Raw genomic sequence first — 144,179 nt, 5'->3', positions numbered from 1 at the left:
TAGAAGAAGAGAAGCAAAATTAAAAGCAACTGCAAGATGAGACAAAATATTTTATCTTTTTGATAACCTAATTAGATTTACTTTAATTTGGACTGACTTTCTGTCATAATATAATAAATGCATACGTCTGTATAAATGTCACATGTCAAAGTTGTATACCACAGTGGCAATGAAGTTCTCAGAAGACAAAACATTAACTAGAGCTACTGCCAACAGTGTCACTGGAACATTCAGTTAATGGTGCCCTTGAAATGTCTTCTGGCCATATCCCTAGAAACTATCCTGTTTTTTTTTAAATGGTCACTTTTTACATACATTTTGCTGTTTAATGGAAATCTGCACTGAATATTTTAGTAACTCACCTTCATATTGACTCCAGAGTACAGCAGGCCTTAAGGTAATAGAAAAAATATAGGAAAGTTAAACACAGTACAGCTACCCCCAGAGCAACCCAGAGAAAGTTACTACTTCCCAACAGCACAGAGCAGGGCCAACAACCGAGACCTGCAGTTGCTCAATTCAACAGCAGCAGGAATGACATTTCCAGGTTCCAAATTCAGTACAGGGAGCCTGAGATCCAGACTACATTACAGTTTCAACAGACAGCTACCCCACATGAGAGTTCCCAGTCCACGTGCAGCTGAGAGCTACACAGATCAGCCAGACTTTGCATGCACCAGATAGCTACACTAAAACTGATTTCTTTGCAAAGTCCATTCCTTCTGCTGCAGAGGAATGCAGTCCTTCTAAGTCTGTGGGCTCCAAACTTGTATTCACTGTCAGTTAGGTCCGATCATTCGGGGCTATAGCCCCGAAAATTTTAAGCCTAGCCCTGAATATTTTTGCCCTGAAAAAGGAGGTGTTTATGGCAAAACAATGGAGAGACTGTGTAACAGAGCGGAACTTGACTTGCAGCGTCCATAGGTGTGATAATATTTATATATTATAAAGGTAAATATAACCTCCCCAGCCTACTGATGCTGATCAAGCCCCAGGCAAACTTGACTTAGCCCAGGATCTTTTCAATAGCTAGATATTCAATAGTGGTACTAGCCCCTGGTCAGTACCACTAACTTGTTTTTGATTTGATCTTTACATACATTTTCATTTTTACCACTGATTACCTGCTATTTTACCTTGTTATTTTATTTGACACCATAGTGATGCATTAATTTACTGCAGCAAAAGCAAACATATATTTACAATATCAAAACATTTTAATTTATTCCCAATATACATTTATTTGGCTGCTGGATTACAGTAAAATGTTGTAAGGAAGTGACTTTAATCACTTTTATGAAAATTCCAATAAAAACTGGAGAAAACACAGCAAAACTGCTGTCACCACAAAGGGTGTAAGTGATATATAAACAGAAGAAGGAAAACAGTGAAGTCGGAAGTCAGGACCAGGAATAAACATTACCACACAACAGAATTGGCAGCGCACTTACACTGACGTCCCTTGATCACTATCGGTACATTAATAAGTGTGACCGTGTGAGAAGCTATAAAGTGGATATTAATGTAATCTCCAAATCAAAACCGAGTATTTTTGCTTAGTTATTTTTTTTGCTTCGTTAACGCCGCGAGGCCACTGGTCCAGGAATACATTTTAAAACGACGTATACGGTCTTCAATCGTTTGATGAACTGGGACCATTGATCAAGATAATGGATTACCAAATAAATGTATAGCAAAACACCTGTATGCTTGTACGTCCAAAATTATCAATTGCAGTATTGCTGATTCTTTCAAATTGCCAGATAATTCGGGAGAGACCGTTTTCAAAATGACTCTTATGACAATACCACCGATTAAAAGAGTATTCTTTCCACACTGCACGTTGAACAGAGTTGGGGCTGACACGCCTTGATTGTTTTTGTCGGGGAGTTAAAATGTCATGGCTTCAAGACACCTATACACGAAGCTTGCTTTGTTTGAGTACACAGGTTACTATGGAGCATGACTCTGGGACGGGACATACGAAAACACCTACCGTTGTACCAAGTGTATTTTTTTCCCCAGTTATCGTGCTTCTATTTGTCGTGGTACAGTAGTCTTGCGTCTCTAAGGACTTGACTTCGTTAAACGTAGATAGCATTTCAGTATGTTGTGCTCGTATAACACAACACACGAGTTCAACATACGAAACTGCAGCGTTTTGCAACTCCGACCGTGTAGAGGTCTCTGAATTTTCGTGGGCGTGTCAAAATGGCGAACATGATTGTCCAGCTGTCTCGACCATCTTTGTTGTGGCTGCAGCTGTCAACAGGCAAATGTGTGCTTTTATTTTTTTACCATATTACGTTACATTCATTACTACAACGCAACTACCAAGCCCCTACCTGGTGGAAACGACTCACAAAGTGTAGGCAGAAGCAGGCCTGTCTCCATTTACAAAGTAGCCTGCATTATACCATCACTTCTTGCATTTCTTCAGCCACTTCATCCAAAAGAATATTCTTTACCTTATTCTTATGCATAATTCCAATGCAATGTACACAGTATATTTATATGAAATGCAGTATATATGGCATATGGCTCTTTAATGCTCACCTCTCACTATAAATGAATGTGCATCACATAGCTTTCATGTCATATGCACAGCCTACACAATCTTATGTCTGAAAGTGTCTCTGCTTTCCCTGGCCTGTTATGCACACTGTAATGCAACTTTTAGGTTTTTATCCTTAAGATAAACCTATTGTTAAGAATTATTCCAGATCCTCAGAAGCTACCTACCTTTATTAATGTAATCCTAGAGGCAAATTTTATGTGAGAATGAATTTCAAAGTTGAAACCCATTTTAGGGAATTTAGATCAGAATTTATATGACTACTGCACCTCATCTCCACACACTGGCCTGGATCAAATTTTTACCAGGGCTTCCTTGAATTTTTCAACTGAAATACTCCCTTAGGAAGCATGCACAATTATTAACTATCCTAACGTGTCTATAAATTTTGCTGTTTCTAGGCCAGTTTTAACTGTTTATACTGAGTCTTAACACATCAGTATTAACTGTGCAACAACTCTTATTAGCTGTAATTAGGCCTCTCTTTCAGACATGCCATTTGGATGAAAACTATTAAAAATCAAAAACTATCAAACCTTCTCATTATGTCAATTGTCTCAAAGTTGCAGCAGTTATTTCTGGGGATTCAGAAATTGTGTACAAATAATAGGTCAGATTTTTTGCTTTACAAAACCAAAAGCTTTTGTCAGTCATGAATGATATACAGTACCTCTCTCCTCTGACCAGGGATGCATTTCAGTCTCTCTTCTCCACTGCCAAAGCACTGCACTTGAAAACAGTGGCCATCAGATTTTAATACATTATCTCAGCAACCTTGTTAGCCTAGCCATAAGAGCACTGTCTTGGTCCATGTCCATTTGATTTTAATGGTGCAAATTAAAATGAAACACCTCTTCTCAAGTTTTCAGTTGTCAGACACCCTGCTTTTCTCACTATCTACACTGCTGCTGGTTTTTGACATTAGGGTCATCATGCATGTACATTAATAATGCATTGCAGACTTCATGCCACTTTATGTCTGTGAATCTAGATGAAGCACTGTTGGTCACCAAGCCAACAGAATGTTTCAGAGCTGTGGGAAGAATCCTAAACAGAACAAAGAAATCTGACCAGGACCGTTTGGTCAGGTTTGATTTATTGATAGCCATACAATACTCTTTCTCCTCCTACCCCCCAAGCAAGTAAATAGTCTAGCACCACTATAGCTTATACAGCTCTAAAACACCCTTTAACCATACCCCAAATCTTTCATATAAATGCAGTATGCTACACTGTATATCCAAAAATTACAAAGGTCAAAACTGGTGCCAGAGTTCTTGTTGACAGAACCTTCAGATTGCTTTCTGGGAATCAGTGTAGCTGCTCCAGACAATCAAATTTGAATGGCAACTGACACTGTCAATGGCATGATAGTGACCATGCGTTACTGTGCATATGTTCATAAGAAAATACCAAAAAACAAATGGAAAATCAGTTGAAACGACTGCCATCACCTCCGAAATTGAACTTGGTCCATATCCTGTAGACAAATGCAGCAGAATATAAGCTGGTGAGAACAGCACCAAATCTCACATAGCAGTTCAGAGGTCAAATTTGCTTATTCAGATTCTGAGCCATTCATTTCCAATGCTTGTTCTTTCCAGAACTTGTTTCAACAGAGCTGACATGACCATCTGTTGCCATTCAGGTGAAAGCTTATCAGGACTTCAGACTGCCTCCATGAAAATGTAATCTTAAAGTAACAGTCTTTATCTCATATCTGTGTCCAACCCTATGCTTCAAATGTAATGACCATGGACATTACTACCAGATGCAAATAAGTCCTACCCAACAGACACATAAAATACTGGATAGAGTTGTTGAATGAACAAATAACAGCAAAAAAAAACTCTTGGATGAAATCAGTTTTATTTAAAAAGAGGGAATGGAAGAAATCCTTTAAGGTGTCTTCAAGGTAGAGGAGAATTCATCTGGCTGGACAAAGGAGTAGACAGTGTCAAACTGGGCAACACAAGTCATTTAATTAAACTAGGCCCACTTATATTTTTACAGCAATGTGCACTGCTAGGGCAAAAAAAAAAAGATACTTTACATGAATAAGTACTTTGTGGCATGTATATTTTATCCATGCAGGTGCTACTATGAGCATCTGTAATAACAAGAAAAACACTGAACGTGCAGTTCAAGTGACTATAAAATAAATAAGAAATCACATATTAAAAATTAAATTCATCATTATGTTCTGAACAACACACCCAGATTTTCTTTGTTGTTTATGAACCGACCACTAAATAATTCAACTTAAGCAACTATGCTTTGGCAGCAGACTCCACTCATTGTTCCAAAAGACCCTTCAATTCAAGGTTTTCTCTCAAGCTTAACTTTGTGGCTTTCTGAAAGCACCGGGGTCTTCAATTAGCAATGCTTCATCTTCAGGGTCAAAAAAGCAACAGAGACAATAAACTGCAGTCTGGAAAGGATATGCCAGAATCAGAAGGATACACACTTTGCACTTCGGCCACAACATAAGGCTGTAACTTCAACATCTTAAGTAAACAGAAAAACAAAGCTGAAATGGGTTTGTGGAGAACTTAAATTCTTAATAAGCATAAAATACCAAATGACTCACCTGACCTTTAATGAATTACTGCAAAAAGCTATGAGTAATTGGTGGCAATTTTTTATGAAACAAATTTCCAAACATATAATATGTACAATAATATAAAATTATATCTAATAATATGTAATCTACAATATTATGGGAAAATTGATTCCTGAAAGACATTTATCTTTGGGTGCAGAAAAACCACTTATTTCTGTGGTTTGCCTGTTGTGTAGAGCCAATCAATAACAATTTTAAGAGCAAAGCTTTTCAATTGAGTGTAAGACTGCTGAATCTTCTGGCAGAAACTTGAACAAAGGAAAACTGACCTCAGCATCCCAAATCTGACAAGGTCTTAAGAGTTTAGCTTCTTCTCACCTGTTTATTGTCTTTTCTGCCCTTTCTTTGGATCGCTGGAGTCTTGTTTCGGTCTTGCTGACCTGGCAAATTGCTGTCACGTGTTAAGTACAATGTACACAGTTAACACTACTTGCAGTTTGTTAGACCATCAGAACACATCAGGCTATTATATAGAGTACACATGGACAGTTTGATGTGAACCTGACAATTATATTCTACTTAAAACAATAAAATAAATTAAAACACATATGTCTGTAAAGCAGGGCAATTAGTTAAGGCTACTTTATGAAAAAAGGAAAAAACACTAACTAATGTACTTGTATTACTATTTACTACATATTGATTAATTAGATCATGTTCTAAAGGCAACTTGTAAAAGCTGGCAGGTTTGAATGGGGCCTCTGACCTGCAGAGGCCCCATTCAATCATATCTGGTTAGCTATCATATCTGTTTTCCATATCGATGTGACAAAAACTGCTACCCAAAACGCTGTTATTTGACCTATAGTATAACCCACTCTCTTCTTCTGAAGCTTTGCTTGGCTCATCCCTGTCTCTCACTCTAGCAAAATGAATGGTTACAGTTATAACCTTCATGCCCAGATAGATTTAAGCAATATCTAAGTAATGATGTAAAAAAAGTGGTTTTGAAAAGTTTGTGGAAACATGAAGGATACCACAACAAGCGGTTTGTCATAGAGCACGTATCCATTGGTGTCCCTCAGAGCCTTTTCTGCGCTTTTCTCACTTGGGAGTCCAATGAAGGCTTGTCCTTTCATTCGGCCCTCTTTCATTAAAACAATGTCAAACCTGGGACAAACAAATGACAGAAAACATTGTGTTAGCAATGTCAAGTAAGGAAAGGAAAGATTCACATATATGATGGATTTCTATATGTCAAAGAAAAGAGCCCGTATGAAGCCAATACATTGCAAATCCATTGTTTCAATACAAGACTGTGCCCTGCATGTCTATACTTTCATCTAATGATTTGAATCTATGATATGATAAAGAACCATGAACACCACTATAGAATAGAATAGAATAGAACAGAACAGAATAGAATAGAATAAAATAGAATAGAATAAAATAGAATAGAATAGAATAGAATAGAATAGAATAGAATGTATCTTTATTGTCCACCAGGGTGGAATTTGTCTTTGGCTCACCAAAACACAAGAACAACAACATAAGAAACAGACAGGCAGACATAAGAAATAGACAGGTAATAAAACAAACACGTAGACAAGATATGACCCAATATAGGTCTATAGGTCTATATGACCCCCACAGAAAAACTGATGTGTTTAAGCTGTAATGACAAATTTGATTATAAAACAGACATTGTAAGAATTAGGACATTATTGTAGTGCTGATACGAGGAAAAAACAGGAAAAACAAATAAAGACATTGAGGCGACATTCATTAGAGGTGTACATCTGGAGGTTGCAGATAACATGCACAAAACTGTAAGGCATAAAAACCATTCACTATTCACAGAGACAAAGAGCAAGGCATCTTACATATTTCTCTCTGCCTCCGAGGAAATGTCGATGTACCTTCCATAAATATATTTCAGGTCCTGAGTTGAAGAAAAAAATAACAATTATAATCATGCAGCAAAGCAGGTGGTTTCTAATTACAGATGCACGAAACCTAAATCCTATGGCTGATGGCAAGGTGCCCTTTGTCAAGTGAGAACTCTCTCGAGTGGAAACCAGGGATTATATATCCCACTCCAGGTCCAGATGCCACCAAACAACTTTCAAATATTGTGTTTGGGATTTTGCAGCGTGTACCATGTGATTTTCTCTCACTTTGTCGACGCCGGTACTCACTTTTTCTTCAACTTGCTTTCCAATGTTCTTTACGTACAGCCTGCACGTTGGATCTCCAGGTTCGTAATTTTTGAACACTGACATCCTTTTAATCTCTGTTTTGAAAGAAAAGAAACAGTGCAAAATCAAACAATAAAACAGGTGCAAAAAGTACAAGGTTTTGGACTGACTGTGGATCGTTTAATGTAATGTGGATGAATCACCATCAATCTTCACATGCAGAACATAGACAGTACCTCGCGTACCCAAAGATAGTTCTGAACACTAACAGGCCACTTTCCTGTCTGCCCAATCGCTGTGATGTTCAATTTATTAATTTTAGAATAGTTATGTAATGTTCTATTTCAAATGGTCAGCAGCAACCAATGCAACATCTCTTACCATCTCGTGAAAGCCGTCCCTTCTCTAGCTCTCTCCTGGAGATGAAGTCTGAGGGGATGTCCTCATCTTCACTGCTGTCTTCTTCCTGTTGGGTAACCTGGGCTGAAGGATACAGCTTCCCAAAGCCATCTGCTGGTTCATCTGCAGTATCGTTCTCAGCATTATCTACAAGTAACCCAATACAGATTGTTTTCAAAGGCCATCCTGTCTTTGTACACTTCACATAAAAACAGAAAAACAAAAGGGACAGCCCTAGGCTATGTGGTAACAAAGTTCTGTATCCAAAAAAAAACAACAACCAATGGAACTGATCATTTAGGTGTAATAATCCAAGCACTGAAATTCTAACATGAAATTAATGAACACCTTGACGTGAATTCAAGTAAATTTAACTACTGGCCATTCACTTCTGAGTGGCATAACATCTTGTTATGTAAACGGTTTACATAAATACATACTGCGCTATGCACATTGTATGTACATATGCATATATACACACATGTAAAACCTATATATATCCTTTACTTATATATGTATGCTGTACAAATCCTCAGGAAGAATGTCACACAGATCTAGTGCTATGAGCACAGAAGCAGAGAGGCAGCCGTGTTCTGATGAATTCTCCACAGAGGAAAACATCCTTTTTTCAAATTATACCTTATCTGTCTCTCCACCTACTCTAAATGTGCTGCTTATCATATGTACACAAGACTAATGAAAAAGGCCCAGCTGTGTGATGTTTGATCCCTCCTGCATTTGGCAACCTCCCGCGTTTGATTCTGAAATCCATTTTTTCCACTGTCTAAACGCAGTGCATTCATCACAGCTAAAAAGGAGAAGCAACACAACAACAAGATCGTTGAGTTCTCCATCTTAGAATGCAACTTGACCTGCCTGTGAGGAATTTTCAACCAGTTTCACATTAAGAAACAGGGTTCCAACCTTTTCTCTTCGTTTAAAAATCAGACTCGTCCTCATAGAGAAAAACATGTGTAACCTTTTGAATAATAATAAAAAAGGCATAAAATATGAAAGGAGTTATTGCAAATAAAGTTACCTACTTTGGACCCATAATCAATAGCCTTATTTAGTGGACCACACCGGTGAGAATTTTTAACTATATGAGACTTTTTTCTCCTTCAAAGTCACATATTTTAAGCATTCAAATTTTCCATTAATCAGGCAAATGTATTGTTGCCTTTTAGAATCAAGCCAAGTCATATTAAAATTATCATAATTAGCTGAACATTTGCACATTCTTTTCTAATTTACATGATTGTTGAAAAGCACTATTTTTTTTCCCACCACATTCCACTTCCATTCTGGGATTTCACTTGGTTCACTCATGTTTAAATCAGCACAAAATCATGTACATGTAAACAGGAATGCCTGTCTCTATCTGAGCAGAATCTTAGCTGACCTATTCTGTGCAAGCACTTGGACAAAGACAATATGAGACTATACTACCACAAAAATCAGTCAGTCATCTGCCCATTAGTGTTTTTAGTTAAATGATTAGCAACTAAATTAACAAGCAGCAAATACATATTTTATAGTGCTTTAGGCTGAAGTTTTGTATATTACATCTTAGATTCAGGAAATGAATGTTCAAACGAGCCAATATTAATATTGTAGCATCAAATCAAGAGTTTGTAAGAATGAGCAGACAGAATGATGATGAGTTAACTGTAACAAGTAATGCTTTCAAGGGTGAGCAGTCTGAAAATTAGAAGGAAAAGTGCATAATTTCCCCCTGTAGGCTGCACTGGTAAGTGTTCACACAAACAAACACATTTCTGCTGTGTGGGAATGATTTGTCCCACTTTCAGTGCTGCAAGGAAGACAGAAAAAGTATTCTTGTGTTTGATAAATGTCTGTCTGAATACATTTACATTAAGTTGTAATAATCTGCCAAATTGCTGTAGCCAATTCATTTAATAATTACTGGCATATTTCTTATTTTGTTACCTTATTAACCTTACTAAAATCTACTATTTTTTGAGAAATTGGGGTGTGCCTGTGTGTGTGTTTGTGTCTGTGATTCTGATGATTCTGAAATGCATAGTAATAACAACACAATAAAATAGACAGCTTTGTGAAAGCAGTGGCTCATTTCTCTTTTTGAGAAATGTCATGTTTATCCTGTGTAAATTACTGTTTTTTTGGTTATCTATAGCTTTTACTTCATCAGCACTGCGGTCTACCTCAATGATAGCCATTTATGTCATTTCCTGTGTCCCGAGATGACTGATTTCAAACTCTCTGATTTCCTCCTGTCATTGGTGGTTGTGCTATGTAACACATGACTTATAAGTACCAATACTAAAATGCTTGTATTTCATGTTTTTGATATGCAATCAAATTCTGGAAATGCTATCATTACTTGATTCATGTGACCTAGAGCCCCAGCCAAACACCTGCTGAGAATGTTATGGGTAGGCAGTCTATGATTTGAAGCAAAATGCAATTTTCTGTTTCTCTTCTTTAGGTTAAAAAAAACCCTTTGGAAGACATCTGTATGCTATTTAACCATGCAACATGTTTTCAAATGCTGTTGCACAAGATAAGATTGTTCTCACCCATTTAATTGACCAATCTCTGCAGCTCAATGGCTCTTGCCAGGTACAGCGTGAACTTAAAAGCCCTCACAAGGTAAAAGGCCAAAACCATATACCCCATATGTAAGCATATTTCAAATGAAGACGGTACTTCCAGTGCTTCCAACATAACAGTTCACCACAAAGAAGCATGTCTGTGACCACTGCTACCTCCAGTGCTAAACGCAGACCCACCATCATTATTCCATTCAACTTTTTTCTATTACATATGGACAGATGATAATGAGACACTGCAAATCAAGTAAAGCTGAAATCCCAGTACAGAAGTATCCAAAAAAGGTGGTTGGAGGTTTATGGACTTCTACTCTGATGACTCTCAGCCATGATCCAATGGGAGCTCTGTGTGTGCCAAATTTATTCTATCTAAGCCTTCAATCCCAAGGCTAACTGTGATGTTAACTGAAAAAAATAACTGATTTTGATTTGGGGGGAATAAACAACACTGTGGTATGTGAGTTCATGGCAAAAGGAGTGCAACCATTGGGCACCGATTCACTTTACTGTGCCTGGATGAGGGTGAGGTGGGAAACCTACCGACGGTCTCGTCAGTCTCTTCCTCCTGCATTTGAGTGGCCCCCTGCAGAACTCCTGCCACCTCGGTTGAGATGTGGAACTCGATTTTCTTCTGCCCGCACGGCTGCGGTTGCTCAAAAACATCGGAAGGCTGCAGAGGAGCAACGGATCCACTGAGAGAGAGAGAGACCAAAAAAGGAAAATGGGTGTCTGCTCTCTCTCCCCGCACAGATCACACAGAAATTTCACTCTCTCCTGCAAATGAAACGGCTTTTGAGACTTAATACGAGTAACATTTCCCTCTCCTCCTGTGCAGTTTGAAATGTTCAGATGGGCACTAAAATCCTGACAGTGGGAGGTCAGACACTCGCACCTGGCCAGCTGAATTTCCTGCTTGATGTGCTTTTGATTTCAGCTCACAGCTGGTCACTCTGTGATATTTTAATATTCAGCGATGAAGTACTTTTGAGCCAAAACAAAAAGTGATAACATGGAATGAGTCATACAATAGTGGACACACATACACTTCAGCCTTCTGATTTCTGTTAAATTAGTATATGGTTGAATCCATTGTTTGAAACAACCTGTGATAATGGGCTCCCTCCACCACAGGGCCACAATTGCAATTATATGACATATTACAAGTCGTCAAGAAGATTATGCATTGAATCCATATAATGGCCTTCTTTGGCCCTTTACCTCACCATCTTCAGGTGTTAAACCAATTACAGACTTGACTTTTGCCTTATTTTTGAAGAGCAAGCTCCCACTCGGCAGTTTGAACTCTATCATAATTACAGCACGACAGATTATTCTGTGGAAAATTGGGAGCTGGGTGAGAGGAGATTCATTTATGGCTTCCCTACCTATGCGAATCTGATTTTGGAGCAAAAAGGAGGTCCTTCAACTTGGGCTTTTTTCTTGCAGAGGGCTTTGTCTTCCTCAGGGGCCTTTTGCATGGCTGGTTCACCAACCCCATTAGTCTAATCATCCTTGGAAAATTAAAAGGAAAGGACATCATGAACAAACAGGTATAACATGGTCAGGTGGGTGCTTAGAAAAGAAAAGAAAGAAAAAACATTTAGTTATTAACTCATCATATCCATTTCAAGGTATGATCCTGTTCTTTTGAGACAGTAGCACTGACTGTCAATATGTTTTTGAATTAAATCTAAGCATACTGTAGAAATGCCACAGAAAGGCAAAATTAAATTCTTCTTTTTATCTAAGAACTCACTGTCTAGCAATTTAGCCTTGTCACCACCACAATGGTGACCACTAAACCCATGCAGAAGAATGAGCCAAGGTGTTCACAATTCTCCAAAATATACGTACAACAGTTGCAACAGTTCAAATCAGAAAGCCGTTCATTAAAAACTTCTGTCAGAAATACAGCAGTGGGGGGGGGGGGGGGGGGGTCAGGGATTTAAGGATAGTTATATCTATAAGATCAGTTCCTTATAATAAGCTGAATTCTGAACCCTTCAGAGCTTAATCAATGTCTAACACCAACCTAATGATTTTGACCCAGAACAGCTCAACAGGCAAGACCAGCAACTACATAGAATGATCTGCACTGTTGCCTGCCAGCACAACCCTCCTAGCACAACCTTTGTGATACAGCCAAATTTACATTACAGGTTACTCTGTTAACATAGTGTGACTCATAAGCCAACAGTAAAGATGATGATGAAAATCAGGGCAGACAATATTGAAGCTATAACTGAGGATATAATTCACTAATTATGGAAAAACGTGTTCAAATGTAGACACTTTATACTGCATCATCTACTCTACCACATGGAGATCTAATCAGCATGACTGTATTTCCTCATCATAAGCACCACATTTCAAAGAGATGGTATTGGAGAAAGGTCAGAGTGAGTAGGTCTGCATAGCAAATTGCAGGTCAGAAACATAGGCGTGATATTTGACTCTGACCTAAACTTTGTGCCACATTTTAGCAATGTAATGAGGACTAGTTTTTAGCATCTAGCAAAAGTGAGAGCACTACTGTCCTTACCTCATGCCTGTATTGCAAGCAGACTTGATTACTGCAACTATTGTCTCTGATTCTTGTTACAACTTTAACTGTTTTCTCCAATCTGTTTTGTGAAGCACTTTGTGTTGCATTCACAATGTACAAGAAGGTGCTATACAAATAACACACACATTAAAATACGAATGACACAAAATAAACTGACCTGAAACTAATCCTCACCTCTCTTTATCCTCGTCATCTCCGCTTTCATATTCAGACTCTTCCTCGCTAGAAAACTCCATCTCTTCTTCGGGCAAAGGGGGGTACTCCGGGGGTAAAGGGGGCATGGGGGGAGGCGGAGTGGGAAACGTCTCATACTAAGGAAGGACAGAGGATCCACAGAGTCAGCAAACAGCAACACACTCATTCTAAACAATATTACAGTCCAACCTACAGCACTGTGTCCTTTTACCATGGGCGGTCTGGCTGTGATGGGACCGAACGGGCAAGGGAGGTTCATTTTGTTCATCAGGTGAAGGACCTGTAGAGCAGGTACAGGCATTAAAAATTTGCACAGAAAGGTTTATTACAAATGCTCGAGACAAGCGGCCCTGTGATGTATTGCTAAAACAGTTTGTGAAAACCCGCCTACATGACACATGCACCGATGTGCGTATATACAAACAATAATTACAACCTTAGTGCCATATGCACGCAAATTAGAAGCAGCACTTGCCTTTGAGATGCTGCCAAGCCGTTCTAAATCTTGAAAGCCTGTTCAGCAACACACTAGCACCACCAAAAGACAGCATGAGAAATCCATCTTTAATGATTTCTCCACCACTGAAAAGGCAGCTTTGCCTTAGGGGAAATGTTAAAGTCGTAAATCATGCCTTCTGCTTAAGTTTACTATTAATAATTTTCTCCCTAAATTGTCAGATTTAAGGGAAATGTTTCCTGTTTGATCTTTGAGACTCTGGGCATGATTCAAGCACTGTTTTCTTTGGATTTTTCTCTAGCAATTAAATCCTGTCTTTTTTTTTTTTAATTTCTACATGGTATATTGGTATTTCCTCTGGTAAAACAAAATGCCCCCTACTCTCAAAAAAAATTAAATGGAAAAAACAACAAATTCTGCTCATGAATACATTCCCTGAATGACCTAGTAAATAACACAACATAAAATGAAATACTGCTTCACAAAATGTGTACTCACTTGAACATAAAACTTTGGTACACTCACGAGGGCGTGTGTAATGTTTGCCAAAATTCCACTTGATGGATGTGGGTATAAATATTTCAAACTGGGATTTGTTTGAAATTTTAACCTGCAGAGAGAAAAAAAAAGAAAATAAAAATGAAAAATTAAAAAAAAAATTCTCTGGATAATTTCTCCAATAACAGAAAATATGAAGAAACCGGGATAACAATGAATATTAACGCTGGGTACAAAAATCTTTAATATGTATTCTCTAACAAATGTCAGCATGTGTGTGTGCATGAAATACACTCAATAACAGAGTCCTATTCACATGCAGGGAAAACAGCATGTTATTCTAGCACCCACTCAGATTCCATTCACTGGCAGATCCCTGCTTTACACTTTATTGAACCACGCATGCAGTGAAAATCAATTCCTTTTTTCTTCCAGTTTTGCTTTCTCACACAGCACATGGGGGTCACTGGTCAATGACAGTAACCCCTGCTGTGTTGAATACAAAGAAACATTTATATTAAGAAACATTTTTCACAAATCTGAGAACATACTTTTTAATGGGTTTGACTGACAAGGGTTGAAGCTGCTAAATCACTGCTAAATCACATAAAAAAACACTATGACTGTGGTTGAACAGTAACTTCAGCACAAATTCCTGTCCATATCCATGGGAAGCATCCACCATTTTACAAGCACCAAAGAACACACATTCCATATTCTGAATGCTACTCCATATGCTATTCCATATTCCACTGCAAAAATGCACACAAAAGATTGCTTGAAATCAAATGGCTATGCCAATGGACAATGGACAGCAATGTGGTGTAGTGGTAATAAGCAGAGCTTGTAACTAAAAGGCTGCTGGTTCGATTCCCTGCTAGGGCACTGCTGTTCTACCCTTGGGCAAGGTACTTAACCTACTATTGTCTCAGAAAAAAAAATTGGCTGTATAAATGGATAAAATTGTAACATACTGTATGTAAGTTGTCCTGGATGAGATAAGTGTATGCGAAATGACAACAATGTAATGTAACATTGCAATTTTTACAAAGGATTTACTGTCCCGGTAAACCTAATGTCTAGCTACATAAAGGACGAAAAAGTGCAAAACAAACAAACCAAAAAACAGCAGCGCAAAAATGTTATCTGAAACCGGTGGTCAGGTGACTATTTCACACGGCGATTTTATCTCAGAACTGAGCATATCTCTCCCAATTTAGTCTTCTAAAATGTCAAGAACAGACAGGCTTTCAGGCACAATGCATTACTCAATGAAATGAGCACACATATGGAAGAGAGTCTGCTTCACCAGTGGGCAGAATGAAGACAAACAGAAACAAGGGTAAGATCTGACAGTGCATGGGAGCATTCGACTCCTTAAAGCTGTGCGCAGGCTTGTGTGCAAATACATCCATACATATACATAAGCAAACACACACACACACACACACACATTCACTTACCCAAGGTTTGGGGCAGCTCCATTTTCTATTAATGGAACACATTGTTGTTGTTTTCCCTCTTTTTTAACCGGTACACCTTTATCTTCAGTTGAACTACAAAAAAAAAGGAAAATATTGGTTCATCCACCATCTGTGCATATATTTTTGTGAGCCAAAGAAACAGAATGACAGCACCTATCATAGTATTCTCAAAGGACTACGAAAATTTCAGCAAGACACAGTAAGCTCACAGTAAGTTGATCTTTCATAGTTATTTAGAATACCTGTTTGGAACAGGGGGATCCTTCAGTACTGTCACATTTTCTTGGTCCTTGGCAAACTCAACAACTAGTGAGTGACTCAAAATGTTCAGCTGGTGGAGTCTAGTCAGGGCCTAAAAGAATAATAGTTACTTTGACTGTGATTCTGGCAGATTCACTGAATGTAAGTGTATCGTTATCAAGCAGGTAAAAATGGCCAATACATTCTGGAATTTCTATGAAATAGGTTACATGCAGGGGTGTACCTTGGTTGCTGCCTTCTCATTTGCAAAACTTGCGAAAGCTGTGTGTTTCTGTGTACAAAAGCAACACGTTAGAACATATGGTTGGGCAGAGAGGTATTGTTTATAATAATGATTATGACATGATTATGACTTCAGCACTACGACACTGATTAACGTACCAGTACTCCTTTATCTGAGAAGACCCTCACTGAAACCGCTCCAAAATATTTCAAGAGATCTTCCTTCTCGTCCCGGGTCAGCTCTGCAGGAAGGTGCCGTACGATCAACGTCTTACTCCTTTTCGTCTTCACCACCTCCTCAGCATTATCCATTGACTGCGTCATCTTTATGCTATGTGAACAATATTGAAAGGTCTATTTGAAGTATTTCGTAAAATAATATCTGAACGCGAAATGCTAAGGAAGTATACAAGTTACATGTCGGTTTTAGCGACAGTTGACCAACTAACTAGTTGACTATCCAAGCAACCTTGTTAGCTTGCTGGACACAGGCGAGAGCTGAGAGCGGGACGTGTAACTGGCTGAACGTGTTGTTTAAGCAAACAAATTCTAACGTTAGCTAACCAACTTTGCATCGGTGGTGTTTCAAACCCAAAGCTAACTAGCGATCTGTTTCTGATGCTACTTACTGTTATGATGCTACTGTTCCTTCTCACAGGTACATTAGCTAGCTGGCTAACAGGTTAACTGATAGTTTTAGCGTGCTACAGTAGCATTCGATTGCTTCTGGAATACAATCTAGCAAGTCGGTTAAACCCAACTCATAAAAAGGTAGCTTCAGGCAGAAGTAGCTTGCTATATGAGTGTGTTCCAGCAATAACACAGCACCAATTACAAGCGTCCTTAGTAGGTTTTAAATTGAACACATAGTTAGGCGGTAACTATAGCATAAAATGTGTTTCATACTTGTCCCAGATTCTTGCGTACACATCTGGCGCATTTCCGCCCAACGTAACAACTGATTGGATGTTTTTTTATTATGCCCGCCTACTTGACTACTTTCATTGGTTTAATAAAAAGTCCATCCAAGCTTCAGGAACTGGGTGTATTGACACACATCCCAATAGGCGATTCGTCTATAGACAGAAAATGACACCAACGGTCTGATCATTTATAAAGTAGGTAGTACGTTTGAGTAACATTAGAAATTTACCACCGAAAGGTGAAACAAAAACGAGATTAAAGATAACCAAGCCACTTTTAAGGCATAGATTAACACTTTAACATGACACTTTGCTATACCTGGTGAAAAACTCAATATGGTAGCAAAAAATTGCGTTTAATTTCTACAACCCTTGACAGTGTTTCTTTAAAGTCATTTTTACCTCACATTTAGGTTGACGGAATGCAGGCAGTGTGATGCATGCAGGTAATTAGAAAAAAAAAATACGACTGCTGAAAAAGCATGCTACCAGAAGCATTTGCTTTGGATATCTGTACCAATCTATGTGCGTGATGTACTGTTTGCAGTGCTGGCATTTTTTATATGTGAAATATGACAGGTAATACTGAACTTGAGTGTTTGAGTACATACTGAACATATATACTCAGTATTATAATAGTGTCAGGGAATGAACAATCATGGTCTCTGCCACATGTAAAACCTACATTTAAGATGCCTAATATCCAATGCTTGAACCCCAGGCCACAGACAACTCAAAATTGTTAAAATTGTACAAACTTAACCAGAAAAATGACGTGACAAAATATGTCATCTAAATCATCATCTGTACATTTTTTTTTTTCTAGTGGGATGTCCCTTACTTTTAAGTGGTTCTTGCACTGAATGGGGCAGGATAGTCTCAGATCACCTTCATGGCCAGGAGTCCTAACTTTTTTGCTCACCTCCTTGTATATGCTGCCATAGTTTATCTCCACTGAGGCCACCTAATGTTTCACTGTTTTTTTCTTTTTTTTTCACAATTGGCTCAGCATTTTCAGTTATTATTATTTTTAATTCCCTCTGATTAATGAACTCTGCTCCACATTTGGGGCTTTGTTACAATTTTGATTGTAAAAATGTGCCATAGCAAAAATACTTCACACTGAACTTGTGATGTATCATTTTACCAATAGAGGTCACTGTTAGCAACAAAATAAACTGCTGACTTGAAACGATCTTTTCAAGTTTTTTGGATAATAAATATGCCTTGTTGACTTTCATCTCTTCTAATTAAGATTTTTATTGCACTATATTATTAGGTTTGACCTATGAAAAGGCCTCTCATTATTTCTCTCAACCAAGACCAATCTGTCCTTTTAATTCAACTGGTATAAAATCCTATGAAAGTAAATATTACTATTAAGACATAAAGGGGACTATTTCAAGATAAATGTAGATAAGACAATAATGTGATAGTCGTCTCTGTAAGCAAACAAGTAATGTATCATTTAACCCTCCACACTAAGTATTAAAGTAACCCAGCTGAACTGTCATACTGCGCACAAAGTCCTGTTGTTGGTAAAGCTTAATTTACTTTACAGCACATATCAGTACTATTACCAGAGGTAATTACAGTGGTAGTGGTAGTAGTTGAAGCAGCAGTAGTGGCGGTGCTGGTAATGGCAGTAGTTAAAGGAATAGCAGAAATAACACTGATATGTTAATGATTCCCTCTGTTTTGTGGTAATTGCGAATGTATGGCAGCTGTTCCTGACTCACCTAGTCTGCCACATGCTTCCCTGCCTTCAGTACATGTGTCTCAGCAGGAAGTGCCTGTCAAACTGGCACATGACCAAGCAAAATTCTGGACTTCCCGGCTTTCTTCCAGCTTGTGCTGGCCTTCTGTGTCTCGAGCTGCATTCCTTTCAATTCGGGTCAGTGAGCACAAATGGTACCCGGCACATCCTCATTGATGAGACACTTATTTGATCTCTGGAATACCTTCTCATTTCAAGCAACATTTTGATGCACAGAAAGAAACATAGATTACTTCCTGGATGCACAAAGCTGGCCTTTGCAAGTGTATCATTATACTGTAATTATACGCAGGCCATAATCATGGAACTGAAAATTCATCTGCAAAGCCTGGCAACCACAAAGACTTTGAGGCATTTTAGAACCATTTCCAAGCTTCAGCTGTACAGGTTTTGATGTCTTTACACCAATGACACTCTTACACAATTGATGTGCATGTAGGCCCCCTTCCCTCAATGTAAATACACTGTGCAACTTTAATCTTTAACACCAATATTGAGATTCACATATGCTCTCATTACAAATGAGGAATAATCATCTCAAAGGACATATCAGGAACCATTTCAAAGAAGAGCCCAGTCTCCACAGGACTTCACCTAGCAACCTCTGCTGTGTTCTCAAGGAGCCTCCAAATTCCTGCCCAAATTAGGTCTTTTCTTCATGGACAACACAGGGCATTCCTCAGCAAGGGAAACAATACTCCTTTTCAGGCTGGCTTGCTCTGAAATTTCACAGGTGAGGGGAGGAACGGCAGTCATCTGATCTAACTCTGGACTCCAGCAGTGAGAGCTTAAAGAGAGGAAGGGGGGCTTCATGTGGCTAGTCCTGTCAGCTGGCCAGCTAGCTATAGAAACGCGTAACAAAGATCTGTGCCTGGTCAGAAGAGACTTATGAAATTTCTCTTTACATTAGATTTGGGTATAGACATATATTTTGCAATCCACTTAGTGGCTGTTAGGTGATTTTGTCTCTTCAGTAGTAGTCCCCATCTGTTTTGTTCATTGTTTGTTCACATCTTGTGAAGCATGTATAGCATTCTATACCAGAAAGAGCTATATCACTTCACTAATATTATGTACATAAGCAACTAGTGTGACATGCTCCTTGCAGGGAATGTTGATAAAGGAGAAGCAATACAGTGGGGTGTCACTAAAAAGTTTGGTCAACTAGTTTATGACCCATTTCAACAAATCATAACCCTTTGGCTTATTGTTTTAAAGCAATCCCATATGAATGTAGTAATCAACACAAACATTTAGGCCTAGAATTTTTTTTTTTTTTTGAAGACATTTGACCACTGTGCTCCTTTGAGAAAGGAATGCTGACCACACCAGTTGAAAATGTAGTACTGTTATGTCATACAATAAGAAACTTTCAAATGTCTAATTTCACTGCCCAGGCCAGAACTGATGGACTGCAAGATCACTGTTTTCTAGTTAGGGTTAGGGTTAGAGTTAGTTAGATGTTCATCTGGTATTGAAATGTTTATGATTGCCTCACAATGGAGACCTTGTGCCAGACCAGCACAAATCCCTCTTAAACAGGCAGTGTCAGTACCACATCAGGTTTTAGGTGTACCACAGTGGGCTCTTGCAGGAAAGTCACATATGATAGGATAACAAATGTGTGACAGATCCTGGGTAAGTTCTTTAAAACCTTTAAATTTGACTATGAAATAAGAAATATGAAAGAAAATATGTATTCATTGTGTGCATGGTACATAACAATGTGTGAGAGATCTTGAAGATGATCTTGCTGTAATTGTTGGTGAAAATAAGCTGACGACTGTAATATATCAGCGAAGAGCAGACCCAACTTTGGTTTAGACATTCAGAATCCATCCACATCTTTCTCTGCATACTTGGCAAGCCCAATTTAGATGAACACATGTCATTAATAAAGTTCGTGCCCCTACTATTACTGCTCAGAACAAGGTTCAACAATCACTGTAAGCATTGGCCCATGCACTCATCTTATGAGCTCTGCTGATTCAATCAATGTCATATGTGTTGTTGAGTTAGAGTGGAATGGGTCATAAATACTGTATATTATGTATATTTTACCTCCCAACACCCACACACCTTTTTGCAAGATCTTTGAGTTTTGTCGTTGTTGTCTTGTTTCTTCGTGAGCTTTGTGTTTGTGATCATGCTGTCATTGTTGTATTTTGTTCTTGTCTACAGTTTCTCCAACAAATATTCACAAAAAGAATGAGAACAGGTAAGCAGTGGAACACCCAGGTTACAGTCAATGAGCTGGAACATCACACTTGTGGGACTGACATTCCTCTTTTTATTATTTATACTGTAGTACATTAGGTTGGATGTCAATAGTTCCTAAATGCCCTATTGCTGATTTCTTTCAACTGTGCATAGATCATGTACAACATTAAGTTGGCACAGCACATCTACTTCAAATGAACTGGACCAAAATGTGATGCAGTCGTGCTGACTTGGTTTGTCATAATCCTGTCAATGTACAGGGAAAAAAAAAGAATGTCACATTGGAACATTTCTTTACGCAAGGAGAATTTTGTGACTTTTGAAACACTCAGCCAACCAGCTTATTTTTACACTGGAGATATGTCCAGCAGATGTTGGGAGAAAGCTACCCTGTTCACTGCAAAGAGTATCTGGAGAGGAAATCCTCAGGGAAGGTTTCTAGGTCCAGGGTGACCCTGCTTTCAGCCACAACCATCTCACAGCCACTATACTGACTGGGCAAGGAATACAAATGCCTGTCCAGTTGGTAAGCCCAGCCCAACCCATACTTTTACCATAAGCAAGCTTGTGAATGTAGAAGTGAATAGAACAGCCTCCTGCAGTAGGGATAGTATTTTGAAATTGAGGATATTGTTGTTTCAGTAGCAGCTCTCAGAGTACTTAGCTTCCATAACATTCCTAATTCTGCCACAGAAACTACTGAAATACAAGCAGCCTGTGTCTGGGGAAAACTTACATGCTTGAAGCTTATATAGCTGGTCCGGAGAAGAGGTGCTAACCATTAACCATTCAGTTGTCATTTCAATATGACCTTATGAATTTTTTGGCAGCTAAATACTTTGAATAGCCTTTCTTTGGTGCGTTATGACCTCAAGAAAAGGCAAAATGACCCCAAATTAATCTGTGGCCCTATGGAATTGCAATAATATGACAAAATTGGAAGGGTTTTAAAATCTTACAGTAAAAAGACATCTGCTGACTGTACCAGCACGGTGGATGTTGACTCATAGGGACACACATAGGGACAATTTCACACTCAATGGTTTCTTTATCAGCTATAAAGGCAGATATTACAAATGGCTGTAAGTTTTCAATTTATTCCTCATCATTTTCAGGAGTTTTTTTGTCCAGCTGCTAATAAGCAGAGGAGCGTCTGCCAGGGTTTGAAAGCCCTGCAGGGAGCTGGTAGACGGAGATGACAGCAGCATTCTTTCTGAGATCAGAAAAGCTTTGTCCGGTTTTTGTTTTCTGGCCTGCTGTGACGTTGCGGTTGCCCAGTCCTTCCATTAAATCACGCGGGTTACGACTGGAACAGCTGTTTGACTCCTCTGTGTTTCTTTAGAAAGTAAAATCAACCCTGGGTGAGGTGCTATAATCGGGTGAGGAATGATGAGATCCGTACACAGGCCATTACCGAAAACAAACACATCTGGGACTGGCCTTCGTTTATTGGCAGCACCAGTTAAAGATCAGTGGGGTTTTCCTCCTCCTTCAGGAGCCCTGGCTACCAGTCGTTTGCTTGAATACAAATCAAGGAGGAAAGGGTTAGTCTCTTCTCTTTGCCTCCCCAGCACCCTCAGTGAAACATGCTATACTGTAGGAATTTGTGGCGTCACACCCAAAATGCAATTGTGTCTTTGTAAATGTTTGTAAATTTAACCAAATTTTTTGGTTAAATATCAAGATTATCACTTTTTATAATTAGCCACAGGGGAGAACAAAACCTTGTCCAGATGAAAGCTAGTAACTTAAATGGAATGCCAGAGCAATGTGCTATGCAGATGTCTATGGCAAATAAAGGAAACAGCCTTTGATGGACCTCTCTTAAGATCTTTCTTAGGTCTGGTCTGTGTGTCTTTAAGACAATGCATGCACAAGGTATATTGAGTTGTAATGACAATATTTTTTAATTGAATGAGCAGCAGCACCTGAGACTGACTGAATTAATTTTGTAATTAATCTGAAACAAATACCTTATTTTTCACTCTTTTAATCTCTGCAGGTTTTACATTTAACTGTGGTTTGGTGTGTCATGTGGTTTTGATAGTGTCATGCGTTATTCTATATACTCCATATTGAAGCATGAAAGAGATTTCCTTATGATAAATTATTCTTGGGGAAAATGAATATACTCTTATAAAATAGATTACAACTAAAGTTTCCTAAGTCAACTCCAAAAAGACCTTACTTTAATACATGGGCACTAATGTTGCGTTTTAACTGACTATCCACATGTGTTTTTCTCATATTAATGATCAATGATAAGTACCATATGACCGGCTTCTTTGGTAGATCTTCTTTCTGACGGCTTTAATTCCTATATTGGTTTATTAGATGTTTCTCCTGGCCATATGGGTGGGGAGAGTGGAGCTGCAATGATGATGAACATTGTTGCCTATGCTGGATAAAACCTTTCCAAGGAGCAGGGGAAGCCAGGACTCCGGAGCTAAGTAGAATGTTGACAATTTTGCCTAGAGACCAAAATTTCAGCCATTTCTAACCCTGGGATTTGTTTTCATTAAAAAGATTGCCCTGGTTCAGAGTGGATAGTCATGCAAGTTTGCTGTTTCCTCACCCAAAGCTTTACATTTCAACGGAGACACTGTGAAACAGAAATGTCTGTAAAATAGATATTTTATATACAGTATCAGTTTTGGATTAGTTGCCTGATTTAAGGTAATTAGAATGTAAATAGAGAGAAACTCACACACATGCACACAAACACACACATATGTGTGCACATACACACACACACACACACACACACATGCAGACAGGGCCTCTGAAACATTAAGGATGCTCATTTTGAAGGGAATCCAAAAAGTGTCTTGGAAACATTTACTTTTTGATTAATTACAAATTAGCAAGAAGTAGGAGATATAATATACAAATCGCCAGCTTTTTCCTCAGCAGAGTGCCAGATGTGACTCTCATTGACATTTTACTGCCAAGAGACTTCAGAGTGTCGGACAGTTCCTTCTGGCTTGCCTTTTTTGAATACCAAGAGAAATTAAATGATTTAACCTTGTTTTACAGGTGAATGTCTTTTGCCTATCAGAAGTTTGTAAAAAAAAAAAAAAAAAAAAGAAAACCAGAAAAAAAGTGTTTATGCAAGCAAGCAAATATAAGTGTACTGTCCTGATTATTAAGAAAATAAAAAGGCCACCTTGCAATTTTATTTGGTGGAAGGTGGAAGAATTTTATTTACCACATTAAGTTCATAAGGCAGTATCCACCTGGTGGCCATTACTAGATATGACTAGCAGTCGAACACTGGGGTAGATCCAAATTTCATCACCCCAACTTAATTAAAAAAAATGTATGCTACAGTTTTTGCTCTCAGCCATTGGGTCTTCTCAATTATCAGTCTATGAGATACACATCACATTGCTGTAATGGGCTTCTGTTCAGCATATGCTGGATTAATATGTGAAGACATGCCTGTACATGAATATTTTTAATAAATATTAAAGTACCATGAAAATTTCTAAGAAACCTAATAAATAGAGTGTAAAGCAGCTTTGAGTCAGGCTTAAAAGACATTTCAGGTCAGCTTTGTTAACAAACAACAGTATCATATCTTATGGACTTAATCACATGTGAACAAATCATCACTTATGCCAAAATTTTACAATTCTAAGCCATAACTAAGTCTGACCACTTAGAAAGTTGGTGCTTTTGGTCAGTTTGGCGAAATCACATGAGTCTAGATTGGGATCTACGGTTTCATACCAACAGCAACATGACATTCTGTGACATCATGGCTCCAATTATGGTTGAGGACAGGCCATTGGATTAGCCCTTTGCTGAAGAGGATCGCTAACAAGCCTATTTCAACAAGAGGACATTTTTGGTTTGAAACCTTCTGAATTTGTTAGTAACCGTGTATTGTTTCACTATGGCAATTTTAACAGCAACCAGCTCGTTCCTTTTTAAATTCATTTTAAGAATAAAATCAAGACCCACTCCATGTTTAAATGTGTAGTGTATTTATTTGTCTTAATGGGCATTTTGCAACTGGCAGTAAGACATATAAGCCATAATCTGCCACTCAGGGACAAATCAAGTGCTTTTTTGAAGATGAACATTTTTATTTGATTTTTTGAATTAAATGGCTTCTTTAGTTTAATTTTATTCCATTGCTTTCTTCTTTCAATCTCCTACAATGCTTTGGGTTATGTGGGGCTTTTTGTACAAGTGGGGTTAAAAAGTTATGTGGAACAGATTCCCTTAAGATGAGGGAGGGCCTCTTCTCTCTAGACCCCCAAAAGTTCTGCAAACGGAAAGTGGAACCTGAGGGCTGGGCAGAGCCTTTTCATTTGGTATAAGAAGATCGGCTGGGATGAGGTCAACATTTTAAAACATATGTTTGACTCACCACAAGATTTTATTTTAAGTATGTTATATATGATCGTTATGAAATTTTTGACAGAGGAAAAACATGGAAGGAATACTATTTCCATTTTGGAGAGGGGCTTTTCTGATTTGAGTAAACCTGAACGTATTGGTTTATACATGAAAGGTTGCAGAATTCTGCGAGAGTGTAACTTTCATGTGAGCTTAGTAAAGATATCACCACATACCCAGACTAATTGTATGTACTCACAAACATAGTTTAGGATGCACGCAAATAAGGACTTTGCTCTGTTTCTACTGAGAGACCATAATGTATGTGTCTCCAAAGACTGCTTATTTTAGTAGTTGGAGCCTGGTAATCTCTATCTTTCTGCATTGCTCTGTGCTTTATATATATGCTCATTCTCTCTGTGGTATTTTGACTCTTTTTTTTCATCTCCTTGCCCTGTCCACCCATTCCACCATGCTGCTCTGTAGCAGCTAACAATTAACTTTTTTTTTTCTTGCAGTGCCTCTCCCATAGTGGTGTGGGGACCATAAGAGCAGACTGCCTACCGCGGTGACCACTGGGGGGTCTCCTCCTCCATTTGGTAGTCTGAGGCGCTGCTTCATGTCGTCCTAGCATAAGCAACATCTTTACATTTACTATGTCATCAACACCAACCATCCCCACCAACCTCCTAATACGCGTTGCAGTCTGACCTAGCAAATCTAACGACTAACAAGAACCTACCAGTGTTCACCCCCTGCACCGCCACTTCAGAAGAACCCTGACCTTGGCTCTAGACATGTCCATGCTTTTCAGCAACCAGACCACTCAAGACGCAGACCGCCTTTCTGTCAGAATGGGCCAAGCCTTCAAGTTTGTTCTCATGCCCAGGATAGACTGCTGCCTCAGCTTCTTCTGTCTGATCTTGAATTTTGGTCGACAAAACCGCACTTCAAGATGTCAGCGTATTGCTGTTTCACAGCAGAGCAAAATCACTCATTTTTTGCATGCTAAAACATCCCTTTTCATTTTATTATTGCCTGAAGGCTGCAGGTTCGTGTTTGAAGCACCCACAGATTGCATTCAGTTTGCACTCAACCCTATTATATCTTTGATGACCATGTTTCAGCCTTACATGTGGACATATGCGGTATTATATTGGTATTATGCTACAACAAGACACTCTGCACTACAAGAGAACCAATACCAATTGGAGGATTGGTGTATTTCTCGCTTATGATGAAGCAAAAACAGACACCTCATGGGTCAAATATGTCCCATAATTGTAGACTCCCAGTCTTAGTCAGCAAGTGACATAGCCCAGCTTCAAGCTACTGAATGCCTGATTTCTGCATGAGCAATTACTGAGCCACTCAGAAGTCCCAAAGCCATTAAAAAGTGGATCCAAATGCAAAATCTTACATAATTAGTTCCATATAGAGACTAATTTTGTACAAACCATGTAGGGTTAATAAAGTTAGTCACTGGATCTCAAACCCAGAGAATGTACATCACAGTTGTGACATTACTGCAGTGTTTTAACATACACTTGTGGAGGACACCTGAGGTAGATCAGATTATGTTTATTATTATAAAAGAAAAATGTTCTATTTTATATAAGGATGTCTGCTTGCTACCCTAGATGGGGAATTGAGTTGTATCTGAGTGTTGGACTGAAGAGAAATTGGAACAACTTTATGATTTAGGCCTGTTTTTAATCATAAAATACACTCCCCAAACATTTTCCTGAAATGCAATGATTATTAATCTTATGAAACATGCAAGCAATGCACGTTTTCCCCTGAGATTTATCTTTTGTCTGGAAATGACACAGCCTCTGAGATGAGATATATGTTGCATCACCAGACAGGTTTTCATGAGTTAAACAATCCTTCACCCTCAGGGTACATGTTTTTCAAAGTAGCTTATTACGTCCCCCATAATTATACAAACATCCCTATCACAATGTAATACAAGATCTAAAGAAATGACAAAGACTATGATCCTACTGATGAAAAAAGAATGCTTCAAAAACACATTTCAAAAAACAGAACACATTAAAAATAAAATTAGGAGATTATCTCAGTTTTTAGTCTTATAATAAATGGTTTGAGATTGGTTTCAAGAAAACTGTTTTGAAATTGAAGCTGTCCTGTCCAAGCTGTATAATGACAATCATTCAAAAGATATTGGCCAAATTTGCACTCATCTAGTGATTTTTATAATGTACAGCCTGTGATGGTGATTCTAGGCTAATCAGACTAACTACAATGAAAATGTGAGCAAATATAATGATGTTGAAAATGAATATTTTAGCATAATATTTTTTGAAGTTAATTTAATTTTTAATGTGTTTAATAGTTGTATAGTCTATTTATTTATTTATTCAGTTTAATTTGCACAATTACCGGAACACATAATCATTATACCACATATACAGACATCTTCAATCTAACCACAATCTGCTTTGCCCTTTATTTTGAGTGACACACCTAAGAATGATTTGCTTAACTTTGTTGCTCAGAATTAAGGACAAAGCTCTTTGAAATTGGATTCAATCTGGGACAAGTCCTACTTGATGATGGAATAGTGAGGGGTTTGTATTTTCAGTTGCACCTAGTTCAACTTCCTTCTATTTTTAGATAACCTCAGATTAGATGAAAAGTTTGACTCAGACACTAATTTGTAGTCCTCAGGTCCAATGTCAACAGATGTTTCTTGAAGGATGCAGCCAATGATCTGACAAGAAAAATGACAGGGGCATGAGATTTGTACATTTTACATCAAGTCTTGGAGGTTTAAGATTACAGAGACAGTGTGCAGAGTCCACTGTACAGTGTCAGTACAGAGACAGTATCATTACTGTTTTATGATGGTGTATGCCCCGCTGAAGGAACTGATGTTTTATATGACATGTGGTTGATATATTCACGCATTACTGTGCATTACACAGCAAGAGGGAATTTGTCAGCAATCAAAAACAAATGTTGATCTGAGTAAGCTGAATCAGGTGTTCATTCAGTCAAAGGGGGCATCAATACAAGATGAAACCTGCTTTATTTAACCATGCACCCACTGGAGGGAAAAAAAAATATATACATCTAAGATATTTAACAGTCTTTTTTTTGCTCCTCTGGTGTTAGGCAGCATACTCAATCAACTCCAGGACTGCAGAAAAGCTGCCTCCGGCAGGCAAGGCATTGCTGAAATGTCGAGGATGGTACGTGCAGAAGTGCGGGACTCGAGGGAGCACGCCTGAGCATTGCAAAGACACGCAGGGAGCGCTGAAGCTGGACATGCAGGAATCAGCCTGAATGGCATTCCCACCTCCACTCTACAGAGAGGCAGGTGGCTAGAGTGGAGAGGCACCCATAAAGAGCTCCTCATCGCTGCATGCACTAATGGAAAACCCATGTGGTTTGCTGCCCTCTCTCAGACATTTAAAGCAACGGTTAACAACTGCCTTGTACGGATACTCTGTGGAGGGATTTGTAATTAAACGCATTGTGGCGTGCAATTATGGAAGAAAACGTAGAAACAAGATGGTGATTTAAAACCATGATTGCTGTAACCCAGCTATCAATGTGTGAGATTCGGTTTAATTCTGTAACTTTTTTACGTCAAGTTATCATTATGTTACTTTTCTGGCCTCCCCTCCCTTTTCCTGAATATAGAACCATAGTGCTGCATCCTGCAATCTTTCCCAGCAAGAACAAAATATGTTTGTATTTTGTCACTGTCTAGATTCACAACAATGCAAAACAGTTAATATTTTGTTGCTATTGATTCATATCCACAGATGAACTAATAAAACATACACAGTGTGGGAAGGATTATACAGAGGTTCACTTTTCAGATGGATTTCACTGTATTTCCATCTGAGTAAATCTATTTGGGACTCCATGAGACTTAAGCCTACAAACGGAATTGAAATATTGCTTTCAAATGTAGGATTAGCTGAATGTAAAAATGACTAGGCAATTCATTTTCACAGCAGTTTGAAAATGACATGATTTACTGTGGACTTAATCTAATGCATGTGCTTTTCCAAGTTTCTTGCCAGAATATTTTTTTTTTTGGCCTTTTGCTTGAATTTACAAGGATAGCTGAGCAGTCATATCAGGATGTAGTACATTTGTATTTATTCTGTTATAATGAGCAGTCTTCCGATGTTACATACTTCAATGAAGCATTTATGATTACTGTTACTTAGACTGTATATTTAACACCTGCTTTTATATTTTAACCTCATGTCACAAAGGCATATGTGCAATCCATTCAAAAGGAAATCTCTACAACCTGCAACAGGCACGCAAACCTGCCACACTGGGCTTTAATTTCTGAATCAGGCAGATGAGTACAACAGTAGACAAAGCACAACTGGATATAATTGTGATCAGTGGTGAAAGAGATATGACATTATGATACTTCTTAAGTTGCAGTGCTAGTTGGCAGAAAGGGTGCACACCAATTTCACATGCAGGGGGGACTGGAGGCAGACAAAAACCAAGTCAGTTTCAGTTTCGAAAATGATTTTAAGGAATATCAGTATTTCAAAAGAAAATACTTTCTATTTTCAGTTATCTGGTTTACAGACAACAGGCAGAGCAGACAGACTATGGTAACATTTATGCAAATATACAATTAATGATAAGAGCATTAATATTTTGCCCCTGCAAGAAACTATCGCTCAGCTCTTGAGCAGTAACATTGATCATAGACCATGGCTTCAGCCTTATAAAGGACAACAGTGGTCGAAAAGTATTATCTGCTACTTTTTATATTATGCGTTACCTCACACCTATGCTCTACAAAGGAATTTTCTCAAAGTACATGTCTCATGACCTCATGCATCCATCTGGTCAACTTATGCTGTCACAGTCTGCTTTCTGTATCAAGGGGTTGGATACTCCTCTGCACAGCTACCTCTGCAGCATCTCAGCAAAGACAAAGCATAGTTACACACATGCTGGTGGGAATACATAACAAACAACCGGAACAATACAAGTGTTTTGGATAATAATTTGCTCTTTCTGAATTCTTGTTTGCTACCTCCCCGTAGTGCGCTCTAACACTTGAATATCTGCACATTCTGAGACTTGACAACATCATTGCAAGTTTCCATAGCTCATACTGCGCGTGCATATTGCTGTGTGATTTCACCGTACTGTGTCATCTTTCCTTGTAAGTGTGTGAAAATATGTTTAATGTGAAAATCACTGCCACATTATATCTAACCATTTTAAAAGCACTCACAGAAATTTTTCATAACATAAATTGTGATTTTAACGTATGATCCATTTTTTCAATTATTATGTAAAACTAATGATGAACTTGTTGTGGTTTTAAGCAGGGCAAAATTACACATGCTTCATGGACCAAGCAAATAAGATGATGACGAAGGAAAAAAAAAAAGCAACCATTCTGAATTTCAACCATGGGAAAATCCTGCCAAATCCGGTGTTAGATTTGCCAATAATCCGTCATAGTGCCTTACCATTTTAGCATTAAATGTCTGCTATGATTCAAAGTAAACTTTTATGAAATGTGCAAGTATCACTTTTTTGTTTTATCATCACATTTATACAAATATCCAGTAAAGTTACCCACCACAAGCAGAAACTGAGCTGCTACATACAAATTGGAAATATTGCTGGGCATACTGTTTATGAAGTCAACAACCAAATGCAGGACCTTAACAATAAAGGCTGCCATTCCCACAAATGAAGTCAATCATGATGGTAGCATTAAGTATAAAGAAATAAGTTATCTGACAGAGGCTTACTGTGTGTAAGACTCCATGTGAAACATAATAACTCAGACTATGCTTGGTTTTCATGTTTTCATGGCTTTATTTAGGTTAAGATGATTTATTACAATATATATTCTGTGTTATGAAAATGTCTGTATATTATAAATGTCTTTATATATGTTCATATATCATATTTACATGCTGTTGAGGTAAGGAAAAAGTAACTTTCTTACTTTAATCAATTCCTCTCCATTAATATTCTTGTCCTGTATAATATGACACACCACTGTCTTGGACCACAATTAAAATATGAATTCCAGTTTTTTAAGTAAGAAACATTCTCATAAAGGATACTCATAAAGTAACACATTTTAACTGGCATAAACCATCATAGGGTTAGGAAAAAAGTAAGGCTTTAAATGTTTATCTCTATCTGTTCCCCTCCTTGAGGTCTTGATCCTGACATCATACAATCTCATATTGATTTCATTCAGGTGTGTCCTTTGGCAAAGGATTACTTGTGCACATCTAGATGGGCATGCTGCATTAGATTTTTTTTTTCCTCAGTGTTTATTTTATTCAAAACATTTTCTTCCATTTCAGCGCACTGCTTGTCAATGCTGTCAGCATCCTGGGGTGACGTTAATGTATTAGCACAACTTCAGACCAGATGCAGAGACAATGGGTGGTCCCCGTGAGTTTACTGAGGAAGTTATTTAAACAAACACAAGAACAACAGCTTACTTTAATCTATTCTGTGATCAGTATAACAGTAGTAAAGAGCTGCATGGAGTGGAGATTCAAGAGATGTTTGGTTATTTTCCATATGTTAAAGTGGAATAAATGGAAGTGGACTCAATGGAATCAATAAAGAACATAACAATAAGTAGTTATATCAAGTGGCCCATTGCATATACCCCCATTTAGTTCTGTCACCAGAAATAAGCAATGGTTATGGCATGACCATTGCATTTCTGCAGCCTGTCTCTGTGTTCTTCTCTCCAAGAATGGTTTTAATGTTCTGAGAAAATCCACAAGCTATTTCCCATGGCCATAAATTGGTACATGCTAAAAATGCTGTGCAGACAATTCAAAACTGTTTGGATCTGAGTATTGTCTTGTTACATGCCCAATCTTAAGCTACAGTACAGTACAGTATTTTGGACTGATTGAAGCCCATTGATAACAGAAAGTTCATTTAAAGTTAGAACAGTGTCCATTCCATACCAAAGGTTAGGAGAATAATGTAGCATGTGCAGAAACTAGGGCCCCTCTTCAGTTAAACTAGAACAATGTCATTTAGGTCACTTGTTCTGTAATGGCAAATGTGGGACAGAATTTGACAGGATATTTCTGTAATGGGGCACCTGTTATCTAATTTTCCATTTCAGTTTTTTCCCTATCTTATTATGTTTTCAGAGAAAAAAAGTCTCATAAGTAGATCAAGAATAAAACTTGCTCACATCTTACAGGTGCTTTATATACATCCAGTTTCTCTCTCAATGTTGTCAGTGTGCCACCAGTTACTATGAACTTATCAGACATCTGAAGCCAGGCCTGATTGACAACCACCCCCTTTCTTTTCATTCAAATCTGAATCCATCAATTCAGTCAAGTAATAGTTAAATGTTCTGGACAAAATTCTTCAGAGCAGACAATGAGCTCACATATGTGCTGCTGGGACCAGAGGTACACACCAAAGAAGTGGTGAGCAAAACACATGGTTGTGATATCACATATCAACCATGCCTGGCACTTGATGAATGGAGTCCTTACTGCCTCGTCATGACTGGCTACTTTGGGAACATCAGTGTCCACAACCTGACCCCCATCCAAACCAGGCCACCCACAGCAGAAAGTTGTAGACCTTCTACACAGGGATCAAGGGTGCTCAGCGGCCTCCTACTCCTCATGTGGTCAAGGAGGGCCATCTGGGATTAATTTAGAGTGACCTCCTGTGGACTTACTCATAGCCCTTATTTGGTTAGCTCCACCTTTGAGTCCAGGAGGGCAACCAGAGCGGATTGCACTAATTATGGCAGCACCCAATCCACTGCCCATGGGGATGCACTGACACCCAAACTTCACCATAGCAACCGCGGTTTTACATCTCCTTGTAAGAGCATCTGTTTGTCATCTGGTTTTAGTAGGTAGCACTTGCATACTTTTTCAATGGCAGCGTTCCAAGGTCTCGCACTGTTGAAATCGAGCATTTTGTCTGCAGGGGTAAAACAGGTCTGCCCAACCCAGGTGGTGCGACTGATGGCTTTACTTTCCATTTTTCCACTGACTGGGCTGATGAATCTCACGGTCATAAAACCCTTGATACACTGAGGAAAACTGGTCAGATACGCAGGCCATCTGTCCAGCTGTCACCACTCAAGCTCACTGGATAAATACCTGTCCAAACATCACTTGTCATTGAAATTTGGGCTTTGCCACAATGGCCCAGGGGTGGCTCTGTTTTCACCACTTCTCCGTGGAGTGTAGCAACAGTGTGCACTCCGCTCTGGGGTGGCCTGCCATTTATTTTTTTTTTATGTGCAAGCTAACAGGGCCACTGCATGAATTTACAATGCTGAGACCGTAGGTGAAAACAAAACAGGACTATCAATGAAATGCTTGCAGTGTGACTTCTTTCGTGAAATTCCCATACAGGATAGTAGAAAAGATATGACAGTAATTCATTCACACAGAGACCATCCTCCTTTTTATATTTCAGATAATTACTGCCCATCACACAAGGAATTGTGAAGAACAATTTGGATGTCCGATTTGGTTGAAAGAAATTCACTTCTGACGTAATTATTGTTTTTTTTTCTTTTTCTTTATTTCTGTGCGGACTTCGTTTCCAGGGGCAGTGTACTAGGAATACCATAATGTGTGGCCCAAACACACTCTTCCTCTTGAACACAGATTCTGAACTGGCATTTTGTCAGGTGGGGCTCACTGCAGGAGATACCCTTTAGCTATAATACGCTTGCCCAGACAAACGTACATTCCTGTCTGAGGTTTTGCAGCCTGCATGTCTAGCAGTGGTGCTTCACATTTTAAAAGCCTGTTTCTTTCTCTTTAGCTCCTGAAATCTGTCTGCTTCAAATTAACTGGCACATGCACAGATGCTGCAACCTTGAGGAGCGTTTTTATTAATCAGGGCAACCTATATCTTGCCCACCTTATGTTTCCAGCATGTATGATAATCAACCTTACAATGAACAAGTTCATGTCACTACTGACCATATGTTATTGATATTTTTATTCCAGTTTTGTGTAGATTATTTTTGCAACTAAAATAATTAAAAAGACCATTAATGCTACCCCCAAACAACCCATTATATGCAATTACAATACTCAACCATTGTTATATTACAATCACATGGGCTAAGGCTGAAAAATTATGCTTGGGGTCAGCATTATGACATAATCATTTTAATAGCTTCATTATAGCTCCCACTGAATCAGAGGAACTACTGTTTTGTAAATCTGTGGAGTATATGCACTCATGCAGATTGCCAAACCGCATATTGTACTCAGACATAACATTAAGAGACTCCTTTTTTGTGGGAAAGAGACACACATGCACAAGCACACACACACAGCAGCAATCCAACACTCAAAGAAGGTGTTAGATCTCCGTTGCCTTGGTCTTTCTACACTCCCATTTTCTCACTCACACTCAAGCCTTTTACCTAAACACAACTCAGCTCAGTTCAAACTGTCTCAATTGACATAACAATAAACTCGATGCTGCCAAACCATTTACATGACAAACGGTCGTTCCACACAGAAATGCTCTCTCAACATGGCCATTTTGGTTAAAAATACAGTGTATATGTGTGTTATAATTGTTATATGTATACTTCACTATGTTCAGACAGCTTGCATCTGGGATCCCGCTAGCTTTAAATTGAAGAGAATCATACGTTACACATCCATATGTGTTCTCAAATTGGAAGAGGCATTTAACCAGCATCCTAATTCTGGTGTGCCGTTTGGAAAACCACAATACAAATAAAAGGTCTTCAGTGGAAGAATGCAGTCAGTAAAAGGGATTTTCAGAGAAAGAATGCAGCCAGTGTTGGAGCAGCAGTTACTTATCTGCTGACAAAACTCCAAACACACATATTAAAAGTCAGAAAATGCTATAAATCGTTGTTTTGTCCATTTTCTTAGGTATGGAAATAGAGATTAAAGAATCTATAAAAACTGAAAAAACAATTTTACAAAAAAATTCAGTTTGCCAGAGTGCCCTGCATTCAACATTCCAAGGGTTATTCATGGCAGGGACGTCTAATAGAGAAAGGGCTCTTTATTCTCTGTCCACAGAGCTGTATGTTTAGTCATTGGCAGAGAGTGGCTGGTTAGGTAGTGTATGCCTGTGAAAAGTGCTTCACTCATGTTACCACAAAGAAGTCAGAACCCTGCATCAGGTCAAATCTGCAGGCTCAGAACACATGTATTCCTTTTTAAAATGGACCGTTCAATTCAAAAAGCAAATGTATATAAAAACACCCAAACAAACACAAAAGACCAGATGCAATGTTCAGTTTCTACTCTGTTTGAATGCTTAAATGCTTAAAAAGTTTGCACTCACAGATTGCAAAGTTCCAGAATATTAAATCAAGTATTACATTCAGTATAATAACATATATTAAAACTTAAGTCTAAATGTTATATGAAGGCATTTCAAACTTGAGCACACTTTCAAGTTAAGTGCAATTTCTATTCATTCACTGTCTGTTAAAGAATAATGTTCATGTTTTTTTTTTTTTTTTTTACCTTACTAAAGTCTTGCTTTCATGTTCTTTAGAATAAACCTTTAGTGATCATCTTTGCATTTTTTACAATATTCATTCAATTCACTCATTCACCCAAGCCTACACTCTCAGGTCTTCGCTTATCTCAGCTGGGCCCATTTGGAGCAGTGAGACTTCCTTGTTTTTTCCCGGGTTATAAAAGACAAGATTTAGTGCCAGTGAGTCAGAGGTCAAACAGCTAAAGGCCCTTAGAGGTGACTGAATCCACTGTGTCGCCACTATCAGAGGGAAGAAATGCGAACTGTGCTGTCTGCTTGCCAGTGTTGCATTCTCATCTAAAGTAGAAAACATTATTTATGTAAAGTTTTGGGAGGATTTGTGCTTTGTGATTACCATGTGTTATTGAAATGTTTGGTTTTGTTTGAAATTTAAAGGATGGCATGTGCAGAATCCATTTAGACTGTACATGTTAGCTCTGTGGTGTAGTCTGAGTAATTTGTGCTCAGAATTATTTCATTTTCAGTGTGTTTCACATATATTTAAGTATGAAATACTTAAGTAAAAAAAAGTAGAACTGTTTGTCAAGAAAGCTGAGACTATTTTATCCAGTCCACAGTTTAAACAACAGGTTTGAACTATGTTGCATCATTACAATTGTTGGATATGTTTACACATAATCATACATTTGGTGTTCTTTATCTTGAGACAAATCAGGCATTATGTTACATGTCTTACATTATGTTACATATTTATACATATTCATACATATGTCCATGATAATACATGACACAGCATATAGACATCAGTATTGGTAGCCAAGAATTTAGAATTCTTTTTCTCTGTTGCATTTATGAATATCCTGAAGGTTGACTGATTATGATTAGATCTAAATGTATTTGGTACCCAGTGTCCTGAGCTGTTGGGAAATATTACTAAAACAAAATTAATACCTTTTCTTCAAGCCTGAGTGAATCCCTTCCTGTCTTTAGGTAATGCATGAATCCATGTATACCTGTATGCGTCTTAAATATATTTTTCTTAATTTATATAAAATGTGACTTTGTGCCACTGAGAAGAAAATTGTTATACTACAGTGGTACGGTGCATGATTCATGGATAACATACTTCCCATACAGCAATGGTTTTAGAGGACTCATGACACTGAAAACCACATAATTCTGAGAAAAAATGAAAAGATCCTCTTTTTTCTTCTCTGAATTTCAAAGACAATTTTCTGGAAGCATTGCCTGTTTCATCTATTTTTTCCCCTGACACTAATTATAGAATAATTATACAACAGAGGTCATATTACAGTTTGGCAGACAGTCATTGACTGTTTAATCACATACTTTCAACTACAGAGTAAAATTCAAAATTCAAGTCGTGCTGAAAATTGTAGACAAAACTTTTTCTTCAAGCAATACTTAGATCAATCTGTCTGTCTGTACAAGTAGTCATGTGTGGTGAATAAGTACCATCTCAAAGTAAAATGTGGTTCATTTTGGATAATTGCAGGAATCAACTTACATCTATATTTCACTCACTTTTTATGGTTGTTGTGAAAACTTGTCAGACAATTGAAAACACTTCTACAGCTTGGCAAGCCATTCAAAAAATTAGATGCATGTGTCACAAATAATTATATATGGAGTTGTTCTTGTCTTCCAATTCTAATTCAGATCTTGTTGATAGCATGGTTTACAACCAACAACATTTTTCATTATTTTCTGTGTTTTAAGTTGTTATTTTGATGCTATTTTGAAACAGTAGTTTTTGTTCAGTTTCAAATCTCACATTTAGAATTATACCTATTTCACTTAAAGTTCAAGTTAACCCTACATAATTGTATGATTTTGTGAGAAAATGATTAAAGCTTTCCTGACTTGATAGTGCCTTTCATAATAATGGCCATGGAGACTTGATTTTGTTTCTATTCAGCATTGCTTTATTCATTTCTGTGGGGATGATGAGGGCAGTGGATGAAACAGTTTTGTCTTAATTGTACCAGCAGAGGTAGTTTTTCAATTAAACTAATTATTTTTGGCTTCAGTCACAATGCATGTTCGGTATGCAAGCAGGAGGTCTGCCACTTTCTGCAGACCTTAGATAATCGCACATTCTGTTCCTCTTCCAGTTTAGAGAATAATGTATGATTACAAAATCAAATAATGACAAAACATCAAAGCCACTATGGTACTTTCATGTTTGTAGTTTCAAATACTTGGATGTAATATCACAGTGCAAAAACTCGCAGGGGGAAACCCTTTTTTTTAATCGGTCAGCCAAACTCGATTACTAGCCATTTGCAGTGACTTGCCAATGGGTTGCAGCAGAGGTTTTGTGAATTGGATGAAAAGTTACACTGGTGAGTGACTGTGGGCAGTCCGCCTTTGTCACAACATGTGCTCCTTTTGTAAATCTGTCCAACCTTTCCTGCAGCCTTACATTATAACTACTTTCTTCTTCCTCTCTTGTAGAAACATGTAACATGAAATCTTAGCCTTTGCGAATAACAGTGGTAAAAATAATAATAGCATTGGCTCGTTGAGCTGTCTGCTTGCCAATTTTTCATCTTCACCCCTGAGAGGAAGCACCCTGGAGCACAAAAATCGGATCCATGCCACCGACCCATCTGAACAATAACTTTCAGCTCCTCATTAGAATCTTTTTTTTTAATACCTTCTTGTTAGACTGAGGAAAAGGGTAATGGATTTGATTAGGTGCAGTTATTCCAAAAACATGAGGAAATGTCTGTGCTTGGACTTTTGCTAACAATTGCTCTTCTGTCACTGGCATACATAGACCTGTATATTCATTGTGTAGAAGTTCAGAGGTATTTTATATGGTAGTATCGTTCCTGCTATTATTGTTCTTCTACATCCATACAATATACAACTCGAGCACATATGACTAAATTTATTCTACTCGATTACTGCTATGGAAGACAGCAACTTTCTTTTTGAATATACCATAAATATACAGTATCAGTTTCACAGGGAGAAACACTGATATTTAAATGAATGGTCTCCTTTCCAAGAATCTCACAGAACTAAACTTGAAGTAACCTCAACTGCCATCTTTTTTAGTGTCTTGTGCTTAAACACCTGACATTGTGTCTACCTCCCATCTGCACCGATGAACTTAAGAGAACTCTCTGAGATCCTTTGAGATCAGTAACTAGCACAAAGAGTGAGCCACTTTGCTCAGTTTTGTCACCAGGCCACACTATATTTTCAAACTCTTACACATGCTTACATAGTAAAACAAACCTCAGGGGAAATATCTTGCACAAGGGTACAGCACTGCCAACTCAGGACATGGACCTGCAACCTTCTGTTTGCAAGAAGAGCTCCTACACCATTAATCTGACTTCCACCTCTTGCTGTAATTTGACATGCAGAATTCATATATTTTTGAAACTCTCAAAACAATGGTCTTGCTATGTTGATTCAACATGTAACTTTGCATTCCAGTCTCCATATACACTATGTATATGTAGAACTACATTTAACAACAAATGTTATAAGCCATGCTTTGCATCTTGCATACATCGTGACTAGATATTTGTCCATGCAAAATGATTCTTTAAAGTTGAACTTTGCTATGGCAAGGAATGATAAACATTGTTTCTGAGAACACATGAAATTGACTAGTTATCAGATGCATTCAGAATATATAACTTGCTCATAATTAACAACATCTGAGACATTCTGTACAAACAAGAAGAGAAACAACTGAAGACAGGGTTGATCAAAGAATGTTAATGCAATAAAACCAATGATCACAAGATGTGAAAACCTGAGTACCAATATAAAGTGTCAGTATATGTCTTACTCTTATTGAGGTCTTATTTTCCTCTGATCTTGAACTTTATCCCTCACACAAAGTCAAATTCCAATTACATAACCAACTAGAACATTCTCTAAGATTCCCCTAAAAGCAAAGTCCGGAAATTAGCTCAGTATTTGCTCACAGCATTGTCATTACGCTGGTAAACACAGCTTTTTAAATAATATGATCTGAGCATGGGATTATATAGCTCTAACCTGTTCTTCCATCCTCCTGCATCCAATCATGTCCTTCTAATTAAGTGCTTTCTGGCTTCCAAAGGATTGGCACACAATCTGTAAAGAGGCCTTTTACTATGTGGAAAGTATTCAGTCTTGGCATGTACAATTTCTGTTTGGCCAGTGACCTCATACTGTACATCCTTTTCACCTTGTTCTTGAGGTTTAAATACATGGAGGACATATTTGAAAGAGTACTTTTTTCCCCTCTGCCCCATTGATAGGACTCTAGGTAAGAAAAGACAGAATTTCCACTTTGTTTTAGCTAGATGTATCTTACATTTACTCAGTAATGGACTGTGTGACTCATGAGTTGTTGCAAAAATGTATATTTGCATTATTCATTGAGAATATTTAGTTGTATGGAATCAAAGGCAATGATGGGTATGCTAAATTATCACAGAGCCATTAATCATTATCCCAATTTATTACTGCAAGGCTGACTAGCAAGTATTGTGGATGTGGACCCCATTTAGCAAAATTTAGCAGAGGGTTGTACTCATAACCTCTTGTGTTGGGACAAGACCCTCATATCACAAGGACACCGGACATCAAAGAATCACCATATGGAAAAGCATTGCATCAAACCACACAAACTAGTCCAATACCAAACTTGTTATGTGAACATATGTTAAATATTGTGACCTTACACATGTTGAGGACATTGCTCTTTTTGACCAGCTGTGTTTGCTGTCAGGGGATACATTTACATTTATTCATTTGGCAGACGCTTTTATCCAAAGCGACTTACATAGGTTACAGTTCTGTACAATGTTATCCATTTATACAGTTGGATAGCTACAGAGGCAATTGTGGGTTAAGTACCTTGCCCAAGGGTACAGCAGCAGTGTCCCAGCGGGGATTGAACCGGCAACCTTTCGGTTACGAGTCCTGCTCCTTAACCACTATGCTACACTGCCGCCCATACAACTCACTGCTGTTGTCTACATAGGGATCACAGATAGAATGCTTCATCGCTGTCACTGGAGTTTGATCAAGTGCTGTAAACACAAAGTTCCAGTATTTCATTATTGTCATCTAAATTCCATTTTTACACACTAGAACATTTTTCGCAAATATTTATTATTGCTTTGCTTTGGAAAGATTATTTGCCAAATGAAAAAACAACGTGTCATTGTTCACGAAGGGCTATGATCTATGGAAGTTCTTACTGTACGTAAAAATCTTGTGGTGTCTTGTGAATTTCCTTTATCTTACACTGTAGTCTGCAGTGTTATTATCAAAGTAAGAATACCACTGTGCAAATGATGTGACAGGGCTCTTTGGATACCGGTGTGCCTGGTGGCTAAGTCCTTGGGAATGGGTCGGGGTGACAAAAGTCTCTTGTAAAGGGTTTTAAATTCAAACTGGAGGGCGCCATGTGGCAACAGAAACTGAAAGCGGTCAAGGTCAGCCAGAGCTTAGACACACATCCTAACTTCTGTCTGCCTCGACGGGCAGTGCACATTCCCTAACAGTCACAGCATGATGTGTCTGTGCCACTTAACAGCCATAATGGTGAGTGCCAAGTCATGACCAGCAGGAATTTGAATACTTTTTTGTTCGCCAGCAGGATATGAACTAGCAAACTGTGTGCAGATTCAACAAATGGTCTACACATTTTTGAATGACACATATTGAACTAAAACTTTTTAAGACAAAAAAAAGAAGAAGAAGAAAAAAAAAGTGAATTCTGAAAAGCACAAAACAATCCAATGGAATGAGACAGCTTATTCAGGTGTCCCATGCTGAACCCCTGTCTGCTTTCCACCTCCGCGAGCCGGATTATCTGAGGTCAACTGGAACGGGATCGCTGATTTGAACAGGGGGAACAGTATAACCAAATTCAGCTTGTTATGTCATGTGATGGCCCGGGTGGGCAGTCTCAGATGAAGGATCACAGTAGGTGATCTCAGGTGATGAACAGGGCCGCTCTGGCAGCCCCTGCACGGCAGTCAGCCAGTCTCCTCTCTCAGCATGGGTGTGGATTCTAGAACTTTCCTGCTCCATTAAAAGAAATAGATAGCTTTGAGTGGAAAAGGATGTTTCATGCTTTATGTGAATGAATAGAACGTACACATGCATGAATGACAATGATGCAATTACTTCCTGATTGCTAAGTTTGTGGGCTGTAAAGAAACCGATTTGACAAAAAAGTGGGGAAACTCTTTATCATACGGCAAAGAGTAGTTATTTGAATTCAAATTTACAACAGTATGTATTTGATACATCAAAATAAGACTGACCCAAACTAAATCTAAACGTGAAATGGAGTTTCCATACAGGCTTCCATAGGCTGACGTATAGGTCTGACACCTATACTCTTCTCTTGTATTGTCTTTAGCATTATTGCCTAGAGATGAACAATCAAACAAAACTTTACATAATATTAACCCTGGATTTGCCAAAGCTGACTGTTAACTCCAACGCCAAGCAAACAGTCTGCTGTTTGGGATCACAGGCAATTCTTTACTCAAATGAAAAAAATAAACAGTTTAGAATGCGTCTAAACTACTGTTACCTGGATACGGAGCATCCTCGAAAGAATTGCATCGAAAACTATGAAGCTTCCTTATAGGACATTTTATATAATACACATATACAATACACAAGTGTGGGCTACATTTTTGTCAGTCTCAGACCACTGGGTATTAGAAAAGCTCTTCATCAAAATAATGAGATATACGTACATATAACTGATAGATTACATCTGCAGTTCGCTAGGTAAGAGCGTCTGCCAACTGAATACGAGTAAATGCAATGTAAATCTGCATTAAAATGTGAAAGTATCCGGTGTACACAATAGTTAAACAGCCTAACTGCGAGAAAACATGCATGCTGTGGGGCCATATGCGACTGTTACGTCGATGTTCACGATACAGCTTGCTACTAGTTGCTCACTTTTCCGTTTCCTAACTCCTCTTTTCATATGCCTGTGACCTCACATGTCCCCCGCTATGAACTGTTAAACTAGCCGATCGGTGAATTTGTCTCAATCCATTCATAATCCGCACAAGCATTCGGGTGTTTTCTGCTTATTTTCATGAAAGCACTGCGCGCATGTTCGTTGACCGGTACAACACTTATTATTTGTCGTCAGAATAATCACTATACAAATTGAACGTGGTGTCTTTATTTTGCAGTGGAGTCAACAAGTTGCCTTTCGTTCCTTGGCGAAACCTAGGAGATGCCAAGGTGACCCGAGTCGAACAAGCATCGGTATGCGGGGCAAGGTGGATTTCTCATTCGACAGATTGACAAACATTGGAGATTGCTTACATGCCCATTCAGCCTCGCACTCTCGTGTCATTCCTTTCATTCCCCGAGCTCTTGAAGAAAACTGATGTCCTTTTTTTTGGGACGCGTAGTCGGGAGACTTGGAAAGCTGTGTAAAACTGATGGGTGGGTCCCAGGGCAGATTTCAAGCCCCGTGATTTGCTAATCGGAGGATTTTCCCCTTGTCATTTTGCTGTAATCGTGGGTCTGGTTTGCGGTGCTCGCCCAGCCCTCTTGACGGTGTGGCTCTCCGGGTATCGAATGCTCTATGCATTTTGATTAAAGCCCAAATACCTTCAGTCTGAAGGCTGGGCACAGGAAAGGAAGATCGGAGGGGCCTGGACTGGCTGTGAGAAGAAAAAAAAATACTTTTCACTTATGGCTGCTTAGAACAGATATATCACACGTGGGATTGTGGAAGGGACTGAATTTTAGTTAACTTGAAGTCGCCCAAGTTTTGTTCACGGTTGTGGGCGCCGATCATGGAGATGCAAAGGTGGTCCACAAGGTGGAAAACGAAACGGTGGCTTTTGGATTCCACTTTAACCACATTCATCACTTTTATGTTCGTTCTGCAGACTGCCAAGGTCAGAGCAGGTAAGAAATGTTAGGACGACAGGTTTTTGTAAAGTTTTAGGGAATGTCAGTCAGCCGAGGGCATCATGCGTCTTTTAAAATTCACATTGACGCTGATAGGAGTTCGGGAGGCACATTCTAGATTTCTGTGTTGTTTCCGTCAGATCGATGTAGATTATCGAGCGGCAAATCAGATTGCGGAGACACGGAAAACCGTCCCCTTACATAAAGTTTTCAACCAAGCTGCCTGTGAAACTCACAAACTACCACTGTGTGAAAACCAGATACTGGCTTACCTAAAGGTGCCCATAAAGTTCTGAAATAAATTGCCGTATGTGCAATTCATATTTGAACCCAAGCAGTACACAGACGACTTTTACACATTTTGAAGAATCCTCTGTTTATTGCTTTGCCTTTTGTTTTCAGGTTGTCTGCTAGCGGGTTGGAATATTGGAGTAATTTTACATGTATCAGTTTGTAGTGTTTCTCTGTTTTGTATTTTTACATTTAACTGGTTTGTCCTTTACTTATTTGTGGTTTATCTGCATTTGGTCGTTGGGTCGTAGTTACGGGCTAATTTTAAATGTGGTGCTTAAATGTAACTCTGGTGAACGTTGCACAGTGTCGTCTTGATATAACCTGAAATGGTGCGCGTTGGGGAGCATTCTTGGGGACTGCTTTAAAGATTTATAGGGAAAAAAAGCCCTTTGTTTGAACTGGTGGTCCGTTAGGTGTGTGTGGACACGGTTAGCAGGGTGGAATTCCGCAGGGTTTAGGACTGCAGCCTCGCAGTTTGGTAAAGAATTCTTCAGACACTGGAGAGCTACCTGTCAGGTTTATGCAAGACTTCAGGGCATGAGTTATCTAACGCCCCAAATGAACCTGCTACATCTAACAATGGCCCATTACCTTTCATTGTTACGTAGAGTCGATCATCATACTAGTCTATGTTATAATTTAATGTACAGAGTTACTTGCTGTTGAAAGTCATATGAATTTTAGACTTTAACTTCCCATGATATATGTGATTCAGTTTTTTTTTTTTTTTGAATGAGTTGGGTATATTTTGTTTTACGGTTGTTAAACAAGTGTTCTTTTAGTCACTTTAATATGATACATCTTAACAAGTGACAGACCATATATTGGTTTACACCGCTACAGCGATTTTGTCAGCAGTAGAAATGGCTGAGGAATACTCTGATCACAGGCAACTCCAACGCGCTTCACAATGGGTTTATGATAAGCTTATCAGCTGTAGCGTCAAAGCGGGTTTCCCCGATTTTTGAGCGAGACGTAGTTTCAGATAATGCAAGATTGCGGGACGCAACAGCCAACTCCATGGTGTTGCATACCTTAATAGACGTACGTGGTAATGTGAGCTTCTAATTTCATTGGGGAAATGTGCACAATGGCTACAGTTTATATATAAACTGACCATTATTCCATCTTTTACCTTAGATTTCCAACGACCCTCTAGACTATTTTCTTTATTTTTGTTGAACGGGAACAGAGATGCGGTGGTCATTAGGACCTGCCATTGAGTGTCTATGAACGATATATTTCAGTTGTAAACCACACCACTGGCCAAACGGAACACCCTTTCTCCACACTGCCCCGGTTCTCACTGAAGCCCAGAGGGGGGGTTTATGGGAACTTCTGACCACATTTGGTGAATTTAACACTTTTACTTTTGAGACTGTGCCACATCGCAGTCCTTCTGGTATTCCTCCAGTCTGTTGGGGGAATGATTCCTACCCCCCTCCTTGTTTCCATTCCAAGCACTAAGCAGTTATTTGATGATGGTCTACTTTGCACTTCCCTATTATTTTCCTAGCTTCAAAGGGCAGGCCAGTATCAGGGCCTAGCCATGTCTCCTAATGGTGTCTGAGTCATTTAGCTAGCAAGAAAATACCAAGACAGGAGGTGCATTTAATCTGATTTGCTGATTTTGAGGAGAATGAATATTTTTTTTCATGACATTTGCATTATCTACATGCTGAACATTCATCATGAATGTGCATTTTTGTCTGTTTGTTTGGAAGCACAACAGTATTTTTGGTAGTAAAGATCACTGAAGTTTATCTTAATACCATATAAACTGCAAATAATTTCCAATTGTCACTCCTTTACATGGCCTACCTGCTTTGTCAATGATTATAGCCCAGCTTTTCTTTCCCCACATTGCTGCTCTTTTTTATTCACTTAGTTGTTTCCCATAAAATATGCATTACCTCTCAGATTACTATGGTACGTCAAGAAAATTCAGCAAGATGCCCTCTTGAGCTGGTAGTGTACAGACATGTTTTCCAAGCCCTGGGGCTGTGTTGCCTCAGATGTGCATTCTTTCAAAGAGTGTTGCTGTTTCAGAAATCTCACTACTCTTTATATAAGGCACACAGCAGGGCATAAAAATGTGGAATAAATGTTGATTTGCAACATGCATTGTATTGTATAATAAGCAGCCAAGCTACAGTGTACAGTAGCCAAGCTACAGTACAAGTACTGAATGTAGTGTTTTTTTCCAGATCATACATGTATTATTTATCAGTCTTTTTGTTTTCAACACATTTTATTTATGTAGATTATACATGTAATTTGTTTTCCTTTTAATTATGCCTTGGGTTGCAGCTATGAAAAATGGACATAATTCAAGTTTATTATACACAAAATAAAGAAATAGCCAGTAGAGACTGTAAATACTTGATTTGTGTTAGGGTCTGGTATAACTCAGTCTTGGTAGAGCTGTGTGTCAGAAAAGAGAAGTGTAAGAGAGGAGGAAAGGGAGAGAGGGAGAGGGAGGGAATGAGAGAGAGAGAGAGAGAGAGAGAGAGATTCTGGCTGAATACATTATTGGAGTCTCAGGGAGCAGCAGGTGAAAAGGTCCTTTATTTTTTTTTCACTGGATCTCTCGGCACAACATTCTGTAGGAATCAGAAAAAGGCAGCCACAGTAGGGCAGTGCGTATAGTTCTTCATTGTAATCATGGCTGTTTCGATGAGGGTGAAATTGACTTTTTTTTTTTTTTACTTCTGGCAGCTGAGTTACTACCTATTGAGACTTGTTGCTCTCTTTAATGTTGTATTTACACATGCTTAACATGACAGATATTAAATCAGTCATCACTGAGCAGTCTATTCCAATGTTTCATGCAAATGTGTCGAGGATCTCTTTTTTCTCCACAACATGCATATGTACTGTGGGTAACCAGCGACTCTGACATAATGCAGAGGCCTTTCTGAAACTGTATCAGTTCCTTTTTTCTTTTTTTTTCAGGTTTGTGTGGCTTTCTCCATACGGTATCATTTGACACCTAAAGAAATAAATCCTTGTTTACACAGTAGTTAAGGCATTATAACACCAGCTCATCAGATGCAGAGTTTTACAGACTGTGCACACTCATTGAGTGTTTTAAAGGATTTAGGATATTGATGTTTTTTGGCACCTCAGTGAGAGGGTCGAACCCAGGCTAAATGGCACATCTGGAATATATGAGGCCTGGAGGTATGCACATAGACATTCTGAAGCTCACAAAGATCCTTAGTCCACTTTCAAGAACCAGTAGCTGAAGTCCATTTCCTCTCTTCTTTTTGGAAACTTGCCATCATGACTACTTTTTCCTGCCAAGTTAACATTTATCTCATTTTCAAGTCAGTTTACTCAAACTTGTGTTTTGCTTTGTGAAGTAACCAGTCCTTACAGTGGTCTGCTGTGGAGACACTCATTCAATGAGCAGGCAGACTGGCCAACACAAAGGGGCTTCCTTTGGGAGAGGGAATAATAGATGTGACAAGCCTTTGCTTTTCAGAGATTTAAGGGGGTCATGAATGCATTTCAGCTTGGGAATGTGGTGGTTCGAAGCCTTTAGCTGCAGCTCCTAACCTCACTCAAAGCAGAGCTTAGAAGAGAATTGTTTAATTAAAGAAGTTTCCAGTTTTCCGGGGACTGAAATTTTGTGGTGATGCCCAAGGGTTGCCTGAGACACACGTGTTCCTGCACATGTGGATTATTAAAGGCCTAGCAAGAGATGTGCATGTTGGCAGTGGCAGTATATTAACGCATTCATTATGTGTGTCACTGAAATAGGATGCTGCTGCAGGCCTTCAACAGGGCAGCTGGTAAAGAAAAAAAAAACTGCTCGAGCAGCATTTCCCATAGTTCCCTGCCATAGATGTGTGGCACACCGAGGAACGCAAGTAAATGACAGTTATCAGAAAAGCAGTAAATGGCCCATTCCATAATATATGTTCAATGGAAAATTACGATTTACCAAAGCCTAAACCTCGGTTTGAAGCGTTTTTAAATTGAACGTATGGAGCATTTAACTGATGACTGGCTTCAATGCTTCTGTTTCCTTGACATCACTGCAAGTGGCATCCTTTATATATTCTTGCATTCACTGTTCTGTTGGATGTTCTGGATATCTGTAGTAGAAGTGGATCAATGTCGAAACAAGGCATACTTTTCCACATGCTCCACTGACAACAATGAAATGGCCTGTTATAGTCTGCTTATTCCTGGTGAAGCTGGAATGTCCGTTGAAGTATGTAAAAGGAAATCAGGCATTTTTTTCTAAGATCAACATATATAAAGTAGCTAAAGAAAATCCTGAATACGTTGACTTTTGTGTGCCAAGCTAAACAGGCTTTTTAGACAAGTCAAAATATAGAAACACTTCTAGAGAACATTAGTCTATTTTACACCACACAGAAAAGGGATTACAAAGCTCTCCTGTGCTCTTGAAAATTTTAGCAGCGTCACTGGGGCTGAACCATAAGTAGAGGCTTCTTGTGGTTAATTATATATTTATTGCCCAGATTTAACAATTCATGGTTGCATTGCATTTTGGAAATACATTGTCATCATCATGACTCTGATAGAATTCTTTTCCAGGAGTTTCTGTGGCGCTACATCAGAAAGATAGCCCTCAGTGCAGTGAGTTAGACTACAAAAATGCCCCTGACACTTTTATCATAACACAACACTTGAGATATTATATGTTTGGCTAGGCAGGCACGTATTGTCTATACTACAGCTCATTTTCCTCGATAAAGCTACAGTACTTCCAGTACAGTGGCTAATGTTTCCAAGGTTTGTTACTAAGACTAGCATTCTTAAATAGGCTTTTGGGTTCTTGCTAGGGACATCCGCTTCACTCATGTTTGATACAATACAAAAGTATCAGTCTTGCATAGTGTTGGTTTGTTGTATAGTATAGAGAATATTGTAGCTATGGATATTGAAATAGATAATTGTGTACTGGCCTCAGTTCTTCTTTTTTGCTTGAGAAAATTAAAGCAGTTTATGAGAGACTTTGCTTTCTGTAGACTTTTGCTGTACAGAGGGTTATGTCATAAATATAGAGTGGCAAATTCTAATGGATGAGGATAGATTCATGTCTTTTTCTTTGTGACTTCATAATTTATGGCGAATCTGCCCAAAACCTAAATAATTTCATTATGTGCACAGTTGTGCACATGCCTGGCCTGGACTTCATTAAACTGAACTGCAGATGTAATTAATTGTTTTAATACATTCAAGATCACATGTGTCCAAATTTGGCTGGAGGAAGAGTTCAGCAGGCAGAAAATGAAATATCCATTTCAGACAAGGCAGTGGAATGACAAGCCTGTGGTTAATACAGCTTCATCCAGAAACACAGGCTGGTCATGACATATATTTAATTCCTTTCAGCAATGATTTGCAGGAAAACTTGGCAAACCTTTACTTTCCTATTGCTCAGAGTAAAAACTGGTAGTTTTTTGGGTCACAGTAATCATTTTTCTGCTTATTGAATGGTAAAATAGCTAAAAGTTTAAACCAGCTCTGCATATGAGCTATATTTCAATCTATTGAAAGAACTGTTAATCTAGTTCTGATTATTGATATATCACATTTATTCACTTTTGTGACATGATTACAATGAGGTGCACACAATGCAGCTGTTGACTGAATATTGTGCCTGCGTATCTGCTCTTTCCTCTCACAGCCGAGCCAGTCGACGTGCTAAAAGTATTAGAATTTCAAAATTCTCCCGAAGGGGTCAGGAAAACATCAGGGTTTTGTGCAAACAGAAGAGCGTCACCACCAGACACAGCCTTCAGAGTTGGAAAGCAGGCCCAGCTCAGTGCCCCCACCAAGCAGCTGTTCCCAGGTAAGTCCGCTTCCTGCTTCCTCTCTCTTGTTATGTCTCAGATACGGTCAAACTGTGATGCAGCTTTCACTGGTATGTTGAGGAACACATTTAAGAAAATGTTAAGTGTGTTTTTCAGTAACTTTTTTGATTTTGGCAGCGTCTGAAATGAATAAACTGTTGTGTAAGAAATTAAAATGTGTATCTGTAAATGCTCTAATCAAAGCCAAGGGCCATTAAATAAGACTGACTCTTATGTGTATTTAAATATTTATTTTGCTGTTGTTGCCAGTAGCGTACTTGCAGGATAGCTTTCTTTACTCCAGGAAGGAAATATCTCAGAGTTTTATTGACCAACACTGTGAATAATAGAATAATATTAGGACAGTATCATCGAATGCTTGATTTTGTTCATTTTAAATTACACACTGCCTTAGATATATGAGTTTCAGATCAGATTTCTTGCTGTTAAAAATAATGAGAGATTTTTTTTAAAAGATAGACCCCGTGAGGAAAGACAAAATGCATTTTGTAATGGTTTGCTGGGATCTGTTAGTGTGTGGAGCTACTTTGTACTCTCCTTGATATACACTTTGTTATTTACACAAGCCAATGTAAGCAGGGAAATTAGAAATTTGTTTGGACAGGAACAATGCATGCATTTTCAAACACTGTGAAAAAAGTAGAGCACTTTCAGTGTACATTGCTGCACTCAGGTAATGTGTAATTGGGGACAATGTTGCTTATTTGAGAGAATACATGGTTTTGGCTCTTACAGTAGCTTTGGGTTACAACACTGGTCCAGTTGTTTTGTGGGTGCTAGTGTGATGTTATTCCATTTTAATGTGGTTTAAGTATGGCTGTGTAATTGTGATTCATTCTGAAATCAGTGAAGATTTACAAGCTTCAGTTCTGTACTGTTTAATGTTTTTTTTTTTTTAATTAAAGGTCACAAGGGAATGATTTTTACTTGCTAGTGGTATGCTTCATCGATTTAACTGCGGTATAATGGTCTGGTCTTTGTATAATGCTGAAATATGTAAGCTTATTTCCAGAAGATTATCGGTAGATGATTTTTGCTCAGTGTGTGCGTTGGTTTTCATCCAAACTGGCCAGACTGCAGAGGAAAACATGGCGCTAAATAACAGGAGATTCAATTAAGAATTAGGTTTATGTGATTTTTGGAATGAAAATTGTTGTCTCAGTACATATGAGATTTTCTTTTTAGACTGTGCATTGGGGCAAAATAGGTTTTTGCATAAAATTAAAGTAATACAGAAAGTAACCTCCTGTTTCAAGTCAGAATTCTGGGTTTCATTTAACTTTCTGTATTTCTACTAATGTTTTTTTCCAATGAACAACAAGAAGCTGCAGTGGTACATGGCATGTAACATAATTATTGCTTAAATGTAGCAACAGGTCAATGAACTGTAACTCATGTAAAATAGTTCCAAGGAACTAAAAGAAACACTGGTTTACAGTAAGATACCCTTCATTACAACCATTACAATGCACAATATGTAGTGTCTACATATGTCATAGTATGCTATGTATTTTGGGGTTCTAAAGTGTGGTTTTGTTAGCTGAACTAATTTTCATATGTACGGTGTATATCCTGCGTTAAAAGGCCTGAAGGCCTCTCTAATGGTCCGCTCTAGCACTTCCTGGTTGCCAGTAAACTATAGTAACACTGCATCTTTCCACCACATGCAGAGCAGAAACAACAGTCTCCTTCTGTCTCTTTTTTAGGAGGAGTGTTCCCTGAAGATTTCTCCATCCTCACCACCATCAGGCCCAAGGCTGGGATCCAGTCCTTCCTGCTGTCCATCTACAATGAACAAGGCGTCCAGCAGCTGGGAGTGGAGGTGGGGAGATCCCCAGTCTTCCTGTATGAGGACCAGTACGGCAAGCCCGCCCCCGAGGATTACCCTCTGTTCCGGACTCTTAACATCGCAGATGGAAAGTAAGTGAAGTCAAGCTGCCCCTGTATGCAGTCAAAGGGGAAAGGGACCGCACGTTATCGGGCCAGCTTCAGTCAGGCCTGCCCGTAGGCCCAGCCTACTCGCTCCTCTTTTCACAGAACCGTGGGCGCAGGATGTAGCAGTTGATTTGCTGGCCACAGTGTCAGGGCTATTTGCAACAAGGGGCACTCTCAGCTTTCCATGCCCACGTAGAGTTTATTTTTTCATTAGTTGCACTGTCTCCTCTCGCCATTTTTGGCAATTGCTGCATGCCGTTGCTGTTATTTCGAGTGGTGTTATGGCAGCTATGATGGCTACACTTCTAAAGTGTCATTTGGAAGGTGCTGACTATTACTGCAGCTTTTTTGCACTTTGAAATCTAGAAAAATCCCCTCAGCACTGACAGTTTGTTTTTCAAAAAGAACAGAGAGCAGTGAACATCATTCGTTAGATCCGTCTTGAACCAGGTGTCTACGTGAAAGACTGGAGCACTGTAGCTTCCTAGTCAGGAGTGAGGCTTTAACTATTTCAACAACAGGGGCCTAGTGGAATGCAACACACTGCCACAGGCATGGTGACCTCAGCCATGAACTCTTAGGCTCCGTAATGGTAAAGAGGGGAAGGGGAACCTTAACCCCGATTATTAACCTTCCGGATTACCACATCCAATCAGATTCCATGTTTAGGGGCTCTTATCCCATCGGTAGATGCCTGCTAATCTAAGAAGGCCTCGGAAATGCTGGAATTCTTGCTCAGAGACACAGTTTGGTGCACATGAGCCAGTGGCAATACGAAGGAGAACAAACAAACACAAGTCTCATATGTGAGATATTATGTTTTCATTAGTATGCATATCTTTATTTTCTCTTTTAATATTCAGTTCTTCAAGCTGCAGTTTTATTTTGTGCTCCTTTATGGATAACTCTGAGAAAGCCTACTGACAAGCTGAATAAACTGAAAATGACAGAGCACAGAATTAGAATATACGCTCCTCTGTGTACAGCTCTCTATAATTTGCGTGTCTGTACAAAACCGCTCAAAGCATACAAATTAGAAGCATTCCCATAAGTTCTTTTTTAAATGCAACATAAGTTCCTCAAAATATTGTAACATCTATCAAGCGTTTAAATAGTAAGGATGTAGTGATTGCAGTTGTTACCCACAGAATAAAACACATTTGTGAAGAGGAAGGTTGTCTTGTATTTACAGATCATGAAAGCAGTGGTGTGATTCTGGATTCAGCACTGTGACTCTAGTGCAAACATAATGATGAAACTCTGCATACTGCTTCTAAACTTAAAAATATCTGCACTGCAACTACTAAATGCAACAGGCGTCTTAGCCTACTTTGCGTTCACAGCACAGAATTGTGACCTGCTGTCTAAAAAGTAATGTTCTCTGTTGAGGATTTTAGTGCTTAACTGTCTGGCAGAATTCCAATACAAGGAACTGGCCAAATCTCTACTGACTTAACTAATTCTCCTCCTACGTTTTCAGTGGTTTACAGAGAATTTTTGCAAACTGGGCCGTACATTAAAATATATATCTGAAGCAATCATTACATCTATAGGGACCTCAATCATTATGTAATCAGATTGTTTGCACATCTTTTTTGTTTAGCAGTAAACAGCTAGGTAGTCTTAATGTAAGTTGCTGCTATAGTACATATAGTACATAGTACATGAATCATACGTGTGAGATATGATCTATGAAGCTCATTGTTACACTTCTGTTGTTAAGAGTGCTACATCAAGTACAGTTTGATTGACTGACATTGTCATGAATTAGAAAGATGGTTAAAGAAGTGTTTGTGTGACTAAAACGGATTAAACACTAAATAAATAAAAATACAATACATTTCGTAAGTGTGCTTAGTAACACAAACCATCTGTGAAGAGGAGTCATTAATCACATGCTAAGGAGCATTAAAATTACACTGATGCGTAGTGTTTGGATGGGGGAAGGCACTAGCTGGAAATGAACTGAATTTATAAACTGATTGTACGCTCAGCATGGTAGCTCTCACAAGGTAATCCACAATTTGAGCCAAATATTGCTGTATTTTATGGGCAACAATATTAATTGTGACAATACTGAGGCAATATGAGTCAAAAGTGTTTATTAAACCGAAGGAACTGGAATGTAAAAAAGCTGAAAGAACACTTGTACTGTCTTCATTTGAATGATTTATTTAATAATCAAAGTATAATCCTGCTCAGGCATCTTTATTTAGTATCTTCAAAGATGGAACACCTTGCAAAATACTGATGCTGTTCAGAGAGACTGCAAGTGATTACTCTATAGAATGAAACTTTTTCTATGTATTTGTTCATTTTAATATATCCTTGGCTTTTCTGCAAGAGTTATGAAGCCATTTATTTGGAAAGTGGGCCTGTTTTTGAGCTGCTGGTGTTGTTAGTGACCTCTAATCCTATAAACTCTTTTATTGTTACACCTGGGCAGTTGTAGGTCTGGAAGCAGTCCCTAACTGCACCATCCGCTGAATTGAAATATAATTTTACATTAACATCAAGGCCTACAATGTCAAAATTACATCTTCTGAAGGTGCACATCTTTGTGTGATAGATTGCATTAGCCGGAATGAGTAATTTTCTATGGACAGTGATGGAAAGTTCATTTGACTCCATTGGTGACCAAACTGTGCCTGATGTCCTCTGTAGGACAATGCCTGAGACTGAGTATTCCTGTACTTCTGATTCCCCTCTTTTTCTCCAACACACACTTTCCACAATGTTCACAGTGTCTGTCATTGCGAGTAACCCAGAAGGCGGATTTGCTTTCGTGTTTAATGAGTTTAATCCCGTGTTTAAAAGGGCCAAAGTGTAGAAGCAGGAATGCAACACACCACAGGCTGGAATGCAAGATTTTAAGTGTAGTGGCAAATTGTCCAGGGCCTGCAAGGTGTTTGCCTAACTTTTGATGCATTTTAACCCTTTGTGTGTGCTTCCTGTGAAGGCAGAATTCTCAGCCTCTCTTCTCCTCTCCCCCCTTTCAAACAGGTGGCATCGTGTAGCTATCAGCGTCCATAAGAAAACTGTAACCATCATCGTTGACTGTAAGAAGAAAGTCACAAAACCACTCAGCAGAAGTGACCATGCCGCCATTAACACCAATGGCATCACCGTTTTCGGTACCAGAATTCTAGATGAAGAAGTCTTTGAGGTAAAGCAATCCTAATCGCTGGTCTGTTTTGTTTCAAATGTTAGATTCACCACTCCATACCAAAAACGAGAAAGTCTAAGGAAGAATTTCAGTGTAATGCCATATATATGAAATGTGTCTTTCCTACTGTAAATGAAAAGGTACTTCTTATCAGGGTTAATATCTCCTAGGCATATTACTGTACAGTAAATAATCATTTTCTTTTCTGCCAACATTTCTTAAAACCTACAGTACTTGTGGAACACTGTAAGTTCAGTTCTGGAGTAACATTCACGGTTTTTAATCATCATGACTACAAATTAGGTATCATTCCAGAAGTCTAAATGTACGACTTGTTTTATTATGTATAGGTACTATATGATGATGTGCTGTTTTTGAATTAACAATTAAACTATAACCTGAAGCTATTAGAGAAGCTGTCAGATAACCAAATCGCAGGACGCAGTTGGAGGCGCATGATTAAATGAGAAATACGCTTGATTTACAGGGGATTCAGTCAAAGGATGACTTTTGTTGCTGATTAAACACTAAGGCTGTTCACTTTTACAACAAATGAAATAGCATGGGGCTCGAGTTTACTGGCTCATAAATTAGGAAAATGGGTGCCTCACAAATCTACCAATGAAAATGTGAGGGAATTAGAATTAGAATGCCTTATTGGTTTGTGAGTGAAAGCCTCCAAAGAATCAACATGTGTAGATAATTTGCGTACTATGATAATGAATTTATGGGATTTTCGGCAAACCCAGCTCTTGTAAGGAAAATTTTATAAAAGTGAAATTGCATACATTCCAAAAATGGAATCAGTAATTTATCATTGCGCAACAGGGAATTTGCATATCTTTGAACCTCAGTACCAGACTTACATCATGTTTCTTACATCATAATATGGGTCAATAAATTACCTGAAAATAATGAGAGGGTTGTGTTCAGCTTGCTCAAAGATAGAATTCTCTCTCTTCTGTCTTTGAGTTCCTAGTTTTGAATTGCAGTTTCTTTGTAAAAAAAAAAAAAAAAAAACAGTTGTATTGTAGTCATTTACGCGTAGTAAATTATGTAATTTACGTAACTGAGATTAATCGCCATCATCATCTCAGCTTTTCAGTATGAAAAGATCCCTAAGCTCTGTTGAATTTTAAATAACTAGACAATATACTGTACTGTTTGCCTGCTTTGATTCAATCCCGAGGAATGTGAGATAATAAGAACAGCTTGCCAAACAGCCCTGTTGAATGTATGCCTGCAGGTCAAAGATATCTTGGAACACAACAGCTACTTGAAATTTTACCTACTTAAAAATTTCCCCTGGTTGTCTACCTTTTTTCAAGGTGCAGAGATGAAATGTAGGCATGCTTGACACAAAACCCTAAGATAAGGGGATCAAATGTACAAGGTTGTGGGGTTTACAGTGACAGAGATGTAAATGCTTGTGAGTGGCCTTTGCACCGCTTGTATTTAACTTTAACCCCCAGCAGTTGATTTTAAGCCCTTCAGTCCCCACTTCCTGTCATGACGGCCTTTTTACCTTGTAATTAAAGTCACTTAAGGGGTGAGGAATTGTTCCTCACTCTAAGCCAGCTCTTAGTCACAGCACAACCTGTGAATGGTTTTGGAACAGTAGGGAAGCACTGCTGTTATACTGTTGTTTTTTTTTTTTTTTTTTTGTGTGTTGGAGGTGTGTTTGAATGCACTGTTACATGGATGAGAAAAAAGCCCATTGAGTTGTCGGTGCATGATGTAACACATTGGCACCGTGGAGATAAGAAACTTCTAAGGCTGGAAGAATTTTCTCAGAAAACTCAAATGACTTTAATTTCCTTGTTTTCTTGATTGCGCTGGGGAGATCTGTTAGCAATCTTTGAAATAACACAGTTCTTTGAATGTGAAAGGGAGGGTTTACTAGAGGAACATGGATTGTTGGAATTATCTGATGTGGATTGGCTTTAAAACAGCAGATTTATATTTTTTACAGCGACCACAGAATATGTATTTACTATCCAGTTATTGTTGCCTCGTATTGTGCTGAAGTCCTGCTCCACATCCAACACTAACAATAGGTTTTTGAAATGCAACACCTTAGGTGAGACCAAATTTGAACACTCACTCCTGTTGAGATGTTTTTGGAAAGTTTTCCATCAACACTGAAGCAGTGGTCTGTCATGTCCTCATTCTGAAAGTTTGGACTTAAAAAGAGGGACATCTGCCTTAAAGCAGGGCCCACCAGAGAGTCTCTGAACTACACAGACATCACTTTTAATGTGCGCCATTTCTGGCATAACGGTTGCATCTTTGATTGCCCTAAGCATCAGAGTAATTATCAATTAGCGCTCCCTGGAAAACATCTGTTACACATTTCAAGACACAACATAGTCAGCAGTCAGCAATCACATTAGATTGAATTTTAAACCTTCAAAGACATTTGTTTTAATTAATGATAATTACTAACAAATTTTCACTGGTGATACTCTGCCATTTTGATACATCTCAACAGGATGTCTTCTTCAGAACCAACCATTATGAATTCATAAGTTGAGGCCCATATGGTCTTTTTTTTCCCCATTTTCCATAATGTGTATGTTGTACTATCACTTCACTTTGTCTGTACTTTTCCCCTCTCTCCTATTGCCTCAGCTCATTTTCACATGTGTCTATTTTTTTCTCCATCATGTGTCTTGACTAGGTCACCGTTCAGTCAGGCTGAGGCAGCTGCAATTGGTGAAAATTGGTTGGAATGCAATTAATGCAGACAAAGCCTAACTGTCACTTGCCATACAAACACCTCGTGTTTGGGTGTGGAAGAGAGGACATCTGGTTTCCAGAGGGGGGGGGGTTACTGCTGTTTGTGTACTCTGGGGATGAGAGTTTGTTTAGAGGAGACTTGGGAGCAGAATCCTCATTATTCAGGCTCAGCTGCGGTGCCCTCAGTTGACTCCCAAGTGACTTTACTTTTGCTTCAAAGCAATACTTGAGGCAGCCGTGTCATCACCCTGGTGACAGTGCAGTCAGCAGGATGGGCTTGCGGTGACACCACAGGCACAGTAGTCTTGGGTATGTGACTATTGTCTGTGCTCTCCTTTTACCAGTGGGGGGGACACTCATCACCCTTGGTGAGCCCTGCTGGACGCTGGACTTTAATGAGGCCGATCAGCATCGTCAGCGGGTTACTGAATGCACTCATGCGTGAGGGGAATATGAGATATGAAGCCTAGCAGGCCCTGCGATGGGGGGGGGTGCCAGGTGTGTTTGGCTGCTGCATACCAAAGAGAGGAGTGTTCCCAGATGTCTCTCCTCTAAAACCCCTGTTATGAGTGGTTTTATTTTTGGCCCCCTCAAAAAGTACAGTAGCTGGGCTTATACTAACGTTGCAGAAATTGTAAAAGGGCATTCATAAGCAGCTTGCTTACAGGTATTTTTTCCACTGAATTTGTCCCTACTAATACTTGTTTCATACTGGAGTTATAACAGTGTTTTTTGGCATTGTTGTATAGCTGGAAGTATGGTGAAGCTCAAGCGCAGGTGATTATGAAGAGACTGTGATATCCATAGGTCTTTTAGACATTGTTGTTAGTCAGGGCTTGCGTGGGTACATGACGTTAACCCATGTGCGAAACTCTGTGTACTCAGTGTGTGAATATGATGGTTTGTTCTCCGTGCATGGTCAGGCTGAAAAAGAATAATGAAGGGAGGCAGTCTGGGTAGGAGTGTCTGCTAAATGAATGTAATGTAATGTGATGAATAACCCGTGTGAGGTCTAGTCAGGCAGTATCGTACACAGTCTGATGCCTCTCCCAAAGTACTCTGTCTCCATGTGAATCGTAGCCTTGTGTAATGTGCCTCTCACAGAACGGTTTCAATTTACTGTATTAGGGCGCCTTGGAACAAGCAAGATTGGGTGGATTTTGAATATCTTGCCTGGTTAACACATCTTTTTTAAAAAAGTGAAAAATATGTTTTTATGTATTTATTTGCACAGAAATGATAACTTCAAGTCTGCTTTTATGTGTGTGTGTGCAGGGTGGGGTGGATATCCAGTTCACATACAAATAATATTTGTGGAGACAACTGAGCATTTTTTACACATAGAAGTTATGAGCAAACATCAGCCTTCCACTGTCTTCCACATCTTGCTCATCTGTTTAGTTTTAAATAATCTGTCCGTGGAATATAGCCTTTCCATTTGCAAACAAATTTTCTCTGTTTTTTTTTTAAGTCGTACATATTGCAATTTTAATTTCCAGCTTTTAGCCATGCTTGGTGAATGAAGGCCTTTCATTGGGCTGTGCCCCTTCCTCACCCCCCAGCTCCAGCCCACAGTGGAGCCAGAGCCATAAGCCTGGCTATTCAGCAGACACTGACATTACTTGTCAGACGTGCCAGTGGTATCCCTTCTCACCCCCCCCACTCCTGTCCCCTGCACTCCAGCAAACATTCTTCAGTGCTTAACTCGTCCCTGCAGAACTTAAAACCACGAGGTATCGGTTGACTGTCAGGGGTGGTCACAGGCAAATATTCAACAGGCACTACAGAGAAAGGGTGTGTGTGTGTGTGTGTGTGTGTGTGTGTGAGTTTGGGTGTGAAAGTCTCAACAGTTACTGAAGTAATGCACTGTGATAGAGGGACCCCCTAGAAAGAGCACCAAGTTTCATCATCCAGTGGGCAGATGACAGCTGTCCACCTTCTACAGTACTTTAAAACTTTAAAAGAAACTTTGTTCCCTCACAAAGGCTGAGGTTGATGAAAGGAGAATGTGAGCTATTCTGTATTCCTACATTGGGCTGCTTCTCAACACACCAGTGCTGTCCGCCCTCCTGTTGGGCACTCCTGCCGCCATTACAATGCGGGTGTGTTTGTGGGATGGCTGGCATTCGGCCCAGGGCAGGTGGACATCAAAGGTGACGCCTTTTTATGTTTTAATTTGGAGCCGTTCCTCATTGCTCTGCAGCAGCTCTGTAATTAAACATGTAAGTGGATTTAAACAGTAGAAAAAAAAGATGTCTCATCTTTATTGGCTCAAAATGAAAACCGGCTCAATGACAGGGTTCTGCAGTGTTAACTGATCAACAAATTACACATTGTGTGAGCATGGTCCTTCTCATGATCATTCTTTCAAGCTGATTTTACATTTTTTATGTATGTAGATTCAAGGGGTTACATTGACTGTTCTGGAAGGTGTGCTTACCTAATATCTTTTGAGCAGCTTTTTAACTAAAACACTTAGCTGTGAAGTATTGTGTAGTATTTAATTTAGTTGCTTCTCTTTTTAGCCAGTCTGATTGGTGAATGCTAGCTGTAGGTCTGACCTATGAGGAAATGTTGATGCAGGAATTCTTCCTTCACCTATGACCACTGACAAAACTATATACTCTGTGGTCAGAAAAGGTCTTATTTCCAATACTGCCATTAAGAAATATAACTGTAAAAACATCTGCACATAGTGTGTGATATGGACAAGATCCTTTTTAAAGTTGTGTTGAAACAAAGAAAGGTTACTATAAGGCTGTACCTCATGCTCCCTTTGTCCTGCCAGTTTTAAGCTCATCAGTGTTGTGTAGGTCTAGCGTGTCTGGTACTGATCCTCATCTACCTTTGCTCGACCACTCGTCACGCAGCCTGATCTATAACCTGTGCTCCATATGTAATATGTAAGGAGGACCCAGAGCCTTCGATCATGATCACAGAGTGCTGCTGGGACTTTAACTCAAACCGGGGCTGAAGCTGCAGGCAGCTTTTATCTCTGAAGACCTCAGGCTTTAGAAATGCATTAATTCTGCCCAGGTGTGCAGAGGAGCTAGCCTTTTAGAGCAACCCACCTGGACTGACTCTCTCTCTCTCTCTCTCTCTCTCTCTCTCTCTCCCTCTCTCTGTCTGTCAGGCATAAATGTCTTGAATGCAGGCACATTTATCTCGAGGCATGGAACCACCCAATAATATGCATGATTTGAACCAACAGCAGCAAGAAATGCCTTCTCACACCTATTTAATGGTTCAGTAAGCAGTAAAATAATTAGCAATATCTTTTCTCTCACTCCCATACCTTACTCCTCTTACACGCATGCATGAACACAAACACGTACACACATGGGCACACATGCACATGCACAAGCACACACCCCAAAGAAGACATTTCCAAAAAAACATTTCTTTGATTGTGCTAATCTCTTCAAGCTGCATACTGATAAGATATTTAAGAGCACAGATATTGAAAACCCTTAGACTCACAACACACATAGGATCGATAACACCATTTACAGATTTTTTTTAATGCCAAAGAAAGATGGATCAGGAATATGGTGTTCTAATTGCACTGTGCTATTGAAACAGCCTCTGCTTGCCTGCAGGCTCACAGCTTTCATGCGTGAATTTATTAAAGCTGACTCCATGCAAGGTCAAGCACTTGCAGTAGGTGTATGGGTGACAAATGAGGTAATGTACGTCAACTTAACTCAGGCCCTAGCTTGATCTTACTAATTTCGTCAAAGATCTTTGCAGACTTGGCACAGGGATTTAATTCCAAGTCCGGTTATTGGGCCAACCTGGGCTTTCATGGTCTAATTAAATGTGTGAAATGTTGTCCTCCAGCTGTCAATCAACTTAAATGTGGTTTGGTACAACTTTATTTGTGGTGTGATAGGTTGTGTGCAAGTAGTTCTTCCAATTTTTTTGGCTGTTCTTTTTTGTGACTTTTTTGGTAACAATCTGGGATAATTATCGTTGTTAGTTCCACTTGATTAGTCACATTAAAAAGATTTTTTTTTCTTTTTATGAAGGTTGATAGAGGCAGGGAGTCTTTTTGTTTTCAATTTCCAAGCAAAGTGGAAAAATGACAGCTGTTTTTTTTTTTTTTTTTCTTCCAAGACATCTCAGCACTGTGTTGTACTGTGCAGTATTCCTGAAAGATGGGTTGTCAGAATCTCCCAGCATGCTCGTTTTCACCTGAGATCCACTGACAGTGTCTGACAAGTTTCAGCCTGCACCTTTACGCTCCTGTTTCTCCTCTGAGTTTTGCTCCTGCCATTCATTTAAAAAAAAAAAAAGTCTCCAAGGGTACGCTCCATACTCACAGTTTAACAATATAAGGCATCTCATGTAGATTACCTGAAGGCAGATTTATTTCTCTGTGTCTTCCTGCTCCAGAGCCAGCCTTGTACATCATCTCAGGAATTGAAATAGTGCACAAAGGATGCCAATAAGGTACACAATGAGGTGTGGGAAGTTTTATGAGCTATAACTGAGAAATATTCAAATTCTGAGGCCAAGGTCGATGTAATGAGCCAGCCTTTTGTTGCGAAAGGAGGATTTGTGCTTGGCTGTGTTAAGGGGAAGGGAAGCTTCCATAAACTCTAACCGCAAAGCAAACATGAACAGGTGTCAAATATGGTTTTGCTGCTATCAGCCAAAACCATAGCTATGATTAGCTCTGCCAAACAGTATAGAAGGTTAAGTTGCACATATTATTTTTGGGACTATATTTGAGTTGTGACACGTTATGTTGAATCAGATTAAACCATGCATGTTAGTGTTAGTGTGAAATACTGAAACAATGTATGGCTGTTTCCATAGGCTGTAAATCATAATAATAAATCTGCTGCACCATGCAGATATGACACATAAGCTTGTAATTCAATATGTCTTCCATGCAGTAAAGTAGATTTGTTTCATATGTGTGTATACATCTGTACATTGTAGTGTCGTGTTGTGGCTAAGATTAAGGAGCTGAGCCTAAAAATCAAAAGCTGCAAGTCTGATGTAAGCATAGTACGTTGCACAAGGAGCTTAATCTGGTGAGCATTACCAAATATCCAGCCCTGTGTTGATGTACAAAAATATAAGACACCCGAGTCACAGATAATGAAATCTAATGAAGTGTAGCAAATAGTGTAGTGTCTAAACTTGTAATGAAGGCCACTCTTCTCTGGTCCATAAATTGATAGGGGGACACTCTGAGGGGGTGTGTTTTAGTTTAGTTTAGTGTGTGGTTTACTGTGACATAGTAATCCCTCCGAGGAAACGTAGGTCACTCAAGGTATTCTCAATGCCTTTGTGATGGTTGTTAAAATTCCCCACAATGGTGGAACAAAAGCCTGGTGAAGATTCCATGGGCTCAGATCATTCAAAAACCCCTTGAAGGTGCTTCACATTTCCTTCTCCCAAAAAATATGGTTTGGAAAAAAAATAGGCTAGCTCTGGTATTTCTCTATATTCTCTGTAATCATGGCTGCAGGTATTTTTCTCTACTGGTCAATTGCTATGAGCTCATGATTACACTGGGTCAGGAGACTAACTTGGTCATATGAGTGAAATATGGACCCCACCCTGGGGTTAAGGGCCCCAGCATGTGTCCTTAGTTTTGTTTTCCAGAAAACAAATTGGTGTGTAACTTCTATCATTTTTTAAAAAATCATGTGACACATTTGTGACTGTCATTGTGAGTCAAAGTTAAGGACACATGTTGATTGTATCCTTACTGTTGGCTATGCTATCGGTATGTATGCCTGACCATGGGGTTCCCTTTTGTTTTTGATGTCATAGGAGTAAGAATTATTGCCTTCCCCAGGTCAACTCAGATTTGCCATGTGGTGTTAAAGGGTGATTCATGTGTCCTTGAGAACATGTTTGTGTGCCCTTTATGGCTCCACAATTGAAAATAACCTGTAAACTGATAGTTTGGTCATCTCTGAGACCAGATTCCTTTTAAGTACTATGGAGGGAAAGGTCTTGCACTAAATAAAAACAATAAAAATGTTAATCAGACTCCCAAAATTGTCAAAAAATGGTCAAAAATGACAGTGTCTGACACAGTGAACAGAATGGGACAGGAGATATCTTACGTGTTGTCTCGAATGTTTTTGGCTTCCAGGGCGACATCCAGCAGTTGCTGATTGTGGCTGATTCCAGAGCAGCTTATGACTACTGTGAACACTACAGCCCAGACTGTGAAACTCCTCACCGCCACACACCCCAGGCCCAGCAACCTGAGGATGAGGTGAGTACCCGGGAAGGACCGCAGTGCTCTGGTGGCCCCCAGGTATGGAGGACCTTCTCACTGCCACCCTAAACACCAGGATTCCTGAATTCCAGATTGGAGTGTACTTTCGTTCAGTGTAAATAGATTCATGCTGTACTGGAAAGACTCAAAGAGGACTATATGTTTGTTATCAATATGATGGATATTTTGGCTTTAAATAACTACAATGGCAGATATTCACTTAAAATAGGCATAAAGTAAAACGTCCAAACAGAAGAAATAACAAAGAGTAAAAAAAAACACAGCAGTACTGCAATGTAAGCAGTCAAGGATGGTGCTGCAGTTATAGAATTTGCAGCACTTAATTTACAATTACTGCTAATGCCTCTTCATGTAATTCTTGAATTTGACTTTATGGTGATTGGCATTTTGTTCCTACTGTGAAAACGATACAGTCTCACAGGATTTTACTAAGTAGCCAATTACTCAATGTACATTTCTGTTTTGCCAATATGCTGACATTTTCCTGTGGTATTTTGTTAAATAACTGATGAGATCACGTTGGAAAAGTGTTTTTTGCTGTAAGTCTGAACACACTTTGGAGCAGCCTGTGATTTATTCTGCTAATGACTTTTGCAGTCTCTGCTCAGCGCAAGAGGAAACTAGCAACCCAGTGACACAGCCAAATCTCGATAACAGAACATTATTTTTTCTGGATTCAGTTGAAAGTAGCCATTCCAAGTTGTAATTAGCAGAAATACAGGGTAATAACAATAGAAGCAAAATAGGAAATTATCCAGAGAATGGCTGGGATATTCAAATCTCATTACCCTTGAAATAAAATGTTATTTTATCACTGTTATTGTCTGGAGAAAAGAAAAACATATTTCTAAAATGTAATTATAAGAAATATGATTATCTTGGAATCCAAATCGATTATTATCTAAAGAACAGCTATAGCAGCGAAATCACTGTTATTTCTGAAAAGCTGCAGTTGTATCACTACTATTGTCATGAGACCAAAAAAGTAGTATTTTGTGGTGGGGATTTTTTTGGGATAAACAGATCATTATAAAATGCTACGCAGGGATAAGCTTATAATTATCACCATGCAAGATACATAAAACAACATACTCTGGTGCAGCGCTCAAAGGACCCTTTATCTTCAATAAAGACCTCTCGGGCAGTTTGTCAGACGGCTCCCAGAGCTATAACAGCTTGGCCCGGTCTCCCCCAAGCACACTGTCATGATGTTCCCCAGTACAGCACCACATGCGAGACAGATAAACCTGTTAGCATGCGTAGGGGAGGGGGAAAACCCTTTACAGTTGCGGTCAGGCATTACTGCCTTTCATTGAGTAGTCCTGCCTGTCACTGTGATGGCTTTTGGCTGGGTAGCCCCTAGCTCCATAAATCTGTCTGCTGCACTGGATTCCTCTTCCAAGCGACTTCTCCGCCGGTCTGTGGAAGACAGGCCCCCCGCTCATCAGGACCTGAGAGTTTTATGAGCTTGGACGCTGGATTGGGACTAACATTTGCTCCCCTCCAACAGATGAAGTGATACCAGGGACAGCTTTGTTGGCTTCATCTGCATTTGTTCCAACCAGAGCAAAGAAGCAACATAGCGCATTTCCTCTTAAGTCATTCATTTGCTGTATGACTCAATAATTATTGAATATATTTATTATTGTGTTATGCAATATTTTAACCTCTATTTTAATTTACTACCAGGCTTTGGCTTGTCACTATAGTACTTATAACTTAAATTATACAGCTTAAATTATACAGCAAAACTGAATTAGTGTTATATGCAACCTGAATACATTCATTGGCCTTTTAACTTCTTTCTATATAGTGACACAACACATTCAAATTTATAGTCATGTACTTGCCTTTGATATTTTAGGATTGAAGGTCTACCATGCTTTCTTCATCACATTTATATGAAATGGATGCAGTATTGAAAGACAAGTCTGCCAAAACACATATGTGCCCAATTATGTAGCACACAAAGGCTTGTGTATGGCATATGTTCATTAATTGCCTTTTATATCCTCTGTGTAACAAAATGTGTCTCATGCTTGCTGTGTGTGGCTTTCTACTGCTGCTCTTGGAGAGAGTCAGGCACACAGAGCTCCTCTGACAGAGAGATACATTTGAAAGACAGAGAAATGTAATAACAGCAACGTGCACATGCCATAAGCCAAGCCTGTTAAGACGGTTCTAAAAACCCCTAATGTCATTTATATTCCTAATAGTAAAATATATGAATTAAAATATCCACTCCCCATACAAAGATATGACATGTAAGCTGCTGTTATTTAAGCTCCTGTTACTTGACCTGCTGAGCTTTTCCTGTTAATTAGATTAAAACACCCAACCCTTATACGCTGCTATGCTCAGTACTTTGTTTTGATCTTTCATGTTTTATGCTTTTACAGTCTAAATTTATTTTTGAAATATCCCATTATTTATTGTAAGGTAAACATCATTTGCTCTTCCTGTATGCTTATACCCTAATCTTTAAAAACAGCAATTTTACATTGAATTCCATTTTAAGCAAGCCTAGTCTCTCTTCTGCTTTTGTTTGAAAGGGTATGCTTCAGAGATGTGGCACTTAAAATAATTATCAGAATGCCCTCAGATTTCAAAGGTGCCACATTAAGTGATTGAAGATCAAGCAGGTCATGGGAGACAATGCTTCAATCAATTAAAATAGTGCCTCTGATAACTTCAGCAAGCCCTGTGCTCTGATGAACACAGTTTCATCCATGTAGAAACCTGCCTAATATGTCTAAGGTTTCACTGGGCATATTATATAACCTTTTGTTGCAAAAAGGGTTGCTTATTTATTTCCACTTTGTAATTTACCTATGCTAACATGACTTGTGCTTCACCTCTCTCCCTTTCACAATCCAGTACACTACTGATGACTTAGAATACAGTGAATTCTATGAATACAATGAAGGAGAATTAAGTGAATTTGAGAACCCCCCAACAGAAGAGGCCTACGCTGAACCAGAGGTAAAGGAAGCTAAGCACGGTTTCTCTGGCCTCTTTGTCATGTGGTGTCTTGCTGTCCGTCATCATGGGACTCCTGGGCTCCTCCCCCCTCCCCGACTGTGTGTGGTCTGTCCGCTTTGCTCTGTCCACCACAGTTCCTCTCAATGTAGCCCCACCCGCCCCCCTCCCTCACGTGCTGAATGCCAACCTCTCTGTGCTCACCCTGAGGTGGAAAACAGCCCTCAAACTCCAGGTGTTCTGCCTCTCCACTCCCCTTCACACGTTCTCCCCTAACCCCCTCCGTTTGCCTTCATTCATGTTGTCTCCATGTCCTTTTGTTGCCACACTCTTTTCAGAAAAAGAAACGTAATTCCTTCGTCAAAAAGAAGAGGACAAGAAAGTCCCCTAAATCTAAGGCCAAACCCTTAACATCCTCAAAAAAATCAGCAGCTAGAAAGTCAGCAGCTAAGAAGAGACTGATGCCTGGCTACCAAGCTACAGCGCCAGCAAGACCAGCAGTCAATCTAGGGGTAACCGTAGACCAGACCATCCCATCGAGATCTTTCCTTTGACAACACCGGGAAAATCTCTGATGATAGACTGAACTCCTGCCTAACCCCCTCTAGATCAGCCCAACTCTAGACAGCTGTAGATCCTAGCAAATAACTTCTGTAACGTGCTCTCTCTGTTTTAACACTTTGTTTGTTATTCTTCTTCTTTCCTTTCAATGCGACTTGAAATCAGCTAAACAATGTAGACGGAGAGTACTATACTGACAGTGCACTTGACTACGGAACAGTAGAGGGTACTCAGACTCAGTCTCCGTATGAAACAACCGGACCAAACGAGGTAAATATTTCACTTTCTTACCATTTATTACCCTAAGAAACCCATGAAAAAAAAAAAGATGCTTGCCTCCATGGGGCAATAGGAAGAAAAATCTACGAAGAAATATGACCGAAGGAAGTACGTGGTATGAAATGACAAAGACAGAACAATTCGGAGTAATTGCTCTGTGTTTTAACTCAATAATCTCAACAGTACAGCTCTCAAATAAAGGGGAGTATTAAACAACAAATTGAAAAAAATGTCATGTTGAATCTTTACTCAATCCACTTGTGCTCATTCAGAGGCAGGACATGCTACTCACCTAATTCATGTTGGCCTCAGAACAGTGTTTTAAAGACACATGTCTGGAGTGGATTGTAATGTTCATTTTACATGCATATCGGTTGACTTTTTGTTGTTTAAGTTAATGATGGGTAAGGCTGCACGTCCTTTCACATTTGAATCACGTCATGATTGTTTATATATTTGTCTTACAAATTCATAGCTCCTAATATTGTTGGCCATCTACATTACAAGTGTAGCCACTAGGAGGAGCTTTAGATAATATATATATTGCATTTATAATATATGGAAACATTAAATTTAATTAAAATATTATGAATTTTATTTAAATGTTTGTTGTTACATATTAGATTTAAGTATAATTTATATTACAGCAAATGCAAATCTAATGTCAGAGATGCTTAAGTATGAGTGATACCAGTCTTCACAACAGAAGAGGTTGAAGTGAAGAAGTAGCATCTTCAGTGAAGAACCCCGTCAGATGAAAGCTTGCACACTTGACCATTGTGAAGTGTGTACAGTGTTAAAATCAGTGCACTCTGGCACAAACCGATCTACTGGGGGAGGACAGCCCAACTGCTTGCCTGACCATTTTCTGCTTTGATTTGGGAATTATTAGTCATCTATTCATTTATGGAATTCATTTCATGTACTGTTTTGCATTCAGTTATTTTAGATGTATTCACAGTGAAAGGTTTGTTTTATAATAGATTTGTCAATGCATTACATATTAATGTAGAGGAGTAAGTAGCATGAAATGTTCACAAGGATTTGTTTCTTGGAATGAACACAATCTATCTCTTAAGTTAGACAAAGTGGTGATTTAACATTTTTGTTTTCTTTGAATATTGAAAATGTTTTCTGATGTACAAGTAAATTGAGTTTCATAGAAAGATAAACAAGAAAGAATTCTGCAATTTAACAGGTCATGACTGAAAGAGAATAAGTCTCAGTTTGGTTTTCATTAGAAAGTTCATATTTATGAAATCTGGCAGGTCATGTATTCATTTGTGCTCAAACTTCATAATCTATAATCAGAACCACACTGAGTTAAACTAAAGCAATGTGCTTGTATGCTCAGGGAGCCAGCTATCTGCTTCTCAGGGCACACCTCAAACAGCAAGACATTGTCTGATTGTTTTTTCTTTTTCTTCCATTTTTGCTTTCTCTGAGAAACTAGCCTTAGGATTAATGAGGAAATAATGTTATGGCCATTGTTAAAATCTCATCTGGCTTTTGTTTGAAATGAAGTGCAAAACATGGCTTTTTTCAAGTTATCTTGACCATTTGGTTGCAGCCTTACCCGTGATTGACAAGATAATTGTGCAAACCGGTACTGGGCAAACTTCTTTGGAGAAGTGAATGAGGCTTTTTAGCTACAAAGTCGTGCTGTGTGAAATCAGGTTTTCTTCTGCCTCCAGTGGGGTATGGCATCACAGCAATTGCCCCTACTCAGTCGTAGCTTGCAAATCCCCTGCAACGGTGTGATCAGAAGGTCCCGAAGCTGTAACGGACACCCAGATCAACGTTGCGGAGGCCTGTTTTGCAGCCTGGCGCTCGAGCTGTGTTACTCCTAATGCGTGCTACATCATGCAATGTGACAAAATCAAACGCACAGCGCACAACGGGCGCGAGTGAACACGTCAAATGCGTCACGGGACGGCGATCCGCGGCCGAGGAGCACAATCCTCTGACGTCGTTTGTGTTTCTGGCTGCCGTGATCGGTCTGCTACGCTGCATTTGTCGTGTTCACGTCCAAAGCCAAGTCAGCATCAACCATGACCCTACACACTGAATTGCTGTCCATTGCATAACTGTGTTACGACTGTTGATTTGTGGGTATAGAGTTGTGGTAAATGCAGAGATCAGCAACCCTTTTGAATGCCTTGAACAGTTGGTACGACTGACAACGGTCAATAATAAATGACCTGTCTAATTTTTAGCTTTTTAGAGGAATTTTTGATCCTTAAAGGTTTGACATGGCCATTTTTGTCAAAAATGAATTGACAAGGCTTTCCCATTTTATGCTGAGAATTAATTCAACGCAGTGTTTATTTCAGTGATAAATTATTATTCTTATTGCTACTATGGATTAAACACATCTGATGCTAATGCTAATACTAAACCTAATGCCAGTGTTGACACTCCATAGCTGTACTCTGCATTTTTACATCTCTATTGGTATAATTTTCATCATGAACCATTTATGAAACATGCTTTTAGTGTCATTTCAGACTTACTTCAGATGTCTATTTTAGTCCTTTTTTCACCTCTGTGCATAATTCCAGTGCCCAATCTATTAAGTATTATGTATACTGGTTTGAAAAGAGAGACTTAAATAGCCCTAATGACTGCTTAGACTTGAATGATTGATTTATATTTGATCATCGAGATTCCTCATGCTTCTCAAATCATCAAGGTAACACTTTATTTGTGCCCCTGTCTTAATTATAGGAGAATACTCAAGCACATAATACAAGACGCACATTTAATCTACAAGAAATGCTGGCAGAGTTTAAATCCTGACACAGAATAGCAGTCTTCTTTCCTCTTTACAAAAAAGGCCATTTCAGCTTTCTAACATGACAATACATCTATTAGCAAATTGATGCTTTTTTTTTTTCAACAAAAAAGTTAAAAAAAAAAATCAGTCTTCATGCAATCAAATTGTATTATCACTAAATGGGCTTAAAATAAGGTGTTACCCTGTTATCATCCAAATGATAGCTACAATACTGCTTTTTATGTACATCATCCCTGATTCATTTATCTGCTAAGCTGTAGAATATGAATACATAGCCCAGGCTTTAACTGCTTAACTAACAACCATGTTCCCTCCATTGCTCAACCCTTCGCTTCATGGCTTTGGGTAAACTAAGGCTGCAGAAGAGGAAATTGTTGATGGCTATGTTACTGAAGTGGACCCAGTCGGTCCGGAGCCCACCATCGCCCCGGAAACGGTGGAGACCCAGACCCAGGACAAAGTGGACCCGGGGACCGATTCGTATGACTTTAAGGAGTATGACCTTAAGGAGTACGATACCAATGAGTTTGATAAAAAGCAGTACGAGTATGGGTTGTATGACGAGTATGGCACAAACGAGGCCAAGCCCACCTCTGCCACTTATGAGGATGAGTTTGGGCCAGGTGTCCCAGCGGAGACTGACATTTCAGAGAGCGACGTAAGTACCCCTGCCCCCACCCCACATCCCCCACCACCCCCCTCTTTCATTCTGCACGATTTGGGTGGGTGCTGTTCCTGCTACTTTGCAGTCGGGACATGCTAACACATCTCAAATGCGGCGTTGTACAGTACATTGCCCGGCACGGTGAATCTCTCATTGTCACTTCATGTTGTCTGTTAAGCCTGCCATTGGTGTTGAACTTGTTCTGGGTAAAGGGTTCCATCTTCCTCTTCTTCCTGCCTTTGAGACACTGATCTGTCAGCCATGTGTCAGACCACAGTTCACAGCCACCCTCGTACAAGCACCCCCCCCCCCCACCACCACCACCATCGAACGACTTTCCATTGAGCTTTGTGGAAGATTGAGTCATGCCCCCTTAGCAGCTCCATATTCCAGTGAAGCTATAACTGCCAGGCTGTCAGTGCCTTATTTCTTACAAGGCCTGAGGACATGGCAATTACTCCATACCAAAGACCCAGCTGTCTGTGAAGACACACCCTTCCACTCAGCCTCCGAGGGACACAGAAAAAAAAAAAAGACATGATTTATCACTCACCTTTTTTAACCACGCTGACCCTGGGCTGACGTAAGAGTGCACTGAGTCAGCTAGCCAGAATAGGACCTCCCCAGCCTGACCGGAAGTGTCTCTCAGTACTGTAAGCAGTTTAACTCTAAGTACAGCCTTTCAAAAATCTAATGTTAAGAAATACAACCCTTGGGGTGGGGGGGGATCCACCATATGTGGCTATTTCCCCCTATCACTTTTTCCATGTTCATTTATGTGTCTGTGAGACAGTAAATCAGATGGTGCCTGTCTGAATTGATGTGTCTGAGCCTGACTCCTCATTACCGCGGTCCTGCGCACTTCCCCCGCGGTCTGTGAGGTCTCCCCAGACCGTCACAGATGTGCGCCCTAGCTGCAGCAGTCAGTCTGAGATCGTTGCCTTCTTGTGCAAGCGCCGAGGCCGCTCCGCGAGGCTTCTTGGCAAGGCTCCTGAGTGTCACTCATGTGAGATAATTGAAGAAATAACATCAGCTGGCAGCTCCAGCTCAGGTTCAGCTCTGCTGCAGTTCTGCATGCTTGGACCTTTTAAAAACCTTTTCTTTTTGGAGATCAGACACGTCTGTCTGTTCACATATTGTGGTAATGTTTTTCAAACAATCCAGTAGAAAATTAGTCCACTACTGATTCTTCGTCAAACACAATTGCGTATGATTCTCTAAGGTCACATATTACATTTCACTCGCATAACTCTGAGAGCAGTTGTATATTTTGAACTATTAGCCCAATGAAGAGAAAAGGAATGTACAATACCATATATAGAAAATGAAAGGTGGGGGCCGACGCGATAGTTTAATTTGGAGACACATTTTCTATAGGTTGTCCTGTTCCAATGATGTGCAATAATGTATGTTGTTTATTTTGATGGTAAAAACATGTATTCTTGTGTTGCAATGTTTCATTTAATTGTGGAATACAGTACAATTGAATGAGTGCAATGACCCAGACATTCATTTCAAGCTCTTTGGGTAATTTACCCAGCATCAGTGCTAGCATGTTATGCCTGTTTATCTCTCAATCTGTTTTTTTTTTCTCTTTCTGGTGCCTTCTAAACTAACAATGTTAAACATCTCTAGTGCATCTCTGTAAGAATGTTATATTGGACAGACCAAACTAAACACAGTTATTTTATGAGTAATGTCACTGTTTTTGTGACTGACTGATAATGAAGACAAAGGACTCATAAGCAACATAGTTATATGCTGTTTGGTCTTTTGGAATTAAATTCCAACAATTAATGAATGAACATATAAAAAAATGAAAATATGCTGTACAATTTCACCTGTTTTTCAGAGGAAGCTGCCAGATATGCAGTTATCTGTATTAGCAAAGCAAACAATTCAGGCTCTATACATTTCACTACATTTCATTTCACGTTTCAGTACATTTTACTGTAGATTCACTAACAAGGCTTAACTGGAAAATGTACAAAGAACAATCCCCGCTCTTTGTATGTATCACTCATGGTAAACTGAGTGGTGAGACTAATTTTAAAGGTATAACCATAGTTGTGCTGTTTTGATATTGTTTAACTGTGTAATCCTATGATTAAGATTGATATAAAAAGTGTCATATTATAATTTTGATAATGGTGTGTCACACCATGGGGTACCCAATACTGCATTCTTACACAGAAGCATTAAATATTTGCTCATGATAATGCATCTGCTTGACTTTTGGGGACACCGTAACTGTATCGCGAGCTCAGCACATTGACAATATGTTCATTCTTGTGCTATTGTTTGCAGGTTGGTGGTGGTACGGGCTATTTTGGCGAGAAAGGGGAAAAAGGTGAACCAGCTGTCATTGAACCCGTAAGTGAAAACCCATAGTATTATAATACGAAATTGTTCTTAGAGAGAGCTCAAAGACGTACCTAAAGGCACGTGAACTTTATTGATAGGTGTGGTTATCCATGAATACTGAATATTCTAGGCATATACTCTGATTCAGTGTTGTAGTCATCAATGAGACCCTAATATGTATAACCATTATTGTCTTGGTCTAGCTGAACAATTTTCCTTTCAATCACCAGTCCTTTTCTCTGCGGTTATGCTATTAGAAGGTTTATGGTCTAGTTATAAACAATACTGTATTTACTTTTCCCAGGGAATGCTGATTGAAGGACCCCCTGGACCAGCAGGCCCCGCTGTGAGTATCATATACTTCTGGACTTCTATTACTTAAAGGACCAGATTGCTTCCGATCTGATGGAACATCATGAGAAAGCCTTGCTGTAATATACCACTTCTCAGCTGGCAGAGAGGGGATATTATCATCATGGGCTAGGATTTTGAAGAATGACTTTTTTGTTGTGCTTCTACACATAGTAGTTTGACTTGGTTGTGTTTCATTAGGGTCTTCCAGGCCCCCCAGGTCTACAAGGTCCCCCAGGCCCTCCCGGAGATCCTGGTGACAGGGTAAGTTACTATTTCAATCCCTCGCCATCCCAGCTCTCTTTGGGCATGGCATGTGTGACCCCTAAAAAAATGTGCTCCAGGCCCTCATTCCAGCCTCCCGCCATGGTCCCTCCCCAGGACATCCTGTACCCTTCCTTTCGCCTTTTTCAGTCAGTTAAAAGTTCTCTGATTTGCTTTGTTGACACTAGGCAAAGTGGTTTGCACCAGTGTTAAACAGGCAGCTCTTTCAAAGTGATCAGTACACCTTGTGAGCATGCCACATTGGGATATCACCCAGCAAGATGTGTTTTAAATACTGTCAAAATTATTATTATATGTGTGGATAAAGACTGTAATAATTCACCAACACTCTGAAAGAATCTGACACATTAAAAAACAGCATGAAGACATGTGAGCTACTAAGTCTGCACTTCTGCCATTTCTTGTCTAGTCTGGGTACTTTAGAAAGCGTGAAGTATGCCCCAGTTACAAATTAATAAGATAAATGTATGTGAGAATATCGTAGCTGTCATAAGCAAATAAGATCATCGGAATCCTGCTTGGTGGAAAAGAACACGTACAGTATATTTCCCTTTGTTTGGGTGAAGAAATGAAGAAATGGCCAGACACACCTCTGTGTGGAAACAAAGGCAGTAAATGAGAATGGAGCCCAACATGCGGCTGTACTGAGACTGAGGAATAAACAGTTAAAGAGTGCCTGCGGGGCAGGGAGAAACCAGATCTCGCAAATGCCGTTTTCATTATCACAGCGTTGATTCCCTGGACCCAGTCTTAATTATTGTTCAAATCAACAGCCTCTCCCTGTTCCAAATTCGGGGGTGCCTGTGTCCAACAATCAGCTCCACCAATGGCAATCTTCTAGCTTTCATTTCTGGGAATGTGGCAGCACCCTGAAATGTTTAGTTGATTGATTGTGAAGCAGGGGGGATAAGTGCTCCTTAGGCTGGATTGCGATTTGTTTGTTGTTTTTTTTTTCTTTTCTTTTCTTTTTTTTTTCTTAATGGAGCCACCCCCCCCCCTTCTTCCCTGGGGTTTAACCCTTTGAAACCCTCTTCTCACATAGCAACACATAACAGCCACACCTCTCATGGACAAAATACATTTATACTCAAAAAACAGAATTTGGACCCAGTGTTGTCTGTGCCAGGGACACTAGCCAGTGTCCCGACCATTAAGTGAATAAATCTGAAACGTTGTTTGCCATATTACATGGTTACCTCCTTATCTGATGGTTTGTCCCCCGTCTGAAATTTGGCTCAGCTGGTGTTTGTCCCCTCTCTGAGGTTTGGCTCAGTTTAAGTCAGAGTAGTGTTTGTCCCCTGTTTGAAGTTTGGCTCAGTCTCCTGTCCACCAGCATTAGAAAATGCATGTGCCCTAGACGGCACCATGTCTGTCATTGGATTTTACTGGATGGATTTTGTCTAGATATCTGGATGGTAAGAGAAATTCAATATGAGTTATCAGATGGTGGTGGAAGCCTTCTGCCCTCCTTACAGCTTGTACACTGTTGGAGTATTTCATCCCAACATACAGATTTGTTTACTTTTTAATTGTATACTGATGTTTTACATGTAGTTAATACACAATATGCAGTATATGTTTGATTAATGAATGCCAGTAGCTGTGCAGTTGTTTGACTGACATGTTGTATGTCTATGTCAATGATATAGAAAACATGTGTAGAATAATGATAGGAATATAGGCAGAATATTCATATTACATATCACATCGAAAGAGGTAAAGTATTGGCAGTATTACAAAATATATAGTGAGTCATACAATTGATATACATCACTGCCATTTACTGACAAAATGATTTGAGATTCATTGAAATGAGAACCGTAGGATGAGTCACATGTTCAAGTAACGTCAATATAATAAATTTTAACAAAATAAATAATCAATTCTGAAATGTTGCTATGCATTTCAACAGAGCATCCTGTGTGTCAGTGCGTGCCAGAGTGCACAGTAAGCGCATTTAGGGCTTATATAGAAAGTCTGTTTTGCCAGTGTGTGCTTTTTGGTTATTTTTCTTGGAAATGCTACAATTGTTTATCAAGTGGCAGTGATCATAATGAGTTGTAGTATATGTGACATACAGCACACAGATACCGCCTGGCACATTGGCGTTAGCTCTGGGGTGAATATAGTGTATGTCTCATAAACAAGGTTGTTTTGTAAGAGTCAGCTAATGATGCTGATCGGCTCTGTGTAAACAAGCCGGGGCCGTATGCTTTGGAACACTGATATGTTTTCAGTGGGGTAACACTTGGGGATTTTTGGATGTCACGGGACATTGACATGAGAGCATATGTGTCTGCATGTATGTGAGGGTGCGTGTTTGAGGCATGTGTGTGCACGTGCATGTGTTTTTCTAGTACATTAGTATTGGTAGGACAGAGAGGCAGTTCAGAAGGGTTCTGTCCTTTTAGGGTTCATCTGTTTCTATGTTTAACATATACTTTACCAAACTTTTTAAATAATTTGAAAATAATATTGAAATTGAAAGTTAATATATGTAGTCAGAATCTGGTTTTATGAATTGAGGAAACATTGGAGAGTGATGTCACCAAAGGGCATGCTCATGGGTTCAGGTGGTTTATAGCTGTTTTGTCCCCAAACAACTTGCTTTGATGAAGCTGAGTAAAGCCAGCCAGTAAAGGCCATTTGGTTTCTGTAAAAATCCTATATCTTCCTGCATCAGGGCACTTGTTTTTAAATGTATTGAAACACTACACTAAGTATAGATATTATGTTGAAAAAGTATTGTTTTCATTACCTAGTGGTTTAGAATATTGTCAAGGTAGATTTCAAGATAGTCCATATCCTGTCTAAGTGGAAGCATGTCCCCTCATTTCTGCATAAAGAAATGTAATTACAGTACAGAATTGTTAAGGTGGAGGTGGTGCTGTTATTGGGTCCCCCCATTCCCCCCCCCCCCCCCTACTCTGCGTGGCAAGTCCTTACCTGGTTGCTGTCAGCTCTAATGGATTGCTTTGTGATTTCTCTCTTTCTCTCTCTGTCTCCCTCAGGGTCCCGCGGGCCGTGCTGGCCTTCCAGGAGCAGACGGTTTGCCAGGTCCTCCGGGCACCATGCTGATGCTGCCAGTATGTCCCTCTACCACGCTGGCCTCCGTGCTCCCATGCCCTGGCCAGAATGGCTGAAAGCCTATTGTTTCTGTCCTGTCTCTCTCTGTCTTCCACAAATAGCTCATTATGACATTGGCTGATCTTGCACAAATTTGGCACGCTTTATTTTGCAACAGTAAAATAATTTTCCATCACCTTAGGTCCAAGGCCATCTCTAGTTTTGACTGCATTTTTCACAGATTTCTCGCCAATCACGTAACTGGTGTCACATTTGGCTTGTTGAGCAGGCATACGCTGTCATAAACTGCATCCCATGGCTCCTGGGCCCTGTCCATGCTAAGCCACATTTCTTCCTTGGAACTAGTACATTTGTTACCCGTAATGTCTAGATGCATGTGATATTGCGGTGGCAGTGTGGCATAGTGGTTAAGGAGCAGGACTCGTAACTGAAAGGTTGCAGGTTCAATCCCCACTGGGACACTGCTGCTGTACCCTTGGGTAAGGTACTTAACCCATGATTGCCTCAGTGAATATATCCAGCTGTCTAAATGGATAACATTGTACAGAACTATAACCTAATTTAAGTTGCTTTGGATAAAAGCGTCTGCTAAATGTAAATATTGCGCTCTTCTTGACCTTCACAAGTAATATGAATTATGGAAGGCAATTTTTTCACACATGACATTAACTTTTGACAGTATTCATTTATTTTACTTGGCACATTTATATGGACCTGGATTGTGTAAAAGCAACCAAACTGCTCTTAGTGGCTTGTCGTGGTCCCTGACCATACCCAGCTATTCCCAATATGGTAAATACTACTACTGTCTCTACAGTACAGTGAGAGGATTTTGTTTATTTGTGTTAGCATCAACTCATTCAGTTAATTTTTGCCACATTTCTCATTCTCAGGATTGCCTCTGAGTCTATTCTTGACCACAGCTCAGTCGCCAGGAATTTGCCTTACTCTTCTCTGCAAGCTGTAATATGAACATCATTTCCATTTGAAGGAAATGACAGAAATCATACCCCTTTTTAAAGAGCTAGCACAATGTTCCCTGTGATCATTTAACCTGTACAGTGCAAGCAGTCGAATTGCTATCCACAACGACAGTAAGGAACCACCATTGAGGTGCAACACAGCCCCACTCTCCTTTGTAAAAGCAGCCCTCTCCTAAGGTCTGACTGTCCTCATTGGAAGTGTGAGCAATGAATGCCTGTGGGGGCGATAAGCCCTCAGCATTGGGGACTGTGTGGGAGACGCCGTCGGGCGGAGCGGCGTGTGTATGGGGTGCAAGTCTGACATCGCGGGTGTGTTCCCCCCAGAGTGAGAAAGACATGTGCTTCTGCTCGACAGTTCCGCTTCGGTGGCGACGGCGAGAAGGGCCCGGTGGTGTCAGCCCAGGAGGCGCAGGCACAGGCCATCCTATCCCAGGCCAGGGTGAGTACGGGAAGCAGCTGCTCAGGGCAGTCCCACCTCGGGGGGGGGGGGGGGGGGGGGGGGGGCTTTTATTACCGTCGGGCAGGTTTGTTCAACCCCGGCTGTGCTATAACGAGTCACACCAAGGGATCCGGGAAGGCGGCCTGTTTGGACAGATGTAGGACGCAGTTAAAAATACCAGGGGGGTTCACGACCCACATGTGGCCGAAGGAACAGGTGCCAGAGGCTAGGGGGAAGTGTGAAAACAGACAGGGCTGGCCTTGATTTTCAGTCTCTGGGTCAGCATTCACCACTAACTTGGGAAGCATCACTTTTAGAAAATAATTAGCAAATTGTTGATTCATTCATAAATGAATTAATTGTTATAATGATGATATTATTATTATTATTATTATTAATAATAAACAAAAATATGTTGACAGTTATATGGTAGTGCTATTCAAATCTACGGTTTCACTGATTTTGAGTCATCAGAATGATTGTTGCTGAGCCAGTCATTGTCTGAACTTTAGCTGGGCAGAACTGTGTGAAAACTATGTTTTTGTGATATGTAAAGCATGTGAATGTGTGAGGCAATGTGGCTCCCGACTGATGTCTTGTTACATAATCCCACAGCTTGCAATGCGAGGTCCTCCAGGTCCCATGGGTCTGACAGGAAGATCTGGGCCTGTGGTAAGTTTTTCACCCCTTTAGAGAAAAGATTTCCCCCAGAGCCTGCTGATGATGAGAAATACAGCGCCTTTAACCTCCCCAAAACCATGAAACCCTTTCCAGCTCTCCCACTGTGCTATTCTCAAACTGTACTCAGTGGTGAAAACAGGTTTAAATTATTACCTCCCAACACACACACACACACACGCACGCGCGCGCACAGCTCAGATTCTGGTAATGTTAATATAAGCTGAAGTCTATAACCTCAGGGGTTCAAGAAACAGCAGTACCATAAAAAATCAAGGAATCAAAGTGAGCTGATACATTCACTCAGTGCTGCTGTTCATATTAAAATGCACATGTCAAATACAAATGTACACCTGGATCCTTCAACCATCACAATGTTGTACTAATTATTCATTACATATGAGGACATGTACAGTACAACATTTGCTGTACTCATGCACTGTAAGTACAAGTCTTTAGATTGTTATAGATGTGATTGTGATATAGATGTGTTGTGATAGATTGTTTCAGGTAGCAGACTGTGGCCGTTGATCAGTATACACCTGAAGCAGGTGTATTTCCTTTCCCTGTCCTGTTGTCCTGCTGAACATTCCACAGTTTTCCTCCAGCGTTATTAGGCTGTTCTAGCTCTCATCAGCCCAATAGCTGACCTAATGGCTATCCTATCTCTTTGTCTCATCTCTCTACCCCCACTGCCAGAAGAAAAGTGTTCCCTCTCTGTCAGCTGGCTCCTAGGACTTGTTGATACTTGATCTTCCATTTAACTTGAGGCTAGGCATTTTGGGACAAGCAAGCCAGATTCTTTCCAGTGAGGTTGAGGTCTTTATGACGCAGGGCAGGGTTATAAAGAGAATGTGCATGGTAGATAATGTTTTAGTTGGAGCTACTTTGTACCATTCTCCTTATATGTTTTCATCCTGATATATCAGCCCTCCAATCTCATTTTACTGGTAAAATGATGAAAGATATCCATTTCAATTGTTTTTATGTATTTTTTTATATAATTTTCAGAGCTTGTAAATGTTTTTTCTTGGTAGACTCAACTTTTAGCATTTTCCACAAGTGCATCATATTTTTTACTTGAACCCTGAAGCAACACTGTAGATTATGCAATGGCAAAAAAGGGAAAAGCCATGGCACATTCTTTCAGCCTCAGTTGAAAACCAAGGCAGTGACAGAACATAAACAGTTCTTTAGTGTGGGGGCAGGTCTCCTAAATTGCATATGATAACTATGTTTCCTGAGAGAAAATTAACCACACCTGTGACAATGGCAGTCTAGCATATAACTAACTGCCATGATATGTTTCAGAACTCTTAGGAAATGCAAAATTTTAAGACTTCAGAGAATAATTCATACCATTTTTGAAGCAGATGTTGTGGCTATAATTGTCAAATAACTACCTATGAATTTTCAGAGAAATGATTAAAATAGCAGGGTACATAGTGTATAATTTCTGTGCTACCACACATGTAACCTGGTATTGAAGAGTTTTACGTTAAAATAATTGATAGATATATAGATCAAGTGAAGTGGGTCTCAATGAGGTTGAAAATGAAGTGGTTTTATTTTTTATACTCAGGAATGTCTATTTTCATGCTTACAATATTTTTGATTATTTGAAGTTTCTAACACAAGGGGGTGCTAGAGATGAATAATAGACAAGGTACATCCTTGTGCACTTGGTTTAATTTTGCTGATGCTTTTAGCAATCAAAGAGCCTTTTATTTTTGGTTTTATTGCATTTACACATGAAATACTCATGTATAATAATGCACACAATAAGCACTTATCAGAATTAGGAAATGTTCTTCAATACTTTCTGATCTTAGTAGATGTTGGCCTCAAGGATGTATAACTGCAGAGCCTGTGAAATATCGCCACCTGCTGTTTATTTGTATATCATCATTAGTGTATTTCTAGTGTACATGAACATCAATTGCTAAACCAATGAACATAATAAGTGACTTGCAGTCTGAACAGCATCTCTTCTAGTCAATGATCTTTAACCCCACTACTCCTGAATGGATGAGAAAGCTGGTTATTTATCTCTCTCTTGCATCCTCCTAGGGTCTTCCTGGTCCTTCTGGTCTTAAAGGTGACGGTGGCGATCCAGGACCTCAGGTAAGAGGCATTCAGGCACTGTGTCACTGAGCACACCTGCAGATCAGTCAGGGCAGGCACATAACCACCTACATTCAGATACATGGCAAAGAAAGACCCTGCACAGGAAAAGCACCAACATTCAGATACATGTCAAATGACCCACCCATAGCACAGTCGCAGTCTAATAGTTTTCATTCATAAAGTACAGTCAAGAACACCTGTGTACAGCACATTCATAGTCTGCTAGTACTTCATGGTTAATGGATAGGAAAAATTCCTGTGTTCAGATACATGTCATGTAACTAACATACAGAACAGTCACAGTCTTATAGTGCTGTACAGTTAATCTACAGGTAAAAGGCACCTGCAGTGAAACGCGTGTCAAAGAGTTCACATGCATTTGTTCAAAGAAAGCTTTTACCTCAGGGTGTAAATGAAACTTTACACAGAAATGAAAGCAGTTGTTTTGATTGGGATCTTGCAATAAAAAAGCAGTATTGTCAGACATAGAATGAGTAAAATGAATACTTGCAACAGAGACTAGAGATTTTAGTCAAGTTTACCTAGCCAGATATGCATGCACTTAAAGTGTCTGTCTCTACTCTCTTCTGACAATAGATTATACAAAAAATGTGAAGCTTCTCCAGAGTTTTTATCAAAGAATAAACAAAGAGGGAATTCATAGCGGAGGGATGCTGGCTCGGCAAACAATAGGGCACTGTGACTCAGCTGATTGATGCGCTGTCTGTTGTAGGGTCCCAGGGGTGTTCAAGGTCCTCCAGGTCAAGTCGGAAAACCTGGAAAACGGGTAAGTGTGTGTGTGTGTGTGTGTGTGTGTGTGTGTGTGTACATGTGTGTGTGCCTGTGAGTGAGTGTGCCTGGGCATGTGTCTGTGAGTGTGTGTGACCGAGTGTAAGAAATGTTATGGGAGTGTGTGAATGTGTGTATGTATATGTGTGTGTGTGTATGTGTGTGTGTGTGTGTGTTTGTTTGTTTTTGTTTTTAACTAAATACATTTATTTAAGCTCAAAACCAAAACTGCATATGGATTCCTGTGGCTGGCCAGAGGAGAGGAAACAGCCTACAAACAAAGGCCAAACATGTGTCAAAATGCCAGATCAATTTTCCAATAATTCTGTGGGAAATTGGTTCTGAATTCACCTAATCTGTATGAAAGTGCTAATTCTGGCAACCTTGTAAAGGACTGTATTGAATAATGCCTGTTACTCCAGGTGGATGCCTGGCCACCCATACACAAGCCATCAATCTGCCCTCCCACCAAAGCCAATGAAGCCCTCTGAATAGGCTTGGCTTGGATTTCAAAATAAAGGATTTTAACCACACAAAAGACCTTTCGTGGCAAGAAAGACCTCCCATACGCTAATTGCGTAACTCACCTGCCATTTCCAAATCTGGAATGATACACAAAATAAACCCTTCAAAGTAGTTCCCAATGTCTCATTCACACATTAGTGCATGAGAAAATGTGAAAGGTTTTTTTTTAGCCACATCACTAATACTTTGCAGCTTAGAGACATGTCTAGTGAATGTTTTGTCTTATATCACTAACAAGCTGCAGCTTAGCACTTTGTCTAGTGTGTTTTTTAATCTCAGATGCATTTGTTTTGACTGATTCTGAAAGGGTCGAGCAGGAGCTGACGGAGCCAGGGGAATGCCAGGTGAATCGGGAGCCAAGGTAAGACAGCTGTCTCGCCCCTGCTTCTTCTGGTGCAGGTGACCCTCCCCATTTGCTGATTTGCTGTTTGTGGTTTTGAACACAAGCTCCAGGGAGCACTCCCTCTTTCCAGGCCGCTTATCCAGTCTGTTCACGCAATGTGATACCACTTTGCTACATCGCTTGTCTTGGTACAGCAGTTTATGGAACATGCTGTAGAAATATTACAAGACATCTAAAAGAAAACAAGAACTAGTGCAATGAGTAGTTGACAGGCTAAAGCAAAAACAAGGGCCTTTTAGGAAGACAGTCTGTTATCATTGGGAGCCTTTTTTATCATTGTTATATTTTCCATAATTATTACTGTTAAGTCTAGTGCTAATTTATTCACCATTTATTTAATATATTGCATGTATGTTGCGTGAATGCAGAAATGTATATATTTTTCAAGTGTACATTGCAATATAACATCATTTTATATTAGACGTGATTGTTTTGCATTGGGAGCAAATCTCCTTTACATTTAAGGCTTTACTAATAATTCAGTAGATATCAGCAACTATCTCCATTATGCTGCGTTTTAACCGAACGCAATGCGAAATTTACAAGCGAGGTGAATGCATGACAAGTCAATGGCAGGAGACGAACGGGTGGAGTTAATCGCGGCGAAACTGCGAGCGATGTGAAATGGCCGGAATGAGCCTTTGCTTGAGTTAAAAAATGTTCAACTCGAGTGAAAATCTCGCCTGGCAAAAGCCAATCACCTTCAAGTAGGGCTAGAAGCCACACCCCCTTTCCAGAAATCTCTTCAGCAACCTGCTAGCAGTGTTGTTGCAATTAAACATGTTTGCTGTGACGTGGCGCGAAAGTAGGTTGTTCATTTTTCAGGCATACGATCAAACCCGCGCGAGGAAAGTGAAGCGAAATTCAATGGGTTTTGCATTCAGTTAAAACGCAGCTTTAGAGCATATCCTCTTCCAGGGTGTCCTGTATATTCCATAAACCAATAGTTCAGTAACATGCCTGCAATGTTATGCTGCCCTGCAGATGAGCATCTGTGTAAAGTCAGTAGAACTGTACAGCTGAATAGTTGAGTCTCTGCACAGGTAGAGATGCATTCAGCTCCCCTTTACATGCACTGAGCACTGAGCACTGTGCCATTCCTTCACTGACAGGGTGACAGAGGCTTTGATGGACTTCCTGGTCTTCCTGGCGAGAAGGGCCACAGAGTAAGTACTTGTTTGGTCATAAGGGTCAGGACAGTAACAGACACAGGTACCCCAGCAGTCCAAAAGTAAGTCACAGTCCTAAAAAGTTCATGGTTCAGGTGTTTCATTACGGTTTCCCAGAAGACACTGCAGCAAATGATGACAGGAGAGGAGAGGACAGAAAGATTGAGCAAGGGTTCAATATGTGAGCCATGAGTCCCAGCAAACTGATGTAGATGATATACTTATACTATTATTAACAAGCTGCTTCAGCCAGTCTCTGTTTTCCCTGTGAAAGTGGTTCCTAGGGTCTGTAAGACACTTGAAAGGCCTTCATCTTGTGGGAGGGCGCTGGTGCTTTAGGCTTGTCTTTTCACATGAATCATTGTTACCCCATCCTGAGAACGCATGATGCAAATGTTTATCCCTTGTGTTTCAAGACGGCGTAAAACCAGGAGCACTCAACAAGGAACAAATACATGGCCCTTCACCTTTTATGATTCCTAGAACCATTAAATTAGTATTTTGCATTGCTGAACCATTTGTCTCTCATTTTCTGGGTCTCTAGATTGAGAGTTAGGTTACAGGTAACCTTGAGTAGCTCATTCAGCTTTGAAACAATGGCCCCAAACATACATCTGGGGTATTGCAAAGCCATGCCATATGTTTTCAAAACAGTGGGCTTTGCTGCTGTTCATATTCGAAGATTTGAGAAAATAAATCTGGATCAAAATAGTCAGATAATAATAGGGTATACATTCTTATAGTTCCACCAAACAATGGAAGAGTTTTTCTGTATGAAGTAAGTGGAATTTGGAATTTATTGGATTACATTTCAAAACACTAATGGCTGTTCTGGCAAAATGTCTCACATTTTGCAGTTCTCTTAAAACTATGCTTAAAATGTTTAAATTTTCTTATTTAGCAGACACTTTTTTCCAGAGTGACTTATAAAGTAAGAGTACAGACATACATTTAGTTATAACTAGATTGTTATAATAAGAAAGGTAGATTTTTAAAATGAAAGCCTTCAAATGACTGGGTCATCTTGTGCAATAGTGTTCCCACAAAAGAAGAGATTGGGGTTGAAAAGGTTAATTGGGTATAACAGGATATCTGTAGTCTACTTGGGTCTCATGCCATAAGATTTATGAAATTTAGAGGAGGGCGTGCACATCTCAAAATGCAATTTGTCTCCCAGGAGATTGAGATTACAAACCTGAGCACATTCAGTTTCAGCCTCATGTTCATGTGCTCTCCGGCACGTTCCCGGCAGGGCGTGTGCAGCTGGGTTTCTGTTAAAACGGGCTTTCAAAGAGAGGAACCAAGCTAGGGCTGCATTAGGAGGGTGAGCCACAAAGAGAGACGGACAAGGCCCCAGATCACAGGGAGGATATTTCCAGTTTCTGCGCTGAGCTCCTAATCCTGCTCGGGGTAATTACAGACCACTGCTCAGAAGACCAAGGCAGAAAGGAGCTATAAATAGTGGTTATGAACCCAAACGCTACTGTAGGCCTGATCCGGTAGCCATGATAATAATACATCTCTCTCCCTCCCTCTCTCTCTCTCTCTCTCTCTCTCTTCCTCTCTCTCTCTCTTTCTCACCCCCCCCCCCCCCCCCCCCCCCCCCCCCTCCCCCTGCCCCCCTTTCTCTGTTTGACAGGGAGAAACTGGTCCAGCAGGGCCACCTGGAGCACCTGGCGAGGATGGCCAGAGAGTGAGTACCCCCTATGCCCCTCACCCATTCCCACTCCATCCAGGGCAGACAACTGACCTTTCTCATTGTGCCCGCAGGGAGAGGACGGAGAGATCGGGCCAAGGGGACTTCCTGGAGAGAGCGTAAGCAATTTCTGCTCGGAAGGCTTGTCGAAGCGTCACTTTCTCGCAGCTGGATCGAAAGGGACAGCTCTGGCAGCTCGTTTAAACTGACATCATGATACCACTGCCTCTGGCTCTTTTCATTGTTGCCGCATTGTGAAACGTTGTGCTCTGCCATTTGGCATCTGTTAATCGCTCATTTTTTGGCGAAGTTATTTCTGGTGAGGGTCAATGTTTCTAAGCATTGGAAATTATGTTTGGCATATGAGCCATGTTTTATTATTAAGCTGAAACTCACTAATTGCAATTTTGACTGCTTTTTAGATGTGATTCAGTGCCTTAGAAGATTATTTGTTTCTGATCAGTTAAATGGCCCTCTCGGTAACATACAAAACATCATATACTGAATGGTGTTCTGGATTTCTGATAATGGTTTTACTTCATTGCCACAACTGAAGTGAATTACAACACCATTTAAACAATTACAAAGGCATTTGTAAAAAGCATGAAAGGGCACATTGAATTAACAAATGAATGATTTGAATCATTTTAGATATAAAGTGGTTCAATTAAATTAAGCACACTAATGTGATTAATGTATGTTCCAAACAGATGAAATGAATGTGATCCCTCTTTTAAGAACTTCCAAAGTAAAATAGATGAGGTTTTCTCTGTTGGCACCCAGATCATCTTTTTCTTGTGCTGCTCCTATGTAACCACTAGAGGGCAGAGTTTCCTAACTGGATTGTTATTATATTGTGTCATTTGGTGAGTGTTGAATCACCATCAAACAACTTCATTCAGCGGACTTTTCCTTTTTCATTTTTCAGTTATTTTGAGTCATTTTTCTGTTTTGCGATATACTGGATGACTAATTAACCTTTCTGTTTCCTTTGTAATTAGGGTCCAAGAGGGTTGCTGGGTCCTAGAGGACCTCCCGGTCCACCTGGACAGCCTGTATGTGCTTTTCAGTAATATTGGTGTCAAATTTTGTACCCTTCATAGAGCAACGTGTCATTATTGAATGTCTTATTGTATTTGTTTTGGATTTCCACAGGGTGTTGCTGGTGTTGATGGCCCTCCTGGTCCAAAAGGGAACATGGTAGGAACCATGTAACCAGTGTTTTTTCCCACCAGTAAAATACACCAGCACATTTAGACTTTATCATGCACTGTGAGGTAGAATACTACCATTTATCATATGATGTAGCATGTTCCACTACAGCATTTTTTTTTCATTTGTCATCACTTTCTGCAGAAGGAGGTAAATTACTATGAAAAGCACTGCTTTGGTCTGATACAGTATTTCACCCGTTTGAACCTCACAGCTGTGAAGGTCAAAGGTCAGATTTACCTCTAAGCACAAGTGGAACACAGGTGGAGTGAGATCATCTTGGCTGAAGAGCATACGGGCACTAACAATACCAAGCACACTTTCTATTCCGATGAAACATACGCACACTGTAATAGCACACGCATGTACACACACACACACACACACACAAATACACAAACACATTGCCATCAATGTGCTTACACAGCATGAGATTTTGGATGATAACAAGTTTAACCGGATAATTTTAGTCTGCCTGAATGAAACGTGACAGTGCATCAATATGGGTGAGTGCAAAATTAGGTGAATACAAATTGAGATCAGATCATTGCAGAGATAATGCACAGAGGTGACAGCCATCTATTGCCTTTGTACTCCACTGTAATCTGCTGTCATATTAGTGTGACATTTTGCTCATCCTTTCTCTTTATCGTGACACTCACGCTCAATTAACCCATTGAACTTCGAAACGGCTACAACATTCTTTCTGAGTCGTGCAAAATTCATTCAGAATCACTTTTATATGTTCACCAATGTGTTGTTATATCACTGACCAAAGCCAATAGGCCCAGGAGACCTTTCCCTTATTGAACTGAGTGGATACTTTCTGGGAGGTGATGGGGATGAAGTCCAACTCTGCGTCTTTCTTCCCATAGGGACCTCAAGGAGAACCTGGGCCTCCAGGCCAGCAGGGAATCCCGGGCACTCAGGTGAGTGTCGGAATGGCGTGTTCTAGTGTGCAGGCCATCTGCCCTGTTTGGTTTTTCCTTCTGATACCTGCTTTTATTTGTGTGGAACAGCAGTGACTAGAACAGCGCTGTGACTTTCTTCTCCACATTCTCCACATGTTGCGGATGTTTTCTTCTTCAGCTTCTCCTGATCTGTACACAACTGAGCTGACATTTCATTTAAAAAGTGCAACTAACAAAAAAAAAAGGATTCAATCTTCCGCTCTGTCACAAACTCCTGACAGTTGTCATCTTGTTTGTGGAGTTGGCTGAGTTCAGCCCATTCTCCCTTCTCCCGCACCCCACTGAGAGACAGTGCGCACGTACCAAGGTTTCCTGGAATACTCTGAGCCGGTGCCCGGGCGGAGCGCGGTTGAAAGCACCTCATTCATGGAGCTGGGATTCCTGTGGAGGCAACCGCTCCTGCCCCAGGGCTCTGTGAGCTGGCTCAGGTTTCCCTCCGCAGGGCCGAAGCTCCCGAGAAACGGCCGACCACTGCGGACAATTGTCACTTTATTAGCCCCGCTGCATCGGTTAGCATGCTTGACCCACTGGTTTGAGAAGGTGTGCTGCGCATCCATGTTTGGCTGTGCCTGCCTCAAAACAACAAAGTCCGATGTGTCTCTGTTTGCTTCACACAGGGTCTTCCTGGTCCCCAAGGCCCTATCGGTCCACCTGGTGAAAAAGTAAGTCCGCTCCTGATGTTTCCTCTAACAATCTCTCTGCTCTCTGCCATAGCATAGGATTTTCAGCCTCACTTTGTAAGTCATCTGGGGTTTCCAGAATTCAGATATGAGTACACACATAAACACATACACACATATGCACACCACCAACATTAAAAAAACCAGAATTCACATTGATGACAATCACTGGGTTTTGCCTTGAATTAATTACACCGAATCAATGTGGAAAGATGTCTGATGATGAGAGAAAATCATAATTTGGGAAAATTATTCTGAATGTAGCAAAGCTCATTAGCAGCCTCAGTGGGTCTTCAAATCGATTGTATGCCACAGGCAAAATTAGTCTAGATGTCTGGCATCGTGTTTTTTTAGCACATAACTCATTGAAAACACATTAGACTTTCTCGGTTTCCAATTATTTTCTTCATTTGGTCAGTCCAGATGATGTCCAGCCTGGGAAATGTATCCTTCCTCAAAGACAAACTCAGTTTGCATTCACCCCTGTGTTAAAAATGGCACCCATGTATAAGCATTACTGTTGTGTCTCTCTGTGTCCAGGGACCCCAAGGGCGAACGGGACTGGCTGGGCTTCCTGGCTCCGATGGTCCTCCTGTGAGTGTCTCTCTCCCCCATTACTCCACTCCCACGGCATTACTCATGTTTTACAATGTTTAGCTGGTTGTGTATATGCCAGTGTGTTTAGTACATGTGTCTTATAAAGAGATCACGCTCATGTGATAACATCTGCACATTGTGGACTCTTGATAGTAAGATTGACCGATGGATTGGAACATTTAGCATGGATCAGCCATTTTGTTCGGTGTTCACGTATATTCTGCCAGGCTGCATTAGAGGCCAAGCCCAAACTCTCCACATGGGTGCAAAAAAATTGTACAAAAAAATTTTGCTACTCACCTATAATTTTTTTCATTGGCATGTCTGTAATGTAGCACAGGAAATGGTTTCCGGTAACGTGCAAAATTGTTCCACTGATGGTGCTACTTGAGGCTTAATTTTGTCTTACCATCCATACTTTGTCATGAAGAGGCTCTTTTACAGTTCTCATTTTTGCCTCATGTCAGGTGAGGTGGGCCTGTGTGCTCGGCAGACCGTGCTAGGCTGCTGGGCCACAGGTTGACGCTGTCTGAATTCCAATGCGCCTCAGGTGACAGCTCCTTAGAAGCGGGCGGCCAGGTGTGCGAGTGTTGGGGGGGGGTCGGGGGGGGGAGGGGAGGTGAGGGGCACGGCAGAGCCTCGAGCAGGCTCTTCTTGCTTCCTTTTCACAGCAGGGCAAACCCCTCTCATCATGCTTGTGTCCCGATGTTCCACCCGAGCGTGACAATGCGTCAGTAGACCAATCTGTCACCACACATCCGCATCTGTCGGTCTAATCAGTCAAAGGAAAGCTCTCATCAACCAGTCCTGTACAGACCAAGCAGATGTTCCTACCTGGTGCTTACAGTATTACTCAAAAGTTTGGACGCACCTACTCATAGAAGGGTTTTTCTCTATTTTTACTATTTTAGAATAATGGTAAAGACATCAAAACTATGAAATAATACAAACAGAATTATGCAGTGACCAAAAAAGTGTTAAACAAATCAAAGCTATCTTATATTATAGATTCTTTGAAGTAGCCAAAAATATTTTTTAAAAATAATTTTTTTGGAAAAAAATTCATACATAGGCATCGACTTCACTATTTGTGTTTGTCTAAGAAACAAATACCAAGCATTTGAAACATCAAAATATCTTTGAATGCATGTTTCCTGTTAACTTAATCAACTTTTGACTGGTGCTGTATGTGTATGCGTCTGTTTGAAGCTACCCCCAAAAGTTCTAGTTGTGGGGCTTTGCTCATTTGCCTCCCCCTGCTGAGTGCACGTCTGATATTGCCTTGGCCTGGTGTGTGAGTGGCAACTGCCCTGACTCCTGCCATTCTGAGCACAGCTGAGCGGGAGGAACTCCAAGTGCGGGGCCCAGGACTGAAGCTCTGCTTCTCTGGCATCACAGCACTCAGACTTTTTTGACTTTTTCCAGACTTTTTGAAAGTCAAAATTTGTCAGGTTTGAGTCAGGCTTTTCTCTTTTGGGTTTCTCTACTCAGTCGGTCTGGAAAGCATACTTTGTCCGGCATTTTGTAACAGTGCAAACCTAAAAGTGAATCGTATCAAACAGACATTACTCTATGGGTTTATGAAAGGAGGGGCTATTGAAGGTCAACTATATTTTGTTTAAGACACAGTGACACATAGTTATTTAATATATTGAAATGATTCCATTGCAGCCATTCTCTGCCTGTGTTAATTGAATCAATCTTTACAGGGCCATCCTGGGAAAGAGGGCCCTCCTGGAGAGAAGGGAGCCTTAGTAAGTACACATTCCATATTTTCAAAGCTATGAAAAAGGGCATCTTCCAATACTGACAATGTGCTGTAAGCTTTAGGGCGATGAGCCCCTGTGCATGAGTGAATGTAGCCAACAGTGAACAGGTGCACGTAATTCTCATCTCACGTTGCGCTATAGCTCTTCTGAAACACTGAATATGAGAGACCTGCAGTCGGGCAAGTCTAAAAGCTGGGGTTCTCTCTTTCCCTATCTGAGAGTAGAGTCAGCAAGGGATTGGTGATCTTCTAATGACCTGGTGGATTCTGTTTTCAGGGTCAAACAGGTCCTCAGGGGCCCATTGGATATCCAGGCCCCCGCGGAGTGAAGGTATGGCTGCCGTGATGCCTACTGATACTGAATGTTGTTGTGTTGTGCTTGTGTATGTGTATGTGTGTGTGTGTGCGTGCGTGCGTGCGTGCGTGCGTGTGTGTGTGTGTGTATTTGTGTGTGTGATTAATGGTTTACTCTTTTTTTCTCTCTCCAACAGGGTGCCGATGGTGTCCGGGGCCTCAAGGGTGGTAAAGGAGAGAAGGTAAAGACATTAATCTGCTTACTGTTTTATTTTTTGAAGATAATACATACTTCACATCAAAGTGTGCGGAAAGAGATTATCTTGGCACATAGAGACATGAACAGACAGAGGGACTATTTGCTTTGGGTCCAAATTGAAAGGGCTCCAGTCAGTTAGGTTTAAATGAGCTGTGCTACATTATAATGAAAGAATGCTCCGCTTCAAGCAGTTTGACACAATCTAGAGAGGAAATTGATTTCTTGTCTTTATTATCCTCGGCTGAAGTAAGGAACTTCCAAAGTGCTGTATAAAAGTGTGAGTTCTACCCCTTACTGAACTTACCTTACATATCAGCAAACTGGAAGGTGATTTTATGAAGCCCACAAACAGACAGCCTGCAGGGAAATCTCTGGGAAAGACAGATGTCCATATGATATGACCCCTGTTCACATAACACAGGCATCTTTCTTGTTTTATGGATGTAATGAGTGCAATATCTCTGCTTTGGGAGATGTGTAGTGCTAGCATAGCAGAACTGTGTGCAACACAGTCAAGTGTGTCTATGTGTGAGTGCATGCATGTGCATGCATATGCACATGTCTGTCGATGTAAGAGAGATGGCCCTCCTAGAGAGCAGTATCGGGTAGGTAAAAAGAGTACAGAGTGGAGTAAATGGACTCAAGTCCTAATCATTCTCAAAAGAACCAATGTATACAGCTTCCCCATCTCTAACAGACTAAATTATGCACAGATAGTAGACAGGTAAAAGTGAAGCTTATACCCCTTTTCAGTGAAAGCCTTCACAGTATTAAATGATATCTACAGCATCTTGATGTAGCTCCCTGGCTATGTTCCCAGAGTCAAGGTTTGATTTGTCAAGAGAATATCACATGCAGTTAAGACAGTGCATTGACATTCATAAAAGCAGTGTCAGAGTCCTGTTGAGCAGCCCGCAGAGTGTCAAGGTTGTTTTGATGTCTGTAGTGTCTGTAGTCAGTAGTGACTTTCCTTAGGGAGGAAGGCAGTTGGGTTCAATTTTTGGATGCCCCACTGACAAGGTCAAAAGCAGCGTTAACTGTTCAGTCTGTTCCTCCATGGTTCAGTCACAAAAGCCTTGCCACTTGTACATGGAATTTGACGTAAATTTGACGTAAAAAGTCATCACTTGTTCCCTTGAACCTTTTAGTTTTCGGACGATGAGGTCAAAGGCCAAGGTCAGAGACGCCAGATAGCCGTTTAGAATTTCTTGTATATAACATCCACGTCTGGAGTTTTAGCAAGCATGAAACAGATGGTCTGCTCAGTGCTTCCCAGTACCATGCTGATGCTCAGATTAAAAGGGCAAATCCCAATGTCACAGATGCTGCAGAAAAATCGTTCAATTGCACACTTCATTTTACTTTTTTACTCTCTAGCCAATACAAGGCTGTGTACTGTATCTCCGCAGTTTGTCTCTGATTAATGTCTTGCACTCAGTAAAAGGTTTGTTAACAGTAGAACATGGCCTCTTAACCCAGGATCACACGTCTCCCCCATCCCACAGAGAAATGTGCTCTTTGATTTTTATTCCATTTGGTCCTGCTCTCCAGTCATTAAACTGTACAAATTAGCCGTTTGATTTGATGAGGTCAGCAACAATCCTTTGTCCCTGAGAAGCTGCAGTTGTTAAGAAACACATAAAAATTGCTGAGGTTTTCCTCTCAAAGCCCAGAGTTGTTTACTGCTGTGCTCCACCAACAGGCACATACACAGGTACAGCTTAAAACAGATGAATCTGAACCACATTGTATGCATTTTAATATTTTATATTATTTTGTCAACACAATTTAAGAAATGCTCTGGCCCTCAATATCCTGCCAGAGTTATTCTATGATGATACATTTTACATAGAAAGCATACATTTTATGTGTTCTTTTTGTAAATAGTTGCATTTTCTATGGTTGGTAGTGTGTATGAATTTCAACATAGAGAACCCATCTCTGCTTTTGATGTGCTGTTTTGCCATGTTGATAATATATGGATTTTTCATACTGTCAGGCCCAGTCAAGTGAGGTCACGCATGTCTTCCCCAGTATGAAATCTCTCCGTGTCCACAGCAGAGTTATAGGTTATGAATAACATCGTTGCCGCACCTGAAGGTGATGGCACCTTTTGAATCTTGCATGACTTTGCTGTTGTGGAGGAGAGCTTAACACACTAGGCTGCCACATGCATAAAGCTCTGCAGAGACCCACAGACAGTTGACAGGGACCTGACAGGATCTCCCGCAAAGAGCCAGCGCTACGGCAGGTACCTCTCTGAGGTCACACCTTTGTGCTCTTTATTCACGTATTGAATATATATTGAATTATATTACGTATTGAATTATAAAATTTAGGCTGGGGATAAAGAGGTTATTATGGTCCTCCGCTTCCATTGTTAGTTTTAGAGAAATGCATGGCAAAAGACTGAAAGTACAGCTTCCCATACCATAATTTGCACAAATAGTTGTGTAATAAAGCATCAAGCTTATTTGAAAGAGATCTGACACAGTTCTTACTGTCATGTTACCACTTCAGTTAGCCACAGTTTACTGCCCTGTGTTTAAGCACCATTTTGCAATACTGCAGTATGGCCAGAAAGTGTGAGTAGTATGGATCCTTCAGCGGGCAAATGAACCCAACATTAGACTCGGGTTCAATTGCAGTGACCGTTACAAATCTTTAAAAATGATCAACTCAGCATTTTGGTCTGAATCTGCTCAACATCCGCAGAGGTTAATGATTTTGTCCTTCATCCAATTTCTGTGAGTTTACTCTCCTACCACCAAGAGTCTGGATTTGACTCTTAGAAACAAGGAAATGCCAGAGGACCCGACTATAACAGCATGTGCTTGTTTTGCACATGATCAGCATTTTTGTTCAAGCTGAAGTTTGTCGAGGGGATTATATAACACATTTGTTGATGGTGATTTATTCAAAACATTTTTCTAATTATGTGCATTGCTGGCCAGGACAATTACACTCAGACTGTTTGCGTGCAGTCTTTTATTCACGATTAATACGTTAATATGAGAGTTTAATATTTTGGCAAGTAGATGTGAATGTGTCAGTGTGTTGATGTTTCATATAAGACAGTGTGTCAGATGGTCAGTTTGCTGTAGGGATCCATCCCAGACAGCACATAATGCCCTCCCAATGTTTCTTGGAAGGTATATACCTAAAATAGACATTTGCAGTGTGTGATTTTGCATGTTTTATTAGAAGTGAGGTGCTCAATGGCTCCATTTTGATTTCAGGGTGAGGACGGTTTCCCCGGGTTCAAGGGTGACATGGGTCTCAAAGGCGACAGGGTAAGTGATGCCGACCAAACAACAGCAGTTGCAGTTTAACAAAGACAGTCAATCAGGTGCAGTACATTATACTGCTCCGGTGGGAGCTGTACTAACCTCATTTGACTCGACTGTTCAGGGTGAGTCTGGCGTTATCGGGCCGAGAGGAGAAGATGGGCCCGAGGGCCCGAAGGGCCGAGCAGGCCCCAACGGCGAGTCTGGACCCATGGGACCTGCTGGAGAGAAGGTGTGTTTCCACTGATGTCTGACCTCTTTACTTCCTCTGCGTTTCGGGCCTGTTTGACTGCCTTGGCCTATGAGAGTGCAGTTAAAGCGTTCTGTGCTTACGCTGCAGTTAGGAAGTTTCCTGTACCGCAGCTGTCAGGACTGTTGAGAGGAGAGATTTGTAATTCATCTTCTTTTGGATTCCTTGTTTGTTTGATGATTAGACAAGTGACTTTGGGATGTTTTACAGCAGTGCAAAATAAAGTTTTCTTAATTTGGTAAAAAAAAAAAACTTTCTGTTTCTTTTAGGGAAAACTGGGGGTTCCAGGGTTACCCGGCTACCCAGGCAGACAAGGACCTAAGGTACGTTAATGTGGAAGAAGGTGTGTTTGGGAACAGCTCTTAAGGGCACCCCGCAACAAACTGCTCAAGAACCGGGACAATAAGTGGAATATTAATATTTAGTGCCATGTTCCTTGGATGAATAATTCATGTTATTATGCGAGATGGTTATTATCTAAAACTCGCAGGGCAGCTTGATGCTGTGGGAGTCTGATTGTCTCCTTTTTTGTGGATGCGAGTCAGGTTGTTCTGAGAGAGGCAGTGACTGTGCACAGTGCTTTTTGGAGCAGGCTGCCTCTCATCTTTGAGGCCTGCACAATTTTTTTGTCTTCTCGCATACATCCATGATGGGTCACATTCTCTGTCAGCCCGGCCCTCTGGTGCTGAAATGAGAGACTAGAAGAACCACTCCTAAACATGAATATATTTAATAATCCTTGAGACGAAATACTCCTACTCCTTGCCTTCACTTGCTTTCATCTCTCTCTCTCTGTCTGTGGAAATGAGAGTGCCCGATGGCTGATGAAGTTTTCAAACAGTCCATGTCATCTTCTGTAGCTGAAAGCTAAAGCTTTAGCTAAAGCACATCTCAGTCTCTCAGAAAGAGTCACAAGTTGGATTGATATACGGTTAAGGGAGAAGCTGTTTTAAACAAGCCTGGTGACCAGTCGGTTGACCTCATCCAGCAATACCACTTGCTGGACTCGGAAAGGGGCAGTGGGAGCCATTACAAAATGTAATAAAGAACTCCCCCCACATAAGGCCTGCTTCCATGGATGATGGGTTGGCTATTAACTGTACATCTGATTGGTCAGTCACAAGACATGGAGACAGATGTTGGGAGAGGATTCATATTAGTGATGTGACTGATAACCACTGCTACCAGCTCATATTATCAATGTCTATATGCAACTATATTCATAGCAAAAACTGTCTCCACTCACTACCTTGCATTGTTTTAGATGCTTAGTTATCTCTGAAATTTATTTCCCCAAATGAATATATATATATATATGAATATATGAATATATATATATTTTTCTGTGACCTGCGACCTGCAACCTGCTGTAATTGTAACCTGGTTTTGGGTTTTAGAATGCTGGAACTCCTATATTCAGAAGCTATTGTACCTTGTCTGTATTTTTTTAATATGAGCACAGGAATGGTACTTTATTTTATTATATTTATTTTATGGACGGTGGAAGTCATTAATCAAGAACAGAGTGCTTAGCATAAAACAGTCAAACATGGCTCATTCCTACAAGGCCTTTCCTTGTAGGCCCAGTGAATAAAATCAGACTCCCCTTCTGTAGAGTTTCAGCAGGGTGTGGGTGTCTAATTAAACAGTGTGTTGATGACTATTTTAATGCTCACAATGGCACCTGGATGAAAGCACACGGGTAAGCTGGTTTTAATTCCCTCCTCACAAAGCCATGAACAGAATTCCACAATGCATTGCTTGCTTGTTTGCCTGTTTATGTTACACCATAATGAGTAATTCTGTGATTTTCTTTTCCTTTTTTGTTTCATCTGGCTACCGTACTCGTTGTTATTGTCTAATAATAAACTATGGCTCTGTTTTATTTACCATGTCAGAAATGCTTATCTTCTCCGAGATACTATTTGTGCTGTCTCCAGAAGCAATTTTGTAAATATTGCTTGCGAGTCATTAATATCATTTATATAATTGTAGGTGGATGGGAAATGATGAAGGATTAACTAATTTGTGTTATGTTCTCATGAGAAAGTGCAAACAATTTCATGATTTATGTAGCAAATACTATATATGATCTTTCAAACGTGCAGCTCTTTAAAGGGACCCATGGTGTCATGAACGGACTACATTAGATTCAACACATGGAGAGTGGGTTTGAGGTGCCCTGTATCCTAACGTGACCTCCCGGTAACAGCTAAAGTAAAACTTTGCAAGTCCGCTCAAATTAACCTTGCTCTCCTTCTCTAATGTTCCAATTTGATCTGCAGGGTTCGACTGGTTTCCCTGGATTCCCAGGAGCCAACGGGGAGAAAGGAGCCAGGGTAAGAACGATTGTGCGCTGTTTTGTATGTATTGCACACGGCCTTATAGCAAACAATAGTAAATTGAATTGTATTACAAAAAGACCGTTGCTAAACAAACAGCCATGAATCAATGTAGAAACAGATGCTGAAAAGATTGTGTCCACAATGATTTCCCCTCAGTTCTCAGCCTAAGTAATTTAAACTCGCTCAGAGACTTGAGAATTCGGTATTTCCACAACAAAGCAAACTCAGCTGTGGAGCTGACAGTGCATTGAGAAATTACATATTTGCATTTCAGAGCACTATTGCAAGGTACGGTGTTTCATTAACAGAGACTCCTTTGCCTTTTACTGGTTTAAGGAGGTGTGGTCCCAATGACACCGAGATCAATATCATTACAGTGCCTTTGCATGGTCATGTCTTTCATATTATTATTTTTTTAATGTCCTGAATAAATGCCACTCTATCACAGCTTTTCCATGCAAGGTGTTATTGGAAACATACATCAAACATTACACGCCTAAAGGACCGGCAGTGAAATAGAGCTTTTGATTTTTGGATAAAAACATTTTATCAATTGAATGTGTCATAAGTTCTCCGGTACTATTTTTCAGTGAAGGTTTGTTTACCATAAGTCCTGCAACTGCATTGGCTAGGGGGGTCAAAAAAAAAAAAAAAAATTAGGTACACGTCATTGCCAAGATGTTAAACTGCTTTGGATTATTCATATCAAAATGTCAAATGTATGAAATTTCCCTTACACTTCGTGGAGCTTGTGGTCTAAATATCAGGCTTTCAACCATCTGACTCCCTCTGTGAATGGGGTGAGGCCTGCAGGAAATGTCAGTGTGCGCTCTGTTTCCTTACCTAGGCATCAGATGTAATATTCGCAGGTCATAGTGTTGACCTGAATCCCATTATCCCATGATCCTAAGAGAAATGAACCTCCTCACTCTGTCGGCTGGGCTACCCCAGCACTGGCGCTCCCCCTCATCCCCCAACCTCCACGGAGAAAAGGCCTGCGCCAGGCATGCATGGCTTGAGTGTCTCCAGCACCAAAGATGGCCTTTTTTTCCTCTTTTAGTGGACGCCCTTGTTGTTTTCATGTTTAGGAATTTAAGGCCAAGCGTGCATTAGGTTGAAGTGCTTTGTATCGAATATCGGAAAGAAAGATTTAGACAATCCTGGTCTGTTTTTCATAACACTAACGGTCCTTCAGAGCAGAAACTGTGAATACATTAATGTTGCAGATTTCCTTCTAACATTTGTTCTCTCTTTTTTTTGTTCCTTCTGAAAGGGTGTGGCAGGCAAACCCGGTCCAAGGGGGCAAAGAGGTCCAACGGTACTTTCTCCCAATTCCATTCTCACTTCCTGATCGATTATTCAAATTCTGCTCTTCTAAGACAAATGTTATACAGTTACTGAGCTGTTCTGCTTTCTTAACTTACCCAGGGTCCACGTGGCGCTCGGGGTGCAAGAGGTCCAACTGGAAAACCAGGGCCAAAGGTAACTATCACCCTGTCCTTACTACAGATGCTCCATGTACATTCTGGGTGTGTCACCTGTAGAACTATATGTGTGTGTGGTTGTGTGCGTACAGGATCTGACCTCCATCTGTTTCTGTGTGTTTGTGCAGGGCACTGCGGGCAATGACGGTCCTCCCGGCCCGCCTGGTGAAAGAGTAAGTCCCAGAGCCCCTGCCAGGCCCAGTATCAGCTCACAGTACAATGCAGCGTGAAATCGCCAGGACTCGGAACTCTCCAACTGTCACCGGCCCCTTCCAGCGGTTCCCCGCTGTGACACACACAACGACTTTGATCCAGCCGTTTGGAACGCGTGTGACACGCCGGGTCCGAGAGAACCGAGGAGACCAACTCGGGGCTGTTGTTTACTTCTGCGATTCTTTATAGATTTATGATTTGATTTCTGGGAGGCTGATGAAAGAGGCATTAAGAGCCAGTCCTGGCACTGCGCTCACGTCAAGGCCAAATCAATTTTTCCTGCCCAGGCCCTTTGGATTTTTTTTTTTGTCTGCTCACGCTTTTGGTCGATCCGTCCTGCTTTGTTGTTCGGTTTTTAAGCCAGATACTTGAAGGCAGCATTACTTTTTTGTGTTTAGTTTCTTTCCAAATCTCATGAAAATAATTCATCATTTCCATTATGTGGAGTTTGAAACTCTGGGGTTCTTCTCAAAATGAAACACTCTAATCACATCTGGGGTGTTTCCTAGGGAGAACCAAATAATTTTAAATTCATTTAAGCATTAAATCCATGAGGAGGTCATTTTAAACAAAACGTTCCCGAAAACATTGGCTTTGTAGACTAATCCAATCTACTGTCCCAAGTTGCCTAAATTGGCTTAGTAAGTAAAAACTCCTGTTCCTGGCTTGTACTGGGGTATGCATATAATTGTTTAAATATTTTGGTGAGAAGAATAATATATTGTATTCATATTCTGTGTATTTTATCAAACAGATAAATACTTGAGCAAATTAGCAGTTACTTCTGTATATGACATAGACTACACAGGGTTAGACTCAGTATAGCGAGTCCAATATGAATTCATGTATTTGAGTTAAAGTCACCTCCCTGCTCCCTTTGCTAGGGAACAAGCTGGGTTATTTTGTGAAGCCTGTAAAATCCCAGTGGGTTCAGTTTGCTTGCATGATTAATATAATTTGGAGTACATCATTAAACAGAGAAAAGATGGTAAGCATGGTATCACAACTATGAAAATGCAATGATTCACTTTTTTGCAGCTACGTGTCTGTGAGCACAGGATCTTCATGATTAATGTCCATGGAATCGTTCATGTTACGATTACATTTGGATATCATTTTCAGCAAGGATAAAAAAGAACCAACTTGTGAATGGATGTCAATTTCATGACTACACTCATTTACCCCTAAACTTAATCTCACATTTCTGTCTTTCAGAGGCACTGTTATTGAAGGGGATGAGAGCAACTGAAAATGATTTTCATGAATCAGTCTTAATGTTAATCTTAATGTTAGCTTGAATGCAATGAGTTTGAGCACATGTGCTTTGCTTTTTCTATAGAAATGCATGAAAAGGAGAATCTAATTAAAACCCTACAGTTTGTCTGCGTTTCTGTTTGTTTGACACAGTTTTACAGAGAGAGAAAATCCCTGAAACAGAAGCTGTTTTGCAAGTCATGCTTTTCTTCTCACCTCACAGCAGCCCTGTCTTGCTTCAGATGCTGTCAGAGTTTCTGATCTTAGGTTCAACTTGACTGATAATCACTGCATGTTTTATTTAGCTATTGGATTAGCGAGCTGCGGCTGCATATTTGTGCTGAGATAGCCTCTTTTTCTTTGATGCGTGAATGTGGGGGTTTCCTCTCCTGGACTCTGACATTTCTTCCTTGTATCCCAGGGACCTCAAGGACCCCAGGGCCCAGTTGGGTTCCCAGGACCGAAAGGCCCCCCTGTGAGTACCAAGTTCCTCCACAGAATTTATCTTTCACCCGAGGATGTAGAGTGTGTGTAAATAACATCAAAGACTAGAAAATCTCCCTGGTTATATAAACAGCCTGTCATGCCTTGCCGATGGAGACAGAGGTTAGAAGAAGATCAAAACATTTACCCGCCTCTTAAAAATAATGCAAATCCAAGGGCCCTGGTTCTTCAACAAAATGAAAGAGCTCACATATTATTTGGGTTTGTATTTATGCCCTAGTGGGAGGCGGGAGTAAAAAGGTTTTATGACAACTGGCACAAGTGCTGTGTAAATTGTACAAAGGGTCCAATTTCATTGTTATTAAAGGTACATATAACTCTTTTATACCAAATGTCCAACAGAACTGACCAGTCTATCATAGGATTAGTTCCATTTTCTATGGGATTATATATATGGGATATGGCCAATATATTATAGGATTTATGGTCATCGTGTAGGGCAGGTTTATAAGGCTAGTGTGATTTATATAGAGAGTGACTGTCCTGTCTCTCTGTCTCCATGACTGCAGGGACCACCTGGAAAGGATGGGTTGCCAGGTCACCCGGGACAGCGCGGAGAAACCGTAAGTGCAAGGGGCCTGGCACCGTAGCGCCAAGCTGTGACACACCTGGGCACGTCTGGGGAGCTGGCTCCAGCAGACACTTCCTGCCGGGTGCGGAAAGATGGACCGTGGCCATTCCGCCGCACCCCTCTCAAGCGCAGGGGGGGCGTCCGATTTTTTTGCACCTGGACGGATTTGTCTCCCCAAGTCAGTGAGCATTTCTAAGTACCAGGCGGGCAGGTGTCTGACAGCTTGCTTTTTGCAGTGCACCCTCTCACACCGCGATGCAGGCAGAGTGATTTACCGGGCTGAACTCGGGCGGAGGAATCTGTTTATACAATCAGGCGCTTTATTAATTGCCGCGGGGCGCGCCGGTGTCAGCGGCACTCGTATTTCCACCCCGCCGGCGGAGAGGGGCTCGCAGCGGCTTGCAGCCGCGCCGCCCCGTGACAAATGAGTGATAAACGCACCCCTCTATCAGGCTGACCGCTGGCGTGTAAGAGATTAGATCTAAAATCAGGGGCCCCAATAAACTGCATTGCCAGGGTCTTCCATGTTAGAGAAGATCCTCTGTAAAAATTCCTCGAGGTCGTATTTCAGCGTCCGACACATTTGTCAGAGAAGAACACACCCAACGCTCAGAGCCCGGCCTGCTTGTATCAGCAGAGCCTGAAGACACCACTCTACCGGTTTGTCTGAAGGAAAATAGACACCTAATCCCCTAAACAGTACACCTAATTCCTACTTACTGTGCATCTGCTCCACTCCCATTGATTGTACATTATGCAATTAGGATGCAGATATAATCACTGACTGTAAATGATTGCAGTCACAAGATCTGATTTTTTTTCTTCATATATTTTAAATAAATATGCAGACTTTGCATTATGCATTGTTGTCTGCAGTATCATTAGAAACGGCGTTTCCGTTCAGGCAGCGGGGAATAGACAGGTGCACGAATGCTGTCTACTATAAAAAGACTAAGCTTTCAATCATAGCTGTCACACACACTTGAGAATTCCTTTTACAAGATACTGTAATAAGTCTCTCGCAAGCACGGCCCGGTTGGTTTATTCGCTACTGTTTTGTATTCAAGCCGCTGATCTGATTTCACCCAGAGGCGATAAACATGCTAAAAGCTTGATAAAGTATTACCATTGGGAAGGGTTTTCTTCACCATTTGCTCCTCTCCCAAGTGACATATTAGCATCAGCACTGACACATCTTCGTTCCCCTGTGTTAATGATGCATCAATGAAGATCTTCATTAAAATGTTTATAACCACTGATTTATTGCAAAGCAAAATGGCTTATGGGGGCTCTAGTGTGAGAATCGCACAGCGGTAAAAATTGCTCCATATACAGTAGGCATGAGATAAAGTTGCCCGGGCGTTAACATGACTAACACTCTCGGTTGCAAATGAAGCGATGATTCTGACTGTCTGTAGCAGAACTATAACAGTACAGAAAAAAAATGTCTCTTCAAAAAGGATCTCAACTTCTTTGGTGTTGAAAATTGAAATGTGCCACAACGCAGGATGGCTGTCATGCGGGCCTGTGGGTAGCGGTGAAAATAAGAGATTTTGCAGAGGCATAAAAAGCAGCCTTTGCAGAAATCTTTCAGCACAAACTGAGTTTGCACTGCAGGGTCATTCTCTTTTGCTGGCTGTTACCAGATTGCCAGACCCTAATTGAGGCTGGTAGTAGTGACACAACGAAGTAAGCGAACATTGTCAGACTTGCTTCGTCTTTCTGGGGCTGCACTGTTGTGCTAAATCAGTGTAATCCTATATGTGTTCCCCCAGCTGTTTACGTCTCTGTGTTTTGTTTTGTGTCAGTTTCATCTTGATTGTGTCGACATGCTCTCAATGTGTCTTTGCGTTTTTGCTGACTCATTCCATGATTTTCTCAGATGGTGTCATGCATTAAACAGATGCATGTGACATGGAAGAGTTCAGATTACATCTCGTGTTTTTTCTCAATCATTCTCACCCCTCTCAGTCTGGCAGCTATTTTCGGCTTCACTCCTTGTAACATTACTTATGACCACCAGGTGGAGCCCTCATTTAAACATCACCATAACTGATGAATATGATTACTTTGCATCTACTGCACACATCAAGCTCTCTCGATAACAGATTGCCATCAAAAATGCAAAAAATATGATTCTGCATGCAACTTTGAAAGTATTAATGCAAACATAACCACAGAACAACCCACACTTAATTGCAAATTGGTATGTTTTTATCCGGAACCTTAAATTGGCCTGTTGGTTTTAGGAACATAATTAAGACAGTAAGCCGAATGAGTCAATGTGTTTGTATGTTTATATAACCTGCATACTAATGCTGTGTCAGCGTGGAGAGATGTCTCCAGGCGTTCTGTGTTCCACCGCTGCTTCAGTGCTTTTCACCTGCCTCTTTGCCACTCTAACGTTGTTATTGCAGCCAAGACTAAGGCACTCTGTAAACGGATCACGTTTGGTTTCAGTGCCATGCGATAGTTCCTTTTACCACTAGGTGGTAAGGTGGTAAGTAAGTACATGTAAATAAATGCTTACAAATTGTAACACTTATTTACGCAACCACCTTCGACCACCACTGGACAAGTGCAATACCGTATCAAATCTGTGAATGAAAAACAGATGAATGTGGGTATACACAGATTTAAAGTCTTTTAATTCTCCCTCCCTATGAATCTAATTGAACTGTAATTACATTCATAAACTAATCAAAACAGTAGATTAACAACATCTCAACTGATGCCCATAATCTGTACTGTGTAGATTACAGATTGTAATTCAAACTAATTTGTTGTAAAAATGTTTTGAATGTATATTAGCTATAAAAATGTATTTTTCTTTCTGAAACATGTGACATGAATGTGATATTTATTGGAAAAGATCACTCGTATAAGAACACTCGTAAAAGTTGTCGCAATTCTGTCTGTCCACCAATCCTTCATTCCAAACTCATTACTTCCAATTTTTGTTTTTTAAATGCTAAAGCATAAGCTATGGATTGTGCTGGATTTTAAATTTCTTAGTGGCAGAAAAGACATCATTTACCCTGAATTCAGTCTTGAGACACTTCTGATTAGATGGTATTTTTATAATAACGTCTTGATAACGCTTCCCAGGGTTTCCAAGGAAAGACAGGTCCTCCAGGTCCAGGGGGTGTCGTCGGCCCGCAGGTAAGTTAACGCTCCTAACCTTCCAGCAAACACTGTAAAATATTTGATTCCTGGTGCTATCGTGTTCATCTAATGAGAGCTCACTAATATTATTGCTGTACTCTACCTCACTTGTAAGTCGCTTTGGATAAAAGCGCCTGCCAAATGAATAAATGTAAATGTAAATATTGTGCTGGTTGAACATGGGTATCAGGAATATATAACCTGTGTTCCATTCATGGCTGCTAGGAATTGCTACATGGCTAACATCAATAATACACATGTCAGTCTACATGTACTGATTGGCCTTCACTTGGAATTGTTACTCATGGTGCCATAAATTATAGCCTGACTGTAAACAAACTCGCTGCACAATCTGACAGGGACCAACTGGAGAAACCGGTCCTATTGGAGAGAGAGGCCACCCTGGGCCACCTGGACCCCCTGGAGAGCAGGGACTTCCTGGAGCTGCTGGGAAAGAAGGTGCTAAGGTACGTCTTATTTCCCAAAAGCCGCTCCTCTTGTAACCTGCCAGCTGTGCTTTCCTAGTCAAACTGACTGGGTCGCTTGCTAGTATTCACCAGAGAATGTTTTTTTTTCTTCTAACACATCTGTCTTTTGAAGTACTCTGTATGTGGTTTGACCTGTACAACATTTTTAGAATATTATACGCTGCATTGTATGTTGAGCCTGCTATAGAAAAAATAATATAAAATAAATGATCCCAGTAACTATTGTTGCATGCTTAAGGTCGCTTTTGTTTACTGCGGTGGCACCATTGATTTGAAGTCTTCACTTTTTTTCATAATAGCTTTAATTACATATAATAGCTACCATAATAGCTGTGGGTGACAGCTATCACTGTCAGCCACAGTGTGTCTGGGGCCTTTGGAGCTTATATTGTACTGCATGCCATTGAATATACAGAAGAGGGATGGAAGAATGTCTATGAGTAAATGTCTTGTCAGCCGGTTGAGATTTGCTCCATAGATGAGGTAGTGATAGAAGAAATACTGTATGCCTACAGCTTGTGTTAGACACAAGACACGTTGCATGTCTGTTCTTGCAGTAGTGCCACTGGATTGGTGGTGACCTGGAAAGGTGGTGTATGATACACAGAAAGGTTGAATGCCCTCAGAGTACGATTTTCGGGAAGTCAGAAGGCATTCTGTTGAGGGTTGCTGTTATCGAAAGCAAGACAAACTCCTGTTCTGCCCTCCATTTCCAATTCTTTTTCCTCCTATGGAGATTTGATGCTTTAATCAGCTCTGGTGTTAAAGTGCAGGTAAGCTGGCCCTCCTGGGCAGCCTCTTTTGGTAGAGCTGGTCCCCTCATCTTTCTCCTGCTCTACAATGGAAGACCCCTCTTCACCACTTCTAAAGCACACCTCACCACCTCTGCCTAGCATGGAAAAAGAAACAACTATCTGACTAAAACACTCAGTAAAGACAATGTTTGTCCCTAATGTAAGACTCCTCTTGTTCAGTTATCAGTTTTAATAGAGCTAGACTAATTGTACACTCAAAATTAAGTCCCTGTTTTCTGCCGTTTTTGCCTTTGTTTTCTCCATCTTTTGCAATGGAGTTGCTCAGAGTGTTAATATCAATATTTCTCACATTGTCTTGTATCACTTATGTTTTTTTTTGGGTGTAGATTCACCATAACAGCACTGAGTGTCTAAGGTGCTACTTGAAAGAGCTGATTTGTGGTGCTGTGGTGGTTATGGGACTAGCGTAGTTGTTTGAATCGCACCTCCAAGGCACTCGGGCATTGTACCCTTGAGCAAGGGTAGTTAAGCGTACTGCAAGATATCCCCAGCTTTATAATGGATGATAAAATACAAAATACATACTCCTGTAAGTCACCCTGAATATGAGATTGAAAGGAAATCTCAGACCTGAATTAAGGCTTTTTAAAGTATTGTAGAGATTCCAGGATGGCTTCTATAAGGAAATGTGTCAAGTGCTATGAGGCGGTGCTCACCCTCTCTGCTGTTTCACTCTCTGCAGGGAGACCCAGGGCCACAGGGGACCCCCGGAAAAGACGGCCCTCCTGGTCTGAGAGGATTCCCCGGAGAGAGAGGTCTTCCTGGAGCCCCGGTGAGGAAAGCTTTCCTTCTGCAACAGCGTGCTCATCTTCACTTTATAAATACAAAGATGCTTCTTTGGGGTTTGCATCTTCTAGTGTTAATCTCAGTGGGTCCATTGGGTGGATTTTCTTGACCATTATTATACTCTGTGACATACCAAATGTGCACATTAGGGTCTGTGCATTGCTGCAGTGTTCTAGCTGGAAAGGTTAAGAGACGTGAATCCTGGAGAAATTGTGCCCATATCTTATGACAGTGTTGAAACAAAGCATGCATTAAAATCTTCCGAAAAGGACTAGTTTATAGTAGCACTACAAGAGCACTCAAAAGGAAAAGGAAAAAAGGCACCTGCAGGACATTTAGGACACAATCAAAAGACATCTTCCTCAGAAAATATATTCATATGTATGTACATATGTATGGATGGATATATGTAAGAACATGTCTGTTAACTAATGCATCTCTATTGTTTTGCTCAAGGCATCAGTTAAGGCATCGCATTGTCTGTTGCCTGAGGCATCTGCCTCTGCTGACTGTCTGTGGCATTATTGTTTTGTGGTGTTGTGATTTACCTCACAGCAGACCCAGAGCCTCATTACAATGTCCCCCCCGTCTGGCAGGAGTTCAGAAAGAAGAGGTTCCCCTTGGGGGGGAAAACACACGCACACACACACACATTCCCACATAAGTTTACTGCAGCACCTCTCACCTCCAGTACTTCTTAGGGGACCGGGAACACAAAGAGAAGTTTCCATCAGAGGATTCACCGGCACATAGCAGATGAATGCACCATAAGACCGCTGCAGATATAGCGCCCTTCTTGATCTTGTGGATAATCTGCATGGCAGTGCCTCACTGAGAAGTGGTGTCACACTGTCACAGTGTCGCTTCTGTGCCAGCGATGGGACGGGTTACACAGGAGCTGGGTCACCAATGTGCTGCAGGAGTAGGAGTGAAAGGTTGATGATGAGATTCAAATCAAATGAGTGGGGACTGCTACCACGTGTCTCTCTGGGATGGATTTTGGATAGGTTTCGCCTATTAGTGACAGCAGTGAGGCGGATTTCAACATAAATTGCCTGTCTCATTAAAACCAGGAGGAGGGGGGTGCTTTCATACAGAGTTCTCCACTGCATCTATCCCACGCAGAGAGAGGTGGCCATTTAAGCGGGGTAATGGTTTTGGTCGGGCTCCCCTGGAGTGCGTGTTTGCAGACGGCACGTTCCCTAAACAGCCGTTTAAAGTCACATTAAGCATATGTGATGATGGCTGCAGGAGAGCTGATTTCGTTTGGCAGGGAGAAGACCAGACGGATGACCTGGGGGGTGGGGGGTGGGGGGGGTGGGCAGCCAGCTGAGGGGGGTGGGGGCAGTGGGTGGTAGGCTGCTCCAGCGATGTCATCAGCGCCCCTCCGTCTAACGTTCTCCCAAATCTCATTTTCAGGGTCCAGCTGGTTTGAAGGGAGGAGAGGGTCCGCAGGGTCCCCCCGGCCCGGTGGTAAGTGCTCCGTTTCCATGGTTACCCGTCACCCACAAAAAAAACACCGTCATCGCGTCTCTGGTGCGATATTGGGCTTTGCCGTCAGTCATGGGGACATCAGGAAAGCCAGAGTCTGGCGAGAGCGGCAGATGGCTCACACGTAACCACTGCTCATCGGTCAGGCTACGTGCTCACTCACCTCAAGCATGCCGAACTCCAGCTACAATCTGGCCCAGCCAGTTTTCTGGTGAAACATCTCCTCCATTTCTGTGGCCTGCAACCAGTATCCTGATCAGCAAAGATGAAACATCACTGTCCTGTTATGGCTCTTAATGATGGAAGTGATTATTTTTTAATCTACTGTCAATGAAGAATTGCTGCAGTCTGTAATGACAAATGCCAACACTAGAGGGCAATTTTCAACCTTGTACTGAGTATAAAATGCCCTCTGTGGCAAACTCCCCCAAGATAAATATGGTGTAAGAGCTGTAATTACTGTCTCTTCACATTTAACCATATATTGCTGCCAAGAAAGATTTAAATTGACAACCTCAAATACACAATGTCTGGAAGCTTTTCAGGATTGTAATGGCAGTTGGCTTTCATGGTTTTATTTATTTCCAGAGCACCAGATAAATGTTGTCTCCCTGTAATTGCTCTGCATTAGGCCGAGAGCATCATACAAGATTAGTGTGGAGCATTTTAATCATAGGTGTTATTGAGGAGACGTTGAACTGTAACAGCACAAATGAGATAAGTAGTATATAAAAAAGAGTGTTTTTTGAGCATAACAAATCACTTCTCAGCTGCTCACATCTTTATAACAGTGTCACATTGCCGACTCTGTTGTACTGGGCTCGGGGTTTCTCTGCTAGACACCCGGCTTGAATAATTTATCGTCGGCATCCACACACGACTGCGATGCTCTGACAGTTCTTTGGTCGTTTGCTCCTGTCTGCGTTCCACATCCTCCCAGCGAACGAGAGGCCCCTTTGAGCACCAGCGGCAGAGGGTTGCCGCTGAGTCGTTGCCCGGTTCCAGGGCCGAGCCACGTGTCAGAAACCGGCTGCTGGTGCCGAGGACTGCCGAGTGGGCAGCTCGGGGTGGCAGATGCAGCTCTGACCCCTGCAGTCACGAGCAAATGATTTGATCGTCTCCCACAAGCCGGCGCGCGATCGTGCCACCGAAGCTGCGATGACTCACGTCCCCAGCGCGCACGAGAGGCCTCGGGACTTGGAAGGGCACTTCAGATTCATATTCGTTTCTCAGGGTAGAAGATTGTACGCTAAGCTTTATGAACAACTTGTGATGGATAATTTCAGAGGCGCATTTGTTTAGCTCAAGGCCTTCTGCTGGAAAAAAAATAGTACAAGTACATTTCATTTTTAAAGGGCATGAAGCTTCACAATAACATCTTTCTGTATGAAATAAAACATACCAAGGATGAAAAAACCATTCAAAAAGCCATTACTGACCACAGGTGAAAAATGTTCAATGTAGAGATGGTCTTCTGTGTATTAAGGCTGAAAGGACATGTTGAATTTAAGAGTAAACAAATGCCTTTGTATTGTGATACTGCAGTGAGTGATGCATTTCAGTATCTGTCTGAAAGCCCAGTGGAAGTGGACAGGAAGAGCGGTCTTATGATCCACTTCTTTTTATCCACCATACCAGCAGCAGTCAGGGGTCAGGGAGACTGAAGCATTTTGAGGGATTTCAGCTGTGTGTCTTTTTTTTCACTACACTGTTAGAGGAGATTAGACTACTTACTTGAAGATGTGTGTTGCCCCATGTTTTAGGGCTCTCCAGGGGAGAGAGGTGCGGCCGGACCAGCAGGACCCATTGGCCTCTCTGGCCGTACAGGCCCCCAGGGACCCCCAGGACCAGCTGGTGAGAAGGGAGCCCCGGTGAGTACTGATGTCCATCTTAAAGGTCATTCGTAACAAAGTGAAAGCCCATAATTAATCCTCATGCTTCAGTTCTAACCCAGTAACTCCTGTCCCTCTTCTAATGTGTAATGCAGTTTATCATTATTGTTGTTATCTCCTCGTGAGAGATGATAAATAAGAACAAATTAAGCAGTTAGGTGAACAATTCGTTTAGTAATACATGAAAAAGTGCATAATTAATTTAGCAATGAATACAAATGGCATTTTCTGGGAACTGGGGATATCTTTTGGCTTATTGGTTAATTTAATTTAATTTAAGCTATTAAGCATGGTTTGTTGATACAATCAGAGGGGATGGAAATATTAAAATCATTTTCATCAAAATATATGCAGTCTCAGTTTGGGGGTGAAATTACTCATTCAGTTGTTGACGGTTACTGAGAAATTATCACGGATAGCTCTCAATGTGAAACGTACTGCATTTTTTTGTAGGGTGAGAAAGGTCCACAAGGACCGGCGGGCCGAGATGGAGTCCAAGGCCCGGTTGGGCTTCCCGGGCCAGCAGGACCACAGGGTCCACCCGGAGAGGACGGTGACAAGGTACTGCTGTTTACTTGCTGCTTGTTTTTTTTGTTTTTTTGGCCAGCTCAAAATTTCAGCCTGAGGCAGAAAACATGTCCCTGTAATCAATCATCATCATCATCATCATCATCATCAAGAGTATGTACACATCCAGGCCGTCTGCAGCGGGGATCCATGTTCCATTCATCTTCTGCGCATCCATCATGATAACCAAACATGGCATCACACCTAATTAGCAGAGAGTAAAAATGTCTGTGTAAACATGCCATTTTATAACCAATGCTCATTGCACCCTATCAGTCATCATCCATTCAGCAAAGACACAATCAGCCTTGCAATACGCCAAACAAATGTGTCTGCTTTAGCCACGGGTTTATTTATCAGAGGTACAACATCCTCCTTGCTCATTCAAAGTGAAATATGTCATTGCACTTTTTGAATGCAGCAGAGCAAATATTGAAATCCATGTTGCGTCTTCCATGTTGATCCGAGGTTTAATACAGTGGATGACATTTAAACACTGTGACTCATCTCACCACACACTGGGTCAGTGGCACCTGATACAGAATGAAAAATGCCAGATGTGTTTGCTCTGTCTGTTCTAGGGAGAAGTTGGTGAACCAGGTCAGAAGGGAAGCAAAGCAGACAAGGGTGAACAGGTGAGTGTTTCTATTGCTGGCCTTTATTGAATGTGGTCTTCTTAAAATCAGCAGACTCCTTAGCCTTTGTCAGCTATTCTTTTTGTAATGATTAAGCAATCATTAATCATTTGTAATTGTTAAGTCAATTGAATGACCTTATAAATTACCTTATTGTAAGTGTCGTACTGTATCTTTAATAAAGAATAATGAAGAATAAATTAAAAACGGACAACCACCACGCTTATATGAACGTATGCATTCATTCCATAACATTATTTCTTTGGACAGATCCTTATCCAAGGTGATTTTAACCCATCCACATTTTGGCATTACACTACATTATTCTCATCCAGCAGATTCTTACATAGGGTGCAGTTTTATCCATTTATACAGGTGGATATTTACTGAGACAATTGTGGATTAAGTACCTTGCCCAAGGATATAACAGCAGTACCCCGGTGGGGAATCGAGCCAGTAACCTTTCAGCTACTTAGCCCTGCTTATCATTGCATCCCCATTGCTGCCTTGTAATTACATACAATAGTAGTACATTCTAAATTGTCTAGCTCACAGAAGCAACATCTGATTCCCACCTGGAACTCAAACCCACAATGCTTAGGTCTAAAGTATAGTACTCAAACCTCCACGCCACAAGATGTCAGACAATTGTCAGTATGTCTGTATTATGAGAAACACTGACTCTGAATCATGAATCACCAGTTCAATGTTTACTGTCATGCCCCTGTGCAATGATCATTATGGTCTCTCACCGTGTCCTTTTGGAATGTGTTCTTCCAGGGTCCGCCTGGTCCAGCCGGTCTGCAGGGTCCCATCGGAGCTCCTGGTCCAGCTGTAAGAGTCACACCCCCCCCCACCACCACCACCACCACCACACACATACACACACACACACACACACACATACACACACAGCCTATAACCCAGGAAGTTCCTCTACTTTCACCTGACAGACATATGCAGTATTTGTCATGGGTGGAATGGCCCGCGAGCAATTGCCCCGCCAGACAATGAGATTTCCCTACATGAAGTATATCTGAGGAGCAGCAGCCAGAACTGCTCCCCGGACGTCACCTCGCTTTTAATCTTTCCCGTGTATCTCATCTCCATCCAGGCATCCCACGGGGATGATAAATATGTAGTGAAATGTATTGCCCCTCTCAGGTAGAGAGCCCTGATTCTATGCATGAAATGCATTATTAAAGTGCGCGGGGTACGGCGGGTGGCCCTGTCTCATTATGCGCCGCAGAACGGGAGCCATCGTCACCGCTCTGCCACCACGAGGGCCGGATTCACGCTAAGGCGGTTTGTCGCATGTGTACCAACGCCTCGGTTTTAGACGCTGTCCCCGCGTGTGTGATCAGCAGAGGCAGAACCCCGCAGGCGGTATTAAGCCTTTCCTTTCCCTTGCATTGTTTGGGAAGAATAAAAAAAAAAAGCGCTACCCAGGTTGCCATTCAGCTACGCTGCCACTGTACTGATGAGGCCTCTCACAGGGCTGTTATTGATCTGTAGCCAGAAATGAGATAACCTGTTCGTCGCCCCCCCCGAGCGCGCTGTCACCAGAGGTGACTCGTACCTCCTGCGTCTCTCACATCCGGTGTGGGACTGAGCTGAAAGATGCACTTTGTCAGCACCTCTGTTGTGCTACTGGGTGTCAGAGATTCAGTGAGATCTTTCATTTGACAAACCCAGATGTAGAGAATGCAGCCTCAGTCCGGTGATTTGCAGTATTTTGATTTGAGAAAATGCATTATGACCTGACTGCATACACATTTGGATACAGTCCTGTTAGATGATACATTCTAGGTGTTGATAGTAGAGTTATATTTGTATTTAAACACAAAACCACTATGCTAAACTATTTAGTCGTTGTATATATATAATATATATATGTATGTATATATAATATATATCAAATGATATTATAGACTTAAAATAGCTTAGAATCAGACTATTAGCCACTCCATTGTCAGTAACCAACAGTATAAAATCCTGTTTGTTCACTGGTGGCTTTCTGTTCCACGATTCCAAGCAGCCTCTGATATAAGTTTCCTCCTCCAGGGTGCCGACGGAGAACCCGGTCCCAGAGGTCAGCAGGGGATGTTCGGACAGAAGGGAGATGAAGGGCCTCGAGGATTCCCTGGCCCCCCGGGACCAATTGGACTGCAGGTTAGTCTGCAAAATACTGATGCATACAAACGCAGACAGGGCACACTTAAATGCACATGCATGCAAGAACCCGCACGTACACAGACTTACTTATAAGAGCTCACACACATATACACACACATTCACACAGCAAAGTGAGTACCCCACATGCGTGCAAATAGGAGTAAGGAATTTTTTTTTTCTTTCCCACATAACTGGGTCTCTAATGAGAAGCACGTTTTGAAGCGTTGTTTATTCTCCATTATCTTTAATGTCAAACTCAAATTCCAGAAATATATATAGAAAATGTAAGAAAGAAGCCATGTAGAAAAAAGGTAACTCATTAAAACCTCATTAAAGCTCCTGAGACTACACTAATGTTTTACATATATGCTGTGATATAGCATCGGCTTTCGATATTTCATAATTGGTTCATTATGGTTTTGCAGAAGACATGTTGCTATGAGGAACGCGCTGCCAAATGTGCTCTGAATTCACACAGTGCAGAGGTTAATGCATAAATCTGGTGCATGCTGAGGAAACAATGTTGAGGCGTGATATTTAAACTCAACCTTTGACATTTGAGCTATCTTAGGAAGTGTAGCTCTACAGCTAAATAGCTTTCTTTCTATGCAGTCACAAAAGAAAAACATTTTTATACCATACCATACTGCATCACAATCATAGCACCATTTTTTTTGTAGCAGAGTGCCCCCATGGAAGAGTACAATATATATGACATTATATCCTACATCAGTATTCAAGAGCTCAGATCTCAATGATTATTGCAAATATATGTGGATAAATTAAATGGTGCACTAGTGCAATGTGAAAGGAGAAGGAGAAAGTCAAACCGTAAAGTGTTAACTGTGATTCTGCTTCTCAATCCGAAGTAATGGGAATGGAAGGAAGCATTGTGCTTCTTGTTTTTTTTTTTCAAGCCAATCAGTCCTTAATGGGAGCTGAAATCATTGTGAAGTGACATAGAGAGCCTGCTTTCCCCTGTGTGGCCAGATCGCCAAGTCATTCAAAGCAATTGACTTCTGATTGGGCGTAACGCACTTTATCAAGACTGCATTAGCTGGGCTGATGAACCTTTTCCGAAAGGCGCTGTGTCACCAAGCGCTCGCCTCGTCTCATAATTAGCACTGCCATTAATGATCTTTGAAAGAGGGAAGCCCTGGTGTGATTTCCTACCAGGACTGGCATTAGAGTGCGAGGACACGGAAAGGTAGCCCCTGAAGTGTAGCTATTTGAGGAGGTCTGTACGGGTGAAGAGTGTGTAAATATCAGACAGGATTAGGACCATAGTTCCTTTATTGCTATTGGTGACTGTGAACTGCCTTTGAAACACTCAGACCACAGTTCAGGTGGTTGTAGAAGGTAAACGCCAAGGATCAAGCATATGCAAATTCAGCCAACTGTATATTTCCTAGTTAGCGTGGACATTCTAAGAGTATGCAATAGGCTCTATCTTGCACAGGGTGTGTTTTTGTGCAGGTTCACAAAGAACGAGAACGTTTTCTGCACTGAACAAACCGACCTGTTTGTTTATTCACCAGAATGCCTGTCCTCAGTTGCCCTCGATTTTAAGAGGCACTTTTTTCCAGTGTCCCACAATGACTGCATCAAGGTCAATTTAATTCTATTCTTCAAGGCGGTTTGCTTTGTTCTTTGTATTTCGGTGTGTGTGTGTGTGTGTGTGTGTGTGTGTGTGTCTGTGTGTGTGTGTGCGCGCGTGCACGCCTGTGTGTCTGTGTGTGGTTCATCTGGTTTCATCCAGTTATACTTTCATTAAGAAAGGAATAGTTTCTGTTAATGCTCTCTGCAGAGTTAATGTGTATTAAGTAGAATTCAAACAATTTGAAGCATGTATTTTAATCACTTCAGATTTTTCTCAGTGCGTTTTGAAAAGTGTCCACCTGTGTACTTGAAATGACCATGGAAACAGAATGCAATTCAAGTATAAAAGGCTGAATAGCCGTGAAGGAAAGTATTCTGATTTTAAGAGTCTTGCAGCAAATTGCTAGTAGAAAGCCCTTTCGTAATCAATTATACACTTTTGTATTAATGGGTGCATGTCTTTGATAGTACATGGCAACTTATTTAACAAATTACAGTCAAATTGTTTTACAAGTGTGGTCATTAGATCATTTTACAAATTCTCTCTATAGATGTTTTATCAGATAAGCCACAGTTCTACAAATGTATCTACATGGTTTTAGCCATTCACAATTAAGGAACACAAATAAGATGCCAGTCATTTATGTTCACTGTGGAATTTCCTCTCTTTTGAGCTTATTTAAATGCCCTTATTATGCCCAAACTACTTTGAATGCTAATTGCCATAACGTGAGGATTAGCTTGTTTCTGTGAAGGATCATGATTTGTGAACATTAGTTAATTCCTCAAAGCATGCTGCGCATCTTGGAAGAAACATTGCAGCGTATATTTTCAGTTTGTACATACAGCCGTTAAAAGATAGGAACAAAACATGCAGTGTTTAAACGAGTGAGAATTACTTTTACCCTTGCGTTATATCATGGTAGTCCACTCACAGTCACATTCACAAAGAAAGCAATATTTTCAGACTAATTTAATAACATTCATGCTTGTTTTCCACACGTTCAGGTTTGAATGCACATCAGTGCTTCCATTCATTTCCTGTCTGTTTAATGCACTGAAATTAGATTATTATATAGTTATCATTGATTATGAAAGAAATGCCGCATAGCATAGACTTCAGTGTCGTTTATCATTTCACTGGTCCATGGAGCTGGCCAGTGAAACATACAGAACATTCAGGGTCCATTTTTAGGATTTGCGCTGCATCCCGTCTTGCATATTCATTTGCCAAATACAACATCTGGCCAGGTTTGAAAGGTCTCATTTCAGTTATCAAAATAATGGTCATCTTGGCCTCCTATGATTCCCATGGCCTAAATGGCTGAAGGCAAGTGAGTGTCAACTTTTCAGATATTCACTGCACCAGCTGCATTGCATCATCATATTAAACAAGAAAAATATTTTTAGGATAAAATCTTACCTGAAAATATTTCTTCTCTCAATGAAACAACTAAAAATGAGACTTTCTCGGTTTTTAGGGACTTCCTGGGCCTCCAGGCGAGAAGGGTGAGAACGGAGACGTTGGTCCAATGGTGAGTAGTTCGCTTCACTCTGATTGAACTGATATTTTTTCTGCCGCTACTCGGCTATTGATGTAATGGCCCTGAAAACTGCTTCTGATGGTAGTCCACTGTGATTTGAGTGGGCAAGCCATGGTAACAACGGTTTAGTGATGTATTAACCTGGCCAAATCTGAACCATCTTCTCATCTTCCACCCAAACAGGGTCCACCTGGTCCACCCGGCCCAAGAGGACCTCAGGGTCCCAGTGGTGCTGATGTAAGTTTCGCACACACATTTTGGACTCTGTTTTGGAGAATAGTGTGTATGTGGAGACATACACGTTATATACATGCTCTGTCTCTTGCTGACTCCCTTGATGATCTTTTCTTTGGACAGGGTGCCCAAGGTCCTCCTGGTGGAGTGGGTGCAATGGGAGCTGTCGGAGAGAAGGTGAGAAAATACTCCTCTTTGCTGTGTCTGATCATTGTGTCCTGGGACAGCCATGGTCTGCTCATCCAATACTGATAGTCATTGGAGGAGAAATACTGCCATTGTGGACTGAGCAAGGCCGGTTTTTAAACAGGTCTTACCTATTCTTTAGGTTTTTAAGTTATTTCTTATTGTCCATTATTTTCATATGCCAGCCTTTGCCTTTGAGTTAGTGGCCTGACATTATTAATGTCTCTTTTACAAAGGTTCCAACACCATTCCTCCACTTTACCACTATTTGGCAGGCATCCTCACCATCAATACTTAATGCAGTGTCTGGCTGCTGAAATTGCTCCGGAATATGAAATATCGAAGGTTAACATCACATTGAAAGTACTGAGAAAAGTATTGCCTTTGTATGTTTATAGAAATCTCAACACCATGATATCTCTATATATAGAATTTAGCGTGTGTAGGTCAATCCTGCCAGATTTAAAATATTATTAACCTCAAGCATTGAACAATGTCATAGTTCCATATTACAGCTGAATGAGACAGAATGTAATGCAATGTAAAAACTGAAATGTACATTTAAAATGCTTTGTCTTCCCTGAAAGGCATTATGTGTGGAGGTTTGGAGGTTTTGTGCTGTGTACAATTAGATTTCATTGCCATTAGTTATTTTATTTTATTAGTTATGTCATAGTTTAGTGGATTGCTGGATAGGGGAATTATGACGTTCATTGCGTCCCATTCTCTGCTGCCATTGCAGTTATGCATGGAAACAGTGTGCACAGTGCAGTTGTGTGCTTGGTTGTGATTATCATGGTAATGTGACTGACTGATGTGATCTCTCACAGGGTGAGAATGGTGAAGCTGGCAACCCTGGACCCCCAGGAGAGCCCGGAACTGGAGTAAGTGTCGTGTTCACTGGTGATTTTCTTTTTGTGTGTGGGTGCGTGTGATGGAAAATATCTAAAGTGCTGGTAATTGACTTTCCCTTCTCAATGGAGGACCAAACAACAGGAGTCCGTGCCGTTGTTGCTCAGAGCCCATCTCCTCAAAGAGCTGCCAGATTAAAGCACTCCCAGACTCTTAAGAGATCATTACCACATGCCTATTTGCAGTGTTTCACGGCTGAACTGTTGATACAGTCAACAGGCATCCATTAAAAAGAGGACATCTGAATATCTAAGCAGGTGTTTCTCACTGTGTGTGTGTGTGTGTGTGTGTGTGTGTGTGTGTGTGTGTGTGTGTGTGTGTGTGTGTGTGTGTGCGTGTGTGTGTCTGTGCACCCACGTGCGTGAGTTCATGTAGGCGTGCATGTGTGTGCATTAGTGCGTGTCTTTGCATTCATGTGTAAATCTATAAGTGTGTTGTGTTGTGTACTGTGAATTCTGTCAGAGAATAGAAATAGAAATGTCCACATTATTTTCCATGGCCAACAATAAATCTTCCCAGTGCTGTTTCCGTTGCTCTGCTGTTTGTGCTTGTCACACAGATTTGACTTGATTCATTTGCAAGCCCATCTGTCATTTGCCGTTTATGTGCTGTCTGCCTAGTACTTAACAAGCGACTGACATTTGCACAACAACACCTCAACCAGTGAAGTAGCCACTTTGCCATAGTGTGAAAACCATATCTGGTTCATTGCATGACCAATTACCTCTTTTCGACACATATTAATTGTACTTTATCTACAATAGACAACTTGAAAGGAATAAGGCAAGGCTCCCTGTGTCTGTTGTCAGCCATGTATCCAGATAAGATTTAGCACTTTGGCGTGCATTACTTACAGATTATGTTGAAATATCGTTCCACTTGAAATCTAGAGTAACATATTGCACATGTAAGCTTAAATCAGGATTTCCTCAGATCATAATCTTTACTCAAGTGTGTGGCAGCAGTACTTTTTATTTTATTTGCTTTGTGGGGGGGGGGGGATCCCATTTTCACAGTATTTTTGAACATTGTAATACAGTGGGGATATAGTGTTCCCATGAGTCTTTCAGACTATAGTGCTATGCTCAGCTTTTGCACAAGACCTTGATGGGCGTTACCCAATGAGATTTTACAAGGGCAGCACTGGACAGTCAGTGGGGCTTAGCATATATGGAAAGCGGAACACCGCAAAGCCATGTATCACAGGGTATTGATGTCTTTGTCCTTGTGTTTTCTAAAGGGCCCTAAAGGTGAGAGAGGAGAAAAGGGAGAGGCTGGGCCACCTGGTGCTGCTGGACCCCCTGGTGCCAAGGGACCCCCAGGAGATGATGGCCCCAAGGGGAACCCTGTAAGTCACTTTGACTGGGTATCAGGATGGCCCTGCACAGGCACATATGCCAGGATTCTACTAGATTTGGAAGAGAAATCCAAACTTTTAAACTGTAACAGTTGCTACTATTAATGTGAAGATTGTATTTATGTAATTGACTCTCTGACCAGATCTTCCCTTGTGTGCAATCTAGGGTCCTGTCGGATTCCCAGGAGATCCTGGACCTCCCGGTGAGCCTGGTGTTGCTGTAAGTACATTTATAAATCATAGTACTATTAATAATACAGTTGTGATTTACAGAACTTATCATTGAGCTAGTAAATTTATGTTTTGTTTTATGAACATTTGTGTAGTTCAGTATTTTGTTTAATATAATGCACAAAACAACATATAAAAGTATGTAATGGAGAAACCCATATGAAAATGAAATATATTGTAATATACAGTGAAATATGTTGTTAAACCTAAGAATATATTGCAAATACATTTAAAATATACTAATGCAGAATAAAAAATATACTGCAACATACCCAATGACAATAATTTAAATCATTTCAATGTGTTTATTAAGCTAAAATATATTCTCTAAAATATATTCTCAGTCTATCATTTTTTAGCATAGGGATTCTGCTCGACTTGTTTCTCTGTCATAGTGGGGCAAAAATCCTTTTGTTTAGACTACATTCTGTGTTGTGGTGAAGTTCACTGGGTTGCCTCACAAGTTGATTTTGGGCCATTTTTGCACCATTTTGGACCATTGTGTGGAGATACACGTTAACACCATGTTTTCTGCCTTGATTTGCTTCAGGGAACTGATGGTTCCTCAGGAGAGAAGGGAGAAGATGGTGAAGCTGGTCAGCCTGTAAGTTTGCCTTTATTCATATTCGCCTAACACCAATAAAGTATCAATACTTTAATCCTGGTACATCAATAAAGTGATTCACTAATACAGTATGATCTTACCATTGATGTCAGTGAAAGGCCCAATTACTTCCACAGATGTTCTTACTAATGCAGAATAGAATGGATTATTTTCCTTATTCACCAAGAGTGTATGTGAGGTTGCCACCAGTGGTAGACGATTCTAATTCCGCTGCACTAATAACAATCATAAGATAAAGAAATTAATTGGCATCCTCCTTGTATTACTGTATACCAAACCACTTGCATGTACATTGCCTAGTCTATGTGTCCATGAATTGTTTATGAAAACCAATCAGCACCAGTGGAATCCACCGAAGCATGAAAGTCACTTAAAATGGGCTTTCATCTGGTATATGGATATTTATGGTACATTTTCAGAAGCAAACAGTGGAACCTCAGCCCACAGTTGGAGGACATAAATTGTAATTGTTGTATCAAGAACATAATTTATATTTTTAAGCTCAAAATCATTATTTCCATAAGAATGATATTTAACCACTTGCTTTGTGATTTGATGTGTGTGGCTAAGTGTTGCAGAGCATAATTATAATAAAATACTTCCTTAAGTTAAACTGTGGAAGGGAAACAGACATTTCTCATTTCCTGATTAGTGATGCAGAATTTCGATATCAACTTATCTTACAGCTGAATAGGTTTGTACATTTTTACCCATCAAAAATGTACAAAGAATCACAAAGCTAAATGTGTTTGGATTGCTTCCAATTCACTTCCAGATAATCAGCTATGACTAGTACTGAGAAAGCTGTATAATTTCACGCCCCCTTCATATGAATGTTCATCTAAGCATTCAGAAGCAAATTTAACTTTGCAAATTGTCTTTTTTTTTCTATTCATGGTTTGAAAGGTGCCTCAGTTGAAAAGCCACAACCACAAAGGAAATGCATGCTTCTTTATTAATGAATTGCAAGAATAGCATGGTATCCTTCTTAAATGTAATTTATTTTTACATGTGAGCGAAAACCATGAAGTTGATGAGAGTTCCAACCATATGTCCGAAGTTGTTTTCTTTCTTCCATCACTTTCATCAGAGTAATATGGCTGCAAACCTTCATCTAAAGCATTTTAGACAAGCAGATGTGTTTTTTAGCAGATTTTATATCTGTCACAACCTTTAAATGGAAATGTGTACTGCAAACAAACACATTAATTACCTATTTCTGTCATGGTGTGATTTCTTTGTCCATGTGCAAATTCCTTATCAGGCTGTGAATTTGATTAGTGGTCTGTGGTCAGCATGTAGTTGTAATTATATGTCTGGTTTCTTGTGGTTGTATAGCAATTGTAATGGCCTATACCACAATAGAGGTGAAAGAGATATAAGCGCATTTGACTCTCACATAACCTCTCTATAAGGATGGGTTTTGCAGGGGCATCCTCCCCCCTTAAATGCTCTGCTGAGAATACCTACCATGAGTTTACCTGAATTCACCTCATCACATTGCTCCCCTCATGCTTGTGTTTCAGGGTCCTCCTGGTCCATCTGGAGAAGCCGGCCCACCAGGCCCCCCTGGCAAGAGAGTGAGTATATATTTCGCCACCGTCAACTGTCTGTCTCCCAGTGAGATGGGTGGCAGGAAGTGTGTCATTATAAGGGGGGTTGCCAGAGGGCAGAGGCTAAGGATAAGGCTGAGATGATATCACGAATAGCAAAGAAGCAAAAGCTGAAGTGATGCATTGTGGTCACAGACAAGTATAATTCCAAGGAGCCTTTGGGGTTCCAGTGATCATACATTTTTAACTTTATCGTTTTTGATATGGGGTGCTGTGTGTAGGCAAAATACCACAAAGAAGAATAAATCAAGATCCTAAATGACAAAACAAAGATGTCATGTCATATATAACACTTGAGAGAATGCATCCAGCATGAGAAATAGAACGTATTTACATTATCAATCTGACATTACTTTGAGCTAAAGACTAGCAGAGAAATCAATGCATACAACATGCATAGCTTAATTACAAAAATGCATTAAGCTTTAAGAAGGCTTTACCCTGGAAGTCAGAGCAGAAGGCAGGGCGGTGAACACCACTGTCTTGGCATGTGCTTTTATTTTACCATGTGAAAAATTGAAAGAAAAATTATTGCACTCATTCAAAGAAATACATCTAAGCCTCCTGTAGGTATGGGCCATGAAAATGAGTTAAAGAAACAGTGATGCAAAATTTCTAATACAATGTCAGCTGCCTATGTTGGTGATATCTAGACAACAAAGGTAGATACGTAATTATTATTGCCTGCTATCTCAAGCCAGTGAATTTAATAGAAATGGTCATTATTTAAAATCAGTTACAGCAGCACACTATTGTAGCTAACATACTAACATACTAGCACTAGTGTTATAACTAAACTCAACATGGAACAATCACTCAGTAATACTGAAACGTAGGTATATCTTTATCTATGTCCTGATTGGTAATATAAGATTAATACTTTTTTTTTTTAAATTTGTCATTAGGCATGTGCCATCTTCTGATCTGTTTTGAAGGTTACATGACATTATCTTTCTGTCCCCATAGCCTTTTGCATAGGATCTGTGCTGTTGTCAATGGACAGACCAGACTTGTTTTTTTCATATAAACACTGTTTAAGTCCAGTCCAAAGACAGAGCTGATACTGAGGTGTATTCAACTATACGTGGTTAGCATAGCACTTCAATTCAAGATGCCGTAGATCATAAGAAATCGCGCCATATATTAAATGTTTAAGATAACAAACACATCGTACCTGCGAGCATGTTGTGCTTAGATATTTGTTGATATGAGTAAACATAGGCATGCTTTTTTATATAAGCCTCTCATTATGGTCAAAACAGTGCAGGATAATTGATAGTGAACTGAAAATGCTTTTGTTTTTCGTTTAATTACTAGTGTCCACTATAATTTGAAATATATAGAAAGAGTTTTTTTTATTTGTAAAGTGTTGCTGCATGTGACATTAACAGTAAAATATGGAAGATGTTTTTGTGATTTCAATAGCACTGGCACAATTATTGTCAGACCTTATTATTTAAGTCTTGACATTGATCCATTTAATCTGACCTCTCAGCTTTAATTCCATGAAAAACAGAATAACGATTAAAAATGTTACATTTTTTGTCAGTATGATGAAACAGCTATCACCCATTTTTGCAAGGTTCAGAAATATGTTATTTTCTTTTATTATTTTTTTTTTCACTGAGAGAATGTAACACCAGCGATTTTAAAACATCCTAAGTGAAATCTGGAGCTTTCAACTGATGCATCTCAGTGGATGTAAAAAAAAATCAGGCGAATGTATTATAGAGAGGGGCGTATAGATTTCAATCCATTCAAGCACAATGAGACCCGATACTTTCTCATCATAACACTGAGTGAGAACGGCACAGGAGATTTAGTGGGATCATTGTATTGAACCACCGGTAAATGGAAATAAAAATATCACCAAGCCCGGAGAGAAATGAAGCACTGATATTAAAACTATTTGTGAAATTGAAATTGCGGCGAAAAGACAAGGAGTCTCTCCCAAACTCATTTGCTTCTCACAAACAGAACATCGCTCAGGGTGACATATAGAGATAGCTTCCTAACAGAATATTGATCAAGGGTGGTTGAATGACAGCAGTGTAAAAACAATAGCATAATGCAATTACCAGCAAAGTGGGAAAAAAGGGAAATGAAGTTGTCATTTCCAGGACATGTACGTTGAGCTTGGCTCATGAACAGGATATCACTTTTAGTGCATTTCACAGAGGCATTACATTTTACAGCTCCTCATTTAAAGCAGTAGAATTTTATTCTGCAGTCAACTTAGCAATCAATTGCTCAACCAGTGAAGCGAAATAAAAGCTTGGCATAACATGGCAAAGGTAAACTTTGAAATCGACTTGGTATTATTTCTAGCAGTTCACCAGCTACTGTCTCTTTTCCCTTTTAAATTTACTGCAGGAGCCCAGAGAGGACCTTTTGTGCTCTGGTGCTGCACATAATGTTTTAACCATTGATTATTACTAGGTGAAAATAATTAAGATTCACTCACAAGATTCCCTCAGTCATTGCATTTTGTTCTTGTTTTGTCAGCCCCCAAACACAATGCTGCGGATCCACAGCATATTCTGCCTTTTCTGTTGCATAATTTTTTATTAGAAAAAGGCGATTTGAAGTAAACGGAGCCCTGTGCATTCTGTTTAACCTTTTACCAAGAGGTGATCAGTTTAAGTCAGCAGTTCAAATAATATCTTGCATAACTGAGCGCGTTTGTGTTCAGTATGTAAATTTGTTTTCTTGGATGACTGATCACAGATTCTGTGAGGTATAATGTGAAATGAGGGAACAGCTCAGCCTTTTCAGTGTTTATTTTTGCTAAACGGACATTAATGTACAATTATATTTGATAGACACAGAGGCAGCTTACTTGCATAAGGTACATTTTTCCAGTTTTTATTATGCATACACATTAAATATGTATAGCCAAGCAATATGTGAAGATGTGACTTTGGTTTTCCCTGGCTTTCATGATATATTTGATGGCATTTATATTATAAATAATAAATGTGTCATATCAGCAGTTAAACTTACTAATGGGAGAGGGAATATATAGTACTGTATTATGGAAACTGTCATTTAATCATCTAAGGCATTTAAATTCTCGAAAATGTAAGACAAAATGAGTTCTGCAAGTCGAAGGCTATTTGCTCCTCAGAATCTATAACATAGTTGTGTGAGTTATTTTGCATTTAAGGTAAAAGACTTTTGCATGCTTAGCATTTTTGCCCACAGCTATTTTTAAATGAAGCTTAAATCTCCCACAAGCACTGCACAGGCAGCACTGAAAACACTAAGAGCATTTAGTGAAGTCCTTATATTTTCTATACCTTTTACTGACACTTTCTCACGTTTTTATCTTTTTTTACAGGTGGTTTTTTAGTTATTCTTATTTGCCTTCCATAAGTAGTCTTACATATAGGACAGATGTGGGACTGGTCATTAATCACTGGTCAATAATTGCATTTTAGCTGCATTATCCAGCATAATTCACAGGGATTTTCCCCATTTACTTTAATTCTTTCTGCTTGCGACTGAAGGATTCAGAAATTTCCATGTGTGTGCAGGCAGTGACAAAATTCAAAAATGGTGTCTGCGTCCACAGAGATAATAGATTGAGACTGTTTTGTTGACTGTTTTCCAAAGTGCCTTGTCACACATGGGAGAAAACAAGAAAGAAAGAAAAAAAGGAGTGCTTTGCTTCAGCCGCGGCTGTAAGAGGCTGTTCAGTCAGCTGCAGTGACGCCACTGTCAGACGAGCGCAGATCCCTACTGCCTTTCTTCATGGATGCTGTGGCATCTTGATGTGAAGGCTCCCTTGATGGGTAGAAAGATAGGGGTTTCAGGCCTGAGAGGATTTGATTGAGAGGACAGTTGACCTGGAAAACCTTAAAACAATCGGAGTGCCATTAGCTGTGTCTGCCTCAGCGGGCATAGCCGTAATGCTTTGTTCTTCAGCGGCTCTCGGGAGCGCAATCAAACCACATTCTCCTGCAATATGAGGAAATGATGAACGCACTTTACTGTGTCTGCAGTGGTCATTTTCAGGCCCATCAAACAGAAAGGATATTATAACAGGAAATTTGTAAATTAAAAGGTGAAAGTAGCCATGTTTCGCTTTGTATTTTATCTCTGATGTTGTGGCTTCCCTATTGACCCAGAGTAATGTGCAAACAGTTATTTCACAGTAGCAACATGACTTAAGATTTTATAGTCTTTATTAGTTTAGAGAAAAAAAGACCATTTTCTATTGAGGAATATCCAAGGAACATCAAAACCAACACACCTCAATTCTGATTATGGGACAGGATTTTACTTTAATTAAATCATAGATTTATCAAGGCTTAGCTTAGAGAGGTGCCTTAACTGATACTTTAGATCAACTGTGTTTGTGGTAAAACCTTTCTCCGAAAGGGACGTGGGTCTCATTCTCGGTGCTACACCGAGTAATGTTCACATTCCACATCTCAGAGCTGTGCTCTCATTGAAGGTGCCATTGCATTACAGTCACAGACCCCTAAACAACAGGCAGCGGCCCCACAGGGAAAATTGCTCTGACAGCTGATTATAGTTCAGCACAGACAGGCATAGCAAGCACAGTGTGTATATATATATATATATATATATATATATATTAAAGCATAAAATGGAAATGATTGATTGTTTGAACCGTAGTAAAGTAATAGCTGTTAACATAATAATTCATTAATTAATTACGATGGCAGATATAATTATGTGACGTTTCCCGGATGCACAAATGCAATCATGGGCAGCACCAAAGCTCTAAAGCTATGTACAGGCTGTGTTTAAGAAATGTGTTGTCTCATTTTCTCCAGGGTCCTCCAGGAGCAGCAGGAGCCGAGGGCAGGCAAGGAGAGAAGGGAGCAAAGGTAACACACAAAATCAATTCTGCTGTTATTCAAAGAGCCTCTCTGCCAACTAGCGCAAGACGCGGTGCCTTTATTCCCCTGCACTTGAGAACTCAGAAAAAAAAGTACTGTGTTTAGCCAGAGAATGATTAGATGGAAATTTATGGATGCAGCACATTTTTCTTTTATATTGTATTTTAAAGATGAACACTGTTTGGCCCTGTTTGCTGTTTTTCCCCACGATTTAAAGAGCTTGACAAGCTTCATCACACACACACACACACACACACACACACACACACAAAATCAGTACTAAAGTGTTGCCTGCAGGTACTGCTTTTCTGAGATGTTGAAAGTGTATCTCATCTATGTTGTAAAAGAGGGACCTCACATTTATGGCAGTACATCACTGCTGGCATTTTTAGCTAAATTCAAACACGTAGAGAGCTTTGCATGGAGGCGAGCACATTAAAAACAAACAAGGATCCACAAAACCCTTTTTAAAAACAAGCCACATATAGTGTTTTGTGTATATAGCCATTTGAATGGTCGATCTGAGACCATCGCTCTCTCTCTGATGTACTCTCCTCCTTTGTTGATGCCTGGAATGTGAAGACAGTCGTTTCCCAGCCGTCTTTGTTTACAAGGCACTCAGGGATGTGTAGATATCAGAAAAGCTGCTGTGTCGTTTTATTTATTTATTTATTTATTTATGCCTCAGATCATAGGCCTTCTCTGCACCTCACAGATGAATGTAGACAATGTGAACGCAAACACCCATTGCGACCTGATCCTGTAATTGGATCTCATGCCAGTGTAATCCCTCATATAAAACCTGTCATTCAGAAAACAGTGAAATCCATGGCAATTATAAAATGGGATTCCTTTTAGATGAAAATCGTTAATCTTGTCACAATGAAATAGCTTGGCATGATGTCTCAATGTTCAGCAGATTGTTTTCCTTTCAACGTCACAATCTTGCCCAAGCGCTGCACACACGAAATAACTTTCATATACCTTTTTGAAATACCCTGTGATTTGATCATTCCGTTTCTACACATCACACTGTCATTGTGAGGTTCTATTACAATATCTTACAACGGTAAACTGTAGTTATGCAGCTGTACTGGAGAGACATGTCAGGTAACACTTCATATTAGGATGACTTTATACCAGTGTATTAATATGGCAGTTGCTTCAAGTGCATAACAAGTACTTTTTTGGAAAAAAAAGCACACACAGGGTAACTAATGGAACAGAGACATGCAATTTAGTAAAAAACAACAGTGCTGCTCTGTTTTCCATTGCTCTGTGAGTGTTACAGCAATCATCGATTTATTGTTACTCTCTTCTCAAGTAATTACCAAGTTGGTAGGAAAGTTGGTTTAACGTCAGACTAAAATGAAGTGTCAGCACTGCAGTGATGAGCAGGGGGTAATGACCCTTGGAATCTTCTCTCCACAGGGCGAAGCTGGATCTGAAGGGCCGCCAGGCAAAACCGGGCCCGTCGGCCCCCAGGGCCCCTCTGGAAAGCCCGGTCCAGAGGGTCTCCGCGGAATCCCTGGCCCTGTCGTGAGTGAACCAGTCATTTATTTTTACCGCACGTGTTCTCACAATGCCTGTCAACGTCATCACGAGGAATACATTCCTCAAGACATTCCAAACTGTTTATGGAATAATTGATTTGTGTAAGCTGCTGTATATAGCACATATGCTGCTGTTTTTTGTACTGTTGCACGTTTGTACTCTTGTGCTTGTACTCTTGTGATAACTGATTGTTCTGCACATAGAAAAGTGGCAGTTGAAATAGAAGGGTAAGAGACAATTGCACAGTAGATTCAAGATTCAAGATTCAAGAACTATATTGTCATTGTGCAAGCACAACGAAATTGCAATTGTGTCAACCTCTAACGGTGCATTTATATTTAGTCCTCACACATATTTACAAAAAAATAAGCAATATAAAATATCATCAATAGAAAAGTACAGAATCTCAACAGTATAAGTGCAAAATATAAACAATATAACGTATAAAATACAATTAATGATAAAATACTACTAACGAAGCGCCAGCAGCAAAGGTAGTGGGCGGCAGTGTAGCATAGTGGTTAAAGAGCAGAACTTGTAACCGAAAGGTTGCCGGTTCAATCCCTGCTGGGACAATGCTGCTCTACCCTTGGACAAGGTACTTGGATACTTTGGATAAAAGCGTCTGCTAAATGAATAAATGTAAAGGTGCAGCGTAAGTCTTGCACATACTCCAAGCACTGTGATCCATCTGATTGGATGGATTTTTTACAGGGTGAACAAGGACTTCCTGGCTCCCCTGGGCAAGACGGACCCCCTGGACCTATGGTAAAAGGAGACATACTATCCACTGGCAAATCGGAGAATGACGTCTGTGGATGAATCTATTTCTCAGTCTCTTGTATTTGATGTTTAGGGCCCCCCTGGTCTTCCTGGCTTGAAGGGCGACCCTGGCGCCAAGGGTGAAAAGGTGAGAGAGACCATCATGTGTCATTAGTGTGTTTAGCTTCATTTCTGATATCACCAATCTGGAAAATTGAGAACCACACTGAAGCACTCTTATAGTACATATGAATGCAAAAACATCTCCTCTGTCAGGAGTAAGTGGTTTCATACATGTTGCATCGCTGCGTTCGTGAAATTTGTGCACCCAAGCGAGAGACATGTCTTAGCACTTTCACGGAGCGCTTCGGTGGAAAGATGCATAGCTAATGTTGCCCACACATATAAGAGGAGGAGATGCAGATGCAGGGATTATCCACGAAAGTGAGCAAGATGAAGTGGTTCATATTCTAATGTTTCACGCTTAAGTGCACTGTTCATGATAGCTGGCACATTTGTATTTGGCAGTGATTTTTTCCCATTTCAGACCTTTTGCCCAGATTATGTAATTTTTGTGTAAATTTTCTCTGATGTCTCTCCATTTGAAAAGAGTTGATTATCAATAACAATATTTCTCCAATAATTAAGCAAGAGGCATAAAACCCAGTCAGTTTATGAAAAAAAAAACATGTAGAAGTATGTTTTCTGCAAGTTGACCAGTTGCTATAAAGCTATGCAAAGACACTGTCCTGGGTTGAAGGTGTTAAAGCAGCTTTCTGCAGTAGGCAGTGCGCTAGGTGTGAAGTCTGTTCTGTTCTATACTGGTTTCAGTAAGGACTGGACAGAATAAAGAACGGTGATGAAGACCTTGAAATGTGTGATCTTGTATGATGAAATGTCATACTGTGAGACTTATGTGACTAATGTGACCAGTTTTATTCGTCATACTGCTCGTTTTCACAAATCTATATTTTTTTTATTGCATTTGATTGTGCAGTGATTAAAAAAGAAATTCAAAAATCATTTATTACTCTCAAAACTGTTTGTCATAACATTTTACATGCCATCTAATTATAATGACTGCTTGAACAGTTCCTTGCCTGGGATTTTAAACTGCTGCCATCAAGTTAAAAGATTTTCAAAGCATCACGCCAGGTAGCTAACTTGTACCTCTGCTTGACTGCCCCTCTGCCTGTTCCTCCCACAGGGTCACCCAGGTCTCATTGGTTTGATTGGTCCACCTGGTGAACAGGGTGAGAAAGGAGACAGAGGCTTGCCCGGCCCACAAGGTGCTCCTGGCAGCAAGGGTGACAGTGTAAGTGATTAATCAAACTTCTGTCACACTGACCCCCCTGCCCTCATCTTAGGCCCCTTCCAGATCAGAGGAAAAATTGCCCTCATCCAGACCACAACATCGTCTCTGCGGCTACAGGAAATTGTAACTGTGTCTTCCGTGCCTGTGTGATTTGAACTGCATGGTGACATTGAAAGCCTCGTTTCTTTCACTGCTGGATTTGCCCTTTAGAAATGAAAGCAGTGCCTTACATTTCTCTGATAGAAATGGCAAAACAGGTCATGGTGAAATTTCAAGTGAGATATTAATGGCCTATTCCGTTTTTAAATAAACACTCCGTATTGAATGAATAAGCAATTTGTGCTCATTGTGGCCTTCTGAATCTCCCTCTCAACAACTTAATAGCGGAATAGATTGGAACATTTTCCAATTATACCCATTGAAATTGTATTGCCCTTCTGTTTGACTGAGCCAAAACAAATTAAAAGCACATGCTAGTCCCAGTTCTCAAACTCTGTGCCTTTGACTTGGAAAAATAGCTAACAGTAGAATAGAGATTTGCCTCTTAACATGAAGACTTACACTCTAAGGGACTTCATTGCTGGAGAGGCAAAAGGTTAGGTCACACTAAGATAAATGATCCGTTTTCAAATTTGATGACATTCACTGAACATTTTGAGTTCCGTCCTGAGAGAAGCCAGCTAATCAGCCTCTCCAGTGAACTCAGAGTTCAGCCACATCTCTGGCTGATTGCACACAGGAAAATGAGGCTAAGCTGTGAGTTGAATAGAGCCATGTGGAGGTCACTCTGCAACTGTATGTCTGTGATGTTTTTGATTCTGTGTTCTAGTGACTAATGTATGGTAGTATACTTGGCTTCCATTGCCTAGTCAGATTGCACAAGTTAACTTCTGGTAGGGTTTGAACAGTATTATTCTCACACTCGATGATGTGGGAGTGTTGTTAGCCTGGTCTGACACTGTTGCTCATTTAACTTGAATAGATACACTTATGTTCTATTGTGCTGGAAAAGAGTGTCTGCTAAATCACTGATTCTCAATCCTGCTCCTGGAGGCCCCCTGCTCTGCACGTTTTCCATCTTTCCCTGCTCTACCTACCTGACTGAACTCATCAGTGGCACTTTTGATTAGCTGAGCACACCTGATTTAATCAAGAGCATGCACACTAATTTCAATCAGGTGTGTTTGGAGCAAGGACAGATAGCAGATATGCAGGACAGTGGGCCCCCAGGAGTAGGATTGAGAAACACTGTGCTAAGTGATTGTAATGTAATGATGTGTCCTCCTACATCCACAGGGTATTACCGGTGCAGCAGGCCCTCTTGGTCCTCCAGGTCCTCCTGGTCTACCCGTAAGTGGGCCTTCATGTCTTTATCTTGTTCATCCCCAGTCTGATTCCAGCTGTAGTAAAGCTAAATCGCAGGTGTGCTATTCAATAATAATCACTGTTCACTTTCCTTCTTTAGGGTCCACAAGGTCCAAAGGGTGCCAAGGGTTCATCTGTGAGTTCCATTCACTTTCTCATTGCAGTTTGATGAAAGGATAACACCTTGATTCAAGCAGCATCGCTCCTATATTCCAAACTAACGGTTTCCTCCCATCTATTCCCAGGGTCCCGTTGGCCAGAAGGGAGACACAGGAATGATCGGACCACCCGGTCCACCCGTAAGTAATCCACTGAATCATGTGACTTTCCATCATAAGATAGATATTCCCCATATAATTCATACTGAAGGAAGGGTCATAGTCAAACACAGCATCGGTGGTAGCATGGTAACTTTTTATGAAACCTTCCAAGGCACAATTCAAAATAAAAAAAAAAAAATGATTGAGGATAACAGATTAAGAGTGCAGATTATGACAAAGTAAGACCTTATTATTGACTTATTGACTTAATTAATGACGTTATTGACTTGCTCTTCTTGTGAAGGGCCCGCCCGGTGAGGTCATCCAGCCACTGCCCATCCAATCACCAAAGAAGACTCGGAGGTCAGCTGACTTCCAGGACGACGAAGCTGGGAACATGATGGACTATGGCGAGGGCATGGAGGACATCTTTGGATCACTCAACAGCCTCAAGCAGGATATTGAGCGTATGAAGTACCCCATGGGTACACAGACCAACCCGGCCAGAACATGCAAAGACCTGCAGCTCTGCCATCCTGAATTCCCTGACGGTGAGTTAGCCTGGCTGCTATGGTAATGTCTAAATGGCTGTAATTGGCTGCCAATCTAGGACAGATAAGGAGCAGTGTGATTCTGAATGCTGTTTGTTCAGTTCTGTGCAGTTATGTTTTTTTTTTTTTTTTCAATGAAAAATTCAGAGTGTATCAACGCTGCATTTAAATAACACTGACATGGCTGTTTAGCGTAATACTTAACATTCATTGAATTGCTGGTGGGTAAACCTTTCATTCCAGCTATGCTCAGGCTCATAAATTGTGGAATTTTTCACTACTGTGCTGTAGTCTTTTCAGTTTTATTAGTCTTATACGAAGAACACATCTGTTTGGTTATATGTTTACTATATGTGGTTTAGATTTTCCTATTTGCAATATTGTAATTCAGACACCCTAACAAGTATTTTACCAGTTTCATCTGTCTAACCATACTGATATTTAAATTGAAATTCAACTTATTAAATGCACTGTTACTTTTGATTATTGAGTAACTGTTCATATATTCAGGATTTATTAATATGTATTTTTAAATTAATTCATCAGGTGAATACTGGATTGATCCAAACCAGGGTTGCTCAGGAGATTCCTTCAAAGTATACTGTAACTTCACATCAGGAGGCGAGACCTGCATCTACCCTGACAAGAAGTCAACTGGGGTAAATGACATTGACATGAAGTTTCAGATAGTCAGGTGCAATACAATGATGATTGCAGTACCACGTTATGTTTTGTAAACAGGAAAACATACAGGTACATTTCTAAAATATTCATGGAGGCTTCAATGTTTTATTTTTCACATAACCCTAGCAGACACACTTGTCTGTCACACTGACTTCAGAATGGTTTATGCATTCTCCTTTGCTTTTAATGTAAATGAGGTCCCACCATCTACCAATCACCTTCGGCTCCTTCATCTACTACCGTTAAAGGAACCATTTGATCTTGTTTTGCCTCAGTCGTGAAAATGTATCTTTTGTATTCTTACGCCAAGAGCCATATTACTTAAAAAGAAAATCCATGTAGTGCACATGTAGCAATGACCTTAAAATCGCTTATAATAATGGTTTTGAAGTTTAGTCATTCTGTGTGGCTATTGAAAAATCTGAAATGAATAAAGTACTGACATGAAAATATTAGTTACTTTCTGACAGCAGATTGTTTTTCCAGTACAATAAAAGCTGTAGGCTCACATTGTCCCTGATTGGACATTAAGTTTTTTATTACACTGTGTGCGGCATTTATTTCATTTAGCTAGTGCCTTCAGCCAAAACATTTCCCACTAGAACAAATTCTGTAATCATCCATGCTTGATGTGTACAGTTTATCTGAAAAGGCAAAAATACATTCATAATGAATGTTTTTGCAAAAGCACCTGCACCCTGCCTGTTTTAAAAAGCATTTGTGATTTGATCAAAGCATGGAGTGTCTGGAGCATTCATCTGTATCATCTTTTTTTGATGCGATAGGTCCGAATATCCTCCTGGCCTAAGGAGACTCCTGGATCGTGGTTCAGCGAATTTAAGCGTGGTAAAATAGTAAGTGGCCGTCCTGCTTTCTTCTCTTCATCTGTCGTCACAGCAGATTTTTCCATTTGTCCCAATACAAAACTAAAAGCTTTCTCTGATGCTCTGATCAGCCACAGAGCATCTTACATCTGTCTCTTTGTGACCACTTCAAAGACAGCAAGGCGTAAATAGCAGCATTGCACTTTAATCCAGCAGTCTGAGTGCTCTAATATTGTAGAGAGCTGCTCTCTACAATAACAGCTGAGCATTGAACTCTCAGATTCTCAAATGCTGTGATATATTTTTTGTTCTATAGATGATAGCTAGCAAAAAAAAAAAAAAATCTATCAACAGATATTGAAATGATATAAAGAATTAATACACTTAGTTAATTATATACAATACTTGAATTGACTCCACCACCAAAAGAGCACATAAATGTGTATGGGATAGTGCTTCAAACACGTATTCATAATCAAACATAGTGGTGACCCAATATCTCACTGACTAGATATTGTCCTACATGGAGTTATGTTTTGTACTACAGTAATTGAAAATAAAGTTAATCATCTGCCATTCCATTATCACCTCTGCCCTGATAAATAAAGTGGTGCCTTGGTGCCTGATGTTGTGTGTTTTGACCCTGCATCTGTTGCTCCTCCATAGCTGTCATATGTGGATGCTGAAGGCAACACAATAAACATGGTTCAAATGACATTCCTGAAACTACTGAGTGCTTCAGCCAGACAGAACTTTACCTACAACTGCCACCAATCTGTGGCCTGGCATGACGCTACAACTGACAGCTACGACAAGGCCTTGAGGTTCCTGGGCTCCAACGATGAGGAGATGTCATACGACAACAACCCCTACATCAAAGCCCTCTCGGATGAGTGTGCGGTATGTACATCTCGTTGACTGTAGCAGTGCTTGGAATGGAATCAAATCGCTAACCAACCTTCACATTTAATGATAAAAATCAATTATGAAAAATATCAGTTACTGAGCTGACTTTTTTTTCTGGTGGCTCCCAAAACTGAACCCAATAGGAAATATTTATGATATGATTAATCTCTGTCTCTCTCTCTCTCTCTCTCTCTCTCTCTCTCTCTCTAACTTCTCTCTCTTTGCAGTTGAGGAAGGGCTATGGAAAGACTGTGATGGAGATCGACACCCCGAAAATCGATCAGGTGCCAATCATCGACGTCATGTTGAATGACTTTGGGGATCCAAACCAGAAGTTTGGTTTCGAAGTCGGCCCTGTCTGCTTCCTGGGTTAGGCTTGGGTGGGAAGGACAGATCGGCGAGCGAGTCGAGACTCGGTATCACCAACCCTCCTCAATGCCACATGCAAGTTTTGAATAAGAATGGTGTAGCGAACATGTCTTGCCATGTATGTATGTATTATCTAGGAAATACTTGTTGCCCTTGTAGGGCCAGAATCACATGACTTAAACCTGTTATGGAAAATCGTGAAGGACATTTGGTGCCACAGCAGAGAATGGTGCCCAGGCAACAACATGTGGAGGTCCACAAAGCAGAACAGAGGCCCCTCCCCTTTCAGGATTCTCCTGGTGCTGTACAAAAATGACTACGATGGTGCTTGTTCAAAACAGAAAAAAATATGAGGTGCTAAGAAGGTGTATTTTGATAAACTGTAATTATTATTTTGTACAATACTGTTCTTTCTGAATCCACTTTCAAAACTTGCATGTGTATCAGAATTGCATCCGGCTCTTTAATTTTAATGTTGGTAACAAAAAATATATATATAAGTTAAAAAAAATAATTATAATTTGTTGTCAATGAAAACTGTGTACCTGTTATGAAGCAAATAAAATGAGCATTCAAAACAATTCCCTATTTTTAATTATAATGTATCCCCTTTGTATATATTGACCACCCAAAGAGCTCTGGGTTATTTGCAGTCCCCTTCAAGACCTCGGGTTTCAGAACTGGAAGATTTTCACCAGCACACTCTAAGAAACATGTCTCACTAACCTTGTTTCTTGTGCTTGTTCTAAATAATCATGGCATTCATTCTTCTTTTATTTAATTTCATTTTTTTTTGTTTTTATTTGTTTTTATTGTTTCTTTATTTTTTTTTTTTTTGGTCGTATACCTCAAACGTTTTTGGTCATCGTTTGGCTGTGAGGATGTTATGCCCTGTATATACCTTGGTTAAACAATTAAGTTTATATATTTGGGGTGGGGAATTTTTTAAGAGAAAAAAATACTTCTTTGTTAGACATCTTTTGTTCAGATATTTTGTGAATGCAATGATAAGCCCTTTTAGGAGACCCAATTTTTTGTAACTAAAATGAGAAAATGTTTTAATGTGCTTTTTATGGTTCCGTTAAAATATTAAAACTGGATTCTAAACAACAATTGATTGATGGTGTGCATTGTGTGCTTACATTTGTTTTTTTTGTAAAAGAACTTTTGGAAATGTGTATAAGTATAGTTTTAAGTGTTCAAATGTCTGTTCGTTTGCCGTTTAGCAGTGCATTGCTGCCCTGCACTTCAAAATGAGAATACTGGTGCCATAATACGTCTAGGTCATGTGATTCTTCCTAGCTGCAACGCGACACATAAGGGGACTGCTTCATTCATCTATTTTTCACTTCTATTTGGTTTAAACTTAAAACTATTCCAGCCCTGCCCTCTGAGTAATATCTGCATTAGTTGCCAAGGCAGTAGAACCATTTTTTACATCAAAAAAAATCACTCTGTATTTCTATACATAATATATGCAAGACTTGAAATAAAGGTTGGGTTTCTCTCTCTCTTTCTCTAGAAAAGTTGTTAAATTAATTGGATTAAGTTGTACTTGCAATACAATGGGTACATCACCTTATACATATGCAAAAAAAATGTCTGGGACTGTAAGGTGCAAGCATCCATTTCATTTCATTTCTTTCATACCCAAGTTTGTAATTGTGAGCAACTAAAAAAAAAGTATTCAATCCCTCAATAAAGATCAAGTCACTTCCACAAAGCTTCCGTATTTAGTTAATATATCACAAGAAAGCATTCTTGTCAGATGTCATTGCATGTGCAATTTTCACCAAAGGGTATCTGTTAAACGGCCTTATTGCGAAACATTTAAACCACCAGGGTCTCTAATTAAAACAATATGTGAAAGCTAACTCAAATTACAAGAACACTTTGCAATTAGATTTCACCGGAGAAACACAGATTGGTATTGATCTGCAGTGTTATTTATTCTATAACAATTTCTTTTATGACGGCTGACATGCAGAGCGTTACCACAAACAGACAAAGTGCCTAGTACAACATTTGAAAGTACATACAATATGGTAAATTTAATATTGGTCAGAGGTGACAGAGGTGTGTGTCAGTATTCTAACTGATAATGGCTGCTCAGTCAACTAGTGTGGCCTTTTTAATGTTGTACTTTAATTAATTTATTTTATTTATTTTTTGATTGTCTTTATTTGTACATGTGTGTTCATATGTGTGTGTGATTATGCATTTGTATATACAGTACAATATTTATACAAAACATAATGAAGACAAAGTGGTATGTGATTCCTGTCTGTTTATGGCCGTATCTTTAGCCTTGAACGGACTTTCCAACTGAACTAAGTAGGATAATGAAAAGCATACCAGCCCAAGAACAGGGAGAAGTGAAAGGAGAGCTGATGGAGACAGGAGAATGCGATGAGCCACATAATTACCCACATGCCAGTGCTTTCATGACTGACCGGCGCTAACCCCGGTCCTGCCCATCGATCACTCATAATTGGCCCTGTTGATCGTAAGTCATGCCACTGCGTGGCTCGAGGTTATTGAGCCACAGTAGCTGTTGGGAGACAGTCCAATCACCGAAGCCTTGCCAAAGAGCATACGCCACACCCGGAGTGGAAGAGGCCCAGCATATCCGCCTGTGTCTCGCCTGCTGCCTCTCGATGCAGTGCTCCAAAAATACGCTGCAATCAGTCAGCTGTGTGTCATAAAGCCTACCCGGCTAATTTAAATGAAGTCCAGGGAAAAAAATTGACTCTGCCTGGCAGCATTAATACATTAGCATGCATTATGCGGCTGTGTTTTGTTCGATTTTAGCACTTACCCTGGAACAGAGCATTTTACGGGAAACCGCTGCTACCAAAATACCAGGAGGGAAGCTGTCTGCTGCAGAGCCTTAGAGCCAGAGAGGCAGTTTATTATTGCACATGCTGTGAGGATTTTGGAGATGAGACGGTCTCTTTCAAATACAGTTGTGGCGCCCCTCACATGCCACCGCCACCATCAAAGTGCACTTCGGTAAGAGCTGTGATGGGGCAACACCCCTCGTTTTGACTCTCACGCTGTGGTGCGCACTGTTTGACTTACTTTACAGTGTAATTAATGAGCACTCTGTCCATTCCTGTCAATCTGTTTTTTTTAACACTTGATGGAAAGAAGGTCTGCCTACCCTAATGTGACACATTTGGTCCATCTGAGAAGTCACTGGTGTGGCTTTGCATTTCTCATAGGATACTGCTATCAGGCCAGTCACTGTCCTCACATATTGTGTCCTTCATATCACTACTAGTGTTATTACTATTTGCAACCACTCTGTTGTTCTAGTTTCTGCATATTCTGAAGCAGGGTAATGGGCTAGATGGACCACAAAGCACTGGCCTTCTCCCCAGTTCATCCTCCATCATCTGGCAGGGTGTTTGTTGGCCAGCCTAGTTTGTCCATCCAAGCCACAGCTCTATATTATATTAACTTGATATATAAACTATTATTATATTTTATCTTTACTAGCTTAATTGTTTTAACACATGATTTCTGGTTTCTGTGTTTACAGAAATATGTCTCAGGACATATTTCTCGGGTTCACCTCATAGGATTCATGTTCCTATTTCTCCCTTGTAGTGTTGAGCCAAACAGCAGTGGGTTTCAGGAAACATATTCAGTATTTTCTGTCTTTTTTTGTGGTCCTCTGGTTCCAGGAGGCACTCGGGGTAGTACTGTGTGAGAGGAGCTCTACATGGTTTATTTGAGGTCTCTGCTGAGTTGGGTCTTGAGGATTGTGCACATTTGGGACAGGTGCGGAGACTTCCCTCTCTAGACTCCTACAGGAGCCCATTGACTGGGATCAGTTCCAGCATGAGCCAGCACACCTTTAAGCACTTGGCTCACAAGCGCTGCTTTCTTTGTCTGCCTACCCTGCAATTTGTCTACCAAATCATTAAATGCTATGCCTTCTTTGCAACATGTTACTTTCCTTTTTTTGAAGGTAATATCCTTCAACAATAGAGAATGCATGCATTGTAGTCCCGGTTTTCTGAGTAAAGGATACAAGCAAAGAGCCTTATCAAGTCTGAGCAGGGAATGTTCATTTAAAACAAGGAATTGGTGAGCTTCCACAGTTTCAAAAGGCTTTGTTAATGACATTGACATACATGCAGCTCAGTAGGAGTACCTCATAGTAACCGCCTCCTCCCTTTTCTGATGACAGATTAAATGTTTCCCAGCATGTAATGCCGCACCTCTGGCAATACATTCTACATGGTATTCACCTTCATTTTCTTAGTGTTAATCTTTTCCAGAAGACACACTCTTCATCTCATCACATTTTTTACATTGTTAATTTGTTTATCATATCCTCCTCACCAAGTACAGTTTTCATAACTGACATTTTACAGTACAGTGCATTGAATTCATTAATGACATATTTGAGTGAATACCCTTGGAATGGGGCTGCTGCTGAGTGGGGAAATGATACTGTTGTTTTTAAAACTGTTGTTTAGTGATCTCTATAATAAGCAAAGCTATGCATCACGTCCTGTTATCTCAATTAAAAAGCAGCTGCCTAAGAAGTTGATTAGGAAACCATTCAAGTACGGACACATTTGAAGTAATCACTTCATTCCATGGTAGAGTCCTTATAAAAGGAGGCTTACTTTACTTGGCCTCTCTTTATATGGTTGATTATTTACTGAGGCAATTAAGGAGAACCACCTTGATCAAAGGCACAAAGGCATAGCCCGTCCAAGGTAATCAAACATGCAGTCATCTTTTTTGAAGCCCAGTCCTATGCCAATCTTTGCAAACAAACAGGAAAATCATGAATAATAATATAGTTTTTTATATATGAATAATAATAGCTCTTTTGCACTGAATGCAAGAAAGTATTTACAGTATACTGATATCCTCTGTTTCTGTTATGAATGTTATGAAGTAGCACAGGTAATGAGTTTACCAAAGCATAATCATTACCATACAGTACATGTTCGCCTTTGCACAAAATAAATCTTATTAAATCGGCAGATTTGCACTTTTATCTGAAAAGCGGCTTTGTTTTCCTTTAGGCATCGGCTTTTTGTACAATGTTCTATTGTGCATTTCAGAACCCAACCCAACCTTTTTTTCAGTAAATGACTGAATCTATCTTTTTATCACTGCATGCGAAAGTGTGCTTAGAAGAGTTGATTTGAAGAAAATTAAACCCTTTACCAGCCCCCCTACCCAGCTACACCAAGGGACATGAAAACATCCATTGATATGAATCAGTTGGAAGAAACAACAGAGGTTTACTTTGACAAAAGGCATTTGAAACAACAGAAGTCAAAAACTGTTTTTAATTAGCATGTCTGATTCTGCTGGAGACAGACATCCAGCTGAAAATTTGTTAACTCAACTGAAATTCACTAAGAAAGACCAGATTTCTATTGTGTTTACGAATGTTAAGCAGTACAAAACATTCCCAGATGATAAATGACAGTCTTATTTAAGCATCATAAAACAGGCAAGGCAGGTCTTGCAGTGTTTCAGCTGTCTTTCTGTATGCAGGGCCAAAGGGAATTTTCAAGTGAGGAGAAAAAAGAACCAGGACATGCACCCTCAGTCATGAATCGAAAACGTTGTTCCGTTCCAGTTCCTTTCAGAGATATTGCGTTTGTCAGATATGTATGGGGCATACCAAGTTACTTGTCTCTTGAATAAAAAGGAAAAAAATGACATATGGCATCTTACTGAAAACAACAAGGACTCTGAAGAAATTTAACTTTCATGAAGATAAAACTCTTCAGATCTTGAGTGAAGTCTGTGATATGAAGATATTTTTTCCCCAGTAACGTTCAGCTTAGCTACTGTTTAGCTACATAAACAGTGTCCCGAGCCCCTGCTTTGTTTTCTTCCCTGTTCAGTAGATGGATGACCTTTACTGAGAATTGCATTCACTGCTGTATGTGTCCCTAGTCTGGTGACCGTAATTAATTCTGTGGTCCGGTGCCTAATTGATGGATGGGCCATCCATTGAGAGAAAGCCGGACTGTGTCCCAGCCCAGCTGATGCCTCCTCTCCGACTGTGACCTGGAAACAAAGTAACGAGCGAGACGAGACCAGACTGCCGGTTCCAGACGATACAGCATGATGAAAGCGAGGTGGCCGCGCGCTGTTTATACTTGGCCATGTCAGTAATTACCTGAGCCTGTCTGCGGTTGGTCCGCTGCAGTTTATTCTGGACGGCGATGTAATGTAGTCCTGTGAAAACACATTTCGTGGCCGGCTGTACCTCGCGCTCGTTCACGACGGGAGCCAAATAGCATCAAACAACTCCTCGGGAGTCGCACTAACATTAGAGTCACAATGGGATCATGTCGAACACTGGGGGATGAAAAAAGCCTTTTTTACCGTTGTAATGTACTATGCGCCCTTGAGCTGAAAGCACCCCTGCTATGATTAATACACAGACATCTGTCTCTGAGATATGTTCTTGTTTTGCTTTTTTAAAATGCTATATCAGTTATTTACCAACACCTTTATTTAGTACATATAAAAAATAATACAGATATATTATAAATGGCCACACAAATATGTCTGTTTCAGCCAGTAGTGTGCTTTAGATTGGTACAACACATTACTTGAAGTCATAGTAGATAGGGGGATAAAACATGACTGGGTTTCCACTGTCTGTTATAACAATGCCTAGAAATTAATATAACTGCAATGTGCTTTGTCCTTAACTTTAAGTAGGATATCTGAGCAAGTTTTTTTAGTCTTACACAGCAACAAATGGAAATAAGAGAAAACTATTGAGTAAGAAGTGGATACATGCAAGAACCACATAAATTTATTACTGTACTTGTTACACTAAAGAGCATTGTGGTTATTCTGAGTGTGGCATTCAACTGACATTTGACAGCTTATATATTTAGTTTTGATATGACATAGATGAAATGGTGCAGTTACTGACAAAATGCAAAAAAGATCCACTTGATGTGAACAGAACTCATTATTGAGAGTACCAATGGATGCAGTTATACAATTACCCTACAGAGTTGAACAGTACTGGAGATGCATTGAACCCGACTCCAAAGCCCTCCACCCGTGACCTTTTCCACAGAGCATATTTTCTCATCGCAAGACGACAGTGGTCATGGCAGTGCCTTTGGCTGGCCCAATTTAAAGTTCCTCTGAAAAGGTTCTGCTCTCCAGAGGACTCATCTTTCAGCATTAAAGCAGGCAAGATTGAAGGTGCCGGCTTTTTTATTGGCAAATGTTGAGCGAATCGAACAGCATGACAGATGTTGGAGTTATGTGAAGTGATTTACAACCCCCCCCCCCCCCCCCAACCCCCCCGTACCCCCACTACCACCATCTGCACCCCCATATTAAATCAGCCTGGTCAGCACAAAGGTGCAACGAGTGAATGCTTTTAGGTTAGATCCCAGTGACTCAATTGAGATGCAACATCTCAGTCAGACTCAATAAAAATGAGAGAAAATCTAACACCAACTTTACCTCAAAGTGCGCTTTGACACAATGGGCATGTACATGATAAGGTAATTAAGACTTTGGATTCAGATGAGACATTCCACTTTTATCACTAAGGATTTCAGTCATTTGTCCCTAATGATGCAGTAGAAAGATATGAGAGATATCACTGCCAAATTATTATGAAAAAATTCCAAAGATTTGATAAATTTATGATTATGACTTTGTAAATGAGCCAAAATAAGCACACTACAGTGTTACATAATAATGGGAAGTAAAACAATTCATTGGTTAAAGAACTGTTATTTGTGACTCAAACGCATCCAGGTGTTTTCAATGGAGGTGATAATGGGACATATATGCAAATATTAAACAGATGGAATAAATCTAATAATAATTTAATAAATCTTCACTAGTCCATTATTGATAAAAGTGTGATGTCTCATCTGAATCATAAGTCTCTTACATGTGATCAGTTTATCTTTGGATACATTTGGATTTATCATAATAATTTGGGAGTATAAATATATATATATTTATACACACTATATGGACAAAAGTTGTAATGACATTGTATTCAAATACATATACTTAATTATGGAGTTGGTCCTCCTTTTGCAGCTATAACAGCTTCCACTCTTCTTGGAAGGCTTTCCACAAGATTTTGTGGGACACTTCCACGAGTGTTTCTGTGGTAATTTGTGCCCATTCCTTCTGTAGAGCATATACACAGCATATATACACACACACACCGATGAGCCAAAACATTATGACCACTCACAGGCGAACCGAATAACATTGATCATCTCCAAACAAGGGCACATGTTAAGGTCTAGGTTAGATGGTAAGCGAAAAATCAGTTCTTGTAGTCAACGTGTTGGATACAGGAGAGATGGGCAGGAGTAAAGACCTGAGCAACTTTGACAAGGGCCAAATTGTTATGGCCAGATGACTGGGTCAGAGCATCTCTGAAATGGCAAGGTTTGTGGGGTGCTCCCGGTCAGCAGTGGTGAGTACCTACCGACAGTGGTCCAAGGAGGGACAAACCACAAACTGGCGACAGGGCATTGGGGGCCCAAGGCTCATCAATGCAC

At 40.2% G+C, this 144,179-nt stretch overlaps 2 protein-coding genes across 4 annotated transcripts; one reads left to right on the top strand and one right to left on the bottom strand.

Moving 5' to 3' along the window:
- Positions 1-4,437: 4,437 nt before the first annotated feature.
- On the bottom strand, positions 4,438-16,343 carry rnpc3 (RNA-binding region (RNP1, RRM) containing 3). Of its 3 annotated transcripts, none has more exons than XM_036521985.1 (15): positions 16,172-16,343; positions 16,014-16,061; positions 15,772-15,881; positions 15,509-15,601; positions 14,046-14,157; positions 13,302-13,370; positions 13,070-13,206; positions 11,715-11,840; positions 10,870-11,021; positions 7,718-7,882; positions 7,337-7,431; positions 7,022-7,080; positions 6,176-6,308; positions 5,517-5,589; positions 4,438-5,082 (listed from the first exon to the last, which is right to left on the bottom strand). In XM_036521985.1, exons 1-14 carry the CDS (start codon positions 16,334-16,336, stop codon positions 5,521-5,523), a joined length of 1,533 nt encoding a protein of 510 aa, XP_036377878.1. In that variant the 5' UTR covers positions 16,337-16,343; the 3' UTR covers positions 4,438-5,082; positions 5,517-5,520. The 3 variants fall into 3 exon arrangements, with proteins under 3 accessions (XP_036377878.1, XP_036377879.1, XP_036377880.1); XM_036521986.1 differs by having other exon boundaries at positions 4,438-5,006; XM_036521987.1 differs by having other exon boundaries at positions 4,438-4,510.
- A 27,268-nt stretch (positions 16,344-43,611) lies between these two features.
- col11a1a (collagen, type XI, alpha 1a) lies at positions 43,612-135,632 on the top strand. The gene is made up of 68 exons (XM_036522192.1): positions 43,612-43,726; positions 44,144-44,146; positions 49,692-49,856; positions 51,585-51,798; positions 54,817-54,979; positions 63,837-63,962; positions 66,864-66,968; positions 67,692-67,796; positions 70,958-71,260; positions 73,574-73,639; positions 73,935-73,976; positions 74,183-74,245; positions 77,278-77,352; positions 78,692-78,775; positions 79,391-79,447; positions 81,524-81,577; positions 82,314-82,367; positions 83,202-83,255; positions 84,410-84,463; positions 86,106-86,159; positions 86,237-86,281; positions 87,164-87,217; positions 87,318-87,362; positions 88,250-88,303; positions 88,963-89,007; positions 89,566-89,619; positions 91,332-91,376; positions 91,668-91,721; positions 91,882-91,926; positions 95,183-95,236; positions 95,355-95,462; positions 95,750-95,803; positions 97,766-97,819; positions 99,099-99,143; positions 99,254-99,307; positions 99,438-99,482; positions 101,198-101,251; positions 101,790-101,843; positions 104,960-105,013; positions 105,376-105,483; positions 107,002-107,091; positions 108,525-108,578; positions 110,360-110,467; positions 110,942-111,049; positions 111,637-111,690; positions 112,471-112,524; positions 113,755-113,862; positions 116,946-116,999; positions 117,192-117,245; positions 117,366-117,419; positions 118,259-118,312; positions 119,581-119,688; positions 119,864-119,917; positions 120,479-120,532; positions 122,080-122,133; positions 126,972-127,025; positions 128,469-128,576; positions 129,306-129,359; positions 129,448-129,501; positions 130,561-130,668; positions 131,965-132,018; positions 132,134-132,169; positions 132,279-132,332; positions 132,598-132,844; positions 133,391-133,503; positions 134,314-134,382; positions 135,019-135,252; positions 135,486-135,632. The coding sequence occupies exons 1-68, from the start codon at positions 43,612-43,614 to the stop codon at positions 135,630-135,632; spliced, it is 5,475 nt and encodes a 1,824-aa protein (XP_036378085.1).
- The last annotated feature ends 8,547 nt before the right edge of the window (positions 135,633-144,179 follow it).

Source organism: Megalops cyprinoides, chromosome 2, assembly GCF_013368585.1.
Source record: "Megalops cyprinoides isolate fMegCyp1 chromosome 2, fMegCyp1.pri, whole genome shotgun sequence".
In the NCBI taxonomy this organism is placed as follows: domain Eukaryota; kingdom Metazoa; phylum Chordata; class Actinopteri; order Elopiformes; family Megalopidae; genus Megalops; species Megalops cyprinoides.
The sequence above is the reverse complement of the archived record's forward strand: the minus strand, read 5'-3'. Positions and strand labels throughout refer to the sequence as shown.

Bases quoted from the DNA above. Each gene is read 5' to 3' on its own strand.
- rnpc3 (XM_036521985.1), bottom strand. From the start codon at position 16,336: ATGACGCAGTCAATGGATAATGCTGAGGAGGTGGTGAAGACGAAAAGG. The intron at 16,062-16,171 runs GTACGTTAATCA...TTTTGTACACAG, and splicing joins TCTCAGATAAAGGAGTACTG to AAACACACAGCTTTCGCAAG. The intron at 11,022-11,714 runs GTAGGGAAGCCA...TCTCTCTCTCAG, and splicing joins CCAAAATCAGATTCGCATAG to TGGATCCGTTGCTCCTCTGC.
- col11a1a (XM_036522192.1), top strand. From the start codon at position 43,612: ATGGAGATGCAAAGGTGGTCCACAAGGTGGAAAACGAAACGGTGGCTT. The intron at 122,134-126,971 runs GTGAGTATATAT...CATTTTCTCCAG, and splicing joins CAGGCCCCCCTGGCAAGAGA to GGTCCTCCAGGAGCAGCAGG. The intron at 128,577-129,305 runs GTGAGTGAACCA...GATTTTTTACAG, and splicing joins GCGGAATCCCTGGCCCTGTC to GGTGAACAAGGACTTCCTGG.